This window comes from Tachypleus tridentatus, chromosome 1 (genome assembly GCF_004210375.1).
Source record: "Tachypleus tridentatus isolate NWPU-2018 chromosome 1, ASM421037v1, whole genome shotgun sequence".
Lineage (NCBI taxonomy): Eukaryota > Metazoa > Arthropoda > Merostomata > Xiphosura > Limulidae > Tachypleus > Tachypleus tridentatus.
In genome coordinates, this window is record NC_134825.1 from 93,090,924 (window position 1) to 93,235,102 (window position 144,179).

The window sequence follows — 144,179 nt, forward strand, 5'->3', positions numbered from 1 at the left end:
AATTTTAGGGAGATGGTGGAAATATAAGGGAATTACAAAATAAAATATACATTTTTGTAATGTTTGACTTTGTGTTCTGAAATCTAAAAGGAAACCTCTTTAAAAAATGGATATTTAGATATAATGTGCTGAAGCATATGCTTTTCATATTTTAAGGCAATCGGCGTTAAAATAAAGGTTTGTTTTTGGAATTTCGCACAAAGCTACTCGAGGGCTATCTGTGCTAGCCGTCCCTAATTTAGCAGTGTAAGACTAGAGGGAAGGCAGCTAGTCATCACCACCCACCGCCAACTCTTGGGCTACTCTTTTTACCAACGAATAGTGGGATTGACCGTCACATTATACGCCCCCAAGGCTGGGAGGGCGAGCATGTTTAGCACGACGCGGGCACGAACCCGCGACCCTCGGATTTGGAGTTACACGACTTACGCGCTTGGCCATACCAGGCCTTTTAAAATAAAGGAATCAGGTGCTTATAAATGTGCAGCCCATCTGTGTTCCTGTTAGTAAGAGATTTTTTTTTTTTGCACTGGTTCAAATTTTCTTTTGTTTTCTAACTGGAATAAAAATGTTAATGGTCGAAATATGTCATTCTTACCATGTTTTACTCTGAAACTGATTGTCGATATGATTAGTTTTAACTTTGTGAAGGGATAATAAAACGCATATAGTAAACATAATGTTTCTACGTTATATTTAATGGTTTAACTGTGTAAAGCGTGTTGCTGCTAACAAATGGGGATTAAAACAAATCTAATTTTATGGCATTAGCATAAGCACGAACAACGTGCACTAATGTGGGTTCATGTAGCTAGTCTACTAGACTAATTTGTAAACTAATAAACCTCTAAGACTATATGCTTTTTAATCATAGCTTAGTGTAACATTTTAATATGAAGTGTCCTGGTAACTTTGATGTCGAATCTTATTTTTTAAATGTCAAAATTAGATACGTGATACTTAATGTTCAGAGTAAACAATTTAAGAATATCATAGCATTTTGAAACTGATAGGTTTGCAGGTATGAGACCCAATAGATTTCAAAAAAGTAGAAAACCTGATTTAAGAATCTCAATTATGTTTCAAAAGTGAACACGAATTTGGGTGTTTGCTTGATTTTAGACTTCCGACTGACAGAAGACGTGCCTAAGGGTATGATAAATAATTAAGTTAAACCTATAATACGTCTACAACAACACTACCATCAATACAAACAACAATAGTTAGAAACCTTTAAGTTACAGCTGAAAGATATGACTTAAGTAATATAATATATTGATATATAAAATCGCTTCCTACTCTAATTTTTGAAGGAACTAATTTTGTTTTAGCTTCCATAGGACCGGTCCTTTCAAAAAAAGTTCACAATATATATTATGAATCATGTGTACCTTTCATATATCATAAATGCAACTCTTCTGAAAATATTATTCTTAAGATAATAACTAAAAATATCACATTATTTACGAAATCTAAATGCAAAAACCTACTTCGTAATTTGTCTTATATTTATGATGTATAAATAAAACGAAAGAAAATGAATAATTTCATTCGAAAGCTCTACAAGCTGTTTAATAGCTTGAAGAAACACTGCTTGTAACTTCTGTATGCATAATATTCCATGTCTACTATGCATCATCATGTTTCGTTAGAAACTGTAAAAGCCTGGCATAGCCAAACGCGTGAGGCGTGCGACTTGTAATCCGAGGGTCGCGGGTTCGTGCCCGCGTCGCGCCAAACATTCTCGCCCTCCCAGCCGTGGGGGCGTTATAATGTTACGGTCAATTCCACTCTTCGTTGGTAAAAGAGTAGCCCTAGAGTTGGCAGTGTGTGGTGATGACTAACTGCCTTTCCTCTAGTCTTACACTACTAAATTAGGGACGGCTAGCACAGATAGCCCTCGAGTAGCTTTGTGCGAAATTCAAAAACAAACAAAACAGAAACTAAAAAAATAACAAAAAAATCTCGTTTTATTGCATAGTGCATAAATAGGATAGGCTCCAAGTGCATCTTTATTGCAAACATGTTACATAAAAGCAAAGTTTTTATCCACTTTTTAATCTGTTCATATTATTTTTTATTAACTGCAACTCGAGGCAAAAAATTTTAATACTGAACCTAAACAGCATCTTATGTTCACATTGATTATACTTACTTTAAGAGCTAGTACAGTATAAACCTGTAAGTTTGCTTACTCCAAGGGCTTTTACGGTATACAGTTGAAAGTTTGTTTAGGTACAGGAATATAACAGTGTACAATCGGAAGTTTGTTTACATTCAAGGCTATGGCAATATACAGCTGAAAGTTTGTTTACATCTACAGCCATGACAGTATACAGTTGAAAGTTTTTTTTTTTAGTTTCAAGGATATGATAGTCTAGAGCTAGAAGTCTGTTTACATCCAGAGCTACATTATACAATCGAAAGTTCAGCTACATCCAGGGCTACGACAGTATGCAGTTGGGAGTTTGTTTAGGTCTTAAGGAACACTTAACCGAATTATAAGTCTATTAAACTGTAGTTATAAGGAAAATTGTGAACAATAGAACATTCTCAACAGAGATTTTAATTTTAAAAATCTTTGATCTTTAAACAGTAGCCCTTTCTAACATTAATAGTAGACGTTTTGTCAATTATTAAAGACAGTAATCTGATTATAGTAAATACTGACTCATTCATCTTTACTGCTATTTCTTGTGCTCAGAATGCTTTAAGTGATAAACCTTACAACTTTTTTGTTTGGTTTTAAGTAAAAACTTAAATTCACATAGACTCCATTTTAATGTTATCTTTAATGCCTTCCTATTGAATTTACCCACTATTTCATAAACATTAAATAAGTACTCATTAATGTTCATTTCACCTTTCATTACGGAGTAGACGAACTTAGTTAGTGCCGTACTGTGATTACTACACTGGTGAAAGCAACACATACTGCTGTTCCTTTGCAGGAAAACTCTTATTTATAAAGGGAGACAGATGAATACTCTATGTAAGTCCACAGTTCAGAGGGACAGAGACTAAGTTTTTAACACTAATATGAACAGAAATATTAAAAACATAATTAATCTAATTAATTTTGAATGTAAATGACTCTTTCCACCTTTGGAAAAATTTTTTAAAAGTTATTCTCAAGCACACTGAAAATTCTATACTTACACTGCTCTCACGGACAACGAAAAGTATTGTTGTTTGAAGGCTTTAACCATCTCTGATATTCCATGGTTGAACGTTTATATTTATTATTAAGCACAGAGTTACACAAAGAGCTACCTGTGCTCTGCCCACCACGAGCATAAAACCCCGGTTTCTAGCGTTATAAGTTCACAGACATACTGCTGTGCCACTGGGAACCCATGCTTTTATGCGAGCTAGGAATGTGAGTGTAATATTCAATTAGTACCAGTTATAACCTGCATAGTCTACAGTTTTTAGCTAAATCCAATTCTTGGTTTAAATCCATAAATCCTATTAACTAACTTTAATCACCGGGGGTGAAATAAAAGAGACTATAATTTGCTTTAATGAAACTTCTTGCAAAGATGGCATAGATAAACCAGTATTAAAATATGTAACGCTTCACTTAGTTTATTATTTATCGATCATTTCTTCCATACGCATCTAAAATATGTATTACCCACTACTATTAGAAAAAAAAAATGAAAACCACCAATCAAATCTGCTAACTGTCGCCCTGTTAAGCTGATTATCTGCACTGGAAAACAACTTGAGAGAATCTTATACCAATTAATATTTGCAGTGCAGAAAAATAATACGGTACTTATCCATTTCGAAACTGATGACCATTTTTTTTAAATAACCTCAATGTATAATAAAATATTTTAATATCAGAAACTGCTGGCCATTTTTAAAAAAATACCCTCGAAGCATCACTAATGGTTTTAATCTTAATTTTGCTACAGTGACAATTCTTCTGAAGGAAAAACGTATTTGATTAGGTTTAGAAAAATAAATAAAATATAAACTTCACTTTCTAAATCTTCAAACTGTCATTTCAATCAGCCAACTTTCTTGATAACCGTTATATTAAAGTCCACTCAGCAGTTTCTGTCCAGTCATCTGTGATCTGTCTCCCATTGTACATCATTTACGTTAATCATACAGACTTTTCACAGACATAGCTCTACAGAGTATTTCCCCAGTCTACTTCACACTATTACGAAGGTGAGTATAAATTTAGATTAACTAACTATTTGGCGTTCCATGTAGCGTGTCATCCTCGATCCGGATGAAAATAGAAACCATTATATTTAAGCGAAAGTTCAGGAAAGTAATAAAGACATAATTAACCTATGCAGTTACAAGGTAATACTCTTAATACCTGTGGCCTACATATAATGACTATTTAAATTGAAAACTCCATAGTTCTCCTCCCTCTTTGCTTTAAAATTTATCAAATTAAATCGAGTATAGAGCCAAGCAGTATATTGATTGTTCTATACAATTGTTGTTATTATCTATTTTACAATCTCATTTTGTACACAAAGATAACAATGTTCGTATGGAATAATACGAATACCTGTTTCATTCTCCAACTGCTTGAGATATTTGATAATTGAACGAATATGTCATGAAAGCAACTTTTGTAAACTTTACTTGTGTCGTTTTTCAAAAAAAGAAAAAAGAATCTTCTTGATCATGTTATTTATTTTTGTCTAAAACACAAAGGCGAATATTTCGCTGACCTTTGTGTTTATGAATTCTTACCAGCAACGAGACTCCGTACTTAGCTTACCACACTGGAGTATGACTTGTAATATCTTTTTTTTTTTATGGTCCTGACGTATGAAGCTGATTCATATTCTTTGTTTTCCAATATCATGAATTAAAATGGATATTTTTGTTATCAAAATGTTAAATCTTTGATCTAAAATCATCTTTATGATATAAATATTACTTACATTTCTCTAAAGCTATCAGATTTTGGTGGCATTACACTACCTACAAATACAATATAAAATATATGCAATATAAAAATGCATTTCTTACATATTTTGTTCTAATGTGACTTTACACATTCTGTTTTGTCTCACTGTTTTGCATATCAGCCTTCTTATTATCTGTTTAAAAAGCTAATGATATTCAACTAATTGGTTTATTTTTTATTGGTAAACGCTACTGTAAATCAGCTGCTTCAAGAAATTGTTTGTTTGTTTTGGAATTTCGCACAAAGCTATTCGAGGGCAATCTGTGCTAGCCGTCTCTAATTTAGCAGTGTAAGACTAGAGAGAAGGCAGCTAGTCATCACCACCCACCGCCAACTCTAAGGCTACTCTTTTACCAACAAATATTGGGATTGACCGTCACATTATAACGCCCCCACGGCTGGGAGGGCGAGCATGTTTAGCGCGACGCGGGCGCGAACCCGCGACCCTCGGATTACGAGTCGCACGCCTTACGAGCTTGGCCATGCCGGGCCGCTTCAAGAAATACACCTGTTGTGTTTTTAGTTATCTCTCTCGGGTTGGATTGAATACACATCACCAGGTCATCCCTGTAAGAAATCTACCTTAAATGCATAATGTGTACGAGAAGACGCTAGAGTGCCACTGTGTTTGATTATCTGTGATATTTGATTACCTCACGAGTGCCACTGTGTTTGATTATCTATGATATTTGATTACCTCACGAGTGCCACTGTGTTTGATTATCTATGATATTTGATTACCTCACGAGTGCCACTGTGTTTGATTATCTATGATATTTGATTACCTCACGAGTGCCACTGTGTTCGATTATCTATGATATTTGATTACCTCACGAGTGCCACTGTGTTTGATTATCTATGATATTTGATTACCTCACGAGTGCCACTGTGTTTGATTATCTATGATATTTGATTACCTCACGAGTGGGCCTGGCATGGCCAAGCGCGTAAGGCTTGCGAGTCGTAATCCGAGGGTCGCGGGTTCGCGCCCGCGTCGCGCTAAAAATGCTCGCCCTCCCAGCCGTGGGGGCGTATAATGTGACGGTCAATCCCACTATTCGTTGGTAAAAGAGTAGCCCAAGAGTTGGCGGTGGGTGGTGATGACTAGCTGCCTTCTCTCTAGTCTTACACTGCTAAATTAGGGACGGCTAGCACAGATAGCCCTCGAGTAGCTTTGTGCGAAATTCCAAAAACAAACAAACAAACCTCACGAGTGCCACTGTGTTCGATTATCTATGATATTTGATTACCTCACGAGTGCCACTGTGTTCGATTATCTATGATATTTGATTACCTCACGAGTGCCACTATGTTCGATTATCTGTGATATTTGATTACCTCACGAGTGCCACTATGTTCGATTATCTGTGATATTTGATTACCTCATGAGTGACACTGTATTTAATTATCTGTGATATTTGATTATCTCATCTTCTACAATGACGACGTGTGTTAGTGTGTGAATATCAGTACTATGTTGTGTTTGTGACCTTTATAGCCATTGTAGTTTGCTTTGTATGAAGTTAAACTAGAATTCACGTTTAATGGTCTAGCTCTTAATCGTCTCTCAATTGTCTACGTTGTTTTTTTGTGCGCATACCTTTTATGATTAGCATTTGTCACTTTTTGATTTTTTCTGCTTGAAAACATACCTTTCATGTAGGAAACCTTTGATTCTTCAACTACGGAAAAATGTCTCTTGCAAATAGTTCAACAACGAATTAATTTCAGTTCATTCTCCTCAACTAAAATCTGTCTTAATGGTTTTTATATTATCTATAATTGATATTTGTGTTTTTAGATAAATAGAAATATATATAATGGGTGACTATACACCTCAGGAGAAAGTGTTTGTTTGTTTTGAATTGGCGTTGGCGGTGGGTGGTGATGACTAGCTGCCTTCCCTCTAGTCTTACACTGCTAAATTAGGGACGGCTAGCACAGACAGCCCTTGAGTAGCTTTGTGCGAAATTCAAAAACAAACATCTTTATGGTCTCAGTGATAATTATGGCTGTGCTAGCCTTGGTGCTTATGGTAAATATGGACTCGGTGCCTACGGTGCTGCTAACTTGGCTGCTGCTCATAGTTATGGTGCTTATGGTCATCTGGGAGCCGGATATAGTCTTCATGGATATGGATACGGTCACTACCCTGTCACATACTATAGTTACCACTAAATAGCTTTGGTAAGAGTTTACCAGTTTATCTATAAAATACACAAAAGTTAAAGAAAAACACTACTAAATCTAGTATATGCCTTTTAAGTTCTCTATTAATATTCTATCGACAACGTTTTTTCTTATTATGGTATTTTTATCCAAGGATTAAATAATACACAGTGAAAACTCGATAACTTTTAAAGTGTTGATACATGGCCCATAAAACTTGCTTGAAATCTGTATAGACACCATACATGTAAACTTTTTTTCACTTTGAAAGTCCGACTTCAGTATAAGGTGCCTATTTTATGCTTTTGAAAATTTCGCTGGTATTTGTTTTTATAATTATAAACTATAATCTCAAAGAGCAATTGACTTATTATTTCTTATACAATTTTAAATATGTGTATTTACAGGTGTTACTGTTTTGGTAAATTCACTTTAATAAGTCAGTAAAACAATTAATAAATTGAATACCTCAATTGTGCGTGACTACCCTTTTTTAAAAGTTTTGTTTCTGTTCTCTCATAACAAAGCTTAAAAACGTATATATTTGTGTACAAATTTGTGAAAAGTGATTATTTAAATTGCGAGAATTTTCCATTTTCTCATACTTTTATGTTAAATATATTGCAGAATAAAAGAAGTGCATAGTCAAACTTACACAGCAATCTAGGTAATTTATGGATACTCGTTTTTGCAAGTTTTGGGACTGCAAGTGTATACTATCTCAATCCACAAAAAACTATATTATACTTTGAACAGCAAATTGAGAAGATTTATTGAGGGTGGAGTGAAATAGGACTCACATTTCTGTTAGAACAACTCCTATGTTTATATATATGCATATGTTGAAGATTTCTTTTTGATCACGCTGAAATTTAAAAGAGAATATGTAATTTTTTGAAAGGCCATGTCATCTGCTGTGGACTACGTTTTCACCTGTTCATGGCTCATAAATACTGCTTGGATTAGCAAGCCAAAGAAATAATATTTGGCTTTTTATAATGGTGAAGTGTATGTAACATTCATGAAGTTTATGTTTCTTTTACTTTTATTTTACTATATGGTGAAGTAAAATGCACTTAAAACCCCATATAATTTCTATATTTGATTATCGAATAATCAGTTGGTTTATATAATACCTCACGATCTGATTATCAAACAAATATGGTATTTATATTTGCTACAAAACTTTGTACATTGGCTGATCCAGGATTATTAAAAAGCGATGGTCGAAACGAATGTATATCAGACAGTTTAAGGAGGGATTCCGAGAAGATGAAGTCTTTTTTAATTTTTGAAATCTCTCTTTGTCCAACTCTCGACATTTTTTATTGGTTTCTGTCGGTTATTTCCATTGACAAATGAAAAAAACGAAATCCTAACGAAGAATATTTTCTGATACCATCGAGAACATATTTTACATGAATTGTAGAACTTAATGTTAGAATCAAAATCTTGAAGTTGTCCCTGGATTCCAGTTATATCAAACGCTGTTCACTGATGAACTAGAAAGAGCGGTACAATGTTTGGCAGTTATAAATATTAAAATGGCGCAAAATATTTTGGAAGAAAAAACTTTAGAGACATCTTCAATATTTCACACGTTATTGATGGTTTATACTCCTTTTACATATAGTACAGCCGTGGGGGGCGTTATAATGTGACGGTTACATTATAATTATAATGTTACAGTCAATTGCACTATTCGTTGGTAAAAGAATAGCCCAAGAGTTGGCGATGAATGGTGATGACTAGCTACTCTTATTACACCGCTAAATTAGGTAGGGATGGCTATCGAAGATTGCTCTGATGTAGCTTTACGGGAAATTCAAAAACAAAACTGACTGTCATTCCTTTAATGTGGCCTGGCATGGCCAAGCGCGTAAGGCGTGCGACTCGTAATCCGAGGGTCGCGGGTTCGCGCCCGCGTCGCGCCAAACATGCTCGCCCTCCCAGCCGTGGGGGCGTATAATGTTACGGTCAATCCCACTATTCGTTGGTAAAAAAGTAGCCTAAGAGTTGGCGGTGGGTGGTGATGACTAACTGCCTTCTCTCTAGTCTTACACTGCTAAATTAGGGACGGCTAGCACAGATAGTCTTCGAGTAGCTTTGTGCGAAATTCAAAACAAGCAAACAAACAAACAAACTTTTACATATAGTAACACGACCATAACTTATCGCATATTTCTACCATTTTTGTCTCAATTTTTTATTTATACTTTACTGTTTTTTCAATTTTATTTTCTGCATTAGAAAAGAGAGACCCAGAATATTTGAATATCTTCACTGAATTCACCTATCTTGCAGGTTGGCAGATTTCTAGACATGATAATATGGACACTGAATAATACAAAAAATTTACATTAAATTCTGACGTTATGTGAACCACAACCATTCTATATCACATTTACACACCTTAGATTTCGAAAGACAGTTTCTCTAATACTCCTTCAATTGTTTTACGTTGCCTAATTTTTCACTGATTGATTTCGCAGTTAACTGCGCCATGTTTCTTACTTCTAATCTAAGGATAGAAAAGGCTTCAATTTCTTATTATTTCCAGAAATAACTTTAATAATTAAATACTTGTACTGTTTCCATCTAAAATTCTCTTTAATTTATTGGTATTATTTTCGCAAAACATGATTTCAATCTGATTGTGCCTCAAATAAAACATATTAATGTATTGAACTTTAACTTGTTTCTAAAATATACGTTTGTTTTTTCTGTAGCTTAAATAGTGATAGGATCAAAGCATGACCAAGTGGTCAAAATGTTGAGTTCTTAACATTTCACGTCGTTGTTGCTTACTATCTTGTAGTCTTCTTTCTAGTCTATGAATTCAAAACAAGAGAAAGAGAAAATTCAAAAACAAGGAAGTAAACCTTTTTATGAAAAATGAACACTTTTTGCAAATTGATTGTATTGTAAGTAGTTTATTTGTCATTGTTGAAATGCTTTAACCAATCAATTGAATCAAGTAAATACATAAAATGACTTTATTAGTTTTCAACCCTAATCCTAATTATTCTATAATGCATTGTTTAAAGCAGAGTAGTTATACTGATTTGAGTGTGAAATTAGTAGCAATTGTCTGTTAGAGAAGCACACTATACAACCCATGTATGCAGCTCAGAAATATAAGAGACTTTTCGAAAGTTTTCAGCCTTTATTTTCAGGTCAATATGTGTTTTTCTTTATTTATTTTATAGGGTAAGGATTTTGGTTTACAATTTCTCACCTTAAGGTTAGACATATCCAGCAATGATCAAAAAATGTAATTTTTTCTTCATCTCACGCGAGAAGTTAATTTTCCAGTTAAGTAGAATAAATATTGTTAGCTGATTGGAAAATATGTATGAATGTGGTTGTTTTCTGCATACATCTGTAATAATTTTTCCTTTCCATCTGCTAATGAATATGTTAAGGAAAGTTAGGTTGTTTTATTTCGCTATTTTCACGGTGAAATGAAACATATTATTAATAGAATCAATGTGTTTTAGGAAAGCTGCCAAATGTTTATGGCTATAGTGCCAGATAATAAAGGTATTGTCAAAGTATCACCTGTAAAAAATCGGTTTTGCATTTGTAAGTCTCTTTCTTCAAAGTCTTTCAGGAAATTTGTCTGTTAAATTTGAAGAGAGTAGTGATCCAATGACTAGAACACCCGTTTGTTCATATAAATTTACACTGTATTACAATTAAGTTGAATGTGAGCAAATAATCGTTAGTTCGATGATCCCGTCTATCTTCATATCAGTTCTTTGTGTTAGAAAGTTTTCATTCATTAGTCGTTGTTTGGTAATTTAAGGAGTTTTTGAGGTCGAAACGTTGATAAACAAGCATGTGATGTCGAAACAGACAAGAATGTCTTAGAATCTGATGCGTAGCCTTCTAAATTGTTCTATGAAATCTTTCGAGTTGTGAACTTGTTGTTTTAGTATTATCTCGTATACGGGCCTGGCATGGCCAAGCGCGTAAAGCGTGCGAGTCGTAATCCGAGGGTCGTGGGTTCGCGCCCGCGTCGCGCTAAACATGCTCGCTCTCCCACTCGTGGGGGCATATAATGTGACGGTCAATCCCACTATTCGTTGGTAAAAGAGTAGCCCAAGAGTTGGCGGTGGGTGGTGATGACTAGCTGCCTTCCCTCTAGTCTTACACTGTTAAATTAGGGACGGCTAGCACAGATAGCCCTTGAGTAGCTTTGTGCGAAATTCCAAAAACAAACAAACAATCTCGTATAGACAATAGAGAGGATGTCAAGAAGGTCAAACAAGAGTTGATAGCAAAGCTAGTTTATCGCATTGGCGATAGGTCTCAAAATGTGTTAGGTTTGTGTATCTTAAGTAGTTCATGATATATTTTAATGATATTAGAGCATGGACTAAAGTATTTTCCACTTTGCGTAAAAAACAATATTATTAGACAGTTAATAATTAAATCAAGTACGTTTTCATCAACGTTACATTATGAAGAAGTTTTAAAGTTTACTTTACATAATTTCTGGTTAAAAGAAATAGTTACAATATACATTTAAATCGTGAAACTGCCGTGCAAAGATGTGAAAAACAGCTTCTTGGTGAAGTTATCTTTTAAAATCTAGGATGATGAAATAAATCAATTACTCTTCATAAAGTGTCAGATTTTATAAGCTTTATTTGTGTTATTTCGTGTCCACATTTAGAAAAAATTATTGAACTGTAAAAAAACATACTAATGTTTTATCCAAATATCATTCAAACGTTTACATACTCAGATAGTGAATTACTTCATAACCTAACTCATTATTCGGCTATCAAATATACGAGTTGTTCTTACATAATGTGAGCCTGTTTTTACTCCAAGATGAACAAAACTTCTGAACTTGCTGTTCAAAGTAAAATATAGTTCGTCATCCAGTGAGATGGTATATCTTCTCCAACTCAAAACCAGTAAAAATATCCACAAATTAACAAGATTCCTGTGTTAGTTTGGCCAAGTACATATGTAATTGTGCAATATGATTAATCATCAACATAAATGCGTAAGAAAAGGTACAAGGCTCGTATAGTAAATAACACTGTTTATTTTTCGAAAGTGACATATATTTCACAAAGAAAAAAATTCAACTGTGAAGAAAAAGTGTTAGAAACAAAATAAAACCCTTGAGTCGGGTTTCCCTGAGTCGCTTATAGCAAGAAGAATTGTAGGAAATAAGAAGATAGCACATAAGATAATAGAAGGTAAAAAAATAGATGAAGAAAATATTGAACAAAAACTTTGTAAAAGGGACTTCGTTGTCTGACTTTGATGCAATTTGGCCACAGTTGAAATTTTCAGAGGACCGTCCAATACAACTAGATGTAGATTTAGATAGTAATAACTTGGCCAGTAGACGGCATCCTGAAAATATAAGACTTTGTTGGTTTAGTCATTCGTTGAATATTACGATAACCGTAGGTTGATATTAACTGAATAAATAAAGAAACTATTAATAGTTTATGTAATTGTATTTATCACATACCATCAACACAAGTAATTACTTATATAAATAAGATTGTAACCACGTGGAAGGCTATATACGTACACATATAACACTTGAAAGCCAATGAATCAGTCTTTCGGATAGGTAATAATAGGTATCATAGAATTGAATGAAGTATTACCATTTTGTGATTTAGTGGTAACCGTAGTATGTGACAGGGTAGTGACCGTATCCATATCCATGAAGACCATATCCGGCTCCCAGATGACCGTAAGCACCATAACCATGGGCAGCAGCCAAGTTAGCAGCACCGTAGGCACCGTGTCCATATTTACCATAAGCACCAAGGCTAGCACGGCCATAATTATCACTGAGACCATAAAGAGCACCATAACCAGCAGCAGCTCCACCACGGTTGTGGTAACCAGCCTGCTTGTCGTAAGCGTATGCTTTTGTGTATCCGGAACCCTTGTTACGAGCATAAGCACCAACATCTCTGTAATGTCCGGCATAGGCACCAAGAGCACCATGGGCGTTCAGGTTGCGATGGGCAGCGTTGGCACTCAGTCCGTGAGCACCATATCCGTAAGCTCCATGACGAGCACTGGCAGCAAGACCACCATAACCGTGGGCACCATAGCCAGCTCCCAGATATCCATAGCCACCATATCCGTGGCCATAACCACCATATCCGAGGCCATAAGCACCATAACCAAGATAAGGTGAGTAACCATATCCGTGGTAGCCTACTGGATAAGCGTAGGACTCGGATTCCTTAAGTTCATCTTTCTTCTCTGCGAACACAGCGCCGGTAAAGATGATGGCCACGAGAATCAGCTGTAGGATCAAATCAATGTAAGTACTAAGTTATGAAATTTTGTTGTATACAGGTTATCTTAAAGTTCCGTACTTCTTGGCAGAATTCACTGTTTACATTTTGAATGTAAACAAGTTTTGAATGTAAGCAAGTTTGAATAACTTGCTTACACATATCATAAACACTTAGAGACACACGTTCTCGTGATGTGTATAGCCACCTATTATATACATTTCCATTTATCTAAAAACAAATATCAATTATATGTAATAGAATAACCATTAATACGGGCTTTTTCGATACCGTATATATATATATATATATATAAGTAATATAACACATCTGATTTAAAAGTTTAAAGACAAAGTATCACAAGCCAAGGATTCAGCTACGTAGTTACATAAAAGAGCTTTTCTCACAATTGTGTATAAAATACTTACAGTCTTCATCTTGGGATTTCCAAGTTTTTATTTTTCAACTATGGTTGAAACTGTTAAAATTCACTTGAGTTTACTCATATTTATACTCAGTTTTCTATATAAAAAATAATATATTCTAGTAGAAGCCTTTTTAGATCTTTCTTTCGTATGATTGGCTCAACATAAAATAACAATTAAGCTTAGTATTGCCCCAGAATTAGCCACCGACTCATGTTGTAGCTATTTGTGGGTTATAAACAAACCTGATACAGGTATGAGCGACACGGAGGAGAAAATGAAGACAAGTTTTTCATGTTGTTGACCTGAAACAGAACGTAAACTTTGAGCACTATATTGTTATGTTTCAAGTACATTTTCAATACGTATATCCTATTCGTTCATTACAAGTCATACTGCATTAAGACATTACTAAACAAAGCACCGCCATGCATAAAACTTATGTAAAACCAAAAGCTATGACCCACACTTTTATGGCCGGTTTATCGTTCCGTTTGGGTGTGGTGAATTTTGGACATTAGTGTTTACGATGAAACCTGATCAAGGAAGTCATGTCTCACCCCTTCGTGCTATTGGCATTCCCTTGTATGTAATTATCAGCAAAAGACTTGGAAGTTATCTGTTAAAAAGTTAAGAAATTAATTAAATACCAGGCAACAAAGTTAATAAAAACACAAAAGATGAGCTGTCATTGAAAATACCAATAAACCAAGTATATATGAAATATATTATTTAGTATTATAAATATAGAATTTCACCAAAAATCACATCTATTTTACAATCAGACATGTTGTGTAGTTTTTTAGCTTCCAGTTCTGGAAGAAAATCGTTATTACTCAAACATATAATAATTTAGCAACCAAGTGCATACAAGCTGATTTAATAATCTAATTCAGTCATTCTAATATCGTTTCGCTTTATAAATATACAATTTAAATAGAAATGAAAACTGTGTTTGTTGCTTAATTAATCTAGAAATGCAACACACTGAATGGTGCTTAGCAATCAGAGATTGAGAATTTCACGTAGCAAGCAGTAATTACATACACTTATGTGGTTTCAGAATATTATACTTCAAGTATCTGACGGTTTCAGATTTATAATATGGCAAAGCATAAGGTATATCACTCAGTTGGAATTATTTCATAAATTCGAATCAAAATACCAAATCAAGAATAATTTAAACTATCATCTCCTTCAGTAATATTAAATTTTGCATTAATTCATTTAAAGCACTCGTAATACTAAGATAAAGCAAAACTGAAAACGTCAGTATGGTTAAAAATAATCTCATATAAGATTGACTCAATAGCGATTATCATAAATAATAACCATGTTTTTGGTATCGCATTAGAAGAATTGTTATGAATTCTATGAGAAATCAATATATATATATATAAAGCTAAATATGTAACCAGTGACAGCACGGTTCGCAGTTACGGCGATTCGCTACTGCATTAACATTTGCAAATGGTTAGTATTAAGGGCTAGTAACCCTCTGTACATTTCCTTTACAAAGACTTGGGACTTTCAGATACTCATAATTTATCAAATGCATGTCAAGGAAATTTTGTTGGATCTCAGATTATTAAGTTTTATTACACAGATTTTAAATGTTAAAATCAATCCTTATATCCACTTTTTCGTCTTTACGATGACCAATTTAATTTAATTTACAAATTCAAATTCCGTTATTCTTAGTTTAATAAATCAATCGCTTTAATCAGATGAAAACTTTCATATGCAAAGTGTTTCTCATTTGTAAAGAAGTAGAATATTTAAACTTTATTCAGTATTGTATACACAATATAACCGTGGACAAACAGGTCAACTGGTATGTCACAGTTCAAACGCTTCTAGCGTGTGTGTATTTACAACGCGAGAAACCGGGTTTCGATACCCGTAGTGAACAAAACACATATAGTCCATTGTGTGACTTTTTGCTCAGCTTCAAACAAACAAATGAAAGTGGTGAAAACTTATTTTCGTTATTTGTATCTGTACCGGGAGAGACGAGTATTGTGGTCATTGTTCAAAATAGAATAGATGTAACATGCTTTCCCTATCTTTATCATACAGGTTATCTAATTTATGATCTCTACCTAGACACTGTATTTACTCTACTTTTCCTGTCATTTATTCCGAAAACATGCAAGCAACACATCAAAGAAACCAGTTTTTCTATTTTCGTGTTTTGTGTAAGACTAGAGGGAAGGCAGCTAGTTTTCACAACTTACCACCAACTTCTGGGCTACTCTTTTATCAACGAATACTGGAATTGGCCATCACATTATAAGGCCCCCAATCCCAGCTGAAAGGAAGAGCATGTTTAGTGTAACAGGGATTAGAAACCGCAACACTCAGATTACGAGTCGAAAGCTCTAATTACTTGGCCATTCTGGGCCACAGTTTCAGAATTATTTTGTATTTATAATTAATGCTTACATTTACGCTATATGTATAAAGAATAAGATGCATTAAAGCCATTTTAAAAGTATCTTTATTATCATTATTATTGTTTTGTTTTAGTGTAAAATTACTCAGTGAACTATCTCTGCCCATCGCGAAGAATGTATTTTGAATCAATATTTGTATATACATATAAAACACATATAATTAAACTATTATAAACATAAAATAAACATGCATCTCAAACAAGAAAACCAAAAGATGATTGTTAACGATCTGTGCAAGATGATAATTTTATAAAGCAAACTTTTATAAAAAAAAATCTATAATTTCAAGTAAGAGCTTTATTTGTTTGTTTGTTTTAAAACATTCGTGCAAAAATACTCCAGATATATCTTCACTAATCGTACATAATTTTTAACTGACAGACTATTGAGAAGGCATTTAATTGACAGCGCTCATCGCCAACTCTTAGGCTACTCTTGTCTGATCGAACAGTATGTTTTTACTGTCACTCTTATAACGCACCCACGACCCTTGAACCAAGAGAGATTTTTTTTTGCTAAAGTCACCATTGAGTGAATGAAATTTGATACGCTAATGCAATGACATGTTGCTGCAATTGTGAGTCGTGTCACTACTAGTTGCATGATTAGCACAGATAATGTGTGTGTGTCTTTGTGTGTGTTTTCTTATAGCAAAGCCACACTGGTGTATCTGCTGAGTCACCGAGGGGAATCGAATCCCTGATTTTAGCGGTGTAAATCCATAGATTTACCGCCGTACCAGCGAGGGACAGCACATATAGATTTGACAGTGCACTGTTTTAGAGCTAAAGGACTATCCAAGTTTTTAAAAAACTACAACGAGGTTGTTTAACAATGTAAACCCAAATAACATAGCATCTCAAAGATGCTAATGTTTTTAATGTTCTCCGATGTAGTGCAAAAACGCACACAACAAAGTATATAGGGCAACAATAGCGTAACTAAACCCATGTCCGAAACAATGTCCTAGTGTGCAATCACACGTATTTTAAACCAGATATGTTGTGTATTTTTTGGCATCCAGTTCTGGAAGAAAATCATTAACACTCAGACATATAAATAATTTAGCAACTAAATTCATATAAACTAGTTCAATAATCTAATTCATTCATTATAATATCGAAAGATATATATATATGAATACGAAAAAGAATCATTTAGCCTAAAAATCATTGCATTGACATACAACATGTTAGAAAAAAAGGTTTTAACCCAAAAAGTCACTTACTTCAGCCATAACTTGAAATAAACAGTTGTTATTAAAATTAGAAAAAGGATCAATGAAACTGGAATCACAAAAGTCTTATCCGACCACACACCTACGAAGTCCTTTAATCGAATGTTTTTTTGTTTTTTTTACTTTGACGCTTAGTCTTCTTAAGCATAGATTTGTGAGCCGATGTCCACGTATAGTGTTATCTCCGTAAAAAATATCTGTAAGTTGTTTGTTCTAAATCTTACTTCAGTGTCTTTCGCAAAACTATACAATGGCTATCTGCTTAGCCGTCCATGATTTAGAATTAAAGCTAAAGGGAAGGCAAGTAGACAACAGCACACACCGTCTGTTCATGGGCTACTCTTGTCTGATTAAAAAATAGAACTGTCCCTATAACGCACCTCCGGCCTAAGGTATGAATTTGCTACCAACGGCCCATGCACTTGGGTCCTCAAATTAACAGTCCATCACGCTATCCGGTGAGCCACGCTCGGTTCTGTTGTAAATTGCGCTATTGGGCAAAAATGCTCAATCATGAATAACAGGTTGAACAAAATCTAAGGGGTAGTTCCAAGACAGCTAAACCTAGAACACTGGTTTTTAAAGTACAATAAAACTCAATATACTCTCAACCATATACTGTTAATCCTTAAACAGCGGAAATGCTGTATGTAGCAACATCAATTGATGATGGTCGCCGTTTAAGGGTTAATCCTCGTTCAATACTTTGAGTTGCATTTGTGTTAACATCATTACGTTCACAAATTTTTTCAAAGTATATCACACTTTTCTAATAACAAATGAACAAGCTGTTGAAACAAGAAGGACAAAAATATATAAATAATAAGGCGATTGAATATATAGGAAACTTTTACAGAGTTTGATAAAATATTTACCACCTGAAAAGCACTGTACTAGTCAATACCTCCGTGTCTGATACAAGATAAAACGTTATTGAATTACTTATTCATTTATTTACTTAAATCGTAATAGCACGTTAAGTAATGAACTTTTATTCCAGAAAATGATCCAAAATAAAAAATTAATTAATTAACTCTCATAACTAAATCTCATTCTTGTTTAACATCAACCATAGCATAACAGTTTAATAACAAACTTGATCATAAACTCTTTACATTTCGGAAAATATAAACTGAGTACAAATTTCTTATACTTTCAAAGTGAAATATTGGTAAGAAATTCTAGTTGCGAAATAAATTAATGCAAAAAGTAAAGCTCATTAGGTCACTTGGATTAAAAAACAACAAAACTAATAGGTCTAGAAATGTGTGCTATACATCCTCAGAGTTACTTTTATTTAACTAATATCTTAAAATTATTTACAAACGATATATATGTAACACTTCAAAGATATAAGTGAATATTTTCTTCTTTTTTATATGATGTTTTTACTTTTTTTAAAAAGTTAAACATAGGGTATGATTTTGAGAGTCTGTTTGTTTGTTTCAGAATTTTTGTGGAAAGTTTGTTTGTTTCTGCTTAAGCACAAATGTGCACAATTAGCTATCTGTACTCTGCCAACCCCAGCTATCCAAACCCAGTTTTTAGCGTTGTAAGTCTGCAGACATAACGCTGTGAAACTGGAAGACGGGACAATTAAAATATAATACGGAAACAAACTTACAGTAAAGATAAGTTATACTTCAAATAAACAAACAAAACGATTTTCATTTTTTAAAGATAATTACTGTTCATCACAAGTCACTTAACAGAAAACTCCTTTCCTTAAAGTGTACAAGTACTATCAACGTTCCAGTTGAACAGCATGTTAAACGTAGCAATGGTTTTAGTCTGTCTTTACTTTTTTGCATTAATTTCATATTTTGTTACGTGCAATATTCATTACGTCTGTCCAGCACGTTATATCAGACATATAAAAGTGAAATGTCACAGGAAACATTAGTGTAACCTTGATTATAATATGAGTTTTATTATACAATGTTATTTTCCATATCATAACTTTCTATCACTTAACTATTCTGGTGTGCGGTTCCTTTTCTCATGATCTCCGTTTAACATTTTTGTTGTTCAGTCGTAAATTAACGCTTGCGATTAATTTTCTAATCTCATTTGCAGATCAAATGTGTACATATTTAACGCCATGCCCCAATATATGTCCACAGAACATTTATAATAAGAATTGATCAATACTGAAAGATAGTTGCACAGTTTGAATGTTTGTGTTTAATTGACAAAATGAATGATGAGACTTGAAATAAGTGGATCTTTCGCGACTAAAAATAAAAAGAAAATACTAATATTAACATCCATTGACAGTTTCTTACTTTTGTTTAACTGATCATTGTTCTGTTTCAGTTATTTATAAATATTCGCAAATTAAAACTCGTCATTATGAACTTATATTTATCTCAACTTTTATCTTATTTTTTATTCCTATACTGCAGGATAAAAAGTAAGATGTCATAAGCCTAAAATATACTAATATAAACAGGAAAAACAATATTAAGACCTATAGATGTAATATTAAAAAAACCAGCAAAGACATTAAGAACTATTAGATGTAATACTAAAAGGAAAAACAACAACAACAATAACAAGAATTTGAAGCTATTTCCCGACAATTGTTCCACTATAATAGAACACTTTTATTGTGAAAATTGTCATTTATTTGAGTTACATCTCGGAAAGTTGCCAGTTTTTACCAAAACTCTGTCGTTACTGAACATTAAAGATGTAGTTTATTGAAATCTGTTCTCACTAACATTCGAACACTTATCCAAGCACATTTGTCATTAAATAAATTATCTTCACAACAATATATAGCAGTGTTCTCCAGTAGATCAGTTGCAAGTCTACGGACTTACAACGTTAAAATCCAGTGTTCGATTACCTGTGGTGACAAAGTGCATTGGGTAACTTTGCGCTAAAACAACAACCTGAACACTTCATAAAAAAAATCGGTAAAGACTAAATTTAGTGGAAGTAATTTCTACCAATCCATCAACTCTACATACGTTAAACGTTAGAAACAGTATAGACGTCAAACGTTAAAAATAGATTTTCAAGAATAAATTATTCATCCAAAGTACTTGAAATTAGGTACAAAAGTATAAATACGCAACTTTAAGGTGTACTACTATGTAAAAAAATGTTTGTTTAGCATATCTTGGTTGAGATATGTTAATATTATTGTTGAACTTATTCGAAGCTAAGAAAATTTTAGCGAAAATAAAAGAAGTTTGTTAAAATGTGTGAATAACGTAACTGAATAAACAAATGGCACAACGCTGGTATAAAGAAACAAACTGTTCAATATAGTCAGTAACATAATCAAACGTCAAAAACAACGACAGACACAAGAAATGTTTGTATTCTTAATTATGAATATATTTTCCTTGTCGAAAAAATAATCTCATGAAGAAAAGATGGTGTAGAAACCTAATCTTTTTTTACGTCGCTACTTTCGCAGCAACATACTAGTTTTGCCGAACCCACGCTTTCACAATGCTGCTTAGAAGATTGAAACAAATGAATGAAAGAACACGTAGCTTATTTTAAGTTATTAATGGTCAATAAAAAACTGTATATTAAAACTAAGTTTTCGTATTGTTATGCCAAATATTTGTGGTTACGACACTAATATGTCAAAAAAAAAAGCAATACAGAGTAACGAAAATACGTAGCCTCAAAAACATTCATTTAGTTAATCGAAGTGGGTTTAATTTTAACTTCATTTACACTGTAAAAATGAGTTAACACAAATGCGAATAAATGCTTTAAGCTAAGATTAATATAATATTTTCTATGAACAATTAAATTATTTTAGGGACACCTGACACAAATAAATAATTTAACCTCACGCGGTACTGTGAGCTCGACTAGAAAACTTCCTATATCTTATCTAGCGGTACTAAATAAAAAGAGACAGGGCCTTTAAGAAGCTGATTATCACCCACGGTTTAAAATTTTGTTTTATTGCGATGTCAGTAACCAGTAAGACGTTAAATACGCGAACTCGATTTTAGAATATTTAGAAACAACATAATAATCTTTGAAATTAAGTGGTTAGAGTCGATAACATATATGCATAACGAACTAGAGATTATCGTCTAGTAACTCTTGTTTAATTAGTTAAAAGTTTAAATGTTTGTTGGAGTATAACTAACAAATTAAAAACACGAAAATTACCGTGGTTTGTTTGAACAATATTTGACCCAGCGGGTTTACATCAGACCTCACTGAATGCTCTCAATGAAGTAAAGTAGTAATATTTCAGTTAAAGGCAGAACCTTTATGGATTCAGGTTGTGATGGACCTTATTAACAGTTGAGTCTGGCATGGCTTTGTAATTAGTCTGACCTGGCTGTCAATTCGAGTATTCAAGTTTTGCGTTCTGTTACCACAAGACCTCGCTCCGAACTTTGGGGTTGGGCCTTAGGTACGTTATAATTGTGATGGTTAAATACCACTATTGCTATAGACAAAAGTGGTTCAAGAGTTGACAGTGTGTGCTGTTCACTAACTGCTTTCCTTCTAGTCTATGAGTTCTAAATCAGATACTGCTACGTTGAAATGTTCCTTATGTAACTTTGCTCAAATATTCAAAATAGCAACTTATCAAAGTTTTTTACTTAAGATAATTGAATCCGGCTCAAGACCAAACTAGCTGTTAAGGATTCAAAACTTTTCCGACTATCCTAGGATATTGATTGCAATCTAAAAACGTATTAGAACTTATAAAGTACTTAATTTACAATTTGTCTATTTTTCACAAGAAAAGTTAATTAGGTGTAAATAGTTAATGACAACTTTAGTTGAGTCTTCAAAATAACAGTTAAACTAGTGAATGAACCCCAACGAACTACACATAACTAACCTCGATTTTTAATCAGATCATTCAATAAAGTTTCGATCTCCAATGATAAAGTTATATACAACATAATACCATAAACTAATATAAAGGTTTCGTGGGTTATTTGTTTGACGGGAATTATCAGGTCGTGTCCAGATATAGAACAAATAAATCACAAGAATTTTCAAAAAATAGCATATACGTCATCGTTCTGAGACATTAATCTTTCACAATAAAGTCGCAAAACACGAAAACTGAATCTTATGTAACCCTGAATTGCTTGTTCAATATATAGGCCATAATATTTTCTATCGTTTTAACATATATATACAGCAAATACTTGAAAATACACACATGTTATAATTATGTTACGTAACGTATGCTTTTTTTACTTTACTACATCTATTATTCTAAGTCATAAAATTAAAAAAATGAAGTTAGGTATTGATATATGTATCTTACTAGCTGAGCGTCTATTTATTATTCTTTCCAAATTAGTTTTAAACATTACACTCAGGGCAGTTGTGGAAATAGTGAGGTTTTATGGAATATGTTTTACATAGCGCACCCAATTAATGGCATTCTGTAAACAACGTTACATTTAATGTGTTGCTAGACAAGTTATCCTTGTTTGGAGAATAGTCCATAATGTAGTGAAGGAGGTAGTTTGTATCAAGTCTTCCATTAGTCGTATAATTATATAAAGCTTGGAATTGGAATATTGCGTCTTAACGCCGAAAAAACAACAAACAATGACCGTAATTTTGTTTAAATATATAGATTTTCTCGTTGATACAAGTCACGAGTTAAAGGTGAGATCACGTTCTGAAAAACAATAGTGGCTGACGTATGTAAGGCGCCTTAATAGGAATTTGTCCAGACAGAAAGGTTAAAACCCTTAATGCCTGGCACACGCTGGCGCGGTGAACTGCATGGCCCAAAGATATTAAGAACGAGGCGTGACCTCTTTCAAGTCCATGGCTTTCTCTAATGCTCAGACATGTGATGAATACAACTTGAAATTAATTTCTTACGTGTTAACATGAATCACCACAGCTATGTACAATTAATTTTATCACATTTTAAGTTTTCATCACCACATTCTCTGTAGATCTATGTAGTTGCATAATCATATATAAAAATAGAGTTATGTCTTTAATCATATAGAATAATAAGATTGTGCTTTTTAAGAATATAGAAAATAAAGGGTTATATTTTATAGTCATACAGAAATACAGGGCTGTGTCTTTTAATCATATAAAAATATATTGTTCTACCTTTCAGTTGTACAGAGTTATAGAATTATGTTTTTTCTTCAAATAAAAAGATAGGTTTTTGTCTTAATCGAGTAAATGGGTTTCAGGCTATACTAGTACTTTATTTCACCTATGTTTCTGTTAATATTACGATTGAAAATTATGACGAAAGTTTAACCTGTACCGTGTTCAATTTGAGAAAGGACATGTCCATGAATTATGATAATACATGTTTGTTTTAAGAAAACAACTCAAGAATGTAAATTTTACCATACAATAAATGTTTCTCTTGCGTTTTCTGTGTAACTTTGTATTTTTCTAAACTTAAGATTTCTCTTGATAAACTCTCCATGTGTACTAGTTTGTGTTGAACACTAAGGGTAATTTTGAAATAATATGTTTCTGACAATTGTTATTAATAGATAAACTGTACATATCGTACTGTAAGGATAACAATATGCTAAATGATGTAATAGTGTTGCGCAAGATTAAGGGTATATAAGCTGACGCAATATCGCTCTTCAAGGTTAATTATGTTCATTGATAAGAGACTGCTATACAAAGTTAGGGATATGTAAGGCCATAGTTAAAGAAATACAATATCGCATTATAAATTTAAGAATGCTCAACATCACAGAACGATATTAAACATAAAATGGTGGAGTACAGCAATAAAAGGTTAATCTACATAACATGATACAATACTAAAGTACATTAGTTCGTACGTATTTTCAAACATGCCTGGCATGGCCAGGTGGGTTAAGGTGTTCGACTCGTAATCTTAGGGTCGAGGGTTCGAATCCCGGTCGCACCAAACATGCTCGCCTTTTCAGCCGTGGGGGCGTTATATGTGATGGTAAAAGAGTATTCCAAGAGTTGGCAGTGGGTGGAGATGACTAGTTGCCTTCCCTCTAGTCTTACACTGCAAAATTAGGGACGGCTAACGCAGATAGCCCTCGCGTAGCTTTGCGCGAAATTCAAAACAAACAAACAAATTTTCAAACATCTCTTCAAATGATAAGTTACAAATTTCTCAACCTTTCTAATCACGTCTGTAACCCTTTATGTTTTGCGTGCACTTTCTTTTAAATTAAACTATAAATTATATATATGTATGCATATTATAAGCAAATATTTTTAAAGTTTGATGAATCTACTTTTCTATTTGATTCATGGAATGATAATAAATCGTGTTCAAACATTCAATACTGAATATTGTCTGCCGCTAGTACAGCGGTAAGTCTACGGATTTACAACGCTAAAATTAGCGATTCGATTCTCCTCGGCGAACTCAGCAGATAGCCTGATGTGGCTTTGCTGTAAGAAAACACACATACACACACACAATAATGAATAACGTTGTAAACATGCTAATAATGAACCAGCCTAAACTGGACAGATTTTTATCGAATCTGTGACGCTTAACGGAAAATTTAAAAACCATCTGGTGAAAGCACATGTTGCTAATATTTCTGATCTATGAACTACAATTTACTAATATGTAAATCATGCAACTTTTTGTTTTATGTATCAGTTTAGTACGGTGGATTAAAAAAGTAGTCAACTTATAAAAGTTTAACAATTTTCTTAGAGAGTGAGAGAGTAGGTCACGTGGATAGATTTTAGTTTTCAGCTATATATGTAGTAAGAACGACCCTGTTACTTTGTTTTACTATAGTTTTCCCTTCCGCCAACAGGTGATTGCACGTAACAAGAGATTTTTTGTAACACACCCATCGTATCTGTATATCTTATTTAACGTTAGAGGAAAAATAAAAAATATCTTCGCTTGAGTGCAACATTTTACTTGTTTGACGAAAGTGAAAAATACTTGATTCTTAGATTTATGTTTTAGACTTCTTTAAAGACTTGTTAAAGTAAATGTTCTCATATTTAAACACAATTTGTAACTAAAACAAACCTTATTTTACCAATTTGTTTATATACCATTAACTACTGATTAGATCTATGTATTGTATCATATCGGGTAAGTTATGTTTGTGACTTAACAATACTGACAAAAATTGTAAAATCACTAGCTGTCTACGGAAGAGACAGAAGAGACCTTAGCAGCAAATAGCGGTAATATTTGTAATACTGAGGGAATTCTTCTTTTTCGTTTTTATGGGATGTACGATTTTACGAAATTATTTTAAATTATCTTTAAAGCGAAGAAAGTTTTGTTTTTTTTGTTAGATATCTTACTGTCAACAAGTTATACATGAAGTCCCCTACTCACCTCATTAATATGCAGTGATCACAAGAATAAGAAAAGTAATTTTATTTTGTTGAAATAACAGAGTGGCGATAAAAGGTTTTTGAAACTAAGAAGATGTTAAGTGAGTTTTGTAATTTAAAGTCGATTCCTTTTCAAATACAACACCCGGAAACCAAAAAATACTAGCTTACTATTTCGCCAGTTCTTCGGAGTGGTGAGAATGTAAATACTTAACCATGTCATTTCATTCCAGTCAAAGGCTGGCGAGCCACAAAAGTGTTAAGCCCTCTATTCGGCCATGAGATGTGAGTAGAAATGTAGAATAACGAGTAACGTTATTTCAAGTAAAATAACTAATATTAAAAGCGAAAAATTTAGTGTTCAAATAAAAAAAAGAGGTATACGCCCGCATCGTCCCGAGAGTGTTCTGTTTCAAATATGAATAAAACCAAAATTAAGAGAAATGAGTACTTTTACTTTTTATGTTTGAAGTCCATATGTTATGCTGTGTTGTGCCCATAAGAGTGAATGATTTGTCTCGTGATTCATGGCAAGCTCACGTTTTACTGACGTCAGAATAGTATAAATTTCAATTTTAAGCGTCCCTTACGTGACGTCATTTTAGTGTTTACTAACCTACGCACAGACAACACACAACTGTGTTGTTTAAACAGTGATCCCTCCACTTGCCCTTCGGTCCTCTTTCAGAGAAATAATTTGATCTATAATTTGATTTGATTATAATTTAATTTGATTATAATTTGATCTATAATTTGATTTTGAAATGACTTCAATATTATTCATAAAATTATAGTTGATTAACTTAATCTAGCTTACAACGAAACATTTATTGTTCAAGTACTTTATACTATGAATAGCTTTCCGACTATTGTAATATATCTGTCGTGTCCCATCCGAACTGACGAACCCTAATGTAGGCTGAAAGGCCTCGTAGACACTGGATATAACAGAGAAAATGTGATTACATATTATTACATTCTTCTTAGTTTCTACTCATTACTTTTTGTAATTGAAATGAAATTTTGTGCTTTAATTAAAAATAACTAGTAAATGTAGTAAATAAGACAACTTACAGTAAACTTTACATCAAATCAAAAATTGAAATTATATTTTTAAGAAATATACCAGGATATAAAATAAAATATCTTGAATTTTAACTGTGTATTTTACGTAATAGTATACTGCTGTAAAATTTTAAATTATTCAAAGCAACTCTGTGAACAATACTGGTGTAGGTTACCACGATGCACTGTGTTACACATTTTGTTTTCATGCTAACTTTGGGCGTATATAATACACATCGTTCTTTCAAGTCAATGATTTCTTTCCTACGAACATTTCACTCGCAATTAAAATCATTTATTTCATCACGAGCAGTCGAATAAACGATTAATCTTTGGCAGCCATTCCAATTGTTACTAAGTGAAGCTAACGCCAAACAAATGTGGAATTTAATGGCAACCCTAGCACGGAAACCTTTATTGATCACCAGTATTGAAAAGACCAAATAGTTAGACATGTGTAGCGAATGATGATGTACCTCTGCTCTGCACGGCATTTATTTTCACGGCTTTGAAAGATGATGAGACGACGTATGTAAATGTGTAAGCACCACTCACCATGCAGATCGGCAAATAGAGGCAGCTATATGCATATGTATGTACATCTATATATATATGTATATACATGTACACATGTAGAGAGGGCTAATTAGTGCCTTTATCACCATAATGGAAACTAGAATGTTATGTTAACGTCAGAAGGTAAGTTTATTTAACTTACATATTTCCAAGTGGCACTACGTTTTTTTTTTCTTCTTCTATACTTTGGAGAGCAATCACCTTCCTACAACTGTTTGTATGTAGTGAAGGGTAATATAGATGTGGGACATTGTGGGCTTGAGTACAGACATATTGATGTGGAACGTTGTGGGTTTGAGTACACACATGGATGTGGGACGTTGTGGGCTTGAGTACACACATGGATGTGGGACGTTGTGGGCTTGAGTACACACATATAGATGTGGGACGTTGTGGGCTTGAGTACACACATATAGATGTGGGACGTTGGGGTTTGAGTACACACATATAGATGTGGGACGTTGTGGGCTTGAGTACACACATTTCGCTCTCCTAATTTCTATTTCTCAACTTTATTGTTTTATTTCTTTGTGTGCGAACGGAGGTTAAGACTGACAGACGATGTAACCCCGCCGCAATGTGGCTTCTTCTTCCGCAGTCACCTCCAAAACCTAGCTATATATATACATACATACGCAGATAATACAAACATTTATGAAAGATTACTATTAGGTCGTGAAAGCTGCATGAGTATTTCAGTTTTCATCATAACTTTATATGCATTTTAAAAGTATATATTTACATGAATAACTGATGAACCTTGTGGAACAGGTTGTAGACTTCAAGTTCATTAACTATCATCGTACAGACATTATTGAACCATGAGAACACACAAATCTTTTACTTTTGTTGACCAAATAGCCAAGTAATAAACAGTTATCTTAATATAATGGACAAAACGAGAAACTAAGAAGACTCTTAAAGACTTACATAAATAACAACTAAAATCGAATAAGTTAGAGAAAAGCGGAAGCAAAATTATGAACTAGTCATTTTTGTACAGGGCTAAATTCTAAATCTATTAGATTTAGTTGTTTTGTAACCCAACTCGATATCTGAGGGTTTATTTAGTTAATTGGTAAATAAATTATTCCATAAATCAGAATGGTTATCTCAAGAACTAGCTATTAGTCTATATTAGGGTCTGAATTTCTCGTTATTAGACTAGCTAATACACCTTATTCTAAACATCTTAATGTTTCATTAACGGACTAATTAGTTTATTTTGTATATTACAGTGGTTAAGGAACTATCTTTTAGTTTATTGATAGTTATAAGTATTTTTAATTCACTATAAAATACTAACTATTAGTTTATTGAATATTTATTTTAGGGACCAGGTAAACTTTATTCTATAGATCAGAAAGTCTTTTGTGAGTTATCTAATCCTTTATTCTATAGATTTGCATAAATTTTTAATGAACTAACTAACATTTTATTATATATCACAATGTTTATATTTCTTTGAACATTTTAATTAATTTACCACCTGTTTTATTTAAATATCTTTTTTTACATCATTTGCTTAGCTACCTGAAACAACCATGCTTTAAAACAATTATATTTGTATTTTTTTCAGGGCGTTAAAGCTTACGTATAATAATTTACATGTTGCAATATTTTCCTAAAATTCAGGAAAAAATTTGTTTGAACGTCTCATAATTCCCCATCTCTTTTCTGCTGTCTCACATTGTAAGTTAAATATTTTGCTGGAAAAACACAGACGATTTGTTACTCGCATTTTATAAATTGAAATAGTATAGAGACCCTGTTGCTGAGAATGAACTATTTAGTGTGGTACATCTTTGAACCTACATATGAAAAAAAAGGTTCTGACAAAAAAAAAAAGGCTTCCTGACTAAACTTGCGATATAGTTATTTTATGGTTCGTGTTTTTTTAATAACGACGGACATACGAACACATTTCGTAATTTTTGAGAGCCAAATGCGTTCAACACTGCATGGCAGAAGTATGTGATTTACTGAGTTCCCTCTAGTTTTAATATGTTCTATACTTATACTTTTCAGAAATAAAAAATTACAAAATTTATTATTGCAATATAGAGATGGGTTTTACTTAAGTAATAAAAGTATATTCTAGAGGCTTCATATCCGATTCAGATTAAGAGAAATAAACAGATAAAAGTTGTAAAATTAATGTTCTTATTGTCTTTGTTGAAAAAACAAAATATATAGTAAAGAAAGAAAAGCAGACATAAAACAAACCTCCACTAATATAGATTAATCTTAACAAGAACTGTTGACAATTGTAGTGCATATATTAACATTTGTTGATAATTTTAATGCTAAAAAATAATAATTTAAGGCTATACAGGTGATGAACTTAAAAAATGATAAATGAACGACGCAATTTTCTAAAATGCTGTATTTGGGTTAATATCTTCCCCTGATAGGGGGGAGGTCCAAGCCCAGGGGATAAATTTTTACTTTTAGTTAATCTTAAAATAATATAACGTATTAAAATATACAAGATATTTTATAAATTAATAGGAATTAAGAGTTTGAACGGTAATAAGAAAATGTTCTTCCTTCGTTTATTTTCCGTTTCTTTTCCAGTATCAAAGTCAATATGCTAAAATGAGATAATGCATCGTGTTCAGTCGGTAAAGAAGATAAAAATAAAACTGATGAATTTTATAACATAATTTTACCAACTTGAAAAAAAAAACGTATTTAATAAAAACACCTGATCATTCTTTATGAAAAGCATTTAATGCTTTTAAACATACACTGCTGGCCAAAATCTTAAGGCCTATTGAACATAAAGAATGCCCCCCAGTGGCTCAGCGGTATGTCTGCGGACTTGCACGCTAAAATCCGGGTTTCGATACCCGTGGTGGGCAGAGCACAGATAGCCCATTGTGTAGCTTTGTGCTTAATTCCAAACAACAACAAAATGAACATAAAGAAAAAATATGCATTTTGCGTTCTTAGACTCAACCACTTATTTGAGTAGAGCTTTGAAAGATGAGAATAAGAAAAGGGAAAATAAAAATAAAAAACTTTTTTTGCATTTAATAGGGAAAATGTGTACTTTAGCTACAAGAACTTGCAGCTGTTAGTTTACACATGTATCTAAATGTGCAAGCTCTTCCTTCATAAAGAGCAAACTTAACATATCCGAAGCACGTGTAAAACAAGAGAAGTAAGTAATATTGCTTGTCAAAACATAAAGATATCTGATCAAAAAATTTGGTACGAACCAAATGTCTACATACATATACTACTGTTTCATGAAGGGGAAACTTTATTTCTTATTAACATGTAGAAGTGAATGATATACCACCTGTCGAAACAAAAAGTAGTTATCAAAACATTTCGCAAAACAGATAAGTTAGAATAAAGAGGTTAATTGTATAAACATATGTGAAACAAGAGCAAAATTATATGTACAAGCAAAGCCTCTAAAAGGAGCATATAAAAACGTGTACGTTAATAACAAACAACTGAAGAATACTTTTTATTGCAGTTAGAACAACAAGCAACATGAATGTAAAAAAGACGACCAAGTGTTTCCCATTTTTCTGTGTCTAATTTACTCGTCTTAACATTACCTCTTTAGCGATATTGTCTTTCTATATAACTGTTTTTGTTTTCACATTACAATTTTGAAATGTTGATCCCTCTGTTGTAAATAGGCTGTTTTTGTCTTTTTACATGTAAAATACTGTGACCAGTTTTTCAATTTAGACATGTCAATAGTGTAAAACTTTCAACTGGAAACACTTCAGGCTTTATTTTTATGAACAAGATTTCAAGTCACAGTAAATTGTATAAATAAAATGTTGAATTAAGTTTTGTACTTTTATCTTCAGTCTGGATTCATATTATTAGTAATATAGGCCTTTAAAAGTTAGTATTTATATGTATGGAAACCATAATAACTGTCTTTGTTGTTGTTGTTTGCTTTATTCATTTGTCGTACGGAAATGTTAAAAAGTAAAGTTATCCCTAATTACTCATTTATTATGTAGACATCTAATATAGTAGTTTTAAAACGTATGTGCTATTCATTTTTCAACATTATCTTATGAGCGTATATCGAAACCTTACGTTCTATTCTTCTTTTAGATGAAAGAGAATAGTGGAATGCTGATGGATTAAAACTCATAGAAGGTGATGTTCACATGTCGTACCGTATCTTCATATTCACACAAAATATTCCGACAAAATCATGTTCTATCAACGATCTATCAGAACTGGTAAGACATGACACTGTCCAAAACTACAGTCTTCAGCTTATCAAACGTATCTTATATTACCAAAGAAAAAGCATATCGGTGAGACATGATGCCTTATGTAGTTGGGAAAGAGTAATTTTAATCACTAGCTGGTTCAATATAAACTTTTCTCTTGATTTCACGAATAATGCCACTTTTTGTACTTTTTTTTTGTCATGTATCTGGAATACAGAATAACACTTCATATTTTACTTAGTTTAAAGTAATCGAGAAAGTGAATAAAATTTATGACTTTAAATCCGTTGAATTACAGTATCTTCATCTGTAGTTAATTCCTAAATCTTGTTTGAAGATTGTTTGACGAAACTCTTTAACTTTAGTCACAACCATAAATTGTGATAAGAAAATCATTACTTTTCTTCGTAAAATTTAGAACAGAATTTACCACTGTATTAAAATGATTAATACTTTAAACATTTGGGTTTCTTCTATTTTACATGAAATTAAAATAATTGCTCCAAATAACATAAATATAATAATATCTCTATACATAAGTAACATGTATAAATCATGTTCGATCAATGAAATTGTGCATTTATATAATCGCACTAAGAATAACCCTCTTTTTTATAAGCTAAACTAATTATGATTAAAAATTTAATTCAGCATTTCGAAACATTTAAATTTAGATAGCAATTGCCATATTTTCAAAACTTAATCATTCTTAATAGCTCTTAGTATTAGTGACTACCAAGTCTGAACATTGTTGAAACAACCTGTGAAAATAAAAAGCAAAATACCATTATAGTTTTTAAAGAGAGTTTTGTTTGTTTTTTCTAGAAATGTCCATTTTCGAAAAGATCGCCCCCCAGTGGCACAACGGTATGTCTCAGGACTTACAGCACTAGAAACCGGGTTTCGATACCACTGGTGGACAGAGCACAACTCGTAGTTGTGTGCGTAACTTCAAACAAACTAATAAGACTAAAGACAGAACACAAACGTATTCGAGAAAATGTTCTTTATTTTAGTATTCGAGTAACAGGAGTTTTCTATCATGTATAAGTAGAAAACTCTATATGATCAATATACTTGCATTAATTAGTCTTCTCATACAGGTTTGTAGTAATGTATTTTCCTTATTATATGTAGTAGCAAAAACGCTTAGCAATGCCAAACTTTAAAAAGTTAAGATGCAGATCGCGGCTTGGCTGATCTTTCCCTATTTTGAACCGTAAACCGTTAATCCAATAAAAATAATTACGCTAAGAGTGGCATTAAACGTTTGGCGTTAGTTTTCAATATTTTATTACCAATCTCCTCACGAACCTTTACTAGTGGCATTAAAGGAAGGAGCTTGAAATGGCTGCTAAACTCGAAAAATTCGTTCGATTGCTTATCCAGTTAAATTATATTTTTCAGGATTGCTTTGAGTTCCTCTACTAAATTTCACTAAGCTTACAACAATTTGTGACAACAGACAGACAGACCACAAACTCTATTTTAGATATATAAATGACCAAATTAATGGTGGCCCGGCATGGCCTAACGCGTTCAGGCGTTCGCTTCGTAATCTGAGGGTCGCGGGTTCGCGCCCGAGTCGCGCCAAACATGCTCGCCCTCCCAGCCGTGGGGGCGTTATAATGTGACGGTCAATCCCACTATTCGTTGGTAAAAGAGTAGCCCAAGAGTTGGCGGTGGGTGGTGATGACTAGCTGTCTTCCCTCTAGTCTTACACTGCTAAATTAGGGACGGCTAGCACAGATAGCCCTCGAGTAGCTTTGTGCGAAATTCCAAAAACCAAACCAAATTAATGTCATAAATCTGAATTTGTTCCACGTTGCACATACCTGGAATAATAATTATGTAAACATTAATAACAACGGATTTCTAGAATAAAAAGCTACAAGTGTTACTGTTATTCATTTTTTTAAGAACTTAAACACCGAGAACAAAAAATCTTTTAATGATTGAAAATTTTTAGTATGACTAACATGTGGATGAAGCATTATTCTAAAATATTTTATTATTAAACAATAATCATTTTCAGACATATGATAATAAAAATCATTAACATACATTTTACAAGAAAAAACAAACTTAAATTTATGATTATGATTAGAGATTGTAGAATATGTACTAGTATATATAAAGAAAACCTATTTGTACCGCCGCTAAGTATCGAAATTTGTTTAAGGTAATTTTAACGTTAAATGATTTGATGTGCGGAAACCTTGTTACGTTCTGCACGGATAGTTTTAGCCCTAGAATCAGTTTTATTGTCCACTTTACAACTTATTAAACGAATTTGAGATACTTAGCACCCATTCAATACAGATTATAAATTCTAGAGACTGCATTCTATTTATTTTTCTACTTATTGAGTAATTTAACATAGATGCTGTGAAGCATATTACCACATATGCTAACATCTTAAAAGTACAACTACTAGTCACCACCTGGTACAGCGGTAAGTCTACGTATGTATAACGCTAAAATCAGGGGTTCGATTCTCCTCGGTGGATTCAGCAGATCGCCCGATGTGGCTTTGCTATAAGAAAACACACATAGTACAACTAATAAGAGTTTGGGATTATCCACTAATGTAAATTTGAAATTCTCAACCTATCCGAGGAATTATAAAACACTATTTTTTCGATAGTTGGCATACGTTTTAACATCTCTTAGAACTGGAATTATATTTCCACTTTTAACGCTTATCACTGGCTTGGAAATTTTTCCATATCGATTCTACAAACGTACTTTCATCCTCTAGGCTATACAGAGTTAACATATTTTTTTCGCTCCTAAACCCTCACACAACATTAGTGGTTGAGATATGATCCTTGATTTAAGTTCTCAGAGATCACTTACTTGGTCAAATGTCGTAGACTTGGAATCATTTCTCTATTTCACTCAGATATTACTAACTTTAGATCAGTTTTAACGCCTTAAATTCCCAGATATCACTGAGTGTGAATCGATTCCGTATTTTAAATATTTACGTTTCATTGACTAAGGATATCTTCTACATATCACCAGATATTATCGACTTGAAATTAGTTCCCTGCTTTAAATCAACAGAAATTACTAGTTTTCGATTAGTTTTTTTTTCATCTTTATTCTTAATATATCTGAAATTTGAAATTAATATTGTCTCTAAACCATCGGATATTACAAAGTTTTGATCGTTTTTTTCAGTTATAATTTCCTAGGTAATGATGACTTGTTGATCTCGAAAATACCCCTCAACCTCATTAGAGGTTTAGGATATTTTGTCTCATTTGAATCCCCAGGCATAATAAGTTCGAGAGTACTTTTTCACATCAAATTCGCAGGCATTTAGGGCTTAGATATGTTTTTTTTTTTTTTAATTCCAAGTATTAGTAACATAAAACCATTTGTCATTTATAAATCCTCAGATGTTTCATGCTTGGAACAAATATCCATCTTAGATATCTTGATACCAGAAACTTTAAACTGTCCGTTTTCTACAAATCTCTTGATTATGATCAACTTATATCATCATTTGAACCTCAAAGTTTTATATCGTTGATCATGTTTGTTTGTTCTACACTTTATGATATTACAGATTAGTAAATATCGACTAATGTATAGATATTACATTCTTGTAATCTTTTTTCTGCTTTGTTTAGGCACTTTTTTTCTTCCTCAAAACAGAAATACTGTTATGTACAAGATGCATCATCATGCAATAACTTATTCGAGTGTAAACATGGTTTTTAGACTATACAGAATTAATGTCTCACGTACCACACTAACCTATCGTCAATAGCATCTCCTCTGCATGGATTTATCTGCTGAAAAAACACATTCAACAAACTTACAAAACAGTTTAGTGAAAACACTATGAAGTTTATTTTGGAACATTTTGAAAAAATTGTATATTAAAACTAAAAATAAGCAATTCATAATTTTAGTAAGCTTGGACTTAAGACTTTTCGTGATAAATAATTGAATATATGTTTAAACACGAAATAAAGAATGTATAACTGCTCGTAATTATAAACTAAATATGTAACATAATTAAATAAAAAACCACAGTAAATGTTTAACAGCTTAATTTAATTGATAAAAGTTGTTCATTTTTTAGTTATATTTCAAAGAATAGTGTCTAGACACTATTGTTTTCATCATAGTTTTAAAAAATGTATATTACTTTGAGTAACAAAGTAGTCGCACTGTGTCGCGACAGTACTGTCTACTCGTGAATACCGTTTGTGGCATAAACTACAAGGCTATACAATGTTGCTAGCGTTGTAAGCCCACAGACATGTCGCTGTGCCACTGGCCTGGGGCCTCGAGAATACAGATTTTGAAAAAAATTCTCGTGACACCAGCTATTTAAGAAAAAAAACATTTTGTTATTTCTCTGGTTGTGTATATAAAGAAACACATTCTTTGTTAGCATCATTATCAGATTTGGATAAACCTTGTTTTATAATTTAGGCTTTATTCTTTTTTGAGATATGTATTATAAAAGTTATCCCAGTCCATATTTTGTTCTTAAAATGTGGAATAATTTATTAATTGGATAATTAACATGTTTTTTTTTGCTTTTGCAAAACCGGTTTCGTTGAAAAATATATAAAAAATCTAAAACATATTTATTGCTCGTGAAGCTGAAAAATAACAGAAGTAAAATATGAAACATAAAATAACTTGTAAAAACATAATTTTTCAACACGTGAATGAATAAATATTTTCAGATGAAGTAGTTTATGCAAAATTGTGTAGGAGAACTAATATTTACGTTATAAAGAAATCCTATTAATTTCTGTGTGTGCTGAGAAATTCAATGTGTGTTATACGTATTCATCGACTGATCGCGGATTCGAATCCCCATCACACCAAAAATGCTCGCCCTTTCAGCTGTGAGGGCGTCATAATGTACGATCAATCCTACTATTCGTTGGTAAAAGAGTAGCCCAAAAGTTGGCGGTGGGTGGTGATGACTAGCTGCTTTCCCTTTAGTTTTACATTGCTAAATTAGGGACGGCTGGAACAGATAGCCCTCGTGTAGCTTTGTGCGAAATTCAAAACAAACCAAATCTTTGATTCACAAAATTAGACATATAATATTTAAACATCCTGCATTATTCTAAATAACTAAAGAAAAGCTGCATTTTGTGACATTATGCTTCGCAATATAATAATATGAATGCTGTTTCAGCTTTATCATGCCTCAAACGTTAGTAACTCTATACGTTGTAACTATCCTTAGAATTTCAATGTTAATGTTTAAACTGATGAGTAATCATCAATACTTTTTTCTATCTCAAATACAGTAAAAACGTTATGAGCTCTTATATATGCAAAAACGGCTCGTTTGGGTTGAGAAAATATTTTACATAGAAGAGCGAACAACGTTTCGACCTTCTTCGGTCATCGTCTATGTAAAATATTTTCTCAACCCAAACGAGCCGGTTTTGCATATATATTTCTCTAAAGTGGGTTTTCTCGACATCACTGATTATTATTTCATCACGGCGATTGTACAAGAAGTGTAAGTCTTTTGTGTTTTTCTCAGTGTATTTGTACTTACCTGTTACCATTATGTCTGAACTAGCATACCATACCCCACTATTAACAGTACACGCTCACACGATCGTTAAGAAACTAAGAAATTTAAACCAACGAATTATCAATAGAAGAAATGACATTTATTTTATTCAACAATGTAGAAAGGAACAACTAACACCTAATTTTGTAAATGTAAAACTTTCAAAAAATTTTAATAAATACACAAACATTATTCAAAATTTACAGAAAAACTACTTAAAGCCATGTTGAACACAAAATACAAAGAACTACATGACTTACAAAAAAAAAAAATGAACCTAGACCATCAACTGGCATGCTGCATTAAACCAGAGATTTACGGACTTATACAACGAAACATAAACCAAATCAATACTAAGAACGACAGAGACAAAAAGATCTGCCACAACAAAAAAATAGAAAAACTAAGATGCAAACAACAGAAAATACATCAACATGACAAACCGTTGACTAACCTCATAATTAATAGATCCGACCGACAATTAAACACAGATGAGATACATCCACTTAACAAAGGACTCAACTTCACAATAGCACCCAGGTACATTCCAACCTTAGAAATAAAAACATGTTTAGAAGATCTAGCCAGGAGACTTGTGATACTTCCTACAGAAAACAAAAACAAGGAAACAACCAAAAACAACCAACAGAAAGAAGACAACTTAGATAATTTTATTGACATCCAACAACCAAACTTCCCAGGTAAAATTACAAATTTATATTTTCCAGAAACACCTAAAAACAACATCTTAAACGAATTTTGCAGTGTAAGACTATTTTTCAAAGAATTTTCTCACAAAACCATCAACATAATTTCACAAAACAGAAAACTGAAAACAAAACAGAAAACCTTACAAAAGAGACATTAATTCCATTAAAAACCTAAAACAAGACAAAAACATAAAAATTCTAAAAGCAGATAAAGGTAACGCTATAGTCATAATGAACACGAATGAATACATCCAAAAAAATGAAGAACATTCTATCAGACACGAACAAATGTAAACCAATACACACAAATCCAACAAAGACACACGAGACACAACTGAACAAATTACTACTACAGATGAAAAAAGCCAACACAATTTCACAAACACTTTATTCCTACCTACGTAAAACCGACTCACGCACACCACAAATATACGGCATCCCCAAACCTCATAAACCAGATTGCCCATTACGACCAATAATGTCCACATATGAATCGTTTAATTACAATCTGGGTAAATACATAGCATGGGCATTCTCCAAATATGTAACATCAGCCAGCTCATTCATCAAAGACTCTTTTAATTTCAAGTCTAATCTACATCAACTTAATCATAAAGCCTTAATGGCCAGTTTCGATGATATATCCCTCTTTACAGAAGTTCCAACCACTGAAGCCTGCAAGATAGCCTTAGAACTCTATATCCGAGACCCAAACCCAATTACAGACATTCCCAGCAAACAATTAGCAACCCTCATAGAATCCACCACGATAAAGACAAACTTCATGTTCAACAACCAAAACTATATACAAACAAATGGCCTAAGCAAGAGCAACCCAGTATCACCAGTTCTAGCCAATATTTTTATGACACAAGTTGAAACACAAGCAATTAACACAGCATTACATCCACCACTATACTGGTACAGATATGTAGATGACACGGTTGCGGGATTCAATTCTACAGAACACATACTTAATTTTTTCAATCACATTAACTCTATACATCCCAACATTAACTTCACATGTGAACAGGAAGAAAGCAATCAAATATCATTTCTTAACCTCAAAATTACAAGAACCGACACAATTCAAAACAGAAATTTACCGAAAAATCACCCATACTGGACTATACATTCCTTGGGACTCAGCACATGAAACAAAACAAAAACTCAACATACTAAGAAACCAAATAAACACAGCCATAAAACTATGCTCACCAGATAAAATTAACGATGAATTGGACAAAATAAAACAATACTTCATCAACGTCAATAAGTTTCCTCCACAAACCGTAGAAAACATTATATGCACACACCTAGACAGAAAGCAAAATCAACCAACAAAAGTAAATACAGCTCACGAATCAAAAAATCACGAAACCATATACTGCTGCATACCATATATTCCCGACATCAGCAGACAAATAACCAACATTTGGCAAAAACTAGTGACAAAATATGACATTCCAGTTAATACCAAATTTATTCAAAAACCAGGCACAAAACTGACGTCTATACTATGTAAAACCTACACTGACAAACACCACACCAACATTATTTATAAAATACAATGTGATATCTGCCACGACTTCTATATTAGAGAAACAAGTAGAAAAATGGAAACCAGATTCAAAGAACATAAAAAGTCACCTTCACACGTTTTCGAACACTACAAGTCAAATAAACACAACATAACCATAGAAAACACTCAAATACTAAATAAAGAAACAAACATAAACAAACGCAAAATTAAAGAAGCCTTACTTATACAACAACTTAAACCCAAAATAAACCAATATAAAGGGACGCCTTTATACCTATATTAATTTGATAGACTGAAATTAACTGCTTTAAAAGCGCAGTATATTATATATACAGTGTTTGGTTGTCTTTAACTCACCACAGCGAAGATTGAAATAATTTGATTATGTGGAATTTAGATCAGTAAACTGCAATTTGTCAAGATAACTGAAAGCCACAAGTAGAAAAGCTATTAATTTTCAAGTTACAACAAACTACAGTACTAACATTTTATGTAACTTAATACAACAATTATACAGCAGCTTGTTTGTTAGAGTTCACTTCAAACTTTTCACTTTTCATTAGATGGCAGCACTATGAAGATCAAGATTGGAAACAGGAAAGAAGTTTTTGTTATCGTTAAGAGATCTCAGACCACGCCTTGTTTTTATAATCAGGTTAGCGACAATCTAGTTTGCTTAAAAACTAGTTTTGAAAGCAGTGTACCCATGTGCTTATCTTATAAGTACAGATAAATATATATATATAGTTTTGTAGTTATTTTAATTAGATGGTTTAGTATTAAACAAAATATTTGATTTATTATTTCCAAAACAATAAACGCGAAACACTTATGAGTTGAGAAAACATATTATTTGATTTTGTTGAATAAGCAGTTCTTTGAAGTGAACTTTTACTTAACAATTCCTTAGGATTATATACCGAACCAAGAAAATTAATTAGTTAATCTGAAAATTAAAATGTGTCTTCACAACAAAGTTTTTCGTAACTGCTTTATTTATTCATATGTATTTTATGCATTGCTACTGTTGTCATTAATTCGGTAACATCTATTTATTTAACTACTTCTGAATTAACAGATAATCTTAAATTCGATTCAACTACGTTGATATCCAGCTAAATATATGTCCTTAAAAATATTTGAAAATTTATAAACTTTATTTATTTATTAATTTGAGTTCTACTTATAAGAACTGACTTTCTGGAAGTTTTAATTTTCTTTCACTTTTTAAAGCTTATTTAAAATTAGGTTGTTAGCTGACTTAAAATCAACGCGATACCACACAAAGTTCTCTGTATTCTAAGCTGTGAATACCCTATAAGAATGAGAAGCAATTCTTAATGTGGATATTTGAGAAGTAGAGTGCTACTAACTGAATATTTTCCATAAAATCAGGTTTCCTGTGGCTTAGCGACAATGCTACGAATTTACAGAGCTAAAATTCGAGATTCAAATTCTCATGGTGAGCAGAGTGCAATAGCCCAAGGGTAGCTTTACACTAAGAAGTAACGACAACAACCTTTGACCAGTAGTTCAAAATTAGGGACGGCGGCAGATAAACTTAATAATTTTACCATAAATACAAAAGACACTAATATAGAGTTAGTGATTGAGTTGCCAGTGAGTTTATAGGATTACCGCCAAATAGCGCTAGCCAAAACTCGTAATAAGTAAACTATTAAGGTTAGTGAATTTATTTTTCCATTTCTTTGGCGATACAAAGTTGTATATAATCAAGAAAATGACAGTTTGATCTCAGTAAGACTGTGTAAGTTTAGGATCTTGCCCCCACTTTCTCTTCTCTTAAAAATAATTATGTGTTTTACATTTATTCAGGTTTAAGTTCTTTATAGTTCCTAAATTAAATTATTTAGCATTAGCTAAATATTATGGCGAAAATATTTGTATTTAAGTCAATGTAGCATTAACTGCTTGGTTTTGATTCTAATGGTATCTAGAACACAACAGAATTAGATAACTTCAAGGCAAGTTCCATATTTGACCAGCTATACTTCATCAGTAAACGTAACATTATAGAATTCCTTATTTAAAATGTGGTAACTATGGTGAGGAACAATTTCTCTTCAGCTTAAACGTAAATATAAGTTTACCACAACAAGTGTGATGAATATGGAGAGAGAAACAAAACATTAAATGTGTTTATTACATGTTTGCTGTTTGAGCTATAATTTCAGAATAGCGATACATTGTTTCATTTTTTGTCTAACAAATGTATTTTATAATATATTTTCCTATGAATAATTTGAAAGAGATCAGATACAATTACATACCCTGCTACTCCTGGAATACACACAAAAACAGCCATAAATACCATTTCATTTGTTAGTCTATCACTGCGTGTCAGTTATGAGCTATAATTACATTTAAACTTATTGCATTGGTATTTCTCATTGGTTATTTTTATAATTTTTAAGACTGAATAACATGAGTAGCTGTTTAATTAATTCTTTTCCTTTAAAGACAGATTAAAGCTTAAAATATCAGTTTATCTTACATAAACCCTTTTCTTTTCTGTTACCTAATTATTAATGCTTACCATTTTATCATCAAATGCATTAAGATAAAACCTGCGAATAAAGCAGCGTCTATTTGTTTATTACTCATTCACCTATCAAATGTAAACTAGCCAATACCCAAGTCACTTACCTGAAGTTCTAATTACACTATAACAGTTTTAATTAATGGTATACTGAGGAAAACAGGTTTAAAAGTAAGCTAATTCAGCAACTAACTTTAACTTGAATTACAAAGACGTCTCAAGTTCAGATATAAAATGCAATCATTTTGTTAATTTAGCGTGTTTAGATGAATCAGCCAGCTAAGTGTTTTATTAGCAAGTCTGTAACTTAGTTTACTTGATCGAACACTGATATCGCAGTGTAAAGGGATATAAACCAGGGGTGTTAAGAAGGACACTAAATATTCCTTTTTATGAGCTCGATATGAGTAAACTGCTGTCCATACGTGATTATGTTACAGTATAATATCCACTTGCTACTTCGGGTACGATATGTTACGCGACTCCATGACAGGTGGCGCCCGTGTATAACATTAGTTTTTAACCCATGGCTATTTGCATTTCGTTATCACTATCACTGCCGAACGATACATGACGATACTGACGATAACTGCTCGCGCTCCACGCATCAAGTATCCAATCATCAAAATGAAAAATGTTTTTCTGTAGCACGATAAAACCAGACTCCTTTACTAATCGTGATATATGAAAACTTCGAATGGACAGACCATCGCCTCACTGCATGTAATCCCAATCAAGCATTTATTCAGTTCTTTCAAGAACGGTATGCATACAAAATACATTTCGGGTAGTTGATGATTTTGAAGCAGCCCTGCCCTATTAGATTCGTAATATCAGACCTGCATTTTATCGAACTGAAACGTGTATTAGCTGTGATATGACGAAACATACTGAATGACCAGGAAATGCGTTGTACTTGCTGAGGTCCTATTGCCGTCGCCATTTGTATACAAATGCTGTTCTGAAACCGATATACAAGAAATAAATTCCATTTTCTTTAAACATCCTCGTAAGAACTGAAAACAAATTCATCTGCTCCTGTACGTTTGTTTTAGGTTTAAAGAGTTATGTGTCTCTAATATAGGACTGCTAGACTGTAGAGGGAAGGTATCTAGTCAACAGAATCCACCGCCAGCTCTTGAACTAATCCCGTTTGACCGAAGAGTAGGATTTAACTGTTACTCTTCTAACGCACTCATAGTTCCACAGTGCAAATAATTTTTTGCAGTAATGAGCCGTGAGCCATGAAACCTCGGATTCAAGTCTAAACATGACCAACCGCTATGTTACACTCAGCCAAAATTCATTACAAACTTCAGAGGTGAGAGTAAACAGCTGTTTTTCAAAATAAAATTATAAATAATCATAATTTACGAATAAGCTTTATTATTTTCTAATTTCTATATACAAATTAAGTATTCTGTAGGAATGCATGAATGTGGCTGTAACGTATCAAGTTACTTAATAAGATCCTTATCAACATAGGTATTAGTACCTGTTATAATTATGATCCTGGTTTTATTTTAGTTATTATTGTAAGTACGGCAATTCAATCTGTCCTTTTTACGCACACCTTTCTCTCTTTATTGTATTGATAATAAACATCCCACCAACTCTATCCTAGCGTTAATACCTGTAAACTCACAAAACATCGACATTTTTTGTTTGTATGAGTTTCATATTGAATAATTTTATGTTTTTGTTTAATACAATGTTTAATGTAAAGAACTGGTACAAACAATTTGATGAAATAATTCACTTTCTACGTAACGTACATAAAGGCTGATATTTTTGCTCAAGTTTCATGGTGTTTGGTGTTTTTTATAAAACACAAAGTTAGACAATTAGTTATCTGTGCTATGTTTGCCATGCGTATTAAAACTCAATTTTTTGCGCTGTGTGCCTTCAGATGTATCTCTGAACCATTAGGCACTTAAGTTTTGAATGCGAGATTCGTAACAGTAGTAAATAACCTATACGAACAAAGTTAAGAAACCATAAGCAATTTATTGCATAAATACAACAAAAATTTTGTTAAAAAATCCGATCGTATTCATCAATATATTTGGGAATGAATACGTTTGTTTAGTTCTGATACTTAATGAAGTGAATATGTTTAGTTTTTATACTGCTTAAAGTTCTACATATATATGTTAAAACGGCTGATATGGTTAGAGAAAATTCTATGTAGAGGAGATGAACAACGTTTCGACCTTCTTCGGTCATCGTCAGGTTCACAGAGAAAGAAAGAGGTAACTGACCGATAGCTGACCGACCACATGTTTCAAGGCGGTTGTGTAATTGAGTGTAGGAATGTAGAGGGCGTACTTAGATGTTTGATTGTATTTATTAATATAGGTATAAAAGTATTCCTTTGTATTGGTTTATTTTGGGCTAGAGTTGTTGTATAACTAAGGCTTCTTCAATTTTCAGGGCCCGGCATGGCCTAGCGCGTTAAGGCGTGCGCTTCGTAATCTGAGGGTCGCGGGTTCGCGCCCGAGTCGCGTCAAACATGCTCGCCCTTCCAGCCGTGGGGCGTATAATGTGACGGTCAATCCCACTATTCGTTGTAAAAGAGTAGCCCAAGAGTTGGCGGTGGGTGGTGATGACTAGCTGCCTTCCCTCTAGTCTTACACTGCAAAATTAGGGACGGCTAGCACAGATAGCCCTCGAGTAGCTTTGTGCGAAATTCAAAACAAACAAACAAGATCTTCAATTTTGCGTTTGTTTATGTTTGTTCCTTTGTGTTTTTTGAATCTGCTTTCCATTTTTTTACTTGTTTCTCCAACTGTAGAAGCCGTGGCAGCTATCACATTGTATTTTATAAATAATGTTGGTGTGGTGTTTGTCAGTGCAGTTTTTACACAGTATAGACCTTAGTTTCGTGCCTGGTTTTTGAATAAATTTAGTATTAACTGGTATGTCATATTTTGTTACTAGTTTTTGTCAATGTTGGTTATTTTTCTGCTGATGTCGGGAATATATGGTATGCAGCAGTATATGGTTTCGTAATTTTTTAATTCGTGGAATATATTTACTTTTGTTGGTTGATTTTGCTTTCTGTCTATGTGTGTGTGTATGATGTTTTCTACGGTTTGTGGAGTAAACTTATTGATGTTGATGAAGTACTGTTTTATTTTGTCCAATTCATCGTTAATTTTATCTGGTGAGCATAGTTTTATGGCTGTGTTTATTTGGTTTCTTAGTATGTTGAGTTTTTGTTTTGTTTCATGTGCCAGTCCCAAGGAATGTATGGTTCAGTATGAGTGAGTTTTCAGTGGATTTTTGTTTTAAATTGTGTATCGGTCCTTGTAATTTTGAAGTTAAGAAATGATATTTGATTGCTTTCTTCCTAGTCACATGTGAAGTTAATGTGATTGAAAAAATTACGTGGGTGTTCTGCAGATGTGAATCCCGCAATCTTATCGTCTACGTATCTGTACCAATATAGTGGTGGATGTTATGCTGTATTACTTGCTTGTGTTTCAACTTGTGTCATAAAAATATTGGCTAGAACTGGTAATACTGGATTGCCCATGCTTAGGCCATTTGTTGTAGTTGTTGAACATGAAGTTTGTCTTCATCGTGGTGAATTGTATGATGGTTACTGATTGGTTGCGGGGGATGTCTATTGATGGGTAGGGTCTCGGATATAGAGTTTTAAGGCTATCTTGCAGGCTTCAGGGGTTGGGACTTCTGTAAAGAAGGCTATATCATCAAAACTAGACATTAAGGCTTTATGATTAAGTTGATTTAGATTAGACTTGAAATTAAAAGAGTCTTTGATGAATAAGCTGGCTGATGTTACATATTTAGAGAATACCCATGTTATGTATTCACCAAGACTGTAATTAAACGATTCATATGTGGACATTATTGTACAAGTAATTCTCCATTGTATGACTACATTTTACCACTGTTCCTGTGCGTGGCCACGTTCAGTGGTAATTGAATTATAATCTAAAATTTAAATGTTTTCAAGTCAGTCAGTCTTATTATAATTGCATCTATGTTTAAATTGAGAAGTGTGTAGGCTTAAATTGAAACAGTAACAGAAGAGTCATCACTTCCCACGATATATTCGACACTGTGATCGAGAGTATCTATGGAATTGTTTGCATAACAAACTTGCGTTTCAGTGTTATAACTGAGGAGAAAGAAGTTATGGTTTTCGAGAAAATCTATTAGACATCTGTGATCTGTAATAACTGTAAAATATATAAAGATGATTTTTTTTAATATTCAGCTAACATATACTTAAATCACATATGCGTATGTGGGTTTTTGGAGGGCAGTACAAACCGACACATCAGAATTGTTAAAAAGAATATCAATGAGCATACTTCTGCTGAGCAATTAATATTAACCTTGATAATATTAAGATAGCTACATGGAGCAGAACCAAAAATATATATGTAGTAAGTTTATGAAAACACTGTAATGAAAAAACCTTATTTGAATAGTAGATTTATACCTCTGTTTAGCAAAATTATGGGCAAGCAGTTGGCTTTTATTGTATTATATCCATTCATGTTTGAGTAGTGTTTCGAGAAAGCATGTAAAATTTTATGTGTTACACTAGGTTTTCTATACCACATCTCTTGAAAGTAAGCTATTTTGAATATTCATATAAAATACCATTTGTTTGTTTGAATTTCGCGCAAAGCTATACGACGGATATCTGCACTAATTGAGAAGTGTAAGAGTAGAGGGAAGACAGCTAGTCATCACCACCTACCGCCAACTCTTCGGCTACTCTTTTACCAAAAAATAATAGGATTGACCGTTACATTAAAACGCTCTCATGACTGAAAGGGCTAGCATATTTGGTGTGACGGGGATTCGAACCCTCGACTCTCAAATTGCAAGTCGAATGTCTTAGCCCCCTGGCCATGGTGGGTCCATAAAAGTATTACTTTTAGAATTGTTAGGCCTGGCGTGGCCTAGCGCGTAAGGCGTGCGACTCGTAATCCGAGGGTCGCGGGTTCGCGCCCGCGTCGCCCTAAACATGCTCGCCCTCCCAGCCGTGGGGGCGTTATAATGTGACGGTCAATCCCACTATTCGTTGGTAAAAGAGTAGCCCAAGAGTTGGCGGTGGGTGGTGATGACTAGCTGCTTTCCCTCTAGTCTTACAGTGCAAAAGTAGGGACGGCTAGCACAGATAGCCCTCGAGTAGCTTTGTGCGAAATTCCAAAAAACAAACAAACAATTTAAAATTGTTAGAATATTTTCTTTACATCTCGGACTAAGATAGCTATAAAATCAGAAAGAAAAATTTCCAATAGCAGTCATATTCCTATGTTGTATTTGTAGCTTGTCCCTCGCTGGGACAGCGGTAAGTCTTTGGAATTACAACGCTAAAATCAGGAGTTTAATTTTCCTCGTTGGACACAGCAAATAGCCCGTTATGGCTTTGGTATAAAAAACACACATACAAACACACATTTGTAACTTTGTTCATTGTTGGTTTTATTATTATTATTAATATGAATTTCGATTTCTTGTAGAGGTTGAGGGTTTTCGACTAAAAACAGAGAGATCTGTTTCTGTGTTTTAGGTATGTTGAACTTGCTTTGGTTGGAGTGTTTTGTCGGAGATATTGTCTACTGTTGACATACGTCAGCCACGAATATTCGATAATGTATTACTCAGTTACAGATTGCGATGAGCGTATTTTAACTAATGCAGTAAAACGCTAGCTGTTTGAAAACAGTAGATGAAAATATATTTGAATTATCAATATACCATTAAAAAATTCGTTTTAGCTTCTAGATGTTACAGGAATATCCACATTCATGATATTGAACGTATAAACATATTACATGTTGCAAGTATACAGTACTAAGAATACATACTTGTATTAAGTGTTTATCAAAATAATAGTGTATTTCATCATTTGGCTCTCAAACAAATTTGTATGTGCTGTTAAAGTGACTTTACCAAACGTTTTGTTAAATTTCGGTTTTGTAGTTACAATAATTTGAAAATAATTAAATGTTAATATACTTCTCTAATACGATAGTTTAGCAAACCATAAAGAGAAAGAGAAATTCAGTTGTTAAACAGAATGGATTATTTACATATACTTATCAGCTTTTGTTATCAGAAAATATAAAATTAGTTATTTGTAGCTGATTATGATGAGCAATGAAATATATTGAACTTCCACTGACTTTTTTCTTTTAATTTACAAACATGAAAGACAACAAAGCAAGAAAATAAAAACGTGGATAATCTAGGTTTAAATAAATAGAAGAAATAAAAAAATGTTGAGATTTTATATAAACAATATCAAAATTAATATTTTCACGACTTTATATAAATAATAACAGCGCACGATGAAGTTGTGAACTAATATGGAAGGACAAAAAAACAGGAAAATTTCTCTTGTGACAGCTCCTTTTCAGACCATTTCAACAGTGGTTGGCTTCTCACGCTGAAACAACACGAAAACTTAATTAAAAGACATTTAAACATATACGCTTTTTCTATGTTATTTTTAAAAATATAAAACATTGTAGTTTTATTAGTAATTGCAGTTAATTATGTTATTATTTCTAGGTATTTCGGTTTGTTCCTTTCTTTTATATACAAATTAATACTATATGTAGTTTCTCTGTTTTATCTGAGATGGTTAGTGGTAGGTTGTCCTTGTATATGTGCCACCGTAAGTAACCGCAGGAGCAGGATGGGCAACAAAGTGGGAGAGAGTTGTTTAGCGTAGGCGTTGGCTCCGTGGGCGTAGCTTGACTAACCATATCCACTATTCAAATGTTCGTAGAGACCATAGCCATGAGTGCCGTAACGATCGTGTCAAACATGGCACCATGAGCCATGTTGTAAGCTCCTAGGTCGCAGTGTCCGTATTTATTACTAAGTTCAAATTGGTTTCCATAAGCTCCAGAATTTGCTCCAATATCTCTGAAATCTCTTTATCGTACCCTTAAGCCTTCTGGTATCCATACCCACGATTACGAGCGTACAAGCCCTTATCCTTAAAGTTGCTCTGAGCAGCGCCAAAGGCACTCTTAACCAGCAGATCTCTCGATGCAACACTGGCCTTCACTAACGCGTTACCATGAGCATAGGAGCCGCAGGCAGATTGGCCAACACTATAAGAATTAGCGTTTTGAACAGCAGAAGCATGGTGCACGATGGCTAGTGGAGTTTGTTTATAGTCAGTGGCGTAAGCCAGAGCGGCAGTTATCTAAAAAATAAAAACAATGAAGTGCTAGTTTTACTCTACGTTATATATTTGCAAATATTCGACGTTATTGGTTAAAAATAAGTTGTAAGATAGTTCTCTAAATCAAACAGCATGGACTTTCAGATAAATTAACAAGGAAATGAATTTGTAATTAGTATTAGTATTTGATTAATGAATAATTGTTCGCATAACTTTCCCCCCACAGAACATTATAATGATGTGGTGCATTTTCCGGCGCTGAATTAACTTTCATTTGACCATACATATGATACTTTGTTCAAACAGAGTTTCTTGCAACTTGTTTATCAAGAACTAGTTAGTCATTTTGAGTTTTGTAATAAGTAAACTACACAATTAGAGGATTAGAAAATATTTAATATTCATTAAGAGAACTTTGCAGGTCGTTCAGTTATACACTTTGAAACCTACCTGGAATCTTATTGTTGCTTGTTCTTGATCAAAGTAGAAAGAAGACTCCACCTTGATTTGGATGAAAAAGTAAAAGAAATATAACAAAATAATCAGAAGAAAATAGCAGTAGCTGATCTATCCATATGGTGTGGTTGATACACGTTTCGTTGTAGTTTCCTCGACAGCCCATCGGTAACCTCCCGTCCCTCTAGCAATTATCGGGCAAAATCTGGGACACTCCCGAAATATGGGACGAGAGACATGCTAAAAGGTATCTCGTTGTTTTACATGATTCTCCAGGCAAGGAAGTGATATACTTTTTTCTAATTAGCAGTAAGATAACGTTCCCGAAGGCATTTAGTAACCTGATCATAGAGGCCAACGCCCACAATTTAAAATGTTCTTCCAAACCCGAGTCTTCAATATGTCTGTTTACGAATATGTGAGGATACGAAACATTCTACTGTTCATAGCCGTAAATTTAGTTGTTGCGTGTGAGGAGATGAAACATTCTGCTGTTCATTGCCACAAATTATATATATTATATATATATAAGATAAAGGTGTTTATTTTAAAGGCAAGAATATTCAGGCTTTTATATTATGTAGAAATAACTGGTGGTTCAGACCATTCAGAGACTGACGTATATATTACTGTCTATCAGTTTTGTCCATGATCTCAAATGGGGTCAAGACATCCTGGTCTCATAGAATTCTGGGGTTACATTGCTAGATTAATATTGATTAAGAAAGGTCACATCATGATACAGCATGCTTCTTTACCAAACTATTTTGTTCCAACATCCCAATTTTAAGATCATACAAGGAGGCTAGACGACCCACTAAAATGTATGTAAATTAAGTTTTGAAATGAATAGTAAGCCGTTAAAATTTTAAATATTCAACAAAAAATGTCAAGTCTTAACTTTTGACGAAAGACAGCAAATTGTTTCTCACAATGTTCCTAATAGCAGTCTCTACTTTATTAGTTTAAGTGTTAAAATTAAAACCTTCCTAAAAATTTTATATATGTAATTTTTTGTTACAACTTCATTAGAGCCAATTGGATAATTGAGACAGTCTAGTTAGTTTTTTTTCTGTTTTCATTATTAAAGGGAACAGGTGTATATCCTAGTGGTATTTTGCTCAAACTGTGAACCCAAGGATTCAATGTTCGTAGTGTGGGACCATAAATGCACTAGAAGAGTGACTGACGTTTAAATCCCACTATTCACTCACATAAGAACAGCACAAGAGTTGAATAAAGGTGCTGTTAACTAATTTCCAACTCCAAATCTATCATTTGAAAATCAGGACCGCCATGCACAGGTAGCCCTAAAACAGACAAACAGACATTATTAAAATAATACCTGAAAAACTGACCTACAGAGAAAACAACAATACAAAAAAAAACCCACCAAGAAAGCACCAGAATAAATAGAGGGACGAAGACATTTATAGATTAAAAAGAGGTCAATCAGGGCACAAATGAACTGTGTAAATAAGTATAGACTTAGGACAAAAGAACCATTTCAGTATTATAAAACAGTATGTGCCAATGGTTCTCAAACATCTTTTACGAACCACCTCAACTGCTTTTTTTTCTATTATATAAACTTTAGTTAAAGTTGAATTACAATAATAATTTCAACTACTTTTATTTATAGACCATGGTTTTAACTATTTTTATCGACAAACCATGGCTGTAATTATTTTTATCAAGAGACCATGATTAAAACTATTTTTGTACAGACAATGGTTACAATTTTTTTTACCTGCAGACCCTGACTACAATTATTTCTTGATGTACAGCGTTACTATATATAGAAATGTCCTTAATGAAGACCTTCTTCTTTCTATGTACTGTTACTACATATAGAAACGTTCTGGTTGATAATACCCTTCTCGCTGCACGCTGTTACTACATATAGAAATGTTTTGGTTCGTGATACGCTTCCCGCTGCACACTATTACTATATATGGAAACGTTCTGGTTGATGATACTCTACTCGCTATATATATTTTAATAGGTATAACATGCTTGAATGGATATTGTTACTATGAAGAAGAATATTCAAGTAACTCAGTTTCGTAACTTTTCGTGATTATCTATTACGTTAAGCATAATAAGACAAGCATTTATATGAATAATGAGCTGAAACAACACAATGAAATAGAATTATTTATAAAAATTAATCGGTTTAAAAATGGTCATTTTCCACACAGAATTTTAGTTCTGTTACAATTCTCAAAAACCTGTTAAACTCTTATCAATATTCCAGCTTTAGTCTCTTAACTATCTTTTATGTAGATATGAAAACATAAACATTTATATCTTTTTAAGTTTGGAGTAAAACTTTGATACATTTGTTTTAATATAACCAACTGTTGATGAAAATAAATAAATATTTTGGTGAAATTTTAAATTTTAAACTTAAATTTTTATGTATCTTAGAACGGCTGGTATGGGTATTAACACTCTTACTAATAAAGCAGAGAATAACGTTTCGACCTTTCTAGATGACGTAGATTTTATTTGAAGTGGGTTTCTCGTTACCAAGAATGTTAATTTTTCATCACGTTTGTTTTGATGAATAAAAAGGTTTCTAATGTACAAAAAATTGTTTGTTCTTTAACTTTAAAGAAAAATTGTTATAACACATAATAATTTAAATAAAATGAGAATATACTGAAGCGCCACGAAAAAGTTAACACGAAAAACAATTAAATTCTCAAAGTAAGATAGACCGAGAAATTAGAGCAACAAGGCTCAACATCGTTTGATGAGACAGGGTTAAAACTATCCACCCTACCCCTAAGAAACAGCAACTTAATCTGTTATTATTATTTTAACTCATAAATAGTTTGTCGAAAAAATGCGGGTGTTAATAAAAACACTGGTAACTGCGAGTTACTGCTTATATTTGTAGTACGTAATTCTTAAAGAATGTTACAAGTATGCCGCAGATAAACTTGGTACCTTGTGATCAAAAGGGAACGATCCTTATAGACTTTTTATTTTATGATCTCTTAACTCTATTTCACAAATACTCTATCCTCCTGCGTGCTTGTTATAAATGATATCACCTAGTAACATCAGCCAGTAGGAATAATAAGCCGATTTATTTTTTTTTGAAAAATATTGAAGCATATGTTATGTATTATATTTTATTTCGGACAAGTCTCCGATTAATTATATTACGTACGTTACGTATTGCTATTTCAAATAAACAGAAATTTGAATTTGAATTTAATTAAATGTTAATATGTATTAAATTTATGGTATTTGCTAACTAGATTGATATACACAATTTTCTTTTTTAACACAAATATATTTTAATATACACTTTATTATAACTAATAGTTATTATAAATATTGGTTTATATGCAAGTGTGTGTGTGTGTGTGTGTGTATTTTCATATAGCAGAGCCACATTGGCCTATCTGCTGAGTCCACCGAGGGGAATCGAAGCCATGATTTTAGCGTTGCAAATCCGTACACTTACCGCTGTACCAGCAGGGACATATACAATATTCAAAATCTATAAACGTTCCTGGTTCAATTCTTTTAGTTTTCTATTAATAAGCGTTAACCACAACTATAGCTTCCGAGGTCTATAACACACTGACTGTCTTCTTCTGTCTCTTGCTAGCTGTTTTTTATATCAATCACGCTAGACTCTAGAAAGTTCACCAAAGTTCACTTGGCAACAATATTGTTAATCAGTAGTATTACATAAACACCTACTACATTATTGATTCTTACTCTCAAGAATCTTTTACGTATTTCGAGAACAGGTGGGACTTGCGCAAAACACAGTCAAGAAGATACGTAACATAAAGATGAAACTATACAGAAACAAGCATAAGCACTGAAATAATAGTGGAACAGTAAATATGTTAGACATAACAATGACACCACTTAATATATCGTAGAATGGGAAAAATCTATTTATTTACTTTTGCTTTACATTACCAAAATATATCTTACAGTCTTGTCCCAAATAACTAGACATTGTTTTATATTGATGTTATTATCTATAAGCATGGAGTAGTTATTGAGTGAATGCCCGAGATTAATAACAGAGAAGGTAGCGTATGATCGAACAAACATGTAAGGGTTGTTATTCTAGTCTGTGTAAATTGTTTTGAGCAGTTATTTGTCAAAACCCATATACACACCTGTTTTAAAATAAAAGGGTGTGATTAAAATATTTTATTTTTCGAAATAGATAAATGCTTTGTTCAGACTATTTTTCTGTACCTGATGTAGATTCATGCCACGTTACGTTTCAGAAGTTGTAGGTCGTCAAATTGTTCTACTGTCCAGAAATGATATGAAGCAGACAGACATCGCCAGAACGGTAGGGTACTCTTGGTGTACCATATTCAGAATCCTGATAGAACATCAGCTTACATTTCACGTCGTTCCAGAAACGTTTACTAGTAGACGCAGAAAAACTACTGCCCGAGATTACCGTATTTTGAACAGGTTAACACGTCAAGGTCGATAAAGGCCTTGCAACACATTACGAATAAGAAAATGAACAAACAAGATCATTTTGCAAGAAGGGCTATCTGAAAACTAATATTGACCAGAATTCACCGCCGTCATCGTGTTATTTAGGAAAGATAACATGCCAGGTTACAGTTAGGACACTGGCTACAAGTCATCTTTTCATATGATTCCTTCTATAAGGAGATGGTGGAGTACATGTTTGGGCGGCTGTTCATCGTGATAAAAATGTTCTTTATATCTTAAAATGAAACATCAATGGCGTCTCATACAGGCGTAACATATGGAAAATATTTTTGCCATATGCTAGAGAAATATTTGGCAAATATTTTGTGTTCCAGGATGACAATGTTACTGCCCAAAGTGCGCGTATATTATAGGATTATATCTCACCAGGGAAACGTTACAAGAATGTCGTGGCCAGCAAAGCCTCCAGATTGTAAACTCTTTGCTAAGCACAATCATAAACCAGCTACTGTAGCTGTTGTTCCACGACACCATTAAGGTTATTTCCAAGAAAATTATACTAATAATTTGTCTTTTGCTACCACTCATGCATAACTTTATATTTATTATAATTAAAATACATCTGCCATCAACAAATAACTTAAATATATTTGTATGGTAATAACATCCTTCTAGCAGTGAGCAACATCCGAAACTTTAATGTCATCAGCAGATTTGAATAATCTATTGACCATTTCTCCACCTATATTATTAATATAAAACAAAAATATCAAAGGTTCTTCTCTGAATATCAAGGTACTCGTGGTATTAATTCAATTATAATAACCTTCTGTTTTCTCTCATCTAGCCAATTTTCTATCCACTGAACTTATATATTCCCACCACAAAACTACAGAGCGAAATTTTTTTGACAGATCTTTAATCTGAAACTTTTTTTTTAACAAATGTTTTCTGAAATCCAGATATACCATATCAGCACCCATATCTTCATCTAGATAAGTCATAATGTTTTCATAGAATGTCAAAATGGGTATTAAGGCAAAAGTTTCCCCTAGTGAAATCATGTTATCCAACTCTATTTTAAGCTGTATTGAGATAATTTATAAAGCATCCTTTATTAGACGTTCCAGAAATTTTCCAACCTCTGATGTTAAACTTATAGGCCTATAATTATTAGACAATTTTTATTATTTCTCTTATAAAGCTTAGTAGCCTTAGCTAATTACCAATCTTCGAGCACCTCCCCATAACTCTGTGTAACAAATATTTTACTTTTTCTTGTTCCTTTATTTTCCAGTCGCTTATGCCTGAAGTAAATGGAAAATACCTATTTTTCTCTTGAAACTTTGCTTTTGTGACCTGGGTAAAGAAGTATATTTTAATATACAAACAAACTAAAAAAACACAATACTAATTTATAATAACGGTTATTATTAATAGTTGTTACAAATAAGATATTATATACAAGAGTATTAGAAAATTACAAACTATACTGAGTTTCTTCTCTGATCTAGAACTGAATATGTTATTGATGATCCAGGTCCACGACGAGCAGATTAATTCTGAGTTAATTTTGTTACACCTCACCTAAGCTAACGATGTCTTGTTTTGCCATACACCCTTACAAGCTGACTTTTGTTACACCTTACCTAAGCTAACGATGTCTTGTTTTGCCATACACCCTTACAAGCTGACTTTTGTTACACCTCACCTAAGCTAACGATGTCTTGTTTTGCCATACACCCTTACAAGCTGACTTTTGTTACACCTCACCTAAGCTAACGATGTCTTGTTTTGCCATACACCCTTAGAAGCTGACTTTTGTTACACCTTACCTAAGCTAACGATGTCTTGTTTTGCCATACACCCTTACAAGCTGACTTTTGTTACACCTCACCTAAGCTAACGATGTCTTGTTTTGCCATACACCCTTAGAAGCTGACTTTTGTTACACCTCACCTAAGCTAACGATGTCTTGTTTTGCCATACACCCTTACAAGTTGACTTTTGTTACACCTCACCTTAGCTAATGATGTCTTGTTTTGCCATACACCCTTACAAGCTGACTTTTTTCGGCATTGATATTTAATGTCTTCATATAGATATTAACGCCCAAATAAATTCATTAAAGTTGAACGGGTTATAATGTGTGAAATCTACAAACGTTCCTGGTCAAATTCTGTAGTTTTCTGATTAATAAGCGTTAATCATAATTATATCTTCCGATAACTATAACACTATGACTGTAGCTGCCCAATAATAATACTCTTCTGTTTCTCAGCTAGATGCTTTTTATACGAATCACGCGAGTTTGTATACATCTCAATAACGTTTCAGCGCGTTTTTGTAAAACAAATATCATTGATTCTTACTCTCAAAAATATTTTACAAATTTCGAAAACAGGACGACTTGTGAAGTAAACAGTCAAGCATATACGTCATAGGCAAAAAAAGAAAACTATATTAAAACCAGCATAGGTATTGAAATAAATGTATAACAGTAAATCCGTTACATACTGTGAACCAAAAGGTCTATTGTTCGCATCTCGTTTCTGCAAAAATATGCTCAACACTTTGGGACTGTGGGTGCACAAAAAATTTAAAAGGTAGTCCCAAAGTTATAAAATGTTCCATCTTGGAATCTGTTTTGTTAATCCTCCACAGAAGTGCTATTACTCCTTTCTGTAACTAAATGATTTGTATTTGATTAAATTTTTAGAACAATTTCCGATTTTGAATTTACAATCAACTTATAAGCCTTAATCTAACCTGAGGTCAAAGTAAAAAAATTATTTACTGGTAAAAACTGTTCAGAGCTTAAACCCTCGCTTGAACAATGCCAACGATATACTTTCAATATATTATAAAAACAAATTCGTGATTATATTGTACAAGTTAAATTTCTGTGCCCAATACTGAATACTTTCCGCACGATTATTCTATATTTATACAGGTATAACGAATGTTTGGTGTAATAGAGTCAGTCACAATTGTGAGAATCTAAGAAGCAAAAGTTTCGTTGAAGCACACCATGATATCTTTTATCTGGCTAATTACTTCTGTGTTTTAAAGTGAAAAAATGAAATGATTTTGTTTCTCTTACACAACTTAAAGTAGGTAATTGCATATTTTTATAAGACAAAGCAATGCTATTTTGAGCATACCATAAGGGCATACGACATTACTACCATTATAATCAACAATAAAAACTCGAAACACTCGATAAAGACAAACACTAAGAATAAGCAGGAATAAAATTATACATACAGATATGTTCCACTTTATCAAAGTTCTTTCTGACAAACATTCAAATGCTATGCAGTAAGAAGAGTATTTAGAACCACGACGCAATTAATACACTTCAAACCATTGAAGACCCAATGATCTCAAAACATGATTTACCATTTGTAAATATGAAGTTTATTATACTTACAAAACATTAATATTATAATTCAAAAGCTTTATAAACCTACAAGATTCTGGAATATTAATCTACGGGCTATAGCACGTGATGTCAGAGAATACCACATAATTATAAAAAACATATGATTAAGTAACTCTAAATCACAATTGGTTATTGACTTTGTGTTTTGACTGCTAATCTGTTGCCATCTTCATGGGTGTCCTGAGAAGAAGGGCTCTTTCCAAATCTTACAGATAGAAAGGTTGATGTGGAGTCTTCTCTGTTAAAACTTTAATCTTCTAATTTATTTTAATATTTTTCAAACATTATTTAGTCTTTCTTACTTCTACGTTAGGTTGGCTAAGTGTATTATTAGTTATACACATGCAAAAGACAAAGTTGTTTTTCTGTTTCCTCGTCTGATATCTGATTAACACAATCTTACTGAACTAAATGTATGCTACACTTAATCAGCTGTCATTTAGTTTAATAAAACACAGCCCATGAGTGAAATGCCATGAAATAAAAGGAGTATCTATTATTTTAAATAAAAATGATTACTTTAAAAATACAGATTTAGCAAATTTACTTAAAATGTTCCATATACTGGATTAAATACATATCTGGTTTGAAACAAACAAAAAAATCTGCACTCATTTCTCTGGAGATATTTATATGGACATGCAGAATTGGTAGCCGCAGCATTGCAGCTCACATAATGGCTCTCAGTTTCTTTATTTTTCAAGCACACGAGCTTTTAACTAATAACTTCGTATACTTAATAATTTGAGATCTAATTACAGCAGTAGCTATTGAGGATGAATTCTTGTTTTATATTATAGATTTTGTGTCAAAAGAAGCTGTCAAAGCACATTAGACATACAAACTTGCTGCCACGGCTTCATATGTTTTTATTCGTATAATCTCAAACTGTTTATTTGGTTTTTAAATAATAGATTCGGTTAGAGAGGTTATCTCAACAGAGTTGTTTCTGGATAGTAAATGACAAAGATATTTCTATGAATGTAATGTTTTCATGTCCATGATTTTCTGCCTGTGAATTTTGTTTCGGTTACTATGTTTTTGTTTTCATCCTACATACAGAAAACGAGTTCGTTATATTAAAACGGTATTTAAGCCATACCACGTCGTTAAAGTCCATGTCGTCACGGTCAGTCATTTTTTATCTCACGACCGTGCATCTTCTCAATATCACTGCAACGCAATATCGATTTATGAGAACGACGATTTCTTAGCGTCTGTTTGAACAATTTAACTACAGAAATCTATAGAGCATGCATTATCCAGCTGCTTCAGGTGTGTGACGGTTGAACGAATATGTCGTGGAAGCAACTTGTGCACTCGTGACTTGTGTCGCTTTTTTCAGATAAAGATGCTCAATGGTTATATTGTTTAATGTTGGCTGGGTCGCGTAGACGACCTTTGGCACTGATCTTGTCTGCCAACCCGAAAAGGTAACAATACAAATTCCACACAAGGAAAGAATATCCTTGCTATATCCATCCAATTTTCAAAGAGAGAATGCAACACTTGCCAGATCAGGTGTTTTCCGAACAACAAGGATACATCATTTCCTAATATACTGAATGAGTGAGCCTAATAAATCAACGGTCTAAGTTTATTAATAATAATCAGCATCTGTTATTGGTTAAGATAAAGTTTACTGAAAATATAATAACGAAAATCTGAATTATAGAACCACAAAATCATATTGATGTTGGTCAAAATAATTCTGAATTTTCTCCCTCTAAGAAGTAATACTGATGTAAAAATTCTACAAAAAAAATATGATTACTAAAACTGACACCGAAAAATTGTCCTTAGTGATTTAGTATCTAATCAATCGTTTAATACAATATCAACTATAAACTTCGTGCGGTGATCTATGTATTTTTGTGACAATCGCCAATTCAGTTTTTAAGTTTTGTTTTCTATGCTTTAAAATCATTTGTTTTTGTATAATTAATGTTTACGTTTATAGCAATACTGAAATTCCAAATGGTTGTCCCATGTATGTTAACAAATGTATATTGCCATAAAAATCGCCTAAATAACCACTTTAAAAGTATCTATACGTTCAAAGTTTCAAATATTTGCAATAACCATATTTCGAATTGATTTCGTAATTTTTATTTAGTTCAAGGTCTCCCATTCTAAAAGCCTTTGACTTCGTTTGTAGACGTTACTCGTAAGTATCGTTTATATAAAGAACAGCTTTTGAAACTGTCACAAAATTAGTGTGATAGTTTAATATATGCAGTTAACTGCTTAGTTATTTACGAACTATGTAAAATGGTTTCTTTTTCGTTAGAGTGAGGATCGAATTGAAGAAGATACTTGGATAGATTGGAGCTGGTAGTGGATGTTTTCCGGAAAACGCTTGGAGAGATTAGTGCTACTGGTGATATTTTCCGGGTAACGCTTGGAGAGATTAATTGCTGCTGGTGATGTTTTCCGGGAAACTCTTGGGTAGATAAGTGCTCTTGTGATGTTTTCCAGAATATTACACTTGAAGTGCATTTTGATAATTTTCAATAAGTAAAAACATGAAAATATTCGTGGAAGTGTAACTAATAAATACTAATTTGGGTAATTAGCACAGCTCTGCTTTTACATTTAAAAAGGGTTAAATATTTGAATATTATAAATCCTTTGGGTAATTCTCTATGATTAGCATACCACACTGTGGATCCATGATTCTCGTTCCATAACACCATCCCTCCAGTGGCACAGTGGTATGTCTGCGGATTCAAACCGCTAAAACTTGGTTTAAATACCAATGGTGAACAGATCACAAGTAGCCTTTTGTGCTTAATTCTAAAAGAAACAAAACAAACAAACCAATAATATCAAATGTAAAAATTAACTGCAAACTTTTAGGATGTGTTTGCGTTTTCAGAATAACAATCAAATTCCATTATTCGTCTGATGACAGTGGGCATTGAGCGGTGTTGGTTATTTGCTTTCCCTCTAATATAATACTTTTAAACATTGGATGGCAAGCGCCGAATACCATTTGTCCAGCTTTATAGTAAAAAATTAACAAACAAAAATAAATAATTTTTCCGTTTATTGTAAAATTAAAACATTATTATTTTTAAAGTTTCAAAATATTTCTAATATTTTTATTTAAATAACTTTATAATCTGCTTACTTTAAACTTGAATGTTTAAATAAAAGAAAAACGTTTTTCCACCAAAGGCGAATATAATCGTCGAAAATCAGGAGATAAATATCAAGTAAAGATTCATACAGCATAAAAAAATGCTGCAGTTTGTTATATTTATTTAACTGTTGCCATTGTCAAATAGTAATAAATTAGAAAAGTTCTCTAACTTTTTTTATAAATATTATGTTATAGAATGTCATCGAGTGTACCATGCTAATCTTATATGTGTTTGTTTTTTTCTTATAGCAATGTCACATCGGGCTATCTGCTGAGCCCACCGATGGAAATTAAATCCCTGATTTTAGCGTTGTAAATCCGTAGACTTACCGCTGTACTAGTGGGGATGTGATCTTATGTAAAAAACATATTTACGTAATTTTGTGTTCATTACAAAATTATATACGAAATTGTGTTCTTATGTTAAAACGCACTTTTTCACGTTAATATTTGTTAATTTTTATAAAAGTAAATTAGTGTACTACATAAAGCCTCAGGAAATTGGTCGAGTTCAACGAAATTAGAACAAGGAACTGAAATGAAAAACAAAGGAACCTTTGTGCAATAAACATACAGCATTCTCTATTTCATCGTTATATTGTTGACAATAAACATACAGCATTCTCTATTTCATCGTTATATTGTTGACAATAAACATACAGCATTCTCTATTTCATCGTTATATTGTTGACAATAAACATACAGCATTTTCTATTTCATCGTTATATTGTTGACAAATGAATTGATTATTTATGTATTATTTGACTGACTACGTTCCATAAATATACAGAATTTGAAAAATTAGTTTATTGCTCTTTCGTTTTAAAAAAACCTTCTAATAATAGTCAGTATACCAACTACCGTCCCCTAGTGAAATAGCAGTAAGTTTACGACCTAGCAATGCTAAAATCCGGGGTTCGATTCTCCCCCATATTGAAAAGAAAAAAGTATAGCTTTTGATCTAAAAACAAACAAACAGAATATTAGGTCTCAATCTTGCTCTCCACCTCATAAATCTGATGTTAAACCTAATAAACTGTCTTAAAACAAGAGGTATAGAAATGATCGATGCTAGATTCTTACAAATAAAAACTATATTTCTAAGAACTGGTTTTCCGTCTAAAGTGATCGAATGTCACTAATAACGTCAAAATATAATCATTAGGCAAGACAACGTGAAACCTAATATAATATTAGGTTGAGGAATAATTCGTGAGCGTTTTTAAATAATTTCATTCAAGCATTACATGCAAGACTATACAATACTTCAATGCATGAACACATTACACCCAAAACATTTATTATGATACTTTAATTCATGTAATACCTAGGTATATAGTAAGCATTGTTTTAAACGAAATGTAACCTGGTGTCGAAAATATTTTGTCCAACATTCCATAATGAGCTGAAAATGAAAGCTAAAACATATGAAAATCAAAACACCATCTATTAGCAAAAATTATCTACCAAATGACATGAAATATTTTGCGTTTCATTTATGAATAATTTTTTTAACTAAAAACGCTCACGAATTATTCCTCAACCCAATATAATCACTAGGCGAGACAACGTGAAACATAGATAACGTGAAACCTAATATAATCTCCATGCAAGACAACGTGTTCTTGTTGCACTTCAACTGCCATTAAGTCTGACAAAAATTTGTAGAAAATCTAGTGTAAACAGTGTTTTCAGCTGACGTCATATACTCTGTATATAAATAGTGTTTTCAGACGTCGTCGCATACTTTTTGTATAAACACTGTTTTCAGATGACGCGCATACTTTGTTTATTAACAGTGTTTTCAAACAGCGTCTCATACTCTGTGTATAAACAATGTTTTCAAACGACGTCCCACAATTTGTGTTTAAACAATGTTTTCAAACAACGTCGCATATTCTGTGTATAAAGTGTTTTCACACGACGTCGCATCTTCTGTGTATAAACAATGTTGTCAAACGACGTCGTAGACTCTGTGTATAAAGAGTGTTTTCAGATGGCGTTGCATACTCAGAGAACAGGAGCAAAGCTGCTGAAATGAATTTGTCGTTGAAACACAAAGGTCAATCTTGTTATCTTGTTTGTTGTTAAGCACAAAATGCACATTTGATTATCTGTGTTTGTTGGCATTATAAGCTCTCAGACGTACCACTTAGCCACCAGGGGCTTAGTACAATCATTCAGAAACAAAGGAAACATTTGCATATAATCGAAACTCGAGCAATCTCTGCTGTCATTGGACACGAGGTTCTAAGTGAAAGAAGAAACTGAAAGGAACAACATTCACATTTCCGACAATGAGGAATCAATGAATATAACAAAATAACTAGTTTCCAATGTTTTATATTAACTGTTTATTATTTTGATGTGTATAATTCATTTCTTCTTTGACTTTACACTTCCATTGTTGACAACTATAGTGCTGTATGGAAGTATCGTTCCTTTATACAAGTGTAACGTTTATAATTCGAATCAATATAAATCATTTACTTACAAAACACTTGAAATAACTTTTCCCCTGGTTAAATACGATCGCAAATAATTTGACTAAAGAAAGCTTATTAAATCTGTCTTTGTTTTTAAGAATTTTGCGCAAAGCTACATGAGAGCTATTTTCGCTAGCCATTCTTAATTTAGAAATGTAAGGCCCACTGCCAACAAGTATCGGTGTTAACATTTGTTACAAGGTTATCGTTCGTAACTGAAACTTTCATGAATTGCTAGGCTAAACTGTTTTAAATGAGTGACATTCAATTATAAAGATAAAATTGTGAATGTCCTTGAAAACATGAAAAATATTACATTAATACAATATTTCTAAAATTTTTTCTATGAAAGAATATTCTAACACCAGTGTATATGATAATGTGGAAATATTATTTGCCCACATTATAGAATATTTAAAAATATTCTGTACACTATAAGTGAAAAACCCTACACGTTATTCATTATACAACAAGTATAAATTTTATTATAGGTACAAACTACGTGAAACGGCTTGATGCAGTAATATTGACAAGTTTATAGTTCGTATTTATTAGATAAATATGACGTAAAACATAATTAATTAAATAGAATACATGTGCTCCCGTAGCCCAAACCTAGAACATACACAGGATTAGATCAATAAAATTTAAAAACGTACTGAAAAGCACTTCCATTTTATCCGCACTGCTGAGAGCAATCCAAGATTTATTGCTGTTCTCCATTGGAATAGAGGTGATTCATAACACGCCCATGGACTCCCTTTAATTTTACTTTTTAATTGAATGATTTGATGATTTGACGCTTTCTCTTACAATGTATCTATGATTTCAAAGTGTGTTAACAGAAAGCGAACCACAGAATCTCAAATTTAGATTTACAGCCCGACACAATGATCTCTTGACTTGCCTTTATTCCTCGTTCTGTTTTAACTGCTTACACAATTCGACTAACTATAATCAATTTCTATAAGAAAGTTTTGACCAGCTATCAAATATCACTATTATTTTATCTTTTATACATATTGTAAAACAAACTTGACGTTCAAGCTATAAAAGCATAAAATTCTGTTCGTCCTGGCCAAAATATATTTATATTTTTCTAACTTTTAAGATCATTATTATTAGGATGGCATACATATACACTTAATGCTGTCAAACTGAAAAATGCATTTTATATTAACATTCACATATGTAATTTGTATAATGAAACAAGTTCTTTGGACATCATAAACGATTTATTAGAATATTAAACAATTTTATCAAACATCTGTAGAATTATGGGTCGTTCCGCATTTCATGTATTTCAACAAAACCTTATCAAAATACATATAATTACAAAATATAACAACAAATTATTATAATTATTACCCGCAACCTTACATCAGATCATAGTATCTAGTTTGTTCTATTCATACTCTGATATCCTCTGTAAAACGACGTGGCATGCTGTCGATAAGGTTATTGGTATAATCCACTGTGATTCCATCCCAACTTGTCACAGAAACGTGATGCAACACAGCTACAGTAGCTGGTTTATGATTGTGCTTAGCAATTTTCCGGCTCATTTCTGCCCAACAGTTCTCAAAAGGTTATAATCTGGAGGTTTTGCTGGCCACGACATTCTTGTAACGTTTCCCTGGTGAGATATAATCCTATAATATACGCGCACTTTGGGCAGTAACATTGTCATCCTGGAACACAAAATATTTGCCAAATTTTTCTCTAGCATATGGCAAAAATATTTTCCATATATTACGCCTGTATGAGACGCCATTGATGTTTCATTTTAAGATATAAAGAACATTTTTATCACGATGAACAGCCGCCCAAACATGTACTCCACCATCTCCTTATAGAAGGAATCATATGAAAAGATGACTTGTAGCCAGTGTCCTAACTGTAACCTGGCATGTTATCTTTCCTAAATAACACGATGACGGCGGTGAATTCTGGTCAATATTAGTTTTCAGATAGCCCTTCTTGCAAAATAATCTTGTTTGTTCATTTTCTTATTCGTAATGTGTTGCAAGGCCTTTATCGACCTTGACGTGTTAACCTGTTCAAAATACGGTAATCTCGGGCAGTAGTTTTTCTGCGTCTACTAGTAAACGTTTCTGGAACAACGTGAAATATAAGCTGATGTTCTATCAGGATTCTGAATATGGTACACCAAGAGTACCCTACCGTTCTGGCAATGTCTGTCTGCTTCATATCATTTCTGGACAGTAGAACAATTTGACGACCTATAACTTCTGAAACGTTACGTGGCATGAATCTACATCAGGTACAGAAAAATAGTCTGAACAAAGCATTTATCTATTTCGAAAAAAAAAATATTTTAATCACACCCTTTTATTTTAAAACAGGTGTGTATATGGGTTTTGACAAATAACTGCTCAAAACAATTTACACAGACTAGAATAACAACCCTTACATGTTTGTTCGATCATACGCTACCTTCTCTGTTATTAATCTCGGGCATTTACTCAATAACTACTCCATGCTTATAGATAATAACATCAATATAAAACAATGTCTAGTTATTTGGGACAAGACTGTAAGATATATTTTGGTAATGTAAAGCAAAAGTAAATAAATAGATTTTTCCCATTCTACGATATATTAAGTGGTGTCATTGTTATGTCTAACATATTTACTGTTCCACTATTATATCAGTGCTTATGCTTGTTTCTGTATAGTTTTTTCTTTATGTTACGTATCTTCTTGACTGTGTTTTGCGCAAGTCCCGCCTGTTCTCGAAATACGTAAAAGATTCTTGAGAGTAAGAATCAATAATGTAGTAGGTGTGTACCGTGTTTACTCGCTTATAAGACGGGGATTTTTCCTCGAGATTTCGGGCTCAAATTGGGGGGCCCGTCTTATAGGCGAGGTCTACAGACATAGAAAATAAATTTAGTTCACTCAGTTTATCAGATCGTTCCTCAAATGCGGAATTTCGAATTCCATTGACGGCAGTGAGGATGATGAACTTTTCAGTGAGTTTATCGGCGGCAGAGATGACGTAGAGCAGGAGGAGAACACGGAGGAATGTGACCTCTACGATGATGGATTGTCCGAGGAGCAGTTTTATGAACTGTTTGGAGATAGCGACAACGAATAATTTGAAGGCTTTTGAATTTCATAACTTGCATACTGATTTCCTGTGTTCTATTAAAGTGCAGTTTGCGTAAACTCTTTTAATACTTTGAAGAAATGTGGTTTAAAAGTTAGCATAAACGTACTTTGATACTGAAATATGTTGTGATAAGTTTTGTGCGTTAGATTGTTCTTTGTTATGTGTTTTAAATATGAATATTTATCATACAGTAAATAAAATAGTTGATGAAATTCCATTAAACGCTTGAACACCGAGTTTGGATTTATTCATTTATTTTCACTTTTCTATCTCTTCTATTTTTCTCCTTCTAATCTAAAATCGAAATATCGTATACGAAACCCAAAATTAGGTTTCTATTAATTTCCATTTTTTTTCACTTTTCTCTCGTTACCTGCTTTCCTTCCTTCGTCTTATAAACGAGTCTAAACAGAATATCGACAATCTCTCAGGTGAAGTTGGGACCCGTCTTATAAGCGAATCGTCTTATAAACGAATAAAAACGGTATGTAATACTACTGATTAACAGTATTGTTGCCAAGTGAACTTTGATGAACTTTCTAGAGTCTAGCGTGATTGATATAAAAAACAGCTAGCAAGAGACAGAAGAAGACAGTCAGTGTGTTATAGACCTCGGAAGCTATAGTTGTGATTAACGCCTATTAATAGAAAACTAAAAGAATTGAACCAGGAACGTTTATAGATTTTGAATATTGTATATGTCCCTGCTGGTACAGCGGTAAGTGTACGGATTTGCAACGCTAAAATCATGGCTTCGATTCCCCTCGGTGGACTCAGCAGATAGGCCAATGTGGCTCTGCTATATGAAAATACACACACACACACACACTTGCATATAAACCAATATTTATAATAACTATTAGTTATAATAAAGTGTATATTAAAATATATTTGTGTTAAAAAAGAAAATTGTGTATATCAATCTAGTTAGCAAATACCATAAATTTAATACATATTAACATTTAATTAAATTCAAATTCAAATTTCTGTTTATTTGAAATAGCAATACGTAACGTACGTAATATAATTAATCGGAGACTTGACCGAAATAAAATATAATACATAACATATGCTTCAATATTTTTCAAAAAAAAATAAATCGGCTTATTATTCCTACTGGCTGATGTTACTGGGTGATATCATTTATAACAAGCACGCAGGAGGATAGAGTATTTGTGAAATAGAGTTAAGAGATCATAAAATAAAAAGTCTATAAGGACCGTTCCCTTTCGATCAGAAGGTTCCAAGTTTATCTGCGGCATACTTGTAACATTCTTTAAGAATTACGTACTACAAATATAAGCAGTAACTCGCAGTTACCAGTGTTTTTATTAACACCCGCATTTTTTCGACAAACTATTTATGAGTTAAATTAATAATAACAGAATAAGTTGCTGTTTCTTAGGGGTAGGGTGGATAGTTTTAACACTGTCTCATCAAACGATGTTGAGCCTTGTTGCTCTAATTTCTCGGTCTATCTTACTTTGAGAATTTAATTGTTTTTCGTGTTAACTTTTTCGTGGCGCTTCAGTATATTCTCATTTTATTTAAATTATTATGTGTTATAACAATTTTTCTTTAAAGTTAAAGAACAAATAATTTTTGGTACATTAAAAACCTTTTTATTCATCAAAACAAACGTGATGAAAAGTTAACATTCTTGGTAACGAGAAACCCACTTCAAATAAAATCTACGTCATCTAGGAAGGTCGAAACGTTATTCTCTGCTTTATTAGTAAGAGTGTTAATACCCATACCAGCCGTTCTAAGATACATAAAAATTTAAGTTTAAAATTTAAAATTTCACCAAAATATTTATTTATTTTCATCAACAGTTGGTTATATTAAAACAAATGTATCAAATTTTTACTCCAAACTTAAAAAGATATATATGTTTATGTTTCCATATCTACATAAAAGATAGTTAAGAGACTAAAGCTGGAATATTGATAAGAGTTTAACAGGTTTTTGAGAATTGTAACAGAACTAAAATTCTGTGTGGAAAATGACCATTTTTAAACCGATTAAATTTATAAATAATTCTATTTCATTGTGTTGTTTCAGCTCATTATTCATATAAATGCTTGTCTTATTATGCTTAACGTAATAGATAATCACGAGAAGTTACGAAACTGAGTTACTTGAATATTCTTCTTCATAGTAACAATATCCATTCAAGCATGTTATACCTATTAAAATATATATAGCGAGTAGAGTATCATCAACCAGAACGTTTCCATATATAGTAATAGTGTGCAGCGGGAAGCGTATCACGAACCAAAACGTTTCTATATGTAGTAACAGCGTGCAGCGAGAAGGGTATTATCAACCAGAACGTTTCTATGTGTAGTAACAGTACATAGAAAGAAGAAGGTCTTCATTAAGGACATTTCTATATATAGTAACGCTGTACACCAAGAAATAATTGTAGTCAGGGTCTGCAGGTAAAAAAAATTGTAACCATTGTCTGTACAAAAATAGTTTTAATCATGGTCTCTTGATAAAAATAATTACAGCCATGGTTTGTCGATAAAAATAGTTAAAACCATGGTCTATAAATAAAAGTAGTTGAAATTATTATTGTAATTCAACTTTAACTAAAAAGAAAAAAAAAGCAGTTGAGGTGGTTCGTAAAAGATGTTTGAGAATCATTGGCACATACTGTTTTATAATACTTAAATGGTTCTTTTGTCCTGAGTCTATACTTATTTACACAATTCATTTGTGCCCTGATTGACCTCTTTTTAATTTATAAATGTCTTCGTCCCTCTATTTATTCTGATGCTTTCTTGGTGTGTTTTTTTTTTGTATTGTTGTTTTCTCTGTAGGTCAGTTTTTCAGGTATTATTTTAATAATGTCTGTTTGTCTGTTTTAGGGCTACCTGTGCATGGCGGTCCTGATTTTCAAATGATAGATTTGGAGTAGGAAATTAGTTAACAGCACCTTTATTCAACTCTTGTGCTGTTCTTATGTGAGTGAATAGTGGGATTTAAACGTCAGTCACTCTTCTAGTGCATTTATGGTCCCACACTACGAACAATGAATCCTTGGGTTCACAGTTTGAGCAAAATACCACTAGGATATACACCTGTTCCCTTTAATAATGAAAACAGAAAAAAAAACTAACTAGACTGTCTCAATTATCCAATTGGCTCTAATGAAGTTGTAACAAAAATTACATATATACAATTTTTAGGAAGGTTTTAATTTTAACACTTAAACTAATAAACTAGAGACTGCTATTAGGAACATTGTGAGAAACAATTTGCTGTCTTTCGTCAAAAGTTAAGACTTGACATTTTTTGTTGAATATTTAAAATTTTAACGGCTTACTATTCATTTCAGAACTTTAATTTACATACATTTTAGTGGGTCGTCTAGCCTCCTTGTATGATCTTAAAATTGGGATGTTGGAACAAAATAGTTTGGTAAAGAAGCATGCTGTATCATCATGTGACCTTTCTTAATCAATATTAATCAAGCAATGTAACCCCAGAATTCTATGAGACCCGGATGTCTTGACCCCATTTGAGATCATGGACAAAACTGATAGACAGTAATATATACGTCAGTCTCTGAATGGTCTGAACCACCAGTTATTTTTACATAATATAAAAGCCTGAATATTCGTGCCTTTAAAATAAACACCTTTATCCAATATATATGTATACCAACCGAAATATTATATCAAACAATTCATTAATTTAAACCAATCATCATGCTGAAGTGTGTGAGTACAGTAAAAAGTCTTGTTGCGTTATACAACAAAAGCTAAACTGATAGAACTTGATTTTTAATAGATATATTGTGATATTGAATTCAAATAATTTTTATTCTACATTAAAATATTTTCAGTTTGTTAAGTAAAACAGTTTGATTTCTTAGCCTATTAACTAACTGACATCTAATCAAAATTTATATTTCAACTTGTAGTTTATACTAGGTTGGAGTGATACCGTGTTTTAGGACGAAAATAAACTATCCAGTTTTGTTTCATAGCTGACATTGATCTATAAATTATTCTGTGAAGTGACAAATATAAAATATTGTTTTGAGTGTCATATATTAAAATTTTATGTTTTTGTGGCAAAAATGGCACTTAATAATCACTTAAATATTAATAATTGTTACCAATCACACATACTTAGCTTTGTGTTCAAAAAGTACTACATGCTAAATTTGGACGTAGAAAAGAAGGAAAAATTATCTTCTATTGCCCTTTAAATATGCACCTTTAAAAATACTGAAAGATAACAAACACACTATATTATTTTTCACTAAACCTAATGAATTATGACTTTATACAACAATAAAAAATCGTATCTACTTATGTGATAATTAATCAGTTTTTAACGTTGAAATATTTCATATTAGTAATCATACATCCAGTCCTGTTATTTTTCATAGAAAATAGAAAAAAAACACCTTAGGTAACGTTTCTCGGTGATGCCGCAGGGCAATGTAGTACCTTTTCACTTTCACTGTTCCACTATAGATGTTTTTTCTCCTAGATCCACTTTCTCAATCGAAACAAGGTTTCTAGGCCACCTAGCCAAAGGCCATGGAACTATCCCCTGTTGGTACTGATGTCCATTTTTGATCGAACGTGAACCAGAATAGCCAAGCGAGTCGCCGTTCTTCTAAAAACACATCAGAGGAAACAAAATTGTTAAGTGTGGCCTGATTTTAAAAGGAATAACATCCGTTCTTGTTTGGTATGTTCATATCATTTCAATAAGTATAGACTATCTATCGTACTACATCCACATGTAAGACGCAAGGCTATCATTTTCTATTGTTGTAAATAATATCTTTAATAGTGACCAATATTTTATTCTTTCCTTCTCATGATGTCTGTGTGTGAAACAGAACACATTTTAAACATATAAGAATAATGTTTGACTTCAAGAAATAGACAAATCTTATCTTTTAATCGAATAAAAATGGATTTTTCTCATTGATACAAGTACAGAGGCCAAACGAACAAAGTTCTTATAGAGAAAAATATTTATTTATTTCAGAATAAACACTGTACACTTAGTAATTTAAAATAGATCTACTGAATAATATATCTTGATAAGTATTTCTGTGAGTACTGTACAAAAGTGTTGTACCGAAATCATGACAACAGGACATAATGTTAAAACTAAAGTTTGCATTTTGAACGTGCTGTACTACGTACTGTTTTAAAACGAGACTTCTTTCAGTGTAATTTTTGTTCACACACAGGCTATCGTCTTTTTTATTGTAACAGAATGGTTGAGACTATTCGCTGTAATGCTTGATCTAGGAATAAATAAAGTTGTGATTTTTTTTATTTTCACACATAAAAAGCTGAATGTTTGAGCTTCAATTCTAATATGATCATGCATGAACTTTTGTGTGTCTCCTAATGTAAAGTGTTAAGTTACCATAAGATTGTTGTGGGGTTTTGTTATAACAAAGCCACATCTAGCTAGCTATGTGCTTTGTCCAGCCCCTGATCGAGCCCCTGAATTTAGTGTTGTAACTCCGAAGTCTTACCGCTGTCTCACAGCATGACACTTTATCTTATTTGAAAGTTTATATTTTCACAGAAAAGGTGCATCACACTCGCCATGTACATTTTCTTGAAGCAATTGGGAATGATTCCAAAGATTATAGTTCCGGTTCTAATAAATTAGTCACACATTTTTTTGTATACTAAAACATATTCAGTTTTTACAGCAACGTTGATTCGACCTATTAAGTTAAATGTTTCATGACTCTGTACTGGTTTTGTTTGGTTTGTTTTGAATTTCGCACAAAGCTGCACGAGGGCTATCTGCGCTAGTCGCCCCTAATTTAGCAGTGTAAGACCAACGGGAAAGCAGCTAGTCATCACCACCCACAGCCAACTCTTCGGCTAGCCTTTTACCAACGAATAGTGGGATTGACCGCCACATTATAATGCCCTCACGGCTGTAAGGGCGAGCATGTTTGGTGCGACGAAGATTCGAACCAGCGATCCTCAGATTACGAGTCGAGTGCCTTAACCACCTGGTCATGCCGGGCCCTACTCTGTACTGAGACTCAATGATAAAACGTGGTTTCTCATACTTTTGTCCCCAGCGTGTAGTCTACAGATTTACAACGCTAAAATCAGGGGCTAGTTTTCCATTGGTGGGCACAGTAGATATAAATACGCTATAATAAAAAAAACACACACTCATACTTTTATTTTTTATAGTTTTAGCTTTGGTTATCATTTAAATAACAATTTTACTCAGTTTTATGTAAGTGCCTAGATTAATTGTTGGTGCGTGCTTTCTTTTTCTTTTCAAGTTCACACTATTAGATAATTTCAGGTTTTTGCTTCATTAGATCACCGTTGTAGTCACAACCAGATTCCCTGAGTCAATGTGTCAGCCTTAGATCTTACCTGCCTTACAAATTATTCTTTATTATACCCATTGTAAGACCTTTTTGTTCAGATATAACAAAATATTTCTATTATTACTTACACTTACTACTACAGGATGTTCGGAAAGTCACTGTGCAGTTTTGTATAATATTATAATTCAGATTTTGATCCCAGTATGGTTTTAACAACTGAAGAACGTGTATGGCTCGTCGAACACGTATTCCAAGAAGATGTGGTGCAACAGCGAGTTGCTGAAAAATTCCCAGATACACCTGTTCCACATCGCAATGCAGTTCGTAACCTTGTTGATAAGTTTCGGTAAACAGGATCAGTGGATGATGCCAAACGCTGTGGAAAGCCAGCAAAGCTATCGGGGGAGAAACTGTTGGATATTTCTGACAGTGTGATGCATAGTCCATCGAAATCATTACGAAAGTTAGCTCAGCAGCATGATATTGGTCTTGGAACTTCTCATAAGGCCGTCAGAAAGAAATTAAAGCTCTTCCCATATAAAATAATGGCGGTACAAGAACTGGAAGCAACTGATAATGAAAAATGAATGCGCTATTGCAGACGGTTTAACTGATTTATCGAAGAGAATACAGCTAATATGTTAGATGTGACCTTTTTCACCGACAAAGCATGGTTCCATCTCTCGGGTTACGTTAATTCACAAAATTCAAGATTTTGGTCATCCGAAACACCCCTACATGATTTCAGAGTTGGTTTGTGGGTTACGATTTCCAGACGTCGAATTGTTGGCCCTATTTTCTTTATGAACACAATAAACAGCGAGCGCTATTGTTCGGAGATTCTTCACACCTTCATCGGCCAGATGACAAGTGATAAAATCAATTACTCATGGTTTCAACAGGATGGTGCTACTGCCCACACATCTCACAGATCTATGTGATTATTAAAGGAATGTTTTGGAGACAGCATTATTTCCAAAGACGTGTGGCCCCCACGCTCACCAGATCTTAATCCACCAGACTTTTACCCCTGGAGAAGCAGCAAAATCTGTAGTGTATCGAGATCGTCCGCGCTCGCTGGATGACTTGAAAGCAGCGGTAACAGCATTCATTCAGTCTATTTCAAGCCAGCAACTGATAGCAGTGTTCAGAAACAAAATAAGAAGAATCCAAGTTTGTACTGATGCTAATGGGGGTCACTTTCAACATTGTTTATAATTGTCATTCATATCTACCTCTTGTATTCCATATTGAAACATGTCTGTTAATAAATATATAAGTGCACAGTGACTTTCCGAACACCCTGTATAACAAACAGGGAAATTATTTAAGTAAAACGATATAATACGCTTTGTTACTGTATAAACTTTATTTGAGTACTTTTGCAAGAAAGAAAATGTTTTCAAGAACTATTAATTTCACATAGAGCTGCTGTTTTGGTAAAATATGATTAATTAAAATGGATTTTTCCCACTAAAATTACTTCATACTTACTTTACTCAGACGTACAAATGATATTTTAAGTAGATTTGAGAAATTAGTCCGTATATGTTAAAAGAGTATTTGTAATTATGCACAGTCTATCAGATTATCAATATGTAAGTAAGTAAGACACATTTAATTTTTTGGTAGTACTAAATTTAGACAAAATCTACTTCAGTAAACAGTACCATAGTAACTTGCGCTGGGGACATTTTTAGTACCTAACGCTAAACCCTAAAAACAATATTATTCACGTTACGGTGAAAAAATTGATCTCAGCATAAAATAAAATATAAAACGGAAAAAATGTATATATATATGTATATAACACAAATATGGTGTGTCAGTTACAAAAATACAGAAGTACAGTATCTTAATTTATTTTGGTTAAAATGGCGTTTTCTAAATTTCAGTGATGTCGAGAAACCCACTTGTTGAGAAATATATATGCAAAAAAAAATATTTTACATAGAAGAGCGAACAACGTTTCGACCTTCTTCGGTCATCGTCAGGTTCACAAAAAAAAAAAAAAAAGTTGTTCGCTCATCTATGTAAAATATTTTCTCAACCCAAACGAGCTGTTTTTGCATATAAGTTTTCTAAATTTGTTTGCTTTTACTTACACTATGATGGGTTAAGCTGTCAAAAATAGTTGTGGGTATAAAAATTAATTGAGTGATTTTCTTTAGCATGAAATTGTCATTTCGCAAGTGAAACTAAAACCAATAAGGGTTCTGGGAATTTGTATGTAGAGCTTGAATAAGTTAAATTCAATTAAAATAAACAGGAACTTGACACAGCTGTTTGAATTTGAAATAGAAACTAATTTTTGTTCAATCATCACAGAAAAAAGCATGTGATCTAGTTATATTTCTGTTGAAGTGATTTAGAGTTTTACATACAGTGTGTACCAAACAATTACGCAAGTTTTGTTTTTATGAATATCTTAAAACCTCTATGTTTGATTTAAATGACATTCATAAAGATTAATTATCATGTAATCATACATAAGTTGTGTAACTTTCATGAAAACTTACTAACAAATAAGAAAATTATAAGAGGTTTTCTAAAATGTCATGAATTACACAATGCCGAATTATTAAGCAAGTTTTGTTTCTTGCAGATTTTAATCGAAACTATGGGCGAAAGGAAGAATTTAATATCAGAGGAGAAAAAAATATATAAATAGTTTTTTATAGCAATAAATAAATTAATTATCTCCTCCTAATCCTTATGTATTAAGTGGTTTCTTGGTTTCGTTTGGTTATTAAGGATTAATTGTATTAGGTTTATTTATTACTACCTCCAAAGGCTTCTGTATTTGTACTGTAGAACAATTTGTCTGGAACTTTTTTAATAATTTGGCACAAAATAATTCATGACTATTTAGAAAACCTCCTATACCTTCATTGTTTTTCTGTGGGTTTTAATGACAGTTATACAAATTGTGTATAATAACATAATAGTAAACTTGTAAAAATTTCACCTAAATCAGTTTTATGCTTTTTGAAATTTTTGTAAAAACAAAACTTGCGTAATAATTTGGAACACACTTTATGGAAACAATGTTTTTTGTAACATAAAAAACACAGAGCAGTATTAAAATAATGATATTAGACAAATTACAAAGATAGATCTGACCAGGAAATAGCTTTGCTTGAAACCATATTCAGTTTCAGACTTTTAGCTGTAGCATCTCAGAATGTCACGTCTTATTCAAAAAAGAGAGACCAGAGTTCTTCAATGTTTCTATCTATATCATGCCATATACAAGTATAAGGGTATAATGTAGGATAGCTCACAGCTGAGTAACACTTTGTCAGTTTAGAATATCTCATACGGTTAAACAAGCGTAGGAAAACAAATGAACTTAAATACACTTGCATAAAAGTGTATTCATTCCTTAAGTTAAGAAAAGTTTACTCATAATGTTTAAATACTACAAAGTTTTCCATTGATATACATTCCTACACTATTTGATCTTAAGAAACGTTGACCAAAACAGTTACATGGTACCATTATGTTTTATTGACATAATATGGCATTTCTTGTAATGTATATATATATATACACACATATAGATTGGTAGAAAATAATTCAACTGCACCGTTAAAGAAATCTTTTTTAATGTAAGAACAAACGAACAAGTGGAAGGAAACCGTTTAATTGAAAAGTACATTTAAAGTATCAGTTTCTCCAATATAGTTCAGTCTTCATTTTCAGTTTTTTTTAAGATGCAGCTTTTAGTTACTTAGAACTTCCAACCAAAAACAGTCTAAATAACCTAAACTATTCATTAATGAAATTGATTCTGCACAGTAAGCCAGCCAAAACAAATAAATATCAAACATCATTCCACAACAAAAAGTAAAATACTAACGATTAAAACGCGAAGAGTCATCAAATGAATATACATTTTAACAACATTTTCGGTTGTAATCCCAATAAACAGTTTGGTGCTGAGCATCAACCACGCTATTTTAATGATCTAACACCGAAGTTGTTTGTTGAATTGTCCGACCTAGTTGCAACAAGTTTATTCTGAAACTTATTTTAAATGTTATTCTCTGCTTTATTCTATTTATTACTATTATAAAAGCTATCATTATTTAAATCTCATTTATAATGTTTAACTCTCGATTAAATAGAATCTAAGTATAATAGCGACATTATTTTACCTAAAGTTTCCTTTATGTCACAAGTTTCAAATCAAACAAACATCCTGTACTGTAACAGCAAGGTTTTACAGGAACGTTAATTGAATATTTTTAAATAGAGTAAAAATATCAAAATGTATATACTATCGAAAACGATATGGCGAAGTGCGCAATGATTTATAGATAAATTACTTTATATACGTTTACAGCTCTATAGGTGAACATCAACCAACGTTATTAAACTATAAATTGTAGCTTTCTGTTTCTGTATACTTTTGTAAGTGTTTTTTGCCATCCAGCTGTTCAGAAGACTGAAAAAGATAATGTTGCTTGGACGAATTTGTATAGGGTGCTTACGAATATCTGCATCTGATCTGGTGTTTTCATGAAATGTTGTGAGTGAATGCTTCTAATGTTGATGATCTGTATACTCCTAAATCTATTGCTGTTGAAAATATATTTATATATATGTACACACACACAGTCTATTTAGAATTATAATTGTGTTTAGGCCTGGCATGACCAGGTGATTAAAATGCTCGACTCGTAATCTGAGGGTGGTGGGTTCGAATCCCCGTTACATGCTCTCCCTTTCAGCGGTGGGGGCGTTATAATGTTACGGTCAATCCAATTATTCGTTGGCAAGAAATTAGCTCAAGAATTGGCGGTGGGTGGTGATAACTAACTGCCTTCCCTGTAGTCTTACGCTGCTAAATTAGAGATGACTAGTGCAGATAACCCTCGTGTACCTTTGCGCGAAATTAAAAAACAAACAAACCAATAATTGTTCTTACTAATTTATTTGGACTAAAACGGGCACATCTTTGAAAACTTTGTCACAGTTATAACAGGCACAGTTTTATCTAGATCTCACTCTTACTATATATCCTTGTTGGTAGTACTGTTTTGATCTTCTATACAAACAAATTCAATTATTTGGGAATTTTCTTTTAAGTTTGTCATGTTTAAATGTCATATAAATATTCATATATAGTATTTATCATTAAACCATTGTCGGTAGAAAAGTCTTTATTGTCAATTCATTCGTATTTTATTATTTTATGACACCATACTCTTATCACTACATTCGAAAATTGCAGTTAAAACGTGCCTCTAAGTTTAATGTTAAATTACTGGAGTTTTAGGTCTGTTTGAAATTAAAATGCGGAGTGAAAGAAGATTTATAGTATTTGTTCTACTGAAATAAAGTAACGTGACCTTACAATAATTATATACCTCTTTGCCTCTTTAATTAAAATAAATTATAACAGATACTGAAATACTTTTAAGTCAAAGAAGTACAACAAAAAGATCGAAGCCGTTACACAAAATTCGCCAAAACAAGCAAAAACAACTAGTTGAAATGATATAATGAAATAATCATATAGTCATGCACAGTTATAATCAGTTCCTTAGTTTCTGTTAAAAGAAAAGGTGGGAGAAAAATGTATACACTATAGTACCCACGTGCTTTTTGGGCTGGTTGCATTAGTAGTTTCACTAAGAATATAAAACGTCAAATTTGAAACTGCATACGAAATTAATGCCTTTTGACTTTCTCAACCCCAGAACTCCTGGCAGAACCTCACAGTTTTTAAACATATCCTTCTAAGCTGTCTATGCACCTACTTATTGTGGGTCCTTGCTATTACTGATTACAGTAAAATGTAAACACAAATAACAGTAACACTTCAGTTAATTCTATTAATAACTACCGGAACCTTAAGTTTATTTTCACAGAAAATAAGTAATTTTTCCCAATTCTTTATATTGAAGGTTGTAACAATGAAAAACTGAAAATTGCTCAATGTGATGCAGTACGTGAAACTTTTCGGTAATGAAGGGTATGAAAACATGACGGTGATTTCAAGATGTCTCTGGACTGAGCAAATGTTAAAAGACGGCCCGCAAACACCGGAATAAGAAAATATACGAAAACTATCGCTTATACGACAACCTTTGGTGATTTATCATCCAGCTCATGTTGTAAGAAGCTATTGTGTCTGTGAAAAAAAAATTAGTTCATTCAACTAAGGTTATACATATATATATAGTAGCCAAATGTCTGTCTGCCTGTCTGTCACACTCTGTATACAATTTTCTTTACTGAAATAACACATGAAATGATAAAAGACGGTTATAAACGGCCCACTAGACAATCATATTGCATATACATATATGCTATTATCCAAACTATTGGGTTGACTGTAATTTTAGTGATTTATTTATCACTATTTCTAGAATAATTGTCATTTAGTTGTTTGTACAGCAGTCTGCTAGTATTAACACAGTGTAGCGGTTATTTTAACACAGGTTTACATTAACAGCGTGTAGCGGCTACATCAACTGGTATAAAAGCAATATTAACATAGTGTAAGGGCTATATTAACTCATAGTAAAGGTTATATTAATAAAATATAATGATTATATAAACTTAGTATACATAGAGTACACTAATTTTCAGTCAGAATAATAAAAAAGATAAGTAATAAAAATTTTGTTGAAGTAAAAAAGACTACAAACAAAAATATAAGGATGAGACATTTACACATAGATCATCTCTTCATGACATTCAAAATAAAATTTAATGTTACACTGTGAAATGCACCCTTGATATTATTACAGAGGAAGTTATATATTTCTGACTGTTGGTATGCAGTTTGTTTACCATAATATTATGGTTATATCAGAGTAAGCATCATCGTAGTACAACTAACAGCACAGGACTTACGTACAAGGAAACTAAGATGAGCCAAAGCATGGCTTGATTGTTACAAAATATTATAGGCTCTCGCTACAAAGTAGGTAGATTATTTGTTTGTTTGGCTTTAAACACAAGAGCTACACAAGGGGCTTTCTGTGCTTTACACACCAAAGGTATCAAAATCAGGTTTCTAGCGATGTGAGTCCCCAAAAATCATTCTATTTCGCTACTGGGGAGAACAGGTCGGTCGAATCGACTGATTTCGTAATCATTTTGTACTCGTACATCTTATAGTGCGTGATCTGAGTATAGCTGCATCACCCTTATGTTATTGTTTGCATTCTTCTTAATACTGCTTTCCTTACAATACCCTACAATATTTTACATTTACAAAGTATGTTTATTTCGTGTCATAATTCAGTTGAGCTGAGAAAAATAAGATGAAATACACAGTATAACTGAGCCCTTGGTGGTCAATGTGTGCAGTTATTTACTATCAGAAGAACTATTTTCAATGTCTTTCAGAACTGAAACATGCACTAACAGAAATATGGAGTTTTTGTTATTTATGGGAAATTTTGTCCTTAGTTTAAAAATGATTAATTTAAAGTTGATCTCAAATGAATATTTATTTGGATATTTATGTTTCTTTTAGTACGTGTAAAATAAACACTGTTCAAACTATCTTATGGTATAGTTTTTGATTTTGTTCCTGAAAACTAACATAAGAAATAATTGTGCCTAAACGTCATTTTATGATATAAATTTAACCCTGTGAGTTTCTTGCTTATTTTTCTCCCTCTAGTACAGCGGTAACTCTACGGATTTACAACGCTAAAATCAGGGACTCAATTCCTCTTGTTGAACCCACTAGATAGCCCGATGTGGCTTTGTTATAACAAAACATACACACTCTTGCTTATTTTATTAGAAGCGACACAGATAAGCGGCAATTCAATTTTACAAACAGCAACCTTTTAAAAGTGGCTACGCTAAAATAAACAGTTCCTTCCTGGGGACGTGATAATTTTTATCCATAGTTTTAAATAAACGAATATTCTCGTTCTGGTTTACAACCAGCTATCTGTTTTAATCTATTTAGCCTAAAAAACTCTTTAATAAGCACATTTGTTACAGACTAATTAAATAAAAATGAAAGTTAATCCAGAATGTTTCATACTAGAATAGTACATTCGTGAGATCAGAATAAGATAAAATAGGTTGAATATTAATACGAGGTCTGTTCAAAAAATACGCAAACTGACGTCATAAAACAAAATGTACTTTATTTAGAAGTTACAGGTCTGGGACCCCTTCAAAGTACTCTCCTCCCCAACGCACACACTTATCCCAACGGTGTTTCCACTTGTTGAAACAGTCCTGGTACGCTTCTTTTGTAATGTCCTCCAGCTCCTTCGTTGCATTTGCCTTAATCTCGGGAATCGTCTCAAATCTTCTTCCTTTCAAGGGTCTTTTGAATTTGTGGAACAAGAAAAAATCGCAAGGAGCAAGGTCAAGTGAGTAGGGGGGGTGGGGAAGAACAGTGATCGAGTGTTTGGCCAAAAACTCACGAGTTCTGAGGGCTGAATTTCGCAGCAACGCGGTGCATCTTCAATGTTTCGGTCAAAATCTCGTAACAAGATCCAACTGATATCCCACACTGTTCAACAAGCTCCCTGACAGTCAGACGTCAATTTGCCCGCACCAGGGTGTTGATTTTGTCGACGTATGGGTCGTCAGTTGACGTGGAAGACCGTCCAGGACGCTCATCATCTTCAATGGACTGTCGACCATCCTCGAAACGTTCATGCCACTTGAAACATGCCGTACGCTTCATAGCAACATCACCGTAAGCCTTGTTAAGCATAGCAAAAGTTTCAGTCGCAGATTTTCCAAGTTTAACACAAAATTTCACAGCAAGTCGTTGCTCCTTCAGATCATTCATTCTGAAATCCGCCAAACGAAAAAATCGCACTTCACTTAAAACCGCGTAACTAATACACAAATGAAGATATCTGCAATCGGGAAATGGCGTCGTAATCAGCTGATCTGTGTGAACCTAGCGACACCAAGAGGATTCCCTTGGAACCAACTGGAGCCGCGCAATTCACACAGTCCGTGTATTTTTTGAACAGCCCTCGTATGCCCTAAGAGAGAGAATGCGAAAAACGGGCGACCCACGTTAGGCCACTTGCCAAATAAAGGATGAACAAATCAAGCGAAAGTATAAAGTATACCTTAACATCCAAACACAATTTTTTGGAGTTTGGTTTGTTAGCAATGTTTGTATAGTATGTTACAGCTTGCATCATCTGATAAGCATACAAGCTTGATTAAAGTGTCTTCAACGACGAAACTTACATTCATTAATGTTTACCAGTGATTTCATGTAACCTAGCTTTGAACTGATTATTAAAGCTGGAAAGTCTTCTCACTAATTAATATTACTTCAGCTTGTCCAAGTTGTGGCCTCACAAATTCCGTTAGAAGAGGAAGTCTCCCGATATCTATATGTAGGTGGCAATTCTGTCGAGAATAACAGCCTTATTCTAAATTAGAGAATATATATCGTGAGCTTGTTGTGCTTATTTTATTTAGTTTTTCAACGTCAAATATCAAGACAGATTGATTGCTGACAAAACAAAATGAACACTGTAAGTAGACCAATTGTTTTTTCATTGGGTTAGAAGATTTCCACATATATATAAATATTCACAATATTGTTACTTATTATATTATTATATAACAATAAATTATAATTACTGGATAAATTGTTTAGATTTAAAATTATGTTAAATTCTTATTTATATGATAAAAATAACCAAATTTTATTTAACAATATCTTTAAAACCTATCGACAGAAGCTGTATTGTTTGAATGTATATCGTACATTTATTTTATCTTCTAGTTTGTTGTTGCTGTTTGTGTGTTCTTGGATGGGATAGCGTACGCTGTTCCTCACCGATACCGTTATGGTTCCCACTTGTATGTCCATCCGCAAACCATTTATGGAGTTTATGGTCAGCCTCAGGCTGGAGCTTATGCTGGCCAGACACCTTACGGCCTGCCTCAGATGGGAGCTTATGCCCGGAATAAACCAGCTCATGACCAAAGCTACGGCAACTCACAGTCTTACGGCCGTAAAATACATTATTCTATACATAATCCTCATTCCAGAAGTCGTATGCAAGTCAAAGAGACGCACGTGAAGATAGATCGTAAAATGAATACCAAAGAAGCCGAGAAAGCGCTTCATGACATAATGGGATCCATGCACAGTGGTGAGAAAGGATTCAGAGACTTTCTGTCAAGTATTGGATTCTAATTTAACACCACATTGAAATACTCATTAAATTTTCACCGACAGACAAAAGTACTCATGGACGGAGAATTCTTAAAATAAAAAAAAATAAAACTGCTTTATTTCTACAATTCTCATGTTATCCAAGTTGTGTGTCACTATAAAAATAGCTTTTGACAGTACAGTTTAAAATGGTTAACACTTGTGTAAGAGATGAAATCTGCTCATAAGGGACAAACGAATTTAAATTTATGGGTTTATGTTTTTAGACCGATTTGTATGTACATAATAATATTGATGTTCTTCACTGGTTATGTTTAAGAATGAATAAACAATCTTACAACAAACTTACCTGTTGTCAGTATTTCAATGGTATGATTCCATTCTACAAAATAAAATTGATTCATTTATATGAACAAAATGAGTACGTAATTTAAGACTAGACTCAAAATTCCTTTATTAAAACTGACTATTTAAGAACAGTAGTTTGAAAGAAATAAAAATAGTTTCAATGTAACCATCATTTGTACGACAAAAATATGTTAAAATATTGTAAATGAAAAATGTTGTTTAAATTCCCTTCTGCTGAATATTATTTTCCAAAATAATGAAAACAACCAACGAAATATACTTTGCAAATAGTTGGTACTTTCTAAATAAAGGAAATGTTTTATTCATGTAGTCAGAACTGCAGAGTACGTGAATCTTTTTCCGAGTAAAAAGTATACTTTTTCTTCTACGTAAAGAAAGTAGGTGATTTACATTTTAAAAAAAATTATATTTAAAAAAATCAAAAGTTGGTGGGCCTTTTAAGAACCTCTCCCCCCTAATACTCATTTGTATATTCTTACATAAGCATTCAACGTGATATAAGTAAACAAAACTACATCTGTAATTGCACATTGATAATTTAAAACAGGAATCATAACATAAAAGTAAATTAGACTAAATGTGATTCGTGATACAAAACGTTCAGTGGGACGAGACTGCTAAGTTTGATAATGAAATTTTTTGTATGTCAAATATTTGAAGGCGACGGTATTTTAAATATCTCCTCAATAGGTCATCAGAACTTCATAATACTAAATAGTGTTTTCTTTGAAAACAAAATATATATAATGACTGGCTCACAAGTTTTGGGAATGTCTGTACATATTATAGCAAAATGTTTGAATTTCTTGTTATTCCTTCTTCCGCTTATTTTTATATTACATGATAACTCAAACAAAACGATAGAGTCAACCCAATTTCACTGAGGTGCTATAGTTTATGAGTATTCAATCACTAGCAGTAATTAAATGAAAAATCACAATTTTAGTGTAAACGATGTTATTATTATCGCTTAAACTTTGTTTTTTCAATAAATTTAAAAAGCTTGTGACACAGGAATTACCAGCTAATAATACATAAACAACATATTTTACACTTAGAACCTTATTATATTTAGGACTTGGTTATAAATATAATTTTTCTATATATATTGAAGTAGTGCACTAAAAAACAAGCAAACAAGTGAAGAAAAATTTTCAAAAATTAAGTAAATCTAGGGATGAGTAATATCATTTCTTCATAAACAATGTAAACAAGACAGTAGGAATGCAATTTTATCTTCCCTGCATAATAGCACAGGCAGTAATTAATATATATATAAAACTATTCAATAACAATTAAGTTTAATTTATCCACAGCGGTATGTCTGCGGAATTAGTACGATAGAAACAGGGTTTCGACACCTGTTATGGACATAAAACACAGATAGTTCGTTATGTAAATTTGTGTTTAACTTCAAAGTGCTACTGTTAGCATTCTACTGTACTGTGTGCATGTGCTATTATTTAGGGATGTGGTAAAATAATTCATAATACCTTATTTGCATTTTACACTTACTTCCTTTTTGAAACGTGTGTTTTTAATGTGTATAACATAGTAACAAATATAAGTATATTTAATTTTTTGTACCTTTACGCCATGTTTAAATTTTAAATACAGACATTAGGTTTGTTTGTTTTTGAATTTCGCGCAAAGCGACTTGAGGGCTATCTGCACTCGCCATCTCTAATTTAGCACTGTAAGACTAGAGGGAAGGCAGCTAGTCATCACCACCCACCGCCAACTCTTGGGCTACTCTCTTACCAACAAATAGTGGGATTGACCGTCACATTATAACGGCTAAAGGGGCGAGTATGTTTGGTGCGACCGGGATTCGAACCCGCGCCCCTCAGATTATGAGTCGAACGCCTTACCCACCTGGTCATGCCGTTGGGATATAAATATTCAAGAAATCATGTTATATATATATATTTATGAATAGTGATATGAAAAGTATTTACTATTTGTTCAGATGATGAAGGTATTGTCAAATAATTTAATTTTTCATAGAATCTCATTAATTTATGAACATAGCTACCCAGTGGCACAGCGGTATTTCTGCGGAGTTATAAACGTTCAAAACTTGTAGTGAGAACAGCACAAATAGTCCACTGTGTAGCTTTGCACTCAACTGCAAACAAAAAATAATAATTAATATAAAATTAACATTATATTTTTTATTTTAAAATACAAAAGTAAATAAATAAAAATAAAGGAAGAAAAAATATCATCTCAGCGTTGTGTTCTAATAAGATCCACAATTTATTTAAAAATAGGCTTTGAAACAGTATTAAAATATACAAATAAAACTTAAATTATTTAGAAAATAAAAGCTAAGGAACATATTTCAACAATAGTATATTTTTGAAATACCCCATACTTGTTATATTGAGCTGGCTACTGCTTAAGCGTCTATTTTCTAAGTTTTGGTTTAGGAACCCTATGGAATATTTTAAAATCGTTTTATGAACTTATGCAAGCCACGCACCATAGAGCTGAGTTTTTATTTCTTCCGTGGTTAAGATCCGTTACGGCGAAGAACCAAATTGCACTCCATACTTTGGAGCTGTGGGTTATAAAAGTGAAGGCCATATCCCACCCTCCAGTCTGACAATAGCAGACCAACAGGCTCCCAGGTGGCACAACGGTATGTCTGTGGACTCATACTGCTAAAAACCGGATTTCAATCCCCATGGTAGGCACAGCACAGATATCCCATTGTGCACCTTTGTGCTCAATTCTAAACAATAAAGCAACCCAATAGCTGATGCTGTATAGTATCGACTAGTTTTCATCCCTTTTGTCTATCACCTAACATTAGGGACGACGAGAGCAGATAGGTTTATAGTAGCTTTGCGTGAAATTCAACTAATAAACAATTTTGTAAGCAGAAAAAAACGATAATTTGAGGTCAGAATAGCTAACTTAAAATTCGTTGTAAAAAAAAAAAGCAATGAATAAATCGGTTGTTTTTGCCACGTGATATATGAAAATCAAAGTAGTAATTAGGCTGGTACTAAAATCCTTGCATGGCCAAGCAACCACAAACAGTAAAATATACGTGAATCAAAAAAATATTAAAAATGAAAAAAAAATCAGATTCTAAGTTGAAATGAGTGACCGCGGTTACACTCCTTTGTTGAACATCTTTTTTCCACTGAAATAATATTGTTTAATATTTGTAAACTTGATGTAGTGTTTGTTGTATTTAATATCTACAGTAACCTGAGTTTCCGAGGTACGTCCAGTCATTTTCAATGTTCTTAATTCATACGATAAATGTTGTCCTTTTCTTGTTTTATATTAATTTTTGTACAAAGTACCTTTTGTATAAATATTCATCAACGGAGGGAAAAATTCTTGTTGCCTATATTATAACCAAGGTATACATTTTCAAAAAAATAAACTACATTTCTTCTTATTCCATTAAACTAATTAAATACAATAAAATAAATCATTTGTTATTATTATCTCGTTATTATGTATATTTAAATAAAAATCAGAATATCACTAAAATTATATTATTTTTACATAAGTTAATTGCAAATGTCAGAATATAGAAATATATCTATTCTTCAGGTATGAAGCCAAAAAATGGTTCATATTAAAATTGTAACACACAATAATTTAAGCAGTGTTGTAGCATCTATGTTCCTTTTACCTGACTTGTAAAAAAAAATTATGTTGATCAACTTCTATGTTTCCGCAAATACTTAACAAGTCAGAACTAAAACTAACTCAAGACTATCGACTCTTAAAAGTAAACTTCTGTATAATAACGTTTAAACCGAAGAATGTTCGATAATGTAATGCTTTCGTTTTAAAGATCTAAACTTATTTCTGAAAATATATGTTCGATTGTTTATTGTAGTGCATAACTACACAAAAGATTATATATCTGTGATCTGTCTTCCGCGAAGAATCAAAATCCAATTTTAGCTTTGTAAGTCTGTTAACTTAGAACTGATCCATCAGGAAACCTGACAATTACAAAAAATGCCTTAAAATATAGTTATATGGTTACCAAACATAAATTATTTTTTTAAATTTGTTGCAATTTACACGAAAAAATATAATCGTTAAAAAGGTAAAACACAATATCTATATAAATATAATAGTATGTCTGTTGGATTTCCACATAAGTACTTTGCAAAGAGTAGATGGAACTTCACCAAAATTGATGTGGAGGTTAACTAGGTCTATGCAGGAGTACATACAAATTTTTAGTTTTGTGGTTTTTATGGGCGTTTTTTACCATTACTTTGCCCCATGTTGAAAGATCTTCACCAAATTGAGTCTATGGGAAAATACGTGCAAATTTTTGGTATCACATTTTGTGTTTTGCAGTTTTATAGGTATTTTTTAGAATTATGTATAAGGTAATCAACTTTTTAATTCGTAATATAACTTTTCATTAATCATGGATTTACATAATTTCCTTCTAGAGAACGCTGCATATTCCAGTAGTAGTCAATAAATTGTATTAATTGTGATTGTGGCGTTCTCTGTAAGCCTATATGCGAACTACTTTTTTTTGTGTGTTGTTATTAAATGGAATAAACTATATCATATAAACTTTAGAAAACAATAATTAAAGTACTTAGGAGAATAGTTGTATCTTTTGAATGACGACCATGTTTGTCAGTTATATATTTTTTGTTACAAAATATTCTGCCAATAAAATAAACCTATCAAATTAAGATTGTTACTCAGTAAGTTATCTAATCTATCTTCTACTACTGAATAGTATCAAGTTGAAAAACTTAACTTTACGTTAAATTAAAACTTCTTACAATTTACAGCAGAGCTAAAATCACTTAAAGGAATAAAAACAAGAAATGCTATAATTTCTTAATTATTGTCACTTTGGTTTGATATAAGCGTCATTATAAGCAGCTGATTCAGCGGTAAAAATCGTATTACATACACAATATTGCTGTTATCCTTTAAAGGTTGCCAATTTTTCAACTAAATATTATGTATGGGACAGAACTCCATTAAGAATAGTTATGTACTTACTAATAGAATTTTCAAAGAAGAAAGGTGGAAGTACAGTAAATTTATTAATACCAGTAGATCATAAATTATTGTATAACACCACTAAATGTTAATTGTTCCTATATAGACACACAACAAACTGTGAAGTATAATTTTCTAATAGATGGTGTTACTGTAAGGATCAAACCTACCAATAAGGCAAACTTGTTCATTCTGAAGTATCACTGCTTAATAACTAATAATCAGTAAGAGCAATAAACAATTACTATGTTGTTAATACATTATTAGAAAAATCATAATTCCTTTATGAAGGCTCGCAATAATATATGTAAAATTAGTGTTATGCTATAAAATTACGTATTTAAATTAAACTAAATAGTTAATTTTTACAAAAGTAAATATAATGAACTATAGATACTTTAATTCAGGTTGTTTATTAAGGGGAGCTTTCTCTAATTTAATAATTTCTTAGTACAGTGTAACAATTTTGTGTTCCTTAAATACAACTTGGATAACTTGAATCGTTGGTTGTTCGCTTCGTTTCTTCTTTGTGGGTATTTGGGTATGTTTAATTTTTATACACCGAGGAGGGTCAGATGCACAAGACCTCTTCCTCCATCCCTAGCTTTCATGTCGGCTACTATTAAGAATTTGTTGTTGTAGTGCTTTTGGGTCAGAGTATCCCACAGTACTCCGGCCTTTTCGCTGGTTGTTTAACTTTTGAGCTCAGATGTTTGAATATTTGCTTGTAGGGCGGGTAACCTATGGCTTAAACCCTTGTCGTGAGAGATTTCAATAATTCTTTTATATTTTGTTTGGCTCCTAAAGACTCTTCAATAACACTGGTTTACAAAGAAATTGAGGCAAGCACAAAAATAGCTGTTTTAACCTAATTTGGGGATGCTGAATTCAGATTTGAAATCCGTTTTTACTCATCACCTCTAGTTTTTTAGATATGCATACTGTACATTTTGTACACATACTGTACATAAAGGCGTATATGCATTCAGGGTTAATTTCTAATATTGTGTGACTTATGTCTTCTTTTTTAGTTATTATGCAATAAATGTAAGTGATAGCATTACATTATATATATATATATATATATATATATATCAAGAAAGATTTTGGCAGTTAAGCGTAGCCAACACGTCTCAATCAACAGCCAGTAGTGCACTGGCAATCAGCGCAGGAGGTTGGTGTCCCTCGACAATTGTGTTACACAATCTTTTGGGTATATATTTGTATTACAATTTCCAACGACGCACATAATTATTATTGCCTTACATATGATTTAATTTTACAAAGTACTGTTGCTTTCTCTGTCTCTGGGATAGTCGAGTTGTATCCCAGCATTACAAGCAGAAAGACTGGGGGTCTAGAAGCACTTTCGTTCCTGGCGAACACAGCGTCAAGGAGAATCCTCTGGTTGTCATGAAGAAGGTGCTTCTTCCTCCTTTTCTCATCAAGCTTGGTTTATTGAAGAATTTCGTGAAGGCCATGGACAAAAATGGTGCTGCCTTCCAACACTTGTCTACTGTGTTCCCAGGTCTCAGTGCTGCTAAGCTCAAAGAGGGCATCTTTGTCGGACCTCAAATCCGAGAAGTGCTGAAGGATACTGATTTTGAGGAGCTTCTTACCTTAAAGGAACTGAGAGCATGGGAAGCATTTAAGTCAGTCTGTAGTGGCTTCCTTGGTAACACACGCGTACCAAATTACCAAGCCTGTATTGAGAAGTTGCTAAAGACTTATGAGGATATGGGATGCCGAATGTCACTCAAAATTCATTTTCTCCATTCCCACCTCAACTTCTTCCCTTCAAACCTTGGAGCAGTGACTGATGAGCACGGAGAAAGATTCCACCAAGACATTACGAAGATGGAGAGCAACTACCAAGGCAAGTGGAACCCCAGCATGATGGGAGGCTTCTGCTGGATGCTCTTGCGTGTTATCCCAGAGGCAAAATACACCAGATCATCTAAGAAAACACACTTCTAACTGTCTGCGGTACTATGAATTGTGTACATTGTGTCATCCAAGTATATTTATTCCGTCAATGTTCTTTATCTATCCTGTTTTATCTGTAATAAGCTGCTGCAACTGTTGAAATAAGCACGTATATACTCAAATGAGACTATTTAAAAGCCAGAAAACTAGAGGTGATAGAGCAAAACTGTTTATAAATTTGAATTCAGCACACCCAAATTAGTAAAAAACACCTATTCACATTCTTGCCTCAGACAAAAAATATTTTTTTGTAAACCAGTGTAATGCTTCAAAGTTTTCTTAAACTTACTGGAGAAACTTCAAAAATAGTTTAAGTTTTGTTTCTTTTACCAGATTACTTTGTAAAAACTGTAAGATCATAAAAATGTGCATTGGTAAAAACTGTGGTTCTCGGTATATAACATATTTGAATTTTTATTTCTTCTAGTCAGGTAAGATTTCTGTATGTTCTTATAACGTTTGTTGTGATGTGTTAGAACACAAAATTTCAGAAATTACACCAAAATATTTTCAAAATGTAACTTTATTCTGAGTAAAATTTTGCTTTACATTGTGAAGTAGAAAAGTCTAAACTCTGCCAGTAGTAAGTACAAAACTAATGGCATTTAGAAAGGTGGAAAGGCCACTGGAATAAATTTTTATTTTTTGGGTGTTATGGTATTTTGTTTATTCATCAACCCAAATTCTGTTTCAGTGGCATAATACTTGCTGCTATAAATCACTTACAACTTATGCTTTACTTTCAAAATATCTTGATATTTTAAAAATACCTACTCAAATTTAGTTCTGTAGAACATATGAAGCAATTAGTTAAAATTAAAATAAAAGTTAGATTGCAGTCTTCCAATCATCATCAACTGACCAAGACTTTGAAAAAAGCAATAAAAACAAGTTTTATAGACACTTATAGCAGTCTTGTAGAGAGTTAACATAACTTTCTATAGCTATAATTACTCAGATAAGGATTTGGAAACACTATCAAAATAGTGACCACAAAGCCTCACTTACAAGACTACATATTAGTGGCTGTACATAAATGAATAGCACTTAAATTTGAAAAATACTATGTTATGTGACTATTAGAAATAGCATTATTGATCACAATGATACACATCTTGCCCTTAAATTACAATAAGTTTGTTTGTTTTGATTTCTTGTATCTATTCCCTACATTAAGACTCATATTTAATTACTTTGTTTGGCCATGCCGGGCCTATTTCAATAAGATCTTGTGTTATTACATTATTCATATTTAATTTTTTGTTAATTACAAAATGTGTATTATGCTTCATTGAATCATTTGTCAGTTTAAGGTTTGAATAATTTGAAAATAAAAGATCTGAAATTTCTTCTTACATCTCTTTTGAACTTCAAATTTTTTTCTATAGATTATTGATCTCCACTTTCCTAATTTCAAGAACAAGTTTCAGATTTCTACTTCTTTCTTCAACTCAGTATCCTGATTTATAATCCACTAAAAAAATTGAAACATCTCTCTATAATGCAGTCTATTTGAGTAGTTAGTAGAATAAGTAAATAATACAAAGAAGCAAAAACAATTTTAATAACAGAACATTACTCAAAAATGAAATTTTCCAGATACTATAGTTTCACACATGTATAATAAACAATACTTATTACATCTATTATGATAATGCTCAGTTTCTGTCTGTTCTTAAAATGCATGTGCACTTCATTTCAATAAATATAAAAAAAAAGGTGGATGTAAAAATACATTGTTAGACATTTTGTACAACATCATTAAAATTTCATCAAAGTTTTAAAATGTTGTAGGGTAACATTATAAATTTATTCATTAACAATATTAAATATGGTAAAGATCAGTCCTAAATGAACTAAAGCAAAAAATGAACATAAATTACAGTGTTAATTTATTTCTTTATTGAAAACAGGCTGTACTTAATAAATAAAGGTTTAACTAATGTGAGGCCTATGACAAGTGGACTTATAAATTTCACTTTCTGAAATTATAAATCTTTATTATTATTATTCTAGAAATCTTATATTTAAACAAATACTGTTGCAATGGCAATACTAATTTGACTACAAATGTTTTGCAGGTTTCTTCTAGTGGTAATATGTTTAATTTTAAAGTATTGTGCAAAAGTATCAGGACAAAATCAAAAATTAGATTTCAGGCTACTTTCAAAGAGAAATAGAAGATACATGACAGATGAAACACGAAAATTTTATTAATTTTCATATTTAGTAGAACAGAAACTCAGTGGAAGTGCTTGATTTCAGCAAACATTTAATATTTTGTGTATCCTCTTTTTGCTTTAATAACTGCAGGCAGTCTTTTGTGCGTTGTTGCAAGATATTCAATTAAAGTATCCTTTGGGATTTTACTCCACATGTCTCTAATACACTCCTGTAAAGTTTCTTTGGAAGTAACTTTTGATTTGTCATTTTTTTGATCTATCAATCCAAGATCTGCTCAATTGGGTTGAAATTAGAGCTCTGTGAGGGCTATTGTATCATTTTAATGACTCCAGCAGCTTCTTTCTTAGCCAAGTAATTTCTGCACAAGTTAGATGACTGTTTGAGGTCATTATCTTCTTTTTGATAGTAGAATCCTTTACTCATAATATACAAATAACTGGGTATACCATGATAGATCAGTATCTTGTGGTACTTGCATTAATCCATTATTCCATCTATTTTGTAAATATCTCCTGTTACTTAAGCAGAAAAACACCAAACTATCACACTACTTCCTCCATACTTCAAGGTAGGTGCTATGCACTAAGGTGCATTTTTTTACCTTTCTTTCACCAGACATACAGAAAGTCATTGTGCAGTTTTGTAATCATATTTTATTCAGTCTATTTCAAGCCAGCAACTAATAGCAGTGTTTAGAAACAAAATAAGAAGGATTCAGGCCTGTATTTATGCCAACAAGGATTCACTTTCAACATTGTTTATAATTGTCATTCATATTTACCTCCTGTATTCTATATTGAAACATGTCTGTTAATAAATATATAAGTGCACAGTGACTTTCCAAACACCCTGTACAATCTACAAATAGTTCAACCTCGGACTCAATCGTCCACAACACCCTTTTACAAATATCAACAGTCCAGTTTTGTAGTTTTTTTGCAACTTTTAGCTTATTGACAGTATTTGGAGATTGTAAAGGATTTTAACTTCTACACGACAAAATATTCCATTCTTGTTGAGTCTTCTTGATACCATAAATCTGTAAACGTTTCTGTTATTTCATACAGAGTTGTTTATCTCATGATTGAGATCAGTCACAATCTTCCTTTTGTCCTGAAGGCTGCATAAATGAAGATACTTGACATCAGTATCACTGAAGTGTTCTGCCTTTTCCTTTCCTATATGCAAATTTACCTGTCTTGGTCACATGATCTACGGTGTACTTGACAGTGTTTAGGGAGCATTTCAAGTCTGCAGCAATTTGTCAAACTAATAATACATAAAGCTTTTATGCAAACTTTTTACTCTACTGACTATTCTTTACACTTTTTGAGTCATAACATGACAACAAAACTTAATATGTGGTGCTAAACACTGTTTTTATCAAGGTTTACTTGTGGAGTACCATTGAATTGATTTCTTCTAGCATATACCAGTACCGTATGTTAGCTCCTTCTTAACTTTTTCTCTACAGTAAAGATAGTGCATGGATTATCATGTCAGACCCTAAATTTGATCAGTATATTTGTTCAAGTAGAACCCTTATGACATACCCATTGTACAAGTATATGAGAATTCTAATGAATGATAAGTATTCTCACCCTGTCTCATTCAGTTGTCAACAGAGATCAGTGAAGCATGACTATAGTATTGAAATTTACATTCTGTAATGGCATGGTAGAATTAGTCCCATTAAATAAAATGAATGACAAAATATTCTATTGTCCTAATACATTTGCATATTACTGTACAAAAACTCACTTTCACTGACTTGAAAACTATTATGGCTTAATTTTATGTGGGTTAAGCAGCTCACAAACCTGTAGTTTAGGTTTTGCATCGTGTTTTAGTGCTTCTTCCATTGTCTCTTTCTCATGTTGCAGCCCTTCAAGCTGATGATGAAATTCATCCTGGTTCTTTTTTAAGGATTGAATTGTAATTTCATTTCTCAGTTTAGCTGCATTTAGATTATCTATGAATGTTTTTTCTAGTTCTACTGATAAATATTACAATTTATTAATAAATCTATCATAATAATCAGAATGTTTCTCTCATCAAGATGTGTTGTAAAATTTATGCATGAGAAATAACGTGCATAAGCTACAGAAAAACTTTCAGTTCCTTGACTTTAATGCTGATCTTCAGTTTATCACACAAAAATACTTCAGCACCCATATACAAAAGCTTTAGTTTAATGTGTTTTGTTACCACATCTGTAGAGGAAATGTACTAGATTTTTAATTAAAATGATATTCAATGTAAAGTAAATATTAAATGAAATCTGTAATGTTTAGTAAGTAAAGTAACTGACATTGGTAAATACCTGATATTTACCCATTTTATGAACATAATATTTATCAATTATCTTTAATCATCATTCAAATGAATAATTTTTTTCTAAAAATACCAGTTCTACACTTATAATTAAATTTTACAAGTGAAATTTTCTGACCTAGGACCAGAATATTAATTTAATATTATTATATGACTTTAAATAATGTTATAAAGAAGGAAAGAAAGTACTTCAGTTTTGAACACCTGTAAGTAATATAGATTATATTATTTATTGTAATATACACAATAGGAATGAAAGCATTTTATATTATAATTAAGTCATTTCATCTTTCAATACATACAAAATATTCTACTATGCTATATGTTTATTACCTCCTGGCTAATATTTTTTTACATAACTATCTCAATCTTTCAGATTAACTTGCCATTGCTTAGTTAAAATTGTTATTGTATTAAATAGCTTATATAAATAGTGTTCTGACTACTGCTGTGTTTGCTGTATCACAGCCAGTGAGAAGAACTCGAAAGTGAGCTATACAGGCCCTTAGCAATAAATATGACATGTATAGTATGGTTGAATACTTTTACTATACACTGTTCTAATTTTTGACTAAGAATGTAATGTTTAAAAAGTTGATAGGTCTAATAGTAATGTCTTTTAACAAATATAATGGAAGTTCTTTTTTTTACCCACTACTTTATGATAGTGTATGGTTATTATACCAACAGAGACAAAGTTCATATATGTCCCAACTTTTCAATTTAATATATATATATGCATACATACAAACAAGCCACGCTTCAAAGCACTCAGCTAAGGCTTGAAAATCTCTCTTTCTTTCTCAATTTATATGGCATGTTTTAGTCAAACTAAGAAACCAATGGAACAGGATTCCTGCATTGTCTACTACTCAAGCTAGGTCACTAACCTAATGTACACAGATTTTAATTAGCCCATTGGTATCTGACTATTAAAATAAAATTATCTATAATTACTGTGTGTATGATAGCATACATGCTATGTACATAAAAATAATGAAAAACATAAAACTAAAGTAATATCACTTAATTATTTAAAGGAACATGTAAGTTTGTTATTAACAATTAAGTAGAAATTTAGTTCTTAGTAACATTAATCATTATATGAGCATATTCAAATATATTTATTGTAAAAAAAACGTTTAGCATAGTTTATTAGGTCACACAGTGGGCATTCTTAATATTGGTTCCTTATTGTAATTTTTCTTTTTCTTCTTCCAAAATATTTTCCTTGTGTCTCTCTGTTCTCTTATGAGAGGAACACCAACTTACTTTTATAGACATCTTATTAATATTTGGTAAAAATAACCTAGAAATAATGAAAAAGAAATAATAAAATACTGATGTATTAAGATAAAATTAAACTGAATCAGATTTAAAAATCATAACTATTGAATTAACGTAAAATAGAATACTCATTGAAATGTTAGAATATTTACATTTAAAGTTAACATAACAAACAGTAGAAAGCTCAAATAATTTAAATTTATAACTGTGTACTTCTTTTCCCATTGTGAAATACAGTTTCACCTGCTAAAAGAACTAGAATTTATTAATTTTTGACTTGATTTACCAACCATTATTTTTTTATTTTATCTCGTTTTTATTATCATGATATGTCTATGGATTTATTGAATTCATTGTTTCATTTCCAGTTATTTTAACTCCTACCCAAAGCTTTTCTTGTTGCAAACTAATGGTGCAATATAATTAACATTATACCCCTTCACTCATACAAAAGAAAATCCCATATTGTCTTGTAAAATTCTTTCTTGTTAATTATTATGATTTTTTTTTGTTTTACTTTATCATAACCATTATGTGAGAGAAAACAGTTTAATAAATATATCATAAAAAATACAAATTGTTGGAACTGTATTTATAACTTTCTGAAATATTTTTCTGACACATGTTCTCCCTAATATAGGAGAGTCTTCAAAACATTTATAAGGAGAAATGTAGAAAGTAGGTGTCTCTATTCAATCATCTTTTCATAATTTTTTTTTCAAAATCAAAATTTCATGAAAGACAGAGAATTATCATAATGAAATAATCATATTGAAAAATATTCTAAACAGTAAAAATTCCACAACCTCTGTTGCTGCATTAAAATCAGCTTAAAATTGTTTCATCACATCAGAAACTAAGAATCTTCTTTACCTATAAAAAAAGAGGTATTTTATTAAGAGTAAAGACTTTTATTTTCAATTTTAATCAAGTTACACTTAACTACACAAAACCTTAGAAGCATGAACAACTTTATAAAACAACATTATGTAGTAAACCTGCTGACCTTTAAGAGACATGCTATGTTGCTTTTTTAAGGCTTCAATTTCAGAAGAATGTCTAAGTTGAAGGTTTCTGGCAGTTGTAACGTGGTGTTCAGTAAGTTCCACAATCTGTAACATCGCACTTAATGAAAACATGGCATAACAACAATATTACTATAAAACAATAATAGCTGAAAAACAGATTGTTATGCATACCACAGAATGTGTATCAAATATTGTATGTTACCTTTTCTTACAAGTCTATTAGTTCAATATTTGCTACTAACCTATATTAGAAACATTTGGCAAAGAGAAACTGTTACATTGTTTGTATTCTAAAGACAGCTGATATGGGTATTAAAATTTCAATTAAAATAAAGTACTTTCAACTTCCTAGGATTTCTCATCTTCGTGAATTGTATCACATTGTTTACTAATAAATAAATCCTGTACATAAACAAGTCCATAAATCTAAACACGACAGAAAAAATGTGGGATTAGTGAGAAAGTATTTAAATACTGTCAAGAATGGACTGGAATTCAAAAATGATATGTGACTGAAAACATAAGACTAAATATTTATGTATTTCTGAACAATATATTTAAAGAAGTCATCTATTCTATATGGTTCTTAGAATAGAATGGCAGAACCTTCAGTGCATTTGTAATATATATTTTAAACAAAAGCTGCATTTGACATATATGGTTTAATATCTACAACTAATTTCTTTAACACCAACAGGAATAAATGAAAAAATATTTCATTTAATGAAATGAAATGGAAATTTCATTTAAATACAAATTTATTAGCCTAATATTAATAACCTTTCAAGTTGCTCTGGGGCCTATTAGGCCTCACTTTTCGTAGGAGTGTTAAGATGAAAAATCTATACATTTAAATGAAGAATAGAAAATACTAAAAAAATACAATACAGTAAAAAAATTCTGTAGCTTCAAGTTAAGCTTTAATAATAAGATAATATGGATTAAAAATCTTGAGACGTAGATAATAGTGTTCACTATTTCTGACAAATAATATAGAACAATATGACCGTTGCATTATGTTTCTTAACAAGTACCTGGAACTTAAACTTTATCCTTCCCTAACAGTTAAGACTTGAAAATGCAATACTTGAATAAAAAAGGTGCATGTAAAAGATTGTTTTTTATAATGTTTAAGTAATTTACCAAGGTTTAAGCTACAATATCTAACATGTTTATGAAACCATTTTGGTTTGAGCTTCAGTACATAACATGGTTAAGTAAACTACTGGGCTTTAATCTTAACATCTGGTTAACTGGCTTTTTAAAAATAAAAATGTCTAATGGTTTCAACCATTTCCACAATATGATAATGTAATAATTTGTTTTAAGGAATTCCAACCAAAAATAAGTTGACTATATAAATCACAATAAAATAATTTTACATATACATTACTGAAGGCAATCTGGTATAACAAGTTACATAGAAAAACTAAATGTTATATCAATACACTTCAGAACTGAAATCTATAATGACAAGATTGCAATGAATAATTTGGTTGGTATCCTCATTGTTAGCATTTCTCACAAAGTACAGCCAGTATTATGGATTTGGTTTAATACTAAATCCATACATTAAAACACCAATAAAACATAATCTTGAGTGCCTACATTGTTAACAATATCTCACAAAACATAGGCAGTATAAAGGATTTGGGTTAGTATTAAATTTACACATTGCAAAATTATATTCACTAAATATTATTTTAAACATTATAACTGGTAAAATTTAATGCAAGTAACTATAAAGAAAAATGAAACTGGTTATTACTTACATATTGCAGTCATATACCCATTATTTACATTATTGCAAATACATGATTACTAATAAACAAAGTTATGTATTGGAAAGTTTAGTGTATCTAAGTAGCAAATAACTGGCATATGACTGTGCTTTATAATTTTTCTTTATAATCAGATGCACTGAAATTTACTTGTACATCAAAAGTAGTGAACGTTACAAAAACAACAAGAATTCCTAATAAATGTGCTGGTTAATCATTAGAAAAATATTATATTTTTATTATATTGTAATAAAATATTAGTGAAAGGTATGTAACAAATATGTGGATAAAAATTAAGATGTATATAAGGGAAATTTGTCATTTAATGCACAAAAATAGGCTGAAATACCAGAATATTTTTCATTGTAATGCTATATTAGATGCTTTGGTTCTTAAAGAAAAACATGGTCTGCAGATCCCTGAGAACAAGATGCTTAATATGATGTAGTTTCCTAAAAGCCACTCTCTGCTTTGAATTTAATCAGAAAACACAGTAGTGAATATACCTTTGATAGTAAAGGTTGAATGATTTAAAGACACAAACTTCATGATTCAGCATATCACCAATACTAAAGTGTTTCTGTGAAAACATAAAATAATTCTGCCTTTCCTTTTTTTCTAAAGAAATCTTTAATTTCAATTACTGCACCATTAAAGGTTTTATTCAGCTGTAGATTATCCACAATGAGCAAAAAATACTTTATAAGATTTTTTTTAAATTTAGAAAACACTTAGACAAATCTGTAAAAATTCAAAATAATTATAAAATTTACAAATTAATTCAGGTGAAAGAAATTGGTGTGTTCTTGAATAGTTTATTAAAGCTTATGTTAGAAAAAAGCAACTTTGTGAAAAAATGCTGTTTAATGTGTATATAATTTACCAGAAGACTTACTGAAAACAAATACTGATATTAGCAGAACCATACAAACTCTCTAGAAACCTAATATGAGAAAAAAAAATTATAATAGTCCATAGTTTGCTCAAAGTTATACACTTAATACCTAAAACAATTAAGATCTAAAAAAAATATATTTTACCTTTATTTCATACTCAGTTTTTAAAGCTTCCAACTCTTGTTCATGCTTCAGAACCACTAGAGGAACAAAAATTACTGAAGAAATAATTGAAAGGAACAATTAACTTTTGGCTAAAATTATGGTTAATGACCTTTGTTTCCTTTTAACTTAGAATTTTGTTTATTAACCACCTCAATGTTTTTAATGACAAATCATAAGACAATTTGAATTTGTGTTTAGTTTAAAATTTCACATAAGTAATTTGTGTCAAATTTGTTTATAGTGGTATAGCTAATTTTGTATAGTAATATAGCTAGTATCATAATTATATTTTAATCTTTGAGCACTTTCTAAACAACAATAATATTCTGAACAGTGTTAAAAACACATTACAAGTTTTAAGAAATAGAAAACGAAATGTGTTTAGTAAGGTAACATATTTTGTACTTCATACTAATCAGTTTTTTTTTACACAAATCCTTATAAAGTTGCAATGGTTGAACACAGTTTGCCAGAAAAAAAATTATTTTTAACTTTTTGGAGAATGCAAATCATTCTTCTAGCTTTTCTTGTCAATTTTGTTTAGCATATTCAATTCAAAGAAATAAACAATATTACACAGACTGGGACTTTTTTTCTTAAGAGGAAACAAAACTACACAGTCTTCAGTTTGAAAAATAAACTGAAGGCTACTCAAGAACTACTTACATCCATGGTAAATAGAAATATCATCTACCTTGACATTAAGAACTAAAAATAAAAGATACTTACATTGGATAAATCTTGGAACTTCTTCACTTTCTTTTACACAGAAGTATGACACTTTCTTGGGAGATTAATGTTTTGATAAATTAGACTAATTTAAATGTAAGCTTATATCCTAAATTTTTTTATCAAGCCTCTGAAGTATTATATTTAAAATATACATATTGAAATTGAAAGTGAAAACAGATATAAATTATAATCATACAAGTTAAAACACATTGAGAATAAAAGCATAAATAATATATTATTTCCAAGGAAGAAAGTAATAAATATGGAACAAGTTTAAATTAATGGTTCTCAAACTTTGTGGCTTGCTGACCACTAAATATTTTCCTTATCTCAATGGATCAGAATGAAATATGTAGAATGCAACAGTTTCATGGAGCACCTGAAGGGAGCTGTGAAGCACAGACTGAGAACTGCTAGTTTGAGCAATCCATTCAATTATATTCTTCAGAATAAGTGAAATGTTAAACCTCACTATTAAAAAATTATTAACATACTTGCAGTTAATTTTAATATTCATGTTACTCTTTACATGATGTATAATGCATTTGAAAAGATAATGAATAAGTTTCATAGCATAAGGGTTAAGCACTTGTTCACATTCTCTCCGAGCCTCTGTGTAGAGTCTCTTTAAATCTTCAACCTCTTCCTGATATTGTTCTTGAAATATACATAGAACATCTGGTATTTATACCATGTTTCAATTACAATTATAACTTTCCAGTAAGTTTGATGTATATGGAACTTGAAAAAGTTGAAAACCTTTTGAATGATGTATCATCAGTCTACTAACATAAAAACTGATTTTATAGTTGTAAATTTTTTATTTATTCCAAAAACAAAAAATTTCTGTTGTTGTTGTTGTTTTAAATTAAGCAAAAAGCTACACAATGGGCTATCTGTGCTCTGCCCACCTTGAGTATCAAAACTCAGTTTTTAGCGTTGTAAGTCCACAGACAGATATACCGCTGAACAACTGGGGGCCAAAAATTTATGTTATCATATTTAAAGAGTTAGGAATAAAAGTATATTTATTTCAAGATCACATATCAAATAACCCACAGGTAAAAAAAATGGTTAACTAAAACAGCAAAAATTTTAAGTTTTGACAAGTAGAAACCTTTGTAACCGTAAGAAAGAGTTCATTCAATTCTGAAAATCTTTCATTGATAGATGATTGCAGCTACACTACAAGTTCAAATTTTCTCATAATAACAACATAAAAAATAATTATCTGTCAATTTTTATAACAATAAAATATTTATAATAATACATTTCACAGTACAAATAATAGAATTAAAAAGTGAATGTTTATTTTCTGTTAAAGATTTCTTAACATTCTTCGTAATGGTATTTCCAAAACTGGAAGAATAATAGAGCAAAGAACAATTCATTAAACTAATTTAAATTCTGGGAATAACACAACTACTCCACAAGAATAAAGAAGAGGTTGAGAATTAACCCTACATAGCAGTAATAAGCTAATTGCTTACAGTTACTAGAGCCCATGTTATATCTATTTTCCTGATATTGAGAAATTTTGCAATACCACTTACACTTTATCATTGGAAAATGAAATACAGTGTATGTAGATAAATAGTATGCTAAGTGTGACAGTTTAAATCTACTAAAACTATTGTGTTAATCTTCAAATTACTTTGTGCTGTACGTAGTTGGCAGAGGTCCATATATTGTATTATGTGCTAAATAATTTTAGCAATTTTTGCCTCTTACAACAATCATTGTAAAAACTAACTACATAACTTTGGTTAAATTTCCTATCTTCCATGTAAAATACATTAACATTGATTACATTAGCATTAATTATAAATATTACTTTCAATTTTCATGGTATTGTTTTTTTATATTTTTGTGGGTGTGGCATGCATGTTATTAAGAACCCTGTAATCAAATGTGACAAGACCACAAGAAATTGTTTAGAAAATGTAAATTAAATCTAGGGTAAAAAAATTCTCTTCAATACAAAATTACCTTTCTTTCAGAGCATTAACAACTTGCTCAAACAATTTTTGTGGTCATATAAAAGTAAAATACAGTTACTTTATGCTAAATTCTACATAAGACTGTTAACACTAGAGGAATAATTTTTCATGCAGATAAACATCAAGTTCTCCAGATGTTCTCATTCACATCTTTCATTTTATACTTCAATGTTTAATACAAGCTATAGAATTAACAGATATTTATCAAACTTCCTGTTTATTCATGATCCAAATGATACAAGATTTTCCATATTAAAGCTTTTGATTTGCTAAAATTATAATATTATTTTACTCACTGGATGACATTTATTCTGTACTATTCTCTGCTAATTCATCAAAACATAGGAAATGAGTTTAATTACAAGTAAGCAATTTCCCCAAAACAGGACCAAAAATCAACATATTTCAAACATGTTACCTCACATCTTTCTTAGTCCATGTGGCTTAATATGAAATTGGCCGATCACACAATTTAGTGTTGTGTGAAAACTATTACTATTGTTATTTTAATTAGGTATTCTTATAGATACATACAAATTAATTAACTAAACATTCAAAATAAATAAAACTTAATAGTTATGTTTGTCATGTATATGTTATATTTAAGGACAGCCAGACAAAGCATACTTAAACGAGTTTCAGTTTTCTCAGATCCTCCCTGGTGCTCTGTAATTCATTCATCAACCAATGGTTTGAAAAACCATCCAACTAGATGGATAAAAGAGAAAACTTATCTGTAAATATATTTTTCCATTTTACACTAATCTTATCATACATGTAACTCAGAAACAAACGAAAACTCAATCATAACAAAAACTATGTTCATCTTCAGTTAAACAAAAGTTTTTATGTTAAAGCTCATAAGAATAAATATCACTTCATTAAGTGGTGTTCATGATGTTAACTCATTTTATAACATGCTTCTCCACCTTTATTAACTGATATTTATGATGTTAACCCAGCATGTAACATGCTTCTTCACCTTCATGAAGTAACATTCATGATGCTAATCCAGTTTATGTTTCTTTACCTTTATGAAGTGACATTTACAATGTTAACCTAGTTTGTAACATGCTTCTCTACCATTATGAAGTGACATTGATGACATTAACTCAATTTTTAATATGCTTCCCACCTTTATTAAATAACATTCTCAATGTTAAACTAGTTTGTGACAAGCTTCTTTTCCTTTATTCAGTGACGTTATCGTTGTTAATCTAATTCATGGTGTGAGAAAAGTTGACAATTCTATAACACAGGGTAATGGAGTAGGTTTTGTTATTTTTATGGGCAAATGTCTGTTTATTTTCTACTTTGTCAGTTGATAGCTTAAGTTAGAAGCTAGATGCATGAAATAGTATTCTTAAACAGTTTTAATGGTTGGGGTATAAACAAAATCATATCAGATACCTACATTGTTATATTTTTATTACACATTTAACTCACAACACTTCAACATCTATTTTAAAATAATCCCTCCAATATTACAGCATTAAAATGTAGAATTTGATTCCCTGTGGTGTAACAGCAAGTAACTGAGCGTGACTTTGCTCTAAAACAAACAAACAAACATTTGAAATAAGTTTTACCTGTAAGAAAAATACATTCTGTACACTATTTATGAATTATCATAGATAAACAATGGGGGTTTTAACAAGATTATTACACGGATTAAGTAGCATTAATTACCTGTACATGTGAGATTAAAATTTTGAAGTACAATGTTAATATATTGCGTTGTTTAATTTACAGATTGTTTTGCTGAATTTGAAACACATTATTGCTTCCAATGGCCAAAATAAAATGTTATTGCCTATGCAAGTTAATTTTTTAATTAAATGAATTTAAGAAGCTCATTAACTAGAACATTAATAACACGTATTGAATTAATAACTAGTTTGTAAATAGATCCGAATTTTGACAAACATTGGTGATTTGGATATGGTTTATTTGTTCTTGTTGTAACAGGGTGGTAGTTATCACTCGTGTATGTGGGTGTGTGTGTAGCTATACTAATTTGTTCGGAGCTATACTAATTTGTTTGGATAGTTGGATGGGACGCTATATGCTGGTATAGTTCATTTGCTATGCTGTCAATTAGTGCCTTTCTACTATATTGGGGGCTGGAATGCTAACTCCGAAAGGTTAGTTTTTAACTTACTTACCCCCAAATGGTAGTACCCCATTTTCTTATTTTAATTTCAATTATTTTTTTTATTTCTTTACTTGGAAGAGCAGTCACCTTCCCATAAGTATCTGCAAGCAATGAAGGGTATAGATGTGGGATGTTGTGGGCTTAAACACCCACATCTTGCTCTCCTAATTTCTACTCCTATATCTGTTGCTACTCTTTTTTTTTCTTATGTGAGACTGGCAAATGGAGGTTAAGACTGATAGACGGTGCATCCCCAACGCATTGTAGGTTCTATTCCGCAGGCACCTCCAAAACCTAGGTTACATTTTATAATCCTACATTATAACTTGTACCCTAGGATCTTTTCAGTTAGTGTAGCGTTTTTTGTTTAATTTATTTTTGTTTCGGCTTGTTTTTTTAAGTTATAACAAACTAATATAATTAGTCAGAGGCTTGGATTTGCTGTTTGTAACAAAGTACTTCCTTGTGACTTTGTCCCGGCATGGCCAGGTGGGTTAAGGCGTGCGACTCGTAATCTGAGGGTCGCGGGTTTGCATCCCTGTTGCCCCAAACATGCTCACCCTTTCAGCCGTGGGGGCGTTATAATGTTACGATCAATCCCACTATTCGTTGATAAAAAAGTAGCCCAAGAGTTGGCGGTAGGTGGTGATGACTAGCTGCCTTCCCTCTAGTCTTACACTGCTAAATTAGGGACGGCTAGCGCAGATAGTCCTCGAGTAACTTTGCGCGAATTAAACAAAACAAACAAATCCTTGTGACTTTGCTTATTTAACTTCATTAAAATGTATTCATTTTCACTAAAAGATATATATATATATATATATATATATATATAATATGGGATACAAAATTAAACTTGGATAAGTATTTATCCATATGACTTTTTCTATGATCGGTTTTCGTGTTTTATCTATTTTTAGTAGAACATATCTTTACTATATCTATGAGCAATATATCAAAATATTCGCGAACCAAAACACACACACACACATATATTATGTGCGTGTGTGAATATTTGTGACTATGCTCTTTATATTGCCCATTTAAATATTTCTAAACATCACTTGAAATTTAATTTTATGTATGAAATTCACAGAGCGTTAATACAAATATTTCGAAAATCAACACTATATCATAGACGTTTTATATTAAGATATCGTGTTTGTTAATGTTGTTATATACTTGATATATTCATTTTTCTGTGTATATTACGGTATCATCACTTATCACACGGCCCGGCATGACCAGATGGGTTAAGGCGTTCGACTCGTAATCTGAGAGTCGCGGGTTCGAATCCCCGTCGCACCAAACATGCTCGCCCTTTCAGCCGTGGGGCGTTATAATGTGACGGTCAATCCTACTATTCGTTGGTAAAAGAATAGCCCAAGAGTTGGCGGTGGGTGGTGATGACTAGCTGCTTTCCCTCTACTCTTACACTGCTAAATTAGGGACGGCTAGCACAGATAGCCCTCGTGTAACTTTGCGCGAAAAAGTTATTAATACAAAATTGAGTGAATATAACGAAAACGTTTATTGCAGTAAACTCTCAGCTACACTATATTTGCTACAATCAGTACCGAAAAGGCCCTTACCTCAATATCAGAAATATTCAAGTCGTGTAGGATACACAGCAATGGTTGAGATGATATCAGTGCAAGCGAAGCCCTTAACAACAACTTTGCGCGAAATTCAAAAGATCCAATCCACTGGAAAATGTTTACAATCACGGGTAGTGTGAGAATAATGTCTGCTATCTGAAGAAAATCAGCCCAAATACTAACTGGAAGAAGTTGCGAAGAGTAGAGCAACAAAATAAATGTGATGGTTCCCTTGTCCGACATTTGGAATAAATCTAAATTCTTTTTCAGCTCAATTCAAGTTCTGACGCCCACAATAAAAATATCCACGAAACGTTGTTCGCTCTTCTATGTAAAATATTTTCTCAACCCAAACGAGCCGTTTTTGCATATCAATTTCTCAACAAGTGGGTTTCTCGACATCACTGATTATTCGAGTCATATTATACAAAAGGGATGGTGAGAATGGAAAGTTGTTTTCTGACTCTTATCAGGAATTTCTCGACCAGTTCTACGACTGAGCAGGAAGTGTGACTAATTACATTAAATAATAATTTATGCTTTAATAATTATATCACGATCCTTTAACCCAATCCATAACGCTTTGAAATTTGTTTTCCAGAACATATTATTATATTACCGATTAGTTTCAAGCCTTTGTGAATATATCAGACACGTAATTTATTCTAAGAAAACTTTGAAAGATCAACGCGGCTTGAACAATGGTTGTAAGGTACATTATTGTATTTATATATCCGTTTGGTTGTACGTCTAGATATTTCTTCAAATGTTGAAACTCCATAATAAGGTTAAACACAAGGTGCTTATAAAAAATAAAACAAAAACTACATATTTAAAATGAATGCAGATCAACAACTACTCGTCTTGCGAAACTAAATTTTATCGCTGGCACATTGAAAATGGTTAGTTTATTCAGGAAATTCTGGACATGGTACACAGTTTTCAAAAACGTATTGTCATTATATACATAAGTTGCTTTTACTTCTTTCAACATATTGACATGAGGATCAAATAACACACAGCTTACATGCGTGACAGTGTTATAAATGCTGTGAAGATGAGTGAATGTTTGTAGTAGTTACATTTAGAGAAAGGCTTGATATGCTAAATGGAAAAGTTGGAAAGCATAATAAGCACTTCTAACGTTAGTTTCTGAAATACTTTGTACCATATCATAAAATTTTCTTGTACATATACAGTGAGTCTCAATGTGCCTCTGGTGAAACCTAAACAACCAAAGACGAACAATTTTTTTCAGATGTATAATAAATTAATCATTATAAATGGAGTTTATCTTATAGTCGTTCTGAAGTATTTCAAGAGTTACCGTTGATTCACATAGTTTGTAGTGAACTAGAAGAAAACTTACTACCACGTGTATGCGACTAATAATTCACTTTTATTTTCTTAACAATATGCGCCACAACAACATCCTATACGTTATTCTATGGTCACTATGCAATCAAATATGTGTTAAAATTTTGCGGACACCACTTTAATTATTCATTATACTATTTTTAATTTCTAATGGTTATTTAGTGATTATATATTCGTGTAAACTTATAATTTTCATATTAAATTGTAATTCAATACAAATGAAGTTTATAGCTGCAGAGGTTTTTACGGATGTCGTATTTGAATAAAAAAAGTTATAGGAATGAATGCAAAATTACCTATTTTCTTTCGCATAAATACCAATTTTATCCTCCAGTTTTTATTACTTAAAAATGTCAAATACATAATTTTGCTGTATTTCCTGTTTATCGGAGAAACAGCACAATTTTTACAAGATTACTGTTTAATCCCATAAAATTATTCAATGTATTAATTTATCAGTTCCACCTGAAAATATTTTAGGTCAATTTTGAATTAAAAATACAGGCATATGAGTCATTTACATATGTTTCCAAGAAACAAAATATCCCCGTACACCAAACATGCTCGCCCTTTCAGCCGTGGGGGCGTTATAATGTAACGCTCAATCCTACTATTCGTTAGTAAAAAAGTAACCCAAGAGTTCGCGGTGGGTGGTGATGACTAGCTGCCTTCCTTCTAGTCTTACACTGCTGAATTAGGGATGGCTAGTGCAGATAGCTCTCGTGTAGTTTTGCGCGAAATTCAAAACAAAAGAATCAAAATAAAAGGCATTACTTGAACTAATAACACGTGTAAAATTTTATGTATAACAAATTAAACTGTTGCAATTGACATTGTATACTTTAATCAGTTGCAATTCCTGCAAAACGGGTATGGCAGAACGCAGAATAAGATCGAAACCCACCACCGAATCGCTCTTCCTTTCAGTTGGGAGGACTTTAGAACATGATGATCAATCCGTCTATTTATTGGTAAAACGTAGCTCAAGAGTTGACGGTGTGTAATGTTGACTAACTCCCTTCCCTTTTGTATATTACTTCAATATTAGGGACGACTAGCATCGATTGCCTTCTTGTAGTTTTGCGTGAAAATCATGTAAACAAACAAACAATCCTCTTTATAATGAACGCAACTACATGTAACTTCCTTTTTTTGTGTGGATTTCTTATTTTAATGTTTTCAATTGACGACTGTATCCGACGTCATTGAAGTGTAAGGGGAGTTAGTGTCAGTGTTTAAATTACATATACTAGACATGTGTGAATAATATTGTATTTTGCATAACATAACACCTTCATGATGTTTCTTAAATACTCCACTAGCAAAATAAAAGAATTTACGCTTGTCATAATTTTCTATTCTGTTTCTGAAGCATATACGATATTCAGTAGATGTACTTTCGCAGGTCCCTAGTTTCAAGAGTAACGAATATTTTTGTTTTTTTACTTTTGAAGTTCATACATCATGTTGTGTTTTAACTTACAGAGTGCATAATTCTTCTCGTGATTCATGGCATGCACACATTTTATTGACATCACGACAGTAGAAATTGAAATGTTAACGTCCATTACGTGAAATCATTTTAGTGTCTAATGACAGACTGAAAAACAATAAATTACTATAGTGTGTGTGATTAAAACAGGTGACCCCTCCTGATGACCTGTGGTCTCCTTTAGGGGAAATTATTTTTCACAATAGCAACATTAGAGCCTTCTTGAAATATTTATATGGTGTATTACACGTTACTCTGGCATATTTTCTTGTACCAGACTTCCAAGTTCCCTCTTCACTAAGAAATCTTGCTGAAGCAATGAACAACTACATGACAACTTAATAAAATCCATCGCTTATCCTGTGATTTAAAGTATAATCCCTGTTACCACTCTGGAAGGAAGCAGTAATATTAATGTTCCAGAAAGAAGGAAAGCCAGCGAATAAACCAAACAATTACCACCCAATTAGCCCATCCATTTGCATCGGCAAAATTTTAGAAAGAATAATTAGTAACCGACTATCTATATACTTAGAAGTAAAATCAAAATTACCCGAAATTCAAGACGGATTTAGAAAGTACAGACAAACTACAGACCACCTAATCAGATGAACAGAAACAAGTAGAGACAGCTTTAACAAAAACGAATGCATTGTAGCTTGCTTTCTCGACATTGAAAAAGCATTTGACACGGTCTGACATAACGGATTACGCCACCGGTTAACGGAAATGGATTTACCCCAGGAAATTATTCGTTGGCTATCTAACTTCCTGGACAATAGAACGTGTAAAGTAGATATGAATGGGGTCCACTCAGGGTCCTTTTCACTTGAGGCAGGAGTCTCGCAGCGAGGGTTAGTTAGCCCTATCTTATTTATTATGTATGTGAGTAATATGCCACTGTCGGACCAAAATTTAGGTTTCACATCATAGTTTGCTGACGATGAAGCGGTCTGCAAAAGTGCACCCACTCCTTCAACAGCAGCAACAAACCTCCAAGTAATCCTGAATAATTTAGAATACTGCCAGAAAGATAGAATAAAAATCAATATTCCGAAAACCCAAGTATTACTATTCAGCAGATTAAATAAACTGAAAAAAAAGATCCACCAAAGTCATACATGAACGGATCACTTTTACAGACTGCTACTTCTGCTACATTTTTAGAATTAACTTATGATACCAAATTAACGTGGATACAGCATACAAACAATATCCTGATTAGAATCTGAAGAGAGCAAATTATGCAAGAAGTCTTTCAGGTAAAAATCAAGGTACATCACCTGATAATATAATAATCTGCAAAACATACATTAGACGTATAATAGAATACGCATCTCCTGCCTGGATAAACATAACACAAAACAATTACATAAACTACAAAAAATACATAATTGCATAATACACTAAATTATTTAAATAAGAATTGGCATAAAAATGATTTAATGTGTGATCTCGACAGATTCTACGTACATGATGAACATAGTCCTAAGTACCTCTCTCCTATAAATATATATTTAAGAAGTATAAATCAAGCTGGCCACCACGCACTAGACGCTTAAAACTAGTATTATTTCACTTTATTTTATTTTTATTTTTAATTATCTTTATACTTTCTATTTATTATTTTTCTTGTTTCATTTCTTTTATTTTATTATTATTATTATTATTATTATTATATGTTTAATTGTTTTAATTTTTCCATAAATATATATGGAGAAAAGGGAAAATATATATATAAAAGTGAAAAAAAGAAAAAATAGATAAAGGAAAAAAAAGGGGTGGGGCAAATCAAGACAATACATTGACATTGCCCTGAAAAGGGGCGGAGTACCGTGAGATATTCTGGCCCAAAGTTTACACAACAACAAATTCTTACTAGTAGCCGACATAAAAGCTAGGGATGGAGAAAGAGGTCTTCTGCACCTGACCCTCCTAGATATTCAAAAATTAACATACCCAAATACCCACAAAGAAGAAGCGAGCATTTACTATTTTACCAAGCTTTTCTCTCTATCTCTTTTTTCGGTTTCAAACTATAAACGTGACATTTTTTTTATTCCTTTTATACATGGCCATGCTACTCAGCTTCAAACTATATATATCTTTTGTTTTATAGCCAATTTTAAGTAAAAATAACTAAAGAATACAATCATAACCTAATTCACTGCTTATATATGCATTATTCAAAGGCAATGTAGAATGTTGTGGTAGTGATTTTATTAAATGTATAAAATTAAAAGAAATTTTACATGTTTTAATTTATTGCCTACATGAATATACCAAATATCGTGAAAAGAGGCTAAAGTAATCAAAATTAGTGAGACAAAATAACCGGCATTTAGTTTCTTATCTTACTGCCCTCTAGTAGTATCGAAAGGCGTCGGAACAGCTCCCATTTTTACATATTTGACTTAAATAGCAACTGTAAATTATATTAAGTTTTTAAAGGACGTAACCCCAGACCCTCCTAGATTGAGCTGTTTTCAGCAGCTACTTTTCTTATACTTTCAATATATCGTTGTAAAATTTGGAGTTCAAAGTTTCAAGTCCGGCGCTTAGCTTCCGAATCTTGCAAGAATATGCAATTAAGCCAAAAATTAAACTACTGCGAATGAGAGTGAAAGCCAAGTTCCATTTGCCGTGTTTACATAAACATACTTGGGTAACCTTAATAAAAGAAACATTTTATAACAGAATACAATTCAGGATATAAACAATTCGATAATTGGCGCGAAAGAAAGACAAATCATGAAACTGAAAAATACATTAACATTAAAATCTGCAATTTAAAGATCCTTAGTGAAAATAATAATCGTAAACTTACCTCTTCGGTCAAGTATTTGATAAACACACCGAAGGAGTCAAATCCTAGGGTCACGTGCTTCAATTACAGATTCAGCCAGTTGAGTTGTTTGGTCCTGGTTTCACAAAGTGTTTTTAGCCGTTGAATCTCCTGCACATTTTCCTCGTAGGTTCTCCTTCTCTCCTGGCCGTGCTTTGTGCTGGCCGTGACTAGACGCTGTAGAATACAGACGACAGCCAAATAAGAAAAGAAAAATAACAGCCCCCAGAAATTCTGCCAAAATTAAAACATCAAACATCAAATCTCTGCTTGGAATTGTTGTGAAACTTACAGTGTCAAAAAAACTCATTGTCTTAAAATTGTGTGTTAAATGGTATATAATAATTTTTTGCGATGTCAACAAAAATGTCCAACTATACACAACAAAAATCCCTGCAAAAGTCCAACACCAGCAGTGATATAACAACTTGGTTTACTTCCATTAGTTAATTTTAGTAGCTTCATAAATATTTCAGAGGGCCGAAAGAAGCTTTCCCAGTTTCAAGTATCGTGACGTCAGGGCTATGGTCGTAGTCTATATGAAGAAAAAGAGGGGTGAAGAAATAGTATGAGTAGCAGTCAACGCTCTTAGTTTTTGAACCTGTGCCACATTGACACTGTGGAATGGAAGATTTTTTTTAATAATGGGAACATATGGCTTCATTAATTAGTGTGGATCACCTAGAGATCAAACTTTGGATGTTTTAATCTGTGATGTTACACTCCTGGTGCTGTAACAGTTTGCACACTTTACTTCTCTCATTAGTATGTCATGTTTTGCTTTTTAAAAGTAATAAATATGTACAAGTATGTATGTTAATAGCAATTAATAGACTCTTCCTAAAATAATAGTCCATGTAATTATTTCTATCGAGGAAAATATATGGTATGATCGTGAACTTTAATTTGAAGAAATGACTTTCGTTACTTTATAAACTTATCAAATTTTAAACGTAAACAAATAAACTTGGCTACAAGCAAGAGCGAACAATAATAATATATAAGAACAATAAGCTAAAACACAGGAGTACGAATTATGGTCATTATCATAGCAATCGAATTTCTTTTCGTTATCACTCAAACGTTATTGATTTTGAGAAGAAAAAAAGTATTGAGTAAATTTTCTGTACAATCTACAGATTCTTAAACCAGGTTAGCAAAGATCTATAAAATGGTCTCTGGAAAAAAAGTTTTAAATATAATTTAAAATGCACAGTTTAGTGTGGTGTCTCACAAACTTTACCTCACCTAGGCATACTAAAAATATGCGGTACATTCTAACTGCGGTTCTTATATCAAAAATAGATTAAACATACGTACACCGGAAAAGCAGACGATGGGAAATAAGATAGTTTGCGACTAATTTTCACTTGATCAACAACTTATTAATTAATGTATTTTATTGTAATTGTTTATTTTTAAATGACTACTTTTGTGACACACCCTTTGGGAAACACTACTTTTGTCTTTTCGCAAGATCTATATTAAATCCATTCCGTCACGTTCCAAAAGTTTATCATGTCTGATCGGAGACCGCGAGAAATTCGCTCGTGTTTAAAGAACTCTAAGAGCTCAAAAGGTTGAGAACAGCTTCTACAGTCCACATAGGCCTGGCATGGCCAAGCGTGTAAGGCGTGCGACTCGTAATCCGAGGGTCGCGGGTTCGCGCCCGCGTCGCCCTAAACATGCTCGCCCTCCCAGCCATGGGGGCGTTATAATGTTACAGTCAATCCCACTATTCGTTGGTAAAAGAGTAGCCCAAGAGTTGGCGGTGGGTGGTGATGACTAGCTGCCTTCCCTCTAGTCTTACACTGCTAAATTAGGGACGGCTAGCACAGATAGCCCTCGAGTAGCTTTGTGCGAAATTCCAAAACAAAAATCTACAGTCCACAACCAGACTACTTCTGTGTGTACGATAAAACTGGCGATATCCCAAGGTCACATTATCTGGCCTTCAGTATTATGAGCTCTAACCCAGAAACAACAGGCACTTTTTGCTCCCTTCCAGTGGCACAGCGACATGTCTGCGGACTTACAAACCTAAAAACTGCGTTTCGATACTCGTGGTGGGCTGGACACAGATAGCCTTTTGTGTTTAATTAAAAAAAAGAACAACACTTTATACTTAAAAGTGTTTCAAATATAAAACAAACTTACTTTAATGCCGGGTTATAGCGAAGTAGTAAGATAAAAAAAAATGCATTAAGTATCGCTACCAAACTAATTTTTTAAAATGTTTTATTGTATGAAATTTATTGTGAGACATTAGTAAATTTCTCATCATATTCCAATAACAAGATTATATTAGGTTCAAAATAACACATATTCATAAAATAAACGTATTTATACTTTCGGAAGTGAAAGCTGAATTAAAACTACACAGAAAAAAAACATAGTTACTGATTATCACATCTTGTGCGTTTGTGAATATATGTAGAATGCTTCTCTTTAATGAATACTACGCAATCATCACCTTGTAATCGTACAAACGAACTTACATCAATCACTATATAACCTTAAAATACATGTGACAATTTCCAATTACTCTTATAATTTTAGCTTTCTCCCCAAATAATTTTGGACTTTGCAATAAGCATTATATGATTTTAAACTAATTGTCTTAATTACCAAGTTTTTTTCATAAGAACTGTAACAGTCATTAAATAATTGTATGTGGTATTGTCAGGTGAAATTACTTCAACATTTAATCCATTAAATCTGCATAACAGAAGGTTTTATGTGACTTAATGTGAAATATATAATTAAGTGTGACTTGATTACCCATGCAAGGAATTAATACAAGGTTGTTTCACAGCATTATTAACAACAAGTAATCCTAACACATGAAATCATCACCAGATTAAAAGTGGAAGCTTTAGATATAGGACTTTTCTTTTATAATTTGACTTTCTGTGGTTGCTAATAGGCAATAATCAGAGACATACTTGGTGAACTGAATACAAGACAACATTTTGACATCAGGTAAGCCCAAATACAAAAAAATGGAAATCAAAATCTATGAATTTTCTATAGTAACTAACACTCATGCTCAGTAAACCACTATCTCTCCATTGTTGATGCCTGGAAGCACTTAAACTGAGTCTCAGGAGATGTCAGGGAGACCTTAGAACTTAAAGATGTTAACTAGGCTGTTTTATACACTGTTGGTAATACGAGGAAGTACGTTTTCATAAGATATTCAACAAAAAGAAATCCAAAAGATTTATGAATATTTCAGTTCTAAAAATTGAACATATTTTCATGAAAACTACAGAAAAGACATTGAGTACCATGTCTTCCTGTGATCTAAAATAGGTCAATAATTAGCAATTTCATCTTATTCAGATATATTCACATACCAGTGAATATCTCAAAAAAAAAATGAAAGTACCATGTTTTCTTTGATGTAGTGTAAGGTACAACAGCAACTTTAATATTTACAGTATAAATTTACGAGCTTAGACATATCAAAGATCTAAAAACTGAATATATCCTTTGCCAAAATTAATTAAAGTTAATGTAGTATAAACTAGTTACAGACTTTTTAAATTTATGAACATTTTTATTTTCTGAACTAATTCCATCACTGAATGATGATTGTGGTATGTGTATATATATTTAAGTAGTAATACAAAATATATATCAACAAATTCATATTTCATGTAAATTACTCTCACATAAATGTAAACATAACACACCATATATTAAATAACTGCATACAGATGTTTTATAATGCAGAGTAATTAATAGCGTATATATATATATATATACACTGCCGGCCAAAATCTTAAGGCCAATGAACATAAAGAAAAATATGCATTTTGCATTGTTAGACTCAACCACTTATTTGAGTAGAGCTTCCAAAGATGAAAATAAAAATAAAAAATCTTTTTAGCATTTAATAGGGAAAATGTGAACACTATGAAATTAGCCTAAGTACCAGCTGGTCAAAAGTTTAAATACATACTGATATGAAGTGTTAATCGGTAAACACGTAACGAAATTCAGTTATTTGTGTTCAAGCATCAGCGTTGTCAACATCTTCCACTGACATCTCCTATGTTACATTGGGTAAAAACATGGCAAAGGCCAAAAAGTTGACAGTTTGAACGTGGCAGAATTGTCGAGCTTCAAAAGCAGGTCTCTCTCAACGTGCCATCGCTGGTGAGATTGGGTGTAGTAAAACTGCTGTTGCAAATTTCTTAAAAGACCCTGAGGGATACGGAACGAGAATGTCAAGTGGTCGGCCCAAGAAAATTTCGACGGCTTTGAGCAGGATGATTCGAGGGATTGTCCGGCAAGACACCAGTTGATCGTCGAACCAGTTTAAGGCCCTTATGGACGCAAAATGCATCTCAAGAACAATAAGACGGCATCTAAGAGAGAAAAGCTTTAAAAACCGTAACCGTCTTCAAAGGCCACGCCTCCTTCCAAACCACGACACAGCTCGGTTAAACTTTGTTGAGAAGCACCAAATATGCGACGTAAAAAAGTGTGCGAAGGATTTGTTCTCTGATGATAAAAAAATTAACCTGGATGGTCCAGATGGCTTCCAACGTTATTGGCACGACAAGGGTATCTCACTGGAGACATTTTCTACACAACACAGTGGAGGAGGTTCCATAGTGATTTTGGGTGCTTTCTCCTTCCTTGGAACAATGGAGCTTCAGGTTATATAGGGCGTCAAACAGCAGCTGGCTACATTGGCATGTTGGAGAGAGCATCCTTATTGACTGAAGACCCTCGCTTGTGTGAAAATGACTGGGTCTTTCAGCAGGACAACGCTGCAATCCACAATGCCCGAAGGACTTTTTTCATGGCGAATAACATGATTCGTTTGGACCATTCAGCGTGTACGCCCGAACTGAACCCCATTGAAAATGTTTGGGGGTGGATGACAAGGGAAGTCTATAGAAATGGACATCAATTCCAAACAGTACATGATCTTCGTGAAGCCATCTTCACCACTTGGAATAGTATTCCAGCCAGCCTTCTGCAAACGCTTATATCGACCACGCGAAAGCGAATGTTTGAAGTTATTTGCAATGACGGCCGTGCAACTCACTACTGAGACCTCTTGTTGGTTATTTCCTATTCTGTTTAGGACTTCTTTTTGGTATGTCTTAAACTTTTGACCAGCTAGTATTTAGGCTAATTTCATAGTGTTCACATTTTCCCTGTTAAATGCTAAAAAGGTTTTTATTTTTATTTTCCCTTTTCTTATTTTTATATTTTGAAGTTCTACTCAAATAAGTGGTTGAGTCTAACAACGAAAAATGCATAATTTTCTTTATGTTCATTAACCTTAAGATTTTGGCCAGCAGTGTATATTAACAGTAAACAACATTCATCATTAACCAAATACCACCAACTATAAGTCAGGAAATCCAATTCAGTTAGGAATTTTCACATATATTTGCTGACAAGTTTCAGTAGAATTTGGATTTTTTTTTTTGCTACACTTAAAATAATATGCCAGTACACACACATCAATGCAGAACAAGCAGTATAAGAAGTAAATTACATTCACTGCTTTATTCAACTACCATCATCTACAGCCACAGTCCATTAGTGTTCTGACATATCTGGGTCAACAAATCCACTTCTCAAGAAAAATACATACAGATTAAACATAATTAAACAAGGAATTTTCCTCTGCAGTTTATTTTCTGTGATGTCTAAAAGTATACATTTCTCACTATAATTGTAGAATATGTCTAAATACCCTTCATACTCAAGCATATAGCCTCAAGCAAAAATATGACATTAACATACAACAATACAAAATCTCGAGTGGATTTTCATACAAATATCTTATAAAATTCACTATAAAATTCCACTTCACTGCTTGGAACTCAGAGCCTGTAAGTCCTCTTTGCTTATGTATGTAATGAAATTCCTAGTGATCATTACCAGCCATATCTACCATCAAATCTAAAATTAAATGTCCTAGCTGAAATGGCTTGGTAAGTTTCTAGGGATTTGCTTCACAAAATTAGTGCATTTCCACTTTATATAACAAAAACTAAGAACGATCAAATCCTTTCAATTTCAAAAGTTTACAGGTTACAGATAACACAAATGCCCTAACTGCTATAATTGAGTGGATGGCACAAAATACTTTTTTATAGTGATGTTCCACTTGATAATTCTGAAAGTAAGGGGAAAACTTCCTTTCGGCTTTTATGTCTTACAGCCTTCCTCCTTTGAGATTTTAGTGCAAATTTAATTGCTGATTAGTTTTAGTCACAACCACTACCACAACTGATATGCAAACATGTGAACTGTCCTGCTGTTGATTGGCTCATCTTTTTGTAACTCAATGTAACCAGCCAGAAAAGCATTTACAACATCCTTCTCATCATAAATTATGTTGAGATAGTTTAACACTAAGCTCAGATTAATTTCTGACTCATTAGTCTTTTCCATTTCTGATTTCTTATTTAGCTAGTGCATGGAAAGTTTGGCAGTATATAGCTTTAGAAAGTTTAGACTGTCACACTGTTCAACATGTATTTGTTTGTTATGTGAATATTGAAACTTGTAGTTTTTTTATTTAGCTCTTAGACTACAAGGTATGGGCCAGTATAGACAGAAATGAGATACTTTCACATACACAAGCTAAAACAGTCTTCAAGCTTGAACTTACATTTCTTGACTGTCTTAAAACATTGTAATTTTTGATGTACTGCTATTTTAACAATGTGTTGGAACATAATTTCAAGAGTTTTACAGTTTAACATATTTCTTTGGGCATTGTGGTATATCCTTCTACTAGGAACACCATATATTACATTCATTGATAGCTGTACTTCACATCCAAACTTTAGCAAGTTCAGTATATTTACAGTAAACAGATACTCAGTTGTTTTTTCTTTATATGCCAGTTGCTCATTACAGTCAATTTGATAAGGATTCACAAGCATATATTTGAAGGTTTGAATAACTCTTTCAATCAAACCATCAGGTTGAGGATGATAACATAAAGTATGAATCTTCAGTATCCCACACATTTAACACAACTATGCAAAAAGTTGATTGTTGTAGTTTACTCCTTGGCCTATGTGAATTTCTCCAAATCATGCTATTCAAAATTCAACTATGCCATAAAAAACGATTGTGTTAGCAAACCAAGCAATAGATAAGCAATTCACTCAGTAAAGCAATCAGTAATGAGCAACACATAACAATTACCATTATCTGTTTTCATGAGAAAACTGATTATAACAAAGACAATTCCCTCCAAATGAGAACCAACAACTCTACAGCTTTTCTCGCATTACCAGCATTTCATCTGAGTGGCACAAAAACAGCATAATCTTTTGATCACCTCTTCACATCTCAAAGAAGATGTGGTTAGAAAAGTCGCATATGGAGGTTGGTAATAGTCCAAGAAAATGTTTTTATGCTTTCCATTCTTTGAATCATGCAAAGTTCAAAGAATCTCTTGACTAAGAGACTTTGAATCTCTTAGTTGCATTACAGGTCATGCATTATGTTTATTTGGGGTAACATTGATAAATCACACTATCTTGCACTACTCTCAGGAAATCATATTAGTACCAAATATTTTGTACATCTGTGCTGCATTCACCAATTTTTAAAGGCCATGATTAACCTTAAACATGGTCCTTCAACTATTCTTCCCAAAAGTCCTCATATGTCATACATTGAGTTGACCCACTAGTGGTTCACCATCACTAGAGCTGTAATAACTTTTACTTCTGTATGACATCCATGATGCATAAGCCATTCTAATCAATGGAATATCATTAATAGTGCATGGGAGTAGAAATGCACCATCAAGTTTAAAAACCATGCCATGCATTACCAGTCTCTTTGTCCTTGTTCCCAAAATAATTACATTGCCTGAATTCTGGGTTAGTATATTTCTATTCCCCAGTCATCCAATCAAGTTATAAAAGATATCTTTATGTTACTAATAGCTTTGGAAACATTATTGGCTAATGTACTAATATACCTATACTTTTGGCCAGTGAGACAGATGCTTTTTCTTCCAAAGACAGTTTTGTAATTAATTTAATCTCTTGTGAAAGGTAATGTTTTATCATGTATGATTTTTGAAAATTTTGCATTTGTGAAAACATAAAAAAATGAATTTTGTGACAATTTCATTTAAATTACAGGTGTTAATTAGTAATTGATATTTATGAGGTGTCAAACTGAAAGGAGTGTACATTTTTTCCAACAACTTAAGGAAAAGTAACATTTTTTTGCTTTAGTAGAAGTTTGTTGTTTTATCTAAAAGGGGTTCATATTGGCCTTTAGTACTTTAGTATTTTATTGAACCAGTTCAAAGCACATTGAAGTAAAAACATTTGCTTCATTTCTAAATATTTTAAACTAAGGAGAATCTCAGGTTCAATTTAAGTGCACCTTGAAATTATCTAGCCTCATGGTCCCTTCTTATTTTCTCACATCTTTTCTGGTGCACCATCAACAGATGAAGTCACCCTATGTCCCAGACCAGTAACATGCACAGGGGGACAGGTGGGTGGACTCAAGCTCCCCTTATACCATTTTTTCATAAAAATGTTCAACAACTCAAGAAAGATATATATGATCCCACACCTTGTTAGCTGCAAGTTCTTAAGAAAAAAAAAATCAGTTTTAAAATAAATGCTATACACTATAAATGGCATAACTTAGTTAAGACTGTGTTGTACGAATTAAGTAGCTACTTATCTAAATATCTATCAGCATCAAATCAGCCAAGTCTGTATTGCAATCACTATGTTACTCCCTATTTATATGCTTGATATCATAAAGTTCTGGATTATCCAAACAAAGCTTCAGGCATTGGACATCTAGCCTATAAGTCTCTCCATTCCAGGAAAGTATTTACTTGCAGCACTTGAAGAAAGTTCAGGTCCTTCTTTACTGCACCTCTGAAGCTTGACAGGTTGATCTGTTTTATACCACTATAATTAACTTTGGTAGTAAATATAGAGGTTTTCAGTTTGTTTACGAAGAAACAAGTGACGGAGGCACCAAATCATCTTAGTCAGTGGCTCCTCATAGTATCTGGAGGTTCCAGCAGTTGTATTGGTCTTAAAAAAGAAGTAATAGAGCTCAGAAAGAGCTATTTGTGGCCAACTGAGAAATTTATAGAAATCTTCACATAAAATCTCACATGAACCTGATATTACATCACCACAATGATCAGGTATTGTTAACATCTCCCACATCACATACCGAAGAGAAGTCAAGACAGAGAAGCCAACCAGCAACTAAGAAGAGTCTGGATGGTGGTTTATGCTCGTCGTTCAGAGGTCAGATCAAAATTTTACATTTGAGATGAGGGCCTCAGATCTAAGAGAGAACTTATTTGAGCACATTGGAGTTATTCTAATTACAGCCACACTGAAGCATATGTTTCTTCTATTCCAAACTAAGTTGTCATCTTCCAAGTACCTTTACCATATCAGCAAAGTTTAAGCATAGCTCTTATGAGCATATAAAAAAATCACAAGAAAGCACACCTAACTTAACTCAAAAAAAATGTTTTGGTAATGACATCAAAATTTTACTCATAATATCTATATTCTCAAGTGTGTTGAACTCAACAGGTAAGCTATACAAACTACAAAACAAGTTGTTTAAACTGGATTTCTATGTAAAGTGTAAATAAGTCTGATTCAACCAGAAATAAAAGTTTGTTTTTAAAATTTCGCATAAAGCTACACAAGGGCTATCTGCACTAGCTGTTTTAATTTAGCAGTATAAGACTAGAAGGAAGGCAGCTAGTCATCACAACCCATCGCCAACTCTTGGGCTACTCTTTTACCAAACAATAATGGACTGACCACGCCTAATAACACCCTCACAGCTTAAAGGGCAAGCATGTTTAGTGTGACAAGGATTCGAACTAGCAACCCTGAAATTATGAGTCGAACACCATAACCACCTGGCCATGCTGGCCCTCAAGAATATGGTTAGGTCGCCACATTCAGTATACGATAAACCTCGGAAGTTATAATTGTGATAAACACTTATTAATCGGAAAACTACTTATATTTGATCAGGAACATTTATAGATTTCGAACATCATAAATCGTTCGACTTCAGACAATTGACTTTGAACATTAGTATTTCTACGAAAACATCTCATAACTTCAGCAAGAAAACTAACGTGTGTGCAGCGGGAAATAGCTTACCCGTCAAGTGAACTGCACCAATATCAACATATTAGGTTGTCTAGAAATAAATGTCGGAATTTTCACGATGACTTTTAAAAGCTGAATATTGAGTAACTTGGCATTGTTTGGTTTGGTTTAATTCAACGTTTATCATTTACAAGGTGTATTAATTGTCTGCTGTTTCAACCCCACTCAGAGTAAGTTTTGCAACCTCAAGGAAAAATGGACAAGAAGAACTTTCGTCTGATTTTCCTCTACGACTTCAAACTTGGACGAAAAGCTACTGAAACTACACGGAACACCAGCCAAGCATTCAGCCATAGATCTGTTATGGAACGTACAATTCGGCGCTAGTTGCAAAGATTTCTACATGGAGATGAAAGTCTTGAATACCACGAAGGTCGTGGAAGGAAGCCATCCTTAGATGAAAACATATTAAGAGAAGCATTTGAAACATACCTTCACACAACAGTACGTGAGCTGGCAGAAAAACTAGGTACAAGCAAATTAAGCATTGTCAACTTCCTGAGTGTGATTAGAAAGACAAAATGTTGGATGAGTGGGTTCCGCATGAGCTGACTGCAGATCAACAAAATCGGCGTTATGTGACATGTCAAGGATGACGCTCAAAAATTAAAAAAAAATGGAAATAAAGATTCTGCCTCATCCATCTTATTCCCCAGCTCTTTTCCCTACAGATTTTCATTTTTTAAAGTACTTTGACAACTATTTGAACAGTAAACGCTTTCAAAACCAGGCAACTGCAGAAACAGTTTTCAGGGAGTTCAATGACCACACAAACTCTGATTTCTACAGCAGGGGCATAAACAGCATTTACGCGTTGGCAAAAGTGTGCTGAAGCAAATGGTACTTACTTTGAATAAAGTATATTTTACAGTACTGGTTTATACTTTTCCAAACATTGCAGTTCAAAAACGACATTTTTTTCCTGGACAACCTAATAAAATTATTCATTATCGTGAACCGTCGATAAAATATTCAATTCCAGATCAGATAAAAGACTCAGTATTGTTTGAAAATTTGTAAAATTCTTGAATATAAACCATTATTCGTAATAACCGTTATTATAAATTGTATTGTTGTTTGTATATTAAAATATATTTGTGTTAAGAAAGAAAATTGTATGTATCAATCTTGTTGGCAGATATAATAAATTTGATACCTATCGACATTCAATTAATCTCTACTTTCAAATTCAAATTTCCGTTTATTTAAAATCGTGATATGTAACGTACGTAACAAAATAAATCGGATATTCGTCCGAGATAAATCATAATGCTTAACATTATAAACTGGGGGCTCGTGTCCGAGATATGAACCAGAGACAAAATTCCTTTTAATTATAATTCAAATCTTAATTCAATTTATATTTATCAGTGCCAACAAGATTTGATCATGCCTGATTATCAAGATTTTATTGAATCATTCTCCCTCGAACAACTTAAAAAATATAACAAATGTGAATTGCTTGAAATTGACAGAATCATAGAATTAGAAGTAAAAAATAAATGAGAAAATATGAAGTGAAAAAGCGTATTGAAATACTAGTCGATGATGATTTGTTGTCTGAGGAAGCATTAGAGGAATACTCCACTAGCCAATCAGAGATGAGTGATATACGAAAGTTATAAATCCAGTTAAAACTCAAATAAATCGAGCTTGAACAAGCCCGAATCGAAACTCAGAAAGAGTAAGTATGTATCAAAGCGGAAAGAGAAAGTAAATGTGTCGAGGCCGAACAAACCCGTATCGAAGCCGACAAAGAAATAAGTCTGAAAGAAATAAAAATTAGACTCAACTTCGATCGACTACAGCAAGATGGCAACTTTGAATTAAATCAATATATTAAAGTACTACTATTTAATATTTGTTTTTTCAATTTCACACAAAGCTACACGAGGGATATCTGTGCTAGTCGTCACCACCCACCGCCAATTTTTGGGTTACTCTTTTGAACAGTGGAATTGACCGAAACATTATAACGCCCCACGACTGTAAGGGCGAAGATGTTTGATGCGACAGAGATTCGAATTCACGACTCTCAGATTACGAGTCGAGCACCCTAACCACTTCATTTCAGGCCTTACTATTTAATGAAAATGAAGTTGATAAATATTTCGAACATTTTAAGAAATTTGCCCAAAATTTTTTACCGAAAAATGGTCATTATTACTGCAGAGTGTTTTGACTGTTAAAGATGCTTCTTTCCCTCTAGAAGATTGTACGGATTATTACAATTTATTATATGATTAAAGCAGCATTCTCAAAGCATACGAGTAAGAACCAGATGTTTATAGCCAAAAGTTTCAAGATTATTGCAAGCAAAAAAATCAAACTTATATGGAATCCGCTCACGAAAGAGATTCATTTTGATCCATGATGCATGATGGAAACAGTTTCAACAAACTAAGTAATTATATCCAACTGAGGAATTTAAACACTGTACAAGTTACGACTTCAAAATTTATTGAAGTTGAAACATTTTAGGAAGCAGCAACTCTTTCTGATAATTAAACTTTGAGACATAAAACCACTTTTCATAAGAAATTCCCGCTATATCTGCAAAAAAACCTGTATCTATTCAATCCACTGAACTTAAGGATTCCTCTAAAAAATCTAGCTCCTCTAGTTCGAAATCTTCAGACAGTCAGGAAAATGCTTCATCAAAGCCTGTATGCCATTTTTGTAAAAAATATGGTCATGTTGTTGGAGTTTGAAAAAGAAAAGGAGGAAACACCCAATGCGTTCGTGTCCACATATAGACGTAATTTCATCAGATCATTCGATGTTATTGATTTGAATACTAATAAAAAGCTTGATGTAGTTAGGGAGGATTTTAGATTTTTTATGTCTGTTGGTTGTTAGGGGATATACTGTTCTTAGATTTGAGTTCTGCCAGTGGTGGGTCTGTTATTGCTCATGGTACTGAGGGCAGTTTTATTAATGTTCCTTCATAACATTTATTTAATATCAGACCTAGTTTTCGGACCAGTTATGGTTGAAGTAAGACCTACTCTACTAACTGATGCTGCATTATTATTGTTGAGAAACGATTTGGCTGGAGTAAACGTTGTTGCCTAACCCAGAATGGTAAGCGAACTGATAACTGTTCTATCTAAGGATGATGTTGTTGAGAAGAATCTAGACGTTTTTCCTTCGTGTGCTGTGACTCGAGCTCAGGCTAAGAAATTAAGCCATAAACAAACAACATATACTTATTGAGAGTAAGACATTATAGATTTGTCTCAGACATTTTTTGGACCCGACTTACATCTTGGTGAGCGACTAATGTACGTGAGATATCTGATTCAGCTGGGAAATTCCGATTGCTAGAAGTAAATTGGTCCCTGAGCAAGAAAAGGATTAGCAAATCTCATCACTATTTAAATATTCACTCCCAAAGGATGAACTGGAGAAAGTTTCAAATGGTTATCTTTCAAAAATGGTGTGTTCATGATAAAATGGAGACTACCAAATGCAGCAGCTTCAAAGGACTGGGTTGTAGCTTATCAAATCATTGTTCTAATTGTGTATAGTTCTGAAATATTGAAAGTTGCCTGAGAACTTATTATGGGAGGTCATTTAGGTGTCAATAAGACGTGTGACAAAATTATGAGACATTTCTTTTGGTCAAAATTAGGTAAGATGTTTCCCATTTTTTGTAAAACTTGTCATACGTGTCAAATGGTTGGGAAACCAAATAAGAAAATTCCCGTTGCTCCTTTAAAACCTATCCCAGCTTTCGAAGAACCCTCCAGTCACGTGTTTTTTATTATAGTGACCGAAAAAGATAACATTTCTGTTTAAGAACTTTCATATGATATATAACTTTATTATCACAAGGTTATTTGTATTTAATGTGTTATGTACTGTAGTAATTATTGAAGTTGTATAATTATTTAACAATGCATTATGTTTAAAGCATTATTCGTAATGTATATGTATATATAACATCTTAGTTTAAAATTATTTAACGCAAATATTCACTCCTCTAAAAAGGGAGGTGTAACAGATTTACTAGTATACATTTATTTTAATATCTACGCTTGTTTCAGTTTAATACATGTAACGTACATTGTTAAATGTGTATTGCACAAATCTCGCTTTTTCTCTAAATTTGTAGAAGATCCTAGAGAGTAAGAATCAACAATATATGTTTTACTAATATATCTTCGAATATTATTGGGCCAAGTGATATTTCGAAAATTTTGCTTAAAGTCTATAAATCTAAGTGCCAAGAGACGGTTTAAGAATATGGTTAAGTTGCTACAGTCAGTATACTATAAACTTCAGAAGTTATAATTGTGATAAACACTTATTCGTCGGAAAACTACAGATATTTCATCATGAACGTTTATAGGTTTCGAAAATTATAAATCGTTCGATTTCAGAGAATTAACTTCGAATGCAAGTATTTCTATGTCGCGGGTTCGAATTCCGGTCGCACCAAACATGCTCGCCCTTTCAGCCGTGGGGGCGTTACACTGTGACGATCAATCCCACTATTTGTTGGAAAAAGAGTAGCCCAAGAGTTGGCGGTGGGTGGTGATGACTAGCTGCCTTCCCTCTAGTCTTACACTGCTAAATTAGGGACGGCTAGCACAGAGAGCCCTCGAGTAGCTTTGAGCGAAATTCAAAACAAATTATCGTAATATCTGCTGTTGATGGAGTCTTACAAAGTTCACTCTACTTTTCTCCTCTTTTAATTTTTGTTACGGGATTTAATACTGTTACCTTGTGACAGTGGATGACTACTTTATGTGGGTGTTATTCGACTCGGTAACCAATACTTTTACCTGTGCTACGTATTATGATTCATCTTGGACATATCTTATGTTACATATTACAATTTTAAATAACCGGAAATTTGACCGGGATTCGAATCCGCGACCCTCAGATTACGAGTCGAACGCCTTACCACGCTTGGCCATGCCGGGCCTACGATAATTTGAAGTTTTAACTTTACATCTGCAGATATTGTTATTCGATTTTTGTAAAGCTTTTAAAAGCACTGAATGGTTTAAAATATTGACTTCTAGATGTTTCAAATGTATGGGCAAATGAATACACGAATTACATAAGACTCACGACATATATTTTTTATGCAAGTATGTTATTGAGAATTACAGTTTGGTTTGGTATGCTTTGAATTTTGCACAAAGTTGCAAAAGAGATATATGCTGGCAGTCCCAAATTTAGCACCGAAAGACTAGAGGGTAAGCAAGCTAATCATCATTAAACACCGCCAACTCTTGGGCTACACTTTTACCAATGAATTGCAGAACTGTCCATCATATTAAAACGCCCCACGGCTGGAAGTGCGAGCAGGTTTTGTGGAACATGGATTCGAACCTGTAGATTGCGAGTGCAAGGCCTGAAAATTATAGCGTTGATTTTATGATACAGAAGCCTCAGCACGGCCTCTAGTAGTAATATGTATGTGATATGCATCATATTTTGACTGCTAGAACTGACCTCACATTAACACAATATGGGTTTCCAGCAGATAAGTGTTTTGATACTTTACCTGATAGGTTCTTATACTCAGCGAAATGCCGCGTACAGCAAACTTACTATAAATGAAATGCTATATATATCTGTCTGTCTATGTGTGTGTGTGTGTGTATAAAGTACGTAATATGATATCGGGCATATTGTTTGGTTTGGTTTGTTTTGAATTTCGCGGAAAGCTACATGAGGACTATCTGTGCTAGCCATCCCTAATTTTGCAGTGTAAGACCTAGAGGGAAGGTAGCTAGTCATCACCACCCACCGCCAATTCTTCGGCTACTCTTTTACCAGCGAATAGTGGGATTGACCGTACATATAACGCTCCCACGGCTGAAAGGTCGGGCATGTTTGGTGTGACAGGGATTCGAACTCGCGACCCTCAGATTACGAGTTGATTGCCTTAACCATCTGGCCACGCCTTGTCAATTTCAGAAAAAAAGATGCAGACTAGTCAACGTGATTAAACTCTAAGCATTCTGCCAAAGTAAATGTAATTGTTTAATATATTGAAATTAGGTAATACCCTGTTATTAAAGTTAATTCATCTACATTTTTTAAAAAGAAAAATCCTAAATACAAGTTAATAGGCTGTGCTAGCTTCTCAAAACGTTAACTATAGAATTTTACCCTAGAGAAATAGTAATATTTTCATATTTTCAGATAATTTTACCTCGCTGTTGTCTTGTGCCTTTTATTCGTTATTACTCGTGCAACGTCGTACCCAGCCAAATAACACACAGCTACCGTGTTTCTCCGATAATAAGACCTACCCATAAAATAAGACCTAGTGTGATTTTTGGGGATAGTTTTAATATAAGCCCTACCCTTAAAATAAGCCCTAGTTAAGAGTGGCAGGAAGAGGAAAAAAATAAAAAAATAAATTTATTAATTAGTTTAATAGTTAGTTAATTAGTTTGTTTAAGTATTAATCAGTTAGTTTAATAGTTTAATAATAGTTTATTTTAAATGGTTAGTTTAATAGTTTTACTTTGTAACTTCATTTTTTTAATATATCAAAATAAGACATCCCCCGAAAATAAGCCCTAGTGTCATATTTTGGAGTGAAAATTAATATAAGCCCTGTCATATTTTCGGAGAAACACGGTAGATGTATAGTGAATGATACAGAATGTGCTGACCGCGGTGCATAATCCTCCTGAGAACACAATGGCCATAAGAAATCCAAACTCTCCTGCCTCGAGAGACATTATTTTCTTTTCTTTTTTTCTAACAGCACATTTAGGAACGTGTTAAGAAACAGGCCTAAGAGGCAAAGGAAAAATCTTTAAAACTGAATCAAGCGTCCAGAAAGACAAAGAGTAGTTACGGTCTTATGGGTTTAACGGCACAATCAACGTGGTTAAGAAAATCTCTCGACTCGTCAAATGCCAGTCAGAGTAATAAGAATAGTGTAAAGAAAATACAGTATTACTGACGTCATAAAACTAACCATTTTTAATAATTCTGTTATGAGTGTCAAAATCTGTATGACCAATAACTTGTTTCTTCAATTAAAATTTGCAATATAAATGTTATTTTTTCTGAAAAATATAATTTCTCATAGAGGTTTTTAATCAGGCTTCCTACATTATTGTAAAGGCGTGACTGTGCTATTCTGCAAAAGCTGCAGGGTTAATATTTTAAGATATTCGCAAACTTCGTTATGTTTGCTGAAAATTTGGTAGCTGCGTATCAACTTAAAAACAATGATTATGCAGTGTTATATAAAACCATTACTAAACCAACAAACAAAGAGAAAAAGAAAAAGAACATTTAGCCGGAAGCAGTCTACTGAAGTCGTAGATAAAACACTTTTAAATCTTGAAGGATCAGTTCGACGAATAAAAAACAACAAAAGACACCAGTTCAGCCATTGTTGAAACCTTATATGGTTATTCTAGAGGTTGAAATATGCTTACTTTTCCTGGTATTGCAAATCAACGACAGGAAATTATAAAAACTGGGGAAAAGAATTTCGTATTGAATAAGGTAACTTTTCTAGGAGTCGGCTCCGAAAGCAGGTACATGCGATACATGTACAAAAGAAAAACTGTATAGGAATTAATTAATAGAAGTGAGTTTCAATACGAAAATGGGGCAAGGTTAACAAACAGCATTTCGTAGATAAACAAATGTTTAACAATGTATTTTGCAACCACTTAAATTTCATACTCCTAAAGTATACACTTTAACATATATTTTGTTTCTGATATTGTTACTCATATCAATACCATATTGAATCCTATTTTATAAACAAATATTTCACCAGTAGAGGAATGTCACAGTCCAGTTATGTAAATGTGTCATACAGGTTTCTTTAAGGTAGTTGCTGACCTATCGTGGTTTCAATAGAAGCTTATAAAATTCATAAAATAAAATCAAGGTAAAATTATAGGACCTATTTTGCGTAATTAATTTCAACTTAATTTTTGCTTAACTTATTTTATTTTTGAAACGCTAAAAGCTCGAATCCAGTATAGTAAATGATTTTAAATTCGTAATTAATATTTGGTATTTTTAACCTGAACACCACCTTATGTGCATGTAGGCTATAAGACGAGTTCAGAGACTCTAGGGCTTCTTCTCTCTTGTATAAGTACTTGGGTACAGATGTTTATCTACCCAGGAGGGTCACGTTTCATTAACCTCTTCTTCCTTCCTTGAAGTTTTGGTTTCACAACTGTCAAATGTATTTATATGTGGTACACGAGGGCCAGAGTAACCCGCACTTACTCAGGCCCCTTTCAGGGCAATGTCCATGCACTATCTACACATACACTTGGTTCAAATAAAGGGCTCAGACTTAGCCGTTTTTCATTTTAAAGTACTGACCACGGAGAATACAGCCAATCAGAGGAGCTCACCACCACAAGGGTTTTGTTCGGCTTTGAACCGAATAATGCATTCACACCTGAGAGTACGAAGAGTGTTCAACGGAAGTGCGGCGTGAACATTGGACCTTTAGAAACGTAGCCCGTCACATTAATAACTATACCACGCACAGGCGTGTAATTAGACAAAGAAATTTTAAAATGTAAGTCACCATGAAGTGTCGACTTATCAAAACAACTGTTACCTGATGATGCAAGTGATTTCGACGTTTCTACATCAATACTTTTGTATAAAATCTCTTTTTTCACAGTGGTAGTTTTTTTTATAAACTCTTCATTATTCTTGGTCTAGTAAATTTGAGATCGTATCTGTTATATTTTCAGTAGCATTTTATTATCATAACAAGCTTTGACTACTGTAGATTCACAATATAGAAAAACATCCACCACGAAAAACACAAAATTGTCATGTATAATGCCTGAAAAAGCCTCTTTTAAGCAAAATATGAACATGAAAATAGAAAATACAAATGCATCCTACAAAACACTAAAGGGCATACCCGTTGACATATCGTATGATAATATACATTAGTAACGAATGATAGGGTTTATCCAGCAATTTAATTTCTGTGCGTATATGCTAGTAGCACATATTTCGAATGAATCAGAAAGTCTATATGAGAAGCAAGATGTTCTATGGCTATGAATACTCTAATAAAATTCATCCTTTATGCAACACAGATTTTTATTCTGTGACTATACCTAACCATTAGAACAAGTTTACTATTTTTTGAAATTATAAATGCCGTAATAAAACTCATTTAAGTTCAATCATCACGAAAGGTATACTGTTTTGCATGGTTGTTAGATATACACAACAGTTTCAGTTTTAGTTCAATGCGAGCGTTAATATTTAGACAATTAATACATAACTAGAAAAACAAACGAACGAATCATACATTGTATGGTTCAATTGTTATGAATTAGGATTGTTTATAACAGTGAAATTATTGTGCCATATTGATAGAACTTTATGAATTTCTTGTTGATTTAATTCAGTATTATTGCATCAGAATATCTACTATTGCGTGGAATGTTCCAAACTGCTTTTGGGGTATAAATATGCGTCTAGAAATCATTTTAGCTCTAGTTCTAGACTGCTTGATTGTGAGATTTGCAATAAAGAAGGGATAGTCGCGATTTTTTAAAGTGAAATTATCACAGACTGTATTGTAATAACACAATAGAGAAGAATAATCTGTCTTGTCAGTAGTTTTCTAAGTAGTTGAACCAGACTGTGTGGATTTTGACGAAAAAAAAGACAATTATTTAAATGTCTGGATACAACTACGGTGACCAACAGTGCAAGGAACATTCGTATATACATTTGATTTATTATTAAAGTGTTTTACCTTTAAAAGAAGTTCGCTGTGTTGCTGTTTGTTTATAATGGTAATTTATCGCCAACAAGTCAAAGACACCTACTGAAAAGAATTCGGCCTTAGAAAACCTGCCAATGACTATAAATGCCGCAATAGAACTCGTGCAACTCGACCATTACGACAAGTTTACTGTTCTATATGACTATAAATATTACAATAAGTTTACTGTACTGTAGAAATATCCTAATATAATAGTTATTTCAATTCTTATTCGTGAAAGACATTTTGTTGTTTGTGTGTATGTGTTCAGTTACCTACACTACAATACAATTATTGAATGCTCATTTACAAAACAGGTTTCGATCCCACAACCCGTAGATTGCGAGTTAAGTCTCCTACTATTTAAACCATTCCGCTGCAAATGATTAACATTGATATATATATATATATATATATACATGAACTGTGACAATGTGTTAAAAATTGTTTTTATGACTTATAATTCTGAATTTCGGTTACTTCTACATTGGCCCGACATGGCCAGGTGGGTTAAGGCGTACGACTCGTAATCTGAGGGTCACGGGTTCGCATCCCAGTCGCACCAAACATGCTCGCCTTTTCAGCCGTGGGGGCGTTATAATGTGACGGTGAATCCCACTATTCGTTGGTAAAAGAATAGCTCAAGAATTGGCGGCGGTGGGTGGTGATGACCAACTGCCTTCCCTCTAGTCTTACACTGCTAAATTAGGGATGGCTAGCGCAGATAGCCCTCGAGTAGCTTTGTGCAAAATTAAAAAAAAAACTTCTATATTATTTAATAACACACTTCAAAGTATATGTCGACTTTAGAAAACCCATCCTAGTTAGGATTCTGCTACCTTAATTCTGAAAAAAAAAATAGCATATCTTCATATACACACATTGTTTATGTTTTCTAATATTTTTTAACGAAAACAAATTTTATACAATGTATTCATTTTTATTATTGATAAATAATAATTTCATTAGAACTTCCGCATGACTTCCCTGCTCATCAACACGGTGATTACTGCTCCAAGTAGGAAATCAAATGATCCAAGGTTCGAGCAGAGATATGTTAATGAACATGTTCTACATTTTAATTAAACAGCACGATTGATTCTCACAGGCATTTCTGAGAATGGAATTTTTGAATGGTTACCTTACTTCTGTTACCTCTATTCAGTAGTTCTAAAAATTAATGATGGGTATATCTAAACTTTGGGAAGGGTTAACTCATTGTGTCGCATAAAATACAATGTTCCTCATTAACGATTTTCGGAAAACATAGTAGTTGCTACACTCCATCAGTGCAATTATTTCTGTTTTTGTTTTTTTTTCAGAAAGGTTAATTTTAGTTGATTAAAAGAAGGTTGATTGTTTCGGATGATAGCTCTCCCTAATTTTCAACTGATATACTAAAGGAAAGTAACTTTTGAAAAGCACCCATCACTAACTCTCAGGATACTTTAATTGGAGAGTCGGATTTTATATTCACTCTTATAACGCACCCACGGCCTCAGAGTACAGATCACCATCCTGCAGCTGAAAACTCTCATATTCAGTCCAGCAAGCTAACAATTGAACCACACTCAGCTCTATCAAAAGATAAAAGTATTCGCAGAGACCAAATCAGCTGCCATTATTCTATAGAACAAGTTTAAAAATAGCAATATTCTCAACCAAAATGACTATTTCTCTAGTTAATTATTTAGGAACCGTATAATAAAGCTATTTTATAAAACAAGAAATATTTTTCGGTTGTGTCAAATATTAAAATAAATTCAAATCTTCGTTTCAAAATATTGTTTTCTTGTAACTCTCATTTTACACTAATGTGGTCGTTTTCGACCAGAAAAGCTGTCTTAGATTGTAGATGTATCTATGCGCTATGTGCTTTACAACATTATATATATCCACACACGCAATTATCATTGGAATGTCAAGTTTCATTACAAAAATATATACCAAACATATATAACTTGACTGAACAATGTGCTTCTGATTTATAAAGACCCCAAACATAAATGCAAAATGATAAGTAAATTTATTTCAAGCACTTATCGATACCCATTATGAGTTTATAACGAAGATCTTGATTGTGTGTTATTAAGAGGAAAGGATATTGCATATAAAATTTTCACATGCTTATCGATCAAAAACGTTTTTAGAAGAACCAAGTTACCCCATCTTACTGCATTAAATGATGTGTATATCAGTTCTTAAGAATATGTGTAAAACTTCTACTCTTATAGGCCTTCTAAAACGATTGACGGGTGCAATCTTGCAGTATGGCATGGGAGCACAAGGATTAGCATAACAGGCAACAAAATGTAGCTTGTAGAAAAAATCTGCAAATATCACTTGAAGATTTCCACTGAGTAAGAAAAGTCACGTTTCATAAGCAAATCCTTAGACTTGAAATGTAATTGGTCTGTCGAATGTCAAATCAAATACCATTTTTGTAAACAATTTCCTACTCCTGACGACATTTTTTCACTTTCTTTTATGAGTTTCTGTTTCCAATATATATATATATATATATGCATATTTATTTAGACCTCTTAAGTAGTTTGTGAAAATTAGTCTGATGAATGTAAAATATCATTGTAACATGTTTAATGCTTTGTTTTAAATGTTTTTCACTGGCGTATAACTTTTGTTGCAAAAGAATGCAACTTTATAATTGGCTAAAATTTAAATTAAACACATCATTGTCTGTTAGTTTCTCACTGTTCAAAATAGATGTGGAATTTCATTTTGTCACTCTAAAATTGTTTATACTGACATCAGCCGTATTTCAATCTAAAAATATATAAAAAAATCCACTTCTCTCACAACGCCTTCTGAATCAGTTAAACAAGAGAAAAAGACATGAGCCTACTGAAGTGACTAAAAATTCGTGAACTTTTCAACAAACGATAGACGCTGTTAGGTCCTGTGGTAAAGCCCTAGGTTTCGGATCTGGTGAGTCTGATTTGAATCTGTGAAATACCACAACATATTCCTCGCAATTTAATCTGTTAGTGCATTATAAGAGAAACAGTCAAACACTTAAGATGATAAGTAGGTGGTAAGGTACTTCTTACTCACTGGCTGTGTTCCCCCTGTCAATAGTTCAAGATACAGCAGCAGATAACCTTAGAAGTATTGTCATAAAAACAAAAAAATACTAACGCTAACAAAAAATACAGAATTGTAAAAGCCCAATCTTGTAATCCTACTTTCAGAAAAGATACGTTTCAAGTAATTATAACCATTATCAGGTTATATTTGTTTTAAAATCATTGTATAATGTATTATTTTGAAATTATATGATTAACTCTCAAAGTACCGACTTGTTTTCATACCATTCACTACCGATGGGATCCACATATAGCATCGTTTTGAATAATTTCATGTGTTTGTCTCTTACACTGCTCAGTGTAAAGAACTGTCCATACCACTGGAAGAAACTCATTTTCTATACAAAATACATAAAAAAACCCTAGGAATAATCAATGGGACTAATTGCTTTAAATTTTTATGTGGCTCATATGTTATTTGGAGTTCTGAAAGCAATAGGGCCCGGCATGGCAAAGTGTGTTAAGGAGTTCGACTCGTAATCCGAGGGTCGCAGGTTCGAATCCCAGTCGCGCCAAACATGCTCGCCCTTTCAGCCGTGAGGGCGTTATAATATGACGGTCAATCCCACTCTTCGTTGGTAAAAGAGTATCCCAAGAGTTGGCGGTGGGTGGTGATGACTAGCTGCCTTCCCTTTAGTCTTACACTGCTTAATTAGGGACGGCTAGCGCAGATAGCCCTCGTGTAGCTTTGCGCGAAATTCAAAATCAAAACAAACTTAAAGAAATAAAATTATGAATACACAGACAATTTGGTACATAAATAGTTTTATTGATATTATTTTTTTAATCTGGTAGAGTCCATATGGATACCCTTTGCGGAATAGGACTGGTGAATAACGTTAAGGTAATTATGTGTGTGCCACAGTAAAACAGAGATAAGAGGGTGTAAGTGATGGTAATGAGAAGGGAAGGAAATCATTCCTTGTTTCCTAGTCTTTCAAACTCTTGTTACACCTTTAACTCAGGGTTTCTGATAGCAAGAAAAAACTCTCATGACTATAACTTTGTAATTTGAATATATAAGGCAAAGTTTTACATGTTCAAGGCACGAAATCTTAGCAGCAATAGTTCGGTAACATGTCAGGGAGAAAACGATAAAAAAGCTGAATATGTAAAAATAATAAGTCCAGAACATGGACGAGTTCAAACAGCTTAAACAAGATTACGTTCACATCAAATTCATTTTTTTTCACTCTTACAATAAGCTCGTTTTCCATTGACAAATCATTCATGTACATGTACTATATGTTGCACAACGTTTGTAGGTTATAATTACATAAACATCGTCTCTAAACATACAAACACAGCTCACTCATACACTAAATACTCTTCCACGTTGATACTTTAATATTAATATAAGTATGAACGTGTAAGAGTACTTTTTGATAATTTAACTTATCTTTCTTGAATGTAATTAAGATTCTAGATAATTCACCGCGTGTTGAGGACCATAAAACGGATTGTAAAAGTCACACCTGACATAATGCCTGCAGAAGATAGTCCGATACATATCATAGGGTAAAAAAACACTAACATAAGTATTAGTAGATTCTTCTAATATGTTAGATAATGAACTGCTCATTGCGATTTTCTACAAGCAAAACACGCTCCATCAAGGTTAAGATTAACTATAGAGAATTTACCTTAAAACAATAAGTAAGAAGAAAATGAAATACAGTAATAACCATTTCAGCATAAAAAATTACATAAGCTATGAAGTTGGATTAGGAGGAAGCAGGGAAGCGTAACTAACTTTTGCAGCACTATATTTTCTTTTTAACCTCCGTACGATTGTAAAACGTAGTTTACATTTCATATAAAGAAAAACCTGTGGGACTTTCCTCACATGTTGGAATGCGCTATATTGTGCGACCAGTCCAACAGATTCATTATATCAAGCCTCCCTATGCCATTTCACTGTTCCTGCTGTTGGCAAGCGATCACTATATAGAGCTAGTTACACTTAGCCTTAAGAACTTCAACATTCTGCTGAGGAGCCACTGCAAGTGAACAGTCCAGAACGTTAGTTACACTAAGGCTTAAGAATTTCGACATGCCACTGCATAGCTCTTGCTACTGGCAAGCGTCCAGTCCAGAGGACTAGTCGTAAGAAAGCTTAATAACCTCGAAAAGCTACTGCACACTCCTTCTACATATTAAACGACCAGTCCGGAGAGTTGGTTAAAACAAGACTCGAAAACCTTGACAAATTACTGTACAGTCCCTCTAGTAACAAGTAAATAATACAGATAGTTTGTTATATTAAGAATGGTTTGAGAACTTCGAAGTGTTACTACACACCTCCTGCTCGTAGCAAACAACGAGTACAGAGTTTGTTGTACCAAGGCTAAATAAGCTACTGAACATCTCCTGCTAGTAACAAGCGACCAGTCCAGAAGGTTAGTCGTACGAAGGCTTAAAAACCTCGACAAGCTACTGCACAGCTCCTGCTATTCGAGTTTAAAGCAACACTTGAGAACTTGTGGCGTCCGAATATTTAAAAAAAAATCAGTGTTTAATATATTTGTACAAATAAATTAAAGAAAAACAAGAAACTTTCAAATAACGAAATTAAATGACATTTTCAAGTAATATGTATATGAATTTGTGCCATTTCTAATTAATAAAAAACAAAGATCATTACAAAATAAAGGTATTGGAAAGTAGGTTATTTTGTGAGAACAGTTATTATGTTAAATAAATGTAATATATACGTATCATATCATACGCACATCTTCAACCTTAAGTATCTCTAAAACGCTCGTAGCATTGTTTTAAATATTGTTTAAGTTTGCCATAATTAACGTTTAGTTTATTACATAAAACTTTCGACATATGCTGATAGATAAATCAATGATTTATTTAAACTTAGATTTTATACAGTCATTATACATAATAATTATACTTCTACTTTACGTATTTACGTTTATATACTTAGTTGTTTCAGAATTTTGCAAATACAGGGTGTTCAAAAGGTCACTGTGCACTTTTATATTTATTAACAGACAAAACTGCACAGTGACTTTCCAAAACCCCTGTACTTATACAAGGCTATTGATTCAAAGCTGTTCTTAAATTTTGAGCTGACAGACTACAAGGAAGAAAACCAGTAACAATACCCATCTCCAACTTTATCGAATAGCGGGACTTGCGTGTCACTCTTATAACGCACCCATAGCCTCAAATATATGTACTAATATTACAGTGCAAGTTGTAGAATATATTTCTTCTCATTGGGAACAGTGAAAGCAAACATTTAAAATTGGACCCGATAGTAGGAATTACCTTTAATCCTTAGTACGACTGGCAACCTTCATCAAATAAATATAGCAACTCTATATATAACATGAAGTTCTATCTGGAGCAGACCACTCACGTTAAACGTCACCATAAATTGTGCATATATTTTTGTTCAAAAATTATTGATAATATTTTTAAGCAGTGTTTCCAAACCATAAAATTCACAACACAAAACCGAATAACCCTTACGTCATACATATAATTATCAGTTTTGTTTGGCCTGTTAAGAAACTGCATAGGTATTCAGAGAAAAAAAACTATGAAACATCAATTATATACGCTCCAATTATATTACGCTGCACATGGTTGTTCTACTGAAATAATATGCTATTATATATGAAGAACAGCAAGCTGACTAATCAGACAAGTTAATAAGTATAATGCGTACAAAGTAACAAGTACTTGTTCAAAAGCTTAAACAAACGGCCAAATCATGAGATAGATGAAACGAAAACGTAAACATTTTTATACTATCTACCATATTTAAAGGTTAAATGTTGCTCAGATCCAATAAAATATAAAATATCCGTAGTAAAATATATATTTTGAACCAAGAAGATAATTTTAAATATAATTCTTACCACTACTTTACTAACATTAGAAGCTCATAGTAAAATATTTAACTTTTTTATGCTAATTAAATAAACTGTACAGAGAATTTAAGCAATATATACGACTTGTTTCAGACTAATTTGCTTAAGAATATGTAACAAAGGTAAAAAAAATACAAATTTTTTTAATCTAAGTAAGTATGAAAGAAAGATGCAAAAGGGCAGTCTTTCTCACCCAGGCCCGGCATGGTCAGGTGGTTAAGGTAATCAACTCATAATCTGAAGGTCGCGGGTTCGAATCCCCGTCATACCAAATATGATCGCCATTTCAGCCGTTGGAGCGTTATATGTAACAGTCAATCCCACTGTTTGTTAGTAAAAGAGTAGCCCAAGAGGAGTTGGCGGTGGATGGTGATGACTAGCTCTCTTCCCTCTAGCCTTATATTACTAAATTAGGGATGGTTAGCGCAGATAGCCCTCGTGTAGTTTTGCGCGAAATTCAAAAAACAAACTTTCCTGGTGCCACAAAACTTAAAACTACTTGAATGAATGAATAACTCGCTACTCGTTCTCAAAGGAACTAATAAACGCCAAATTTAATGGTTTAATACTAAATATATTTTCTACTTGAGTAGAATATTTGATGAAATTTTGTCGAAAACAGTTTCAAAATGCGTAACGTATCTCTCCCATACATACAAACTTTCACATGAAGTCGACCACAATACTTGGCGCAAGTATCATAGGACACTATTAGTTACGAGGCAGAGTATAGAATCAAGTTCGACTTACTTCTGGCTGAAACTACTTTCATTACTGACGGTTCATATGAATCAATAATTTCTGTCTTGGAATATACTGTTTGTTGTCTGCTGATTTGTACAGGGTGACTCATGTGAACACCTGCCATCAACAAAAATATTGCTACACGAGTCCAGGGCTTCAATATCTACAGTGCTCTCATCCATGAACTTCTCTGGTTTTCCATGGCAAAGAAGAACCCTTGATTCAAGATTGCTTTCTTCATGTTTGACTTTCACCCTGAAGAAATCTTTGTCTACCTCAGAATCTTCACCTTTAACATGCTTATGTCTCCTTATAGATGTTTCGCATTTGAATTTTTCATCACAAAGTTTTTCTCTGTTTGCAAAATCTACTGGTATTATTTGAAATCTACGCCATGAATATGAAACGCATGTATCTGATGACGGTGATCCAACATCCTGATGAATGCCTTTTCGAGCTCCACTTTCACGACATGATCTAGCATTTGCAGATTTGTCTTTTAAAACTGGAATTTTTGAAATACTACTAAAAGCACTATCGTTTTTGTAAATGTCCTGATTGAGTTTTGAGACGTAAGAAGAATCGGCACTCGATAGAGAACAAAATGAAATCATGCTTTTTGGTATGTGGGCAACTTCTTGTGTACTAAAAGACGCCCGAGTCAAACTTTCTATCGGCACTGTAAAGGTTGTTGACGTATTTGGTTTTACCCTCATGACCTTATAACCAGGAGGAGGAGTGAGACTGTTTACACGGACACTCTTGCTACTTCCCACGTGAAAAACTAATGGAGTGATTGTAGCCAACCGATGATCAAAACTATTGTCATCACAACTTCTACTTAATTCTCTAGTATTACCATCACGATACTCGAACCTTCTAGACGAAGTTGACATTTTGGGGTATTGAGTTTTCTTTCTTCTTTTCTCAGTGAAGACGAACATTCCAAACTTACTACGTCTTCTTTTCTCATGCATTCAGGATTTTTTAGCTTTATTTTTCGACTGTCATTACAGGACACAGGAGTAGAACTAAACATCGTTTGCGGCTGTTCTCCACGACCAATATTGTCGTTCATTGTAGTGTATGAAGGGTGAGAAGAATGAATCGAACAATTATTAGGTGTATTGCTTTTGACTGCTACTGTATTGATGCTAGCCGTAGAAATAGAATGAATGTCACCTGCATGTTTATCGCCAAAAAGTATTTTAGGGCTTTGACAAGATACACTTGAATCACTTTGTAAATCATCGGAAACTAGCAACCTTTCAAATTTAACTACTTTCACTGTTTGACTTGTAGTTTGCTGAGATTTATTCGTAGCTTTGCTAGAATATTTTAAACGCTTTACCTGTGGGTCAATTTTTCCCGCTATAGAAATGTGCTTTTTGTCATTGCATTGAGCAAGATCACCTCCAGAGAGCAGACTTGCGTGGTACTGAAATCTAGTGTAATTCTGTGGAGAATTAAGCTTCACGTCCTGTGACTGCTTAAAACCTTCCTCAGCAGATGGATCTGTACAACATTCTCTGCACCCAAGAATACTGAAGATACTAAAACGCTGACGGCATGAGCTCCAATGACTAGTATCCGAAGAAGTATATTTATTCACGCTTTTGTCAGAGAGGCTACGGTTTGAAACGGGAAAACGTTCTCGCGAAGTCGGCAATGACTTATATCCGTGCCTTGTATCACCTCCAGAGAAACCGTCTAAATTTCGGTTCCATTTGACTCTCATCTTCGTATCTTAACAATTGGTCTCTCCCATATGACTACTGAAACGTTACAACACGTCAACAAGCTTGCATGTTTACACTGTGCGGGACAAAGATAAACTTGTTAGAGAGACGTAACGAGGTCGATACGTTGAACGTGATAACTGCAGCACGTGATGGTCATAGTTTACTGGAAAACTGTAACATAGGATGATAACAAAGCATGTGAAATCACATGCGACGTTATAGTCCTATAACCAACAGAAAGCCTACTAGAAGGTGAATAAGCATTATATGGTCACGTCGACCGTAATACTGGAGCATAGTCCTGATGAAGTCAACAGGTTTACAATGCTTTCTGAAACTTGTTACTCCACCTAGCTTTCCCCTACTCTCTCCTTTTCTCCAGTCTATAGTCTAGAACACGCTTCTTCTGTCTTTCGAGCTCTCTCACAAGCACACGTAAAATGACTATGTTTTAGATTGTAGTTCTGAGACCGTATCAACAGGTAAGTATACTCTCCAACCAAACAGTTCGCACCGACAGTGTTTAGCCAGGGGCACCACAGACCAAACTAATGTAGCTTTCTTTGAGGTGGGTAGCCGAGGACTGTCTGCGTGGCCAAACCTGTTTATGTCTTCCCCTGTATGATACGGCTATTCACAAAGTGAGTGAGTGAGTCTATGCTATTCTTTGTTCAGTAAGAGTAAAAATATGCTTTAATTTAAAAGCGCGAAGCTGGAAAATGGCGCTTTTTTAGGTATGTAGGTGTATATTAATGATAAACATCCGGTCTTGTTTGAACTGAACTGAAAGAAGAAATTCGAAGTAAACCTTAGAACAAACTGGTTTCATTTCTGAAACAACGTTGCTACACGAACTTAAATACTTCATCAAGCCTCTGCTACAACCCTAGTGTCACGTAATAAAATTTTGACGATTAGAAAACTTGAAGTACCAAGGTAAACCCAGTTGTGGGAAATAATAATAATAAAAACTCAATGATTGAAAAGTGAGTTAGCGAAATTACAATAAAAACCTTTATTCATACATTTAAATGATACAAATGTTCGGAAGTTTATATTCAGGATATTACAGTTCCTAATTAGAGTGGCACGATCGTAAACAAATAAAAGAATAAGAAAAAAATATATAAAACGATTTATGTATATATATATATATATATATAAAGAAAATCTAAAACTATTTTTCTTTATCAGAAATGTTTGATAAAAATAATTAATATAAACTCTTCCGCATCGTAATGTACTGTAAACTGAAATTTACAGTAAATACGGAATAATGAAAACTCGGGGAAAACAATCAGCCAGTAATAACTGATTTAGCTATCTTCTCATATATACTTCATAAACTGTTCTTAACTTCATCCAATCACCAAGTTTTAAGTAATTTCACAATTACTCATTGAATGATTCAACATTCCCAGGTAAAGATATAAGAGGTTCTTACCATACTGCAACAGTATTCTGGCTTCAACTTAAAAATAGTGTTTTGCTGTGTAAATGCTAATAACACAGTGGAGTTCATTTTCAGTAGCATTCTTCATAATTAACCATGATGAATTATAACTCCTTTAACAATGTATATAGGAAAGCAAATCACCACCATAAAGGCAAAATCCTACATATGAGAACGATGATGCATGGTTTGAGTTGCATCAAAATTATCAGTTCGCTGAAATATCATATTATATAGGATTTCGTCTTTTGTTTTAGCTATTTCTTGTGCTATATACGTCCCTGTGGTATCAGCCGCCGAATAAAGTGCATGTATACAGTAAAACGCCATAAAGAGCACATAAACAACGACCTTGTGTGTTATTGCGTTGCCTTGTCTGTATGCTTGCTTCTGGCTGTATATAATATAATATGTAATATTTTATCACTACTACTATTATCTGTTATGGAGTACTATAAGAGTTCAAGCGATGTTCACTTTTTCATGTTTCAAATGATGCTTCTGAAAATCCTGTTAAACTTCATCTGCTGTACGACCTGTAAGCACATCGAAATGTCAACGTAAGATTTCCATTTCTTAAGCTTTAACACTCGTTTACTTTTTATCTAGAACAGCCTAAGCCATCTCTTTTTATTTACAATTACTTGAATCATATTTGCACAATTTTACTAGATTGTTTTGAGTAATTCCACGCAAAGCTACTCGAGAGCTATCTGCACTAGCCGTCTCCAATTTTGAAGTAATAGAACAAAGAGAAACAGCTAGTTGACAGCATACACCACCTATTCGGGGATTCTCTAGTCGAATAAAAGGATTTGACGTCACTTTTACAACGCACCAACGACCCTAAAGTGAGAGGAGCAAATTATTTTCGCAATAACGAGACTCAAAAGGAACCTCAGCTCAATAGTTCTATTAGACACTACTTAGTTCATTTAGGTCACAGTGCTTGAAAGGTGGCAGGTACAACAAATAGATGTATAACAGTAAATCCGTTACAAGAGAAAGTGCCAAATTCTGTCTTATCTTGAAATATTTATTAGCGCATGTGTATATGTTTGTATTATACTAGCAATGTATGTTTTGTTCAGATTTCAGGTGAGGTTTCTGGGTTGTTTTATAGGTTGTTTTTTTTTGTTTTTTTTTTTTTTTTTGGGGGGGGGGGCAT

At 32.7% G+C, this 144,179-nt stretch overlaps 3 protein-coding genes across 13 annotated transcripts; 1 reads left to right on the forward strand and 2 right to left on the reverse strand.

Annotated features, from left to right (window-relative positions):
* Positions 1–12,161: 12,161 nt before the first annotated feature.
* Positions 12,162–13,896, reverse strand: LOC143252471 (uncharacterized). Its single transcript, XM_076504695.1, has 3 exons — positions 13,836–13,896; positions 12,760–13,415; positions 12,162–12,496 (listed from the first exon to the last, which is right to left on the reverse strand). The coding sequence occupies exons 1-2, from the start codon at positions 13,842–13,844 to the stop codon at positions 12,771–12,773; spliced, it is 654 nt and encodes a 217-aa protein (XP_076360810.1). The 5' UTR covers positions 13,845–13,896; the 3' UTR covers positions 12,162–12,496; positions 12,760–12,770.
* Positions 13,897–42,636: 28,740 nt separating this feature from the next.
* Positions 42,637–83,181, forward strand: LOC143255626 (uncharacterized). 3 transcript variants are annotated; one of them, XR_013030764.1, is made up of 4 exons: positions 42,637–43,393; positions 49,746–49,961; positions 70,897–71,100; positions 82,491–82,579. XR_013030764.1 is itself a non-coding variant. In XM_076511573.1 (2 exons), the coding sequence occupies exons 1-2, from the start codon at positions 82,228–82,230 to the stop codon at positions 82,905–82,907; spliced, it is 426 nt and encodes a 141-aa protein (XP_076367688.1). In that variant the 5' UTR covers positions 81,563–82,227; the 3' UTR covers positions 82,908–83,181. The 3 variants fall into 3 exon arrangements, 1 of the variants encoding a protein (XP_076367688.1); XR_013030763.1 differs by lacking the exons at positions 49,746–49,961; positions 70,897–71,100; positions 82,491–82,579 and adding exons at positions 59,908–60,065; positions 61,012–62,095; XM_076511573.1 differs by lacking the exons at positions 42,637–43,393; positions 49,746–49,961; positions 70,897–71,100 and adding an exon at positions 81,563–82,236 and having other exon boundaries at positions 82,491–83,181.
* Positions 83,182–94,986: 11,805 nt separating this feature from the next.
* LOC143255612 (uncharacterized) lies at positions 94,987–142,165 on the reverse strand. Of its 9 annotated transcripts, XR_013030762.1 has the most exons (8): positions 139,823–141,699; positions 112,114–112,308; positions 103,292–103,372; positions 100,662–100,712; positions 99,912–99,967; positions 97,069–97,174; positions 96,869–96,935; positions 94,987–96,084 (listed from the first exon to the last, which is right to left on the reverse strand). XR_013030762.1 is itself a non-coding variant. In XM_076511537.1 (7 exons), coding segments are annotated over exons 3-7 (249 nt in total). In that variant the 5' UTR covers positions 103,293–103,372; positions 112,114–112,308; positions 139,823–142,165; the 3' UTR covers positions 94,987–96,049. The 9 variants fall into 9 exon arrangements, 3 of the variants coding, with proteins under 3 accessions (XP_076367652.1, XP_076367672.1, XP_076367662.1); XR_013030754.1 differs by lacking the exon at positions 96,869–96,935 and having other exon boundaries at positions 100,662–100,716; positions 139,823–142,088; XM_076511537.1 differs by lacking the exon at positions 96,869–96,935 and having other exon boundaries at positions 139,823–142,165.
* Positions 142,166–144,179: the final 2,014 nt, after the last annotated feature.

Excerpts from the sequence above, each read along its gene's own strand:
- LOC143255612 (XM_076511537.1), bottom strand. Across the intron at positions 97,175-99,911 it reads AAACTGAGTATGAAATAAAG|ATTGTGGAACTTACTGAACA; the intron begins GTAAAATATATT and ends GCGATGTTACAG. Across the intron at positions 96,085-97,068 it reads ACATAGCATGTCTCTTAAAG|GTTATTTTTACCAAATATTA; the intron begins GTCAGCAGGTTT and ends CATTATTTCTAG.